Below are 121,896 nucleotides of genomic sequence, written 5' to 3' on the forward strand. Positions count from 1 at the left end.
GGGGCTCTGTGGCTGTGGAAGTATATATTTTTTTTTAAAATGGGGGGAAAAAGAAAAGAACTGCAGGCAGAGGTGGTGCAGATGCAGAACTTGATGCCACACTACACCGAAAAACATAGAAGGTGATGCTGCTTTATTTGTGGACACGGGGCCACCATGTTTGGGGGGAAAAAACATATGATCAGAGTTCATTGGTAAAGAGTTGTATTTAAATTCGAAAAATGACGAGATTTTTAGTGTAATCATAACTTATATGGGGCGAGGGCATCTTAAGCCACACCAAACGTTTACCTGGATGTGTCACTTTAATCCAGTCAAATCAGCTTGGACTAGCACAGACAGGTGACCAGTGGAAATAACTGAAGTCGCTGAAAATGCAGCTACGCATTCAAATCGTCCCATTATTGAACGGGGATCGGTGTGGATTTAACCTCGCCTTGAAAAGCACTCGCATAACTAGCTGTGACCGTGGCTTTGCAGTGGGATAAATCAGGCTAAGTCACCGCCAGAAGTAAACAGCTAAAGTCCTTTCATGTTTACCAAGTAAAGTCCTCTGCTCCATGTTGACAGGTGAGAGTTCATAGGAGCAAAGTTGGTCCCCTCCCGATGGAGCTGCGAGCCTGAGTGTGTAACCCCCCAAGAAATGGTGAGTGCGTGCGCGCGCGCGAGAGAGAGCTTGTGTGTGTGTCAGACAGAGGGAGAGATAAACAGAGAGAGTTGCTAAAGGGGCTCTTTGACTTTGAGCGCATAAGCCCTTATTTCATGGTGCCATTGTTTGTTTTAAGGACGTCAGGCTTAATACAGTTCCAGGCGATTTCCCAGCATGTCTGTTCGCCCAAGCACCTCCAAGGCGCTGTGTGTGTGCCCCTCTGTATGTGTGTGTGTGGGTGTGTGTGCTGATATGTGTGAGTGCGCCCTTCGTTCCTGTTGACTTTAGCCCAGCTCCCGTCATAGCCAATGATTTAAAAAAAAAAGAAAAAGATTCTTCCAAGAAATAATTTACTCAGACTTAACAGAAATCAGAGCGACACGTTAACGTAAAGCTATAGTCAGATTTTACGCGTCCAAAGCAGATGTACGATGTTCGGAATATGCGGCATCTGTGATTTTAATGAGTTCGACTGCAGCCATATTCCCGTCAGCCTCACTGAGCAGCATTCTTTTAATTGGCTATTATTTTCAGGCAGGCCTGACAAGATCCATGAGATGTTTGAGCGAACAGGTTCATATCTAACTGTTGGAAACTGGGTTAATCTGTAGAAAGGTGTGTTTTATCCCCCAGACCTTATCCCGAATGTCAGAATAAACATATATATATACATGGAAATATTTTTACATGTGCAGTCTTCGTGTGCATGGCTGTGTGTGTGTGTGTGTGTGTGTGTGTGTGTGTGTGTGTGTGTGTGTGTGTGTGTGTGTGTGTGTGTGCGTGTGTCACTGTTTATCATTGCTCCGTGTTTGGTTTGCACATGCATCTCATATTTCCCTGTTAGCTTCTCTTTATGTTGTGTCATACATTTGCTTCTGCAGCTATGGCCAATACCCATTCATGCAAATAAAGCATATTTGAATTTAAGATAGTGTGTGTTTTGTGTGCGTGCGTGTGAACTGCCATAAAACAGGCGATAGAGGATGACCCCAACCCCCGCCACCTCTTGCACGCACGCGCACAAGCACACGCCTCCATAATCGCCACTACTTGTAGCCTAGAAAGAGAGATGTGGGTCACGGAGGGTGGTAGTGGTTGCGGAGTGGGGGGGGTAAACACACTGTGCCAGTTATCACAACCCGGTAGCCAAGGAGTAATATCATTAATAAACATGTGTAAATTGCTGTTATTTTACTACAGCGCTGGGGCCTTATGGAGCTTTCTTATATTTCAGATTCCATTTTACCTTGACCACAAAAACAAGTGCACATTTTCCTCCTGCATCCTCATCTCCGCCGTGAAAGCTGAATACATTAAGTCCTGGACATGAGGCCCAACAAGGACTTCAGACTCCTACTCACTTATTACACTCGAATCCCGAAATCCTCCTCTCCTCTCCTCTGTCCTGTCTCCTAAACCTTTTTATTCAGGGACCCGGAGACCTCTCCGGAACAAAACAGCTTTTAGCGCTACCATCTCGCCCTGCTTATGATTTCGCAAATCTCTCTCTCTCTCTCTCTCTCCCCCCCCCCCCCCCTCTCTCTCTCTCTCTCTCTCTGTGTCGCTCTCTCATTTCTCCAAAAACTGTCTCTCTGAAAAGAAATGAGCTGTTGTAGGAGCTCATCAAGTCATTATCTGATTAAGGTCATTTTATAACTGCTGCTCAAGAGATTTCTTCTTCTGCCAAATAATATTCATTCTTTCATTAATTCAGGAAACTTAAATTCATGAAATCTCCACCGGCTTAATAATAATAATAGATAATAATAATAATAATAACAGTGATAATAATAATAATAATGGCGACATTGATCAAAATTCATACTAAGGAAAAATCCACTGGCTCCTCTCCACTTCGACATACCATGCGCCGAGTGCGTGCACTTATTACCACTCAGCACGAGATAAAAATGTGGCTTTATAACACCTCTGGGAGAAATATTGTTTTTGTAGCCTCCCTCCTTCTGCATTTGGGCACAGCTCTAATAAATATGTCAGTAAATTCGGCCATCAGTGCGCAATGTCAGAGCGTATTATCAGTCTTGGGCATCGAGGTGTGTCGCACTCGATCCAAAAGAGGTGGTGGTGGTGGGGAGGAGAGAGGGAGTTTGAAACAAATCCACGGGTTGATCCACCTGGAATGGGCCGCGATAAGAGCAGCCAGTGTTAAACCACACGTTTCCTCTACACCTCATCCGAGTCTTCCTTTTCCAAACACGCTTTCTTTAATGTCCCGGCCTGTTTTTCCAGCCTGTGTGCGCACCGACGGCACCCAGGGGAGCCGAGGCCAAATCAGCCACAGGCCAGTTAGGGAGCAGGAGGGGGGCCGGGACACCTGCTTTGGAAAAGCCACTCCAGACACCAAACTTTGCTGACTTCGTTGCAATTCGTTCGTCCTAAAAAACACTTGCTTGCGACATGGAAAAGAGACTCGCCTTTTCCTTTTTGGCGCCTGACAGAGGGGCATATGGAAAATAAGATTTCTCGTTAAGTACTTTAGGATCCTGTTTGTTCAGTAGGATAAAAAAAAAAAAAAGAAAAAAGAAAGAAGAAAGAAGGAAAAAGAAAAAGAAAAAAGAAAAAAGAAAAACGTGCAACAAAATGGATCCGAAGCGAGAAGCATGGAATAAAAATAGCTGATTTCATGAGCAATTGTGCAAGAACTTTTTAAACCGTTTTAAAAACATTTGTTAAATATAATTTGAGAAAGAAAAAAAAAAGAAAAATCAAGTTTTTACGTTACTATAATAATAATAATTTTAATTATAATAATAATTTTCTTCTGAAAACTATTATTTGCCAACCTGGAACGTAAGATCAGCAGTATAGATGAATGTGCCATGTACCCTCAAAAACAATCGAATAAAATAATTCTCTCCATCCTAAACATTAAATCCAGCCCCAGTAAAATGTTCGTAATATTAAGAAAAAATTGTGAATATCACCTGTTGTAAATGTCGAAGGTTAAAACATTTGTTTAGCCGCGCGCAAAAGCGGCTGTGTTATGATGAAGCATCCAGTTTGTAAGAAAGCAGGAGGACTGAGAGCGAGCAGCCGTCATCATTTCATAAATCAGAAGCCTCGTGGAAAGGATCAGGTGTCACTGTGCGCAAGGTTGTGTTACAGGTGGGTGGAAAAACTAATAATATGTTGAAAATCATTTGGTTTGCAAACATACAGGTAAATTCTTTTTCTTTATTCTTCTTCGTTTTACCACCAGGTTAGAATTCATCTTTAGGGGGGATATTTTAGTGACAGCAAGCTGACAGAAGCTTCGTGACGATATTCGGCTCTTAATTGAGCTTTTTACAAAAGTGATGTTTAGTTTTCTTCAGACAGTGGCTTCTCTGGATAATCTGAATTCAAAAGCAGAGCTGTAAGCGTGATGTGCTGCTTTGCTTTACTCGTCCATTAATCAGACTTGGGTGCAACCAATGAGAAACCCGCGTGCGTAAAATATCTCTACATGCCATTTTTATCCCCCAATACTCAAGTGACCCCCAACTTGTTTGTCCCCCACGAGAATGCACGGTCTAAACGTGTGGCAGTGTTTTTGCCGGAAAGATAAAAATAAAACAAAAAAGTATATGCGGTATATACCCATGACTGATCTAAAAAAAATACGCCGTGCATAGTTTCCTCTGACATACAAGGATCAAATTACACAGTTAATATTATTATATTCCAATCATTAAAGATGGCTGGGTTTGAAAGAATGCCTAATCGAGTATGATCGAAACTTGAAATAACAGAAGGGTTAAAAAAAACTGGATTCCAAAAGAGACCTTTAATTTGAAATTTATTGCAAACAAATAAAACGAAGGCTGAAAGATGTCTGGAGACATTTGCGTAAAAACGGTACAACGTTTACTGTTAACAATAACTTTAATATGATTTTTAATCCGTTTCGAAATGAATCAATTTATTTGATTCATATTCCCAACAATTATTATTTCAAAAACATTCAAAATTCTTGGCTGAAGCTACTGACACTTTATTCCACATTTCCTGGGACTACGCAGCACTTAAACCGTTTATTACAGAAACTTTCTTTTTTTTTTTTTTAAAGAATAACCATGAAAATAAATAACATAGCCATGTGTATGTGTGTGTCTGTGTGTTGTGATTTTCCCCGCTGCTTAAGAAGTGTCATGTCAAAGTGTGTAACGATTCTTACTCGCGTCGTCGGTGATTTGTGAAGAAACATTAGTAAGACTGCTATTTCCTTTTTTTCTCTCTCTCCTCCTCTCTCTCTCTCTTTGGTAGCATGCTCAAGTCCCATTCTCTGGTCAAGTTCAGCGAGTTGTTCTCCGGACCCGACGGACGCTTCTTATTGGTAGGTTGCGACCGTTACATCACGCCGCTCATGACGCGCACGTCTTCCTGTTTCCTTCAGCCGTGTCTTAAAGTGGATCTTAGTGGCGGAGGAGCGCTCCAGCATCCAGTCCTCTGCATCCAGTGCGCCTCGGAGACACACATACACGCGGTCTCGCGCTCTCTCTCCCTCTCTCTCTCTAGCATACTCTCTATGTCTCTCACTCTTTCACACAGCACAGGATAGAGGGAGAGACCGACGCGCAAGAGCTCTTTTAATCTTCTATATTTTTCCCCTATTTTGTTCTTTTCGCTCGCGTCGCCGACTTTATTCCAGCTCTTCATTCTCTGAGACACTGTTATATTCCAGCATACAACAATCCTCGGTGCCCTGCGCGTATTCTCATTTTTCCCCCCCGCAGGAGTTCAGGTTGTCCCCCTCTTCATCAAAAGGGTAAGTAACCTTGTCCTCGGATACCTCCCTCTCTTGTTCTCGTTCTGCCTCGCCTGCGCACGGTGGGCGGAAAAAATAAACAAATCAAACATCGTTAACGGGGAAATTTATTATGGTAATCAACTGCTAATCATTTCGATACGACATTATTTGCTCTGTTTCGTACCCTCATCTTGATCTGTGGTGAGAGTTGCGCGAGCAGCCCGTGTTTGTCTCGAGGATGATTTGCGAGCGGTAGCCCAGCCTTCCTCATCAAAGCACAGAGATCAAGTTGATTTCCCAACTTTAAAAAAGTAAGTTTGGGAAGCGAGTTTTTGTGCGAAAGGAATCGTGATTTCTAACAAGGGCTGTTTTTGGTTGGTTTTTTGGTTTTGTTTTGGGTTTTGTTTTTTGTTTTTTTTAGGCTTCATGTGTTTGGCTCTCCTCCGCGCTTATTGTAAACTGTGAATTTGCTATGACCTCATATTGTCTTTGTCCCATTGGCTAAGTCTTATTTCGACTCATTACGGGGTTTTTTTTAATTGATAAGTCAAACAAAGAGTCTTGCACAGTAAACTACCGAGGTACTCAGCCCTCCCGGTTGGTAAATGGGGTTTCTATCTTGTGCGGTAGCTCTCTAGGACAGATGTGATAAAGCGCAGTGTTTCGATTGTGTGCGCAACTCTTTTGATATCCAAGTCTGTTCGCTGGCAACTAAACAGATATCCAAACCAACAGATTTCAGTCTCACTTGAAGAAATGTTGCCGGACTTTTAGTTCAAACCTTAAAGAATTATTTTTAATTGAGTTTAAAACTTGAACTTTGCTCCTTTAAAAAAAACTTTTTGCATTTTCCTTTTTTTCCGTGAGAGGTTTAAATGGTCCTTTTATGCGTGTATTGTTTATGAGTTTTTAATTAAGGTGTATCCTTTAAGTTTGAGTGAATTTCTGTATGTGAGTATGACAGATGCTTAAAATTGTTGCAAGTTTTTTTTTCTTTAAGAGAGAGAACGGGAGAGTGTGAGAGTGCGCATGGGCAATAGGGGACAGGTGCGTGTTCGGCAAAGACAGGTGCTGGTGACTATTTCAAGCAAGTTTCCCGAGACAGTGAAGTGCGTTTTTTCTTCTTTCATTCTTTCTTTTTTTTTTTACTCGTGTGGATGTATCAGGTCTTGTCTGTATGCCTGGATATGGCTATCACGACCTGAGCCAAAGGCATTTATCAAATGTTTTATTTTAGAATACTGGTGTCACAGTTTAACCCAGTGTGCATCCAGTAAGTCTGTACTTTCACAGTTTTATCTGCTACAAAATGTAATTTTTCCTCCCTGAATTACATCAAATACCATGTGCAACATGTGCACCACACTGCACAGTTTGCAACAAAGCCAACAGCGATGTTGTGTGTGTGTGTGTGTGTGTGTGTGTGTGTGTGTGTGTGTGTGTGTGTGTGTGTGTGTGTGTGTGTGTGCATGCAGTGTGAAAGTGTGGGCCTTAGTGGCAAGACAGAAGTCTTTTAAAAAGTCTTTTCACATGCACTGACAATGTAAAGATGATACATTTCTTTTAGTTGTAGCTGAGGAAAAAGTATTCCTGAATCAAAAGAGAGAAATTTCTCCTGCTGTTTGCTTTCACTTGCACTTCAAAGAGAGCCTTCGAAATGAATGCCTTTGAATGTTAAATTATAAACATAGATCTGAATCCGCCATGTGACATGACTGCAGCTGCATTTCCATGTGAGCCAAATCAATATTTTTTATGTTTGCACACTATAAAAAATTAAGTTACCTTAAATTCATTAGATTTTATCATTTTCTGACTGAGCCATTGCGAGTCCTGACAAAAACTGTCTTGTTTAAAAATAAAAATAAAAATGTCCACCTACACTTTTATCCTAAGAAAACACTGAAACAATTCACAAATTACTCACCTCAAAATATGTAATTTTTTTTACAGAAATATTAAATTGTTTCTGACAATAACATTTGAGATAGGCTGCATCTGATATGGCTCTGACTGAGGCACTGCCACCGCTGCTTACATAGCATTATTGATGCAGCCCTGTACTGACAAAACGTTTTGCTTTCAGAAGGGCATTAGGGTTTTTTGTAAGAGCGCTTTAAGTTGCTCCTTGCCAGAGTTGACCCGCGTGACCTATTCATTTGAGCAGAATTAACTGCCCTTGCCAGATGAAAAGACAAACAAAAAACACAGAAGTGAGCTCATGCTGGCACCATAATCAATAGGCCTATTTTGTGTTTCTTTTTTGTGTCACTTTTCCCATTGAGTACGATATGATGGCCATATTGATTAATGTGAATGCAGGACTTTTACAATTGCGCAAAGACTAAACGTGGTTTTAAATATTTTGAAATTTCTTGTTGAATTGACCGACAGCGTTTTAGGCTTCAGTAAAGTGTGTGCAGTGATATGTAGAATGTGTACGGCATCCTCCTGCATGTTTTTTTGTTTTTTGATGATCTTAACCCTGTTTCTTTTTATTTGATTTTGTGAGCTCCTACGTTGGCTCTCACTGCACAATCATGGAAATGAGGACAAGTACTTAAGTAATTATCATAATTTTATGCAGCTTTGTGTTCCGTGGGAATTGGTTCAGTGTCGCGCAGCATGTAACATGGGACAGGATAAAATGTAGGACTTTGCCCTGGAATGTCGAGCCAAGGCCTAATTCTGACCCCGTCTCCCTTTAGCCCTGTGTCCTTACTACCTAAATGTAATCATGAATGTTTAACGTTCATCACTTGCAGAAACTAAGACGAGGTACTCCCTGCTGCTTTGAGAAAAATATCTTTAGGTTAGACCCATCGAATCGGCTACTCCAATTCTCTAGAGGTTAACGGATTCTGACTTTTTCAGTATATGAAAAAATGTTTAAGCTTTTTTCTTTCTTTCTTTCTTTTTTTTTTTTGGTACAGCTTTGGTTCTTGCTTAAGGACAGGCCGAAGTGAGGGAGTTAGATTCTGAAAATATTTTTCACTTTGGTGAGTCATGCAGCTGTGATTTTTTTCCCCCTCCAGGTACTCAGAGGCTTTGATCCTAGAGGACTGGGTGTGTGGGATATGGCCCAATAGCAGCAGCCCGTGATGCCGGACCATGACAGCGACTCCCTCCTGAACAGACAGACCAAGCGAAGACGTGTGGACATTGGTGTTAAGCGGACCGTGGGCAGCACATCCTCCTCCACAGCAGCAGTCACCACAGCCACCACTGATAACATTGCCCGCGCCAAAGCAGCCATTTTTAGTGCCATGAACTCTTTGAGCTCTCATTCTCACCACGGATCAGACACCGACTCCATGGAGTGCTCCGTTGTGCAGCCACATGGTGGGCCTGGCGTTGTGTCAGCTAGTGACAGTGAGTCCAAGTCCAATGTACTCCGAAAGCTACTGAAGAGGGCCAACTCATACGAGGACACCATGATGCCCTTCCCTGGCACCACCATTATCTCTCAGCTTCTCAAGAATAACATCGCCAAAAATGGAGGAGGGCCCGAGAGGGGAGAAAGAGGGGACCGGGGTGATAGAGGGGACTCTGGCTTCCCTGGATCAGGGCTCTCTAATGCAAGTTCTGATGCTCCCCAAGAGGATGCCTGCAGTAACTCCTCCCAGGACAGCACCCCACAAGAGTGTTTGTCACCATTTGGCCGTCCTCCTGGCCTGGCCACCTTTGACATAGAACGTCTCAATGATGAACACCTGCGTGCCAAGAGAGCTCGCGTAGAGAACATTATCCGTGGCATGAGCCATTCCCCCAGCGTGGTAGTACCTGCTGCTACCCGTCATGAGCGTGACCATGATATGGATGGAGAACGGGACATGGAGCTGGACTGCCCACCTCCTCAGTCTCAACAGCAGGCCCCCAGCAGCCCACGGGGAGGCGAGGTGTGCAGCAGTAGCCGAGAGAACAAGCGTAAACAGCGTTTGCCACAGCAGCAACAGCAGAGCTTCACCCAGCTGGTATGCCAGAGAAAGGAACAGAAGCAGGAAGAGCGACGGCAGCTCAAACTGCAGCTGGAGGACATGCAGAAGCAACTACGGCAGCTGCAGGAGAAGTTCTTTCAGATATACGACTCAACTGATGACTCAGAACACAACGACCTCCACAATGACATAGGAAACATGTCAGAGGACAGCCCAGCCAGGTCTGATAACGGAGGTGACGATCGGGGTGGAGATGACTTGCGCTCAGACAATGAGATGTCTGACCTGGATCCGGGCCATTTCATAGACAGGGCGAGGGCATTGCTTCAGGAGCAAGCCCTGCTGGCTGACGGAGAGAAGCCAAGAAGAGAAGGGCTTAGCAGGAACAAAGGACACGGAGGTCCGGGTTCCTCGATGCATGCTGAAGGCAAACAGCTGGCAGAAACGCTGAAGCAGGAACTCAATTCTGCCATGACCCAGGTGGTGGACACAGTGGTTAAGGTGTTTGCAAAGCCTCCACGCCCTACACCTCAGCAAGCCTTTCCTACACTTTCCATACCTCCTGAAAGATTTCCTACTGCTGTCAATGGAGACAACCCCAACTTTCACACCGCCAACCAGAGGCTGCAGTGCTTTGGCGATGTCATCATTCCCAATCCGCTCGACTCCTTTACCAGCATGCCCGGGATCCCCGGCGCAACCAATGACCAAACTGAGGCACTGCCCTTAGTAGTGAGGAAAACACCCAGTGAGCACCACCACCAGGCCTCAGCTGTGGGTGCCCACGGTGGAAACCACCACCCCGCCCTTCACCCCTCCTCACTCTCTGCCTCCATGGGCTTCAGCCCCCCATCATTTAGACACCCCTTTCCACTGCCTCTCATGGGCTACCCTTTCCAGAGTCCTCTTGGCGCACCCCCAGGTAGTTATACAGGCAAGGACCGTAATTCACCAGACTCCATGGACCTGTCCAGGGAAAGCACCAGCTTGAGGACCAAGATGTCGTCAGGTCATCACCTGGGGCACCACCATCGCTCTTGTTCTCCAGCACACCCCGGCAGCACAGCCGAGGGGCTCTCCCTGTCCCTCATCAAGTCTGAGTGCAGTGATCTCCAGGACATGGCTGACATCTCACCCTACTCAGGCAGCAATGTATCCTTTAACAAATCAGGGTGGTGTGCGTGTGAGTGTGCGCGTGTTATCGGTCTCAGCTGCGTTTGACGCTTGAAAGGCCAAATAAATAAATGTTTTAACATTGTGTGGTCCCAACTTACAGAGGCATCAGACTATCTCATGCCTCTGTAAGCCAGGGGGGGGGAAAAAATCAGATTTCTGGTGGTAATTCCCCATAGATACAGGTTCGAAACACTGCATCTGAGCCACAAAGAGTTAAAAATCAAATCTTTTTGAGTATGTTTGAAACTAGCCTAAGAAACTGAGAAATTGTTGATGAATCACTTTTCCTCCCACTGCTGTTCTCCTCTCCATTGTACTGCATTGTTGTATTTATTTTTACACTCATACCTCTTCCTTCTCACAGCACCCTACAGCTTTTTCTTCCATCTTCAAACCTAAGTGCTTTAAAAGCCTTCTTGTCACATATCGCTTACTCGCAAAAGATTAGGCCCCCCACGACATTAACCACCCCAATTCTCTTTATAAAAATGGCCTGGAAGAGCAAGGAGGGGAATAGCTTCCTGGAACTTGGCACACAATAGTGTTATATAGCCTGCCTTATAGTTTAACCCCTGTGTGCCCCAATCATGCCCTGTGGATAAAGAGGCTATCCCCTATGGGAGGCTCAAATTGAATCCCCTGGGGACACGGGACTAATAGCTTAAACATTCAGTGCCTTCTCCGTTTCCTGTGTACCTCCTTAGTCCCTAAGTATTCAACACCCCTTAACCCTCATAAAAGTTTGATTGGCGTCACACTACCTTTTTTTGTCTTCGTATCATTAACATTCATTATGTGCTTAACTAATTAATCCTACCGCTTTGTACCTGTTGTCGATATTATTAGCGAGTGAATATGTACACTTAACACTTTGGTTCCCTCGTTTGTGCACACCTGAGTGCAGAGCCTTTTGTGTGTCTGTGTGCATGGATGCGTGTGTGCGTGTCTTTTTGTGTGTGCGTGTCACAAAAGGTTTGCCCGAGGATTCGGGAAAGATGTATATTTATGATTGCTTGTGTTTTCTCTTGTGTTCCTCTTATCATCCATCGCTGTTGTAAAAAGCCCACAATCATTGTCGTTTCTTCTCTCTTTTTTTCATTTCATAAAGATCTGTCAACAGCCCGGGGGGCCCTTCGGCTGTTGCTTGGCAGCCAAATACTTCTTTTTTTGTTTTCCCTCCCTGCAACCCCCCACACCCCCCTCCTCCCTCCTTTCTGTCTTTTCTTTGAAGCGGACGTTAACAGGTGTTTGCAGCGAGCTGTTTATCTTTCATTACCTCGCCTTGTCTTGTCTTCTGACCCAAGGGTGAACGCTTTCCAGAGATCCATAATCCTTTGCTTCTACGGGCTCCCGATGGAGGGATGAAAAGAGAGAGACATACAGAGACTGAGAGAAAGTAGAGAACAATCAAACCACGTATGCCAGATGCTGTGGCTTTCATTGTAGCATTTATAAATTCAGGGCATTAACAGACGTACTCTTAAATGGAAAAGAATCGAAAGAACATGTCCACATGTGTTTGACATGTGCTTGTTTTTATTTTTTTCATATTTTATTTCTCAATCCACAGGTTTCGAAGCAAAGTTGGCCATTTACGAGATATAGTTTTGCGCATTCTTTATTTTAATTAGCGTGACATGTATGAATTTGTTTGTTTGAATTTGCATCTGTTTTTATAGCAGCTTCCATTAGTGTGTTTTTTTTTCCCTAAGCCTCAGAAGTCAGGGACAGCTTGTCAGACATTTTGCGAGGTGTGTTCAAGTTCACCAGGTCTCGGCAGTATTGTGGAGCAGATGGCTGCTATCAATTTCCTCATTTGTTCACAGTCCGACTCCAAATTTTCTTGTCCTTACACCTGGAATTAGGAAGTAGAGCAGCTATTTTCCTCTCATGACTTTGGGCTTTGGGGAAGTGTTGTGAGAATGATGATGTCTTGTCAGATGTGGCAGGCGAACAGTGGGCCAGCTGGTGTGAGTGCACCATCATGACAAAATAATAGCCTTGCACACCACCCCTAAGTCCAATCACAATTACATTTGCAAGCTGTGAGTGAATTGGAAATAGAAATGTCTCATTAGGAAATATGAAGCTTCTTAATTGGTGGCTCAGTGGAGGTGGTATGGTGATATAACCGGAGAGGTGAGACCTTAACATCTTTGTCTTAGAACAAATTTTAATTTCGGCGATAAGGACGTAGAGAGGGGGGGGGGGGGGGGGGGGGGGGATGAAGCGACCCGTATACTAATTGAAAAAGCAGAAACAAATTAATCTAAGTGTAAAAGCGTGGCTTCAAACAAATCCCACCTTGCCTTATTGCAACAGAGATCTCTTTTCCTTCTGCCTCTCCCTCTCGCTCGCTCTGTCTGAAGATCCCATTGTATCCCCTCCACTCGGAGCAGATGGTGTGGTGTGGAAAGTGAAGTGCTGCTCTTTTGGCCAGGCCTGTCAGAGTAACACCAGCCTGCCAGGGTTTCCCCCACAAGACCCTCGCTGCGTATACAACTGACTCTCCCCTCTCTCTCTCTCTCTTACTGAATCACACAAAGTAGACAGGGTCTTTAAGGAGCCAACCCAGCGTGGTTCAGCATTTGCTGGCTTTGCCGTGTAACCCCGAGGCCAAGGGCAATCCAATCGAGCAGCTGATGCCTTCTTCCCGCTCTATAGTTACAGCTACATCTGGACACTTGACTGATTTTAACGGCCGCAGTCACCCCGGTTCATCATAAATTATGTCGAGCAATGTATCCTGTCCGCTCAAGTGTAAACAGTCTTCGGGAAAACTTAGAGCTGTATCTCCTGTGTGATATAAATCCCTGCCTCGCTGATGAAAACCCTTGTTGAAACAGCCCGGGGTTTTAACACGTTCCCCCGCCCCCCATCCCCTGTTCCCTTTTCAATGTCTTATCCTCCAGATTGATATTATCAGTTGCATTATACGGCCGTTAATTCACCATGGAAATGGCTTGGGCCGTTCGGTGGCGCAGATGTGTTTCATTCTCCCCATCACTGGCTGAGTCCAAAGCCTCAGAGCCCCTCTTCTCCTTCTCCTCCTCCTTCTTTTGCTCCTCCAAGGGTTTGGCAGCATCAGAGGAGCTGGGGGGCAGGGGTGGAGCAAGGGGGTGGAGGAGGGGGATGTAATTGAAGGCTGGAACCATGCTATCCCTCAAGGTGCCCCCACCAACCCATCTCCATCCGCTCGCTGCTGCTCAATCCAGGCGATCCATTAGGAAGACGAGGGAATCTGACGTGTATTTGAATATAGTCTCTGTGAGCACGAGCTGGGTTTTTGTGCCGGTGTTCAGGACTATCTCCTAGACCTTGTTTTGTCACTGATATGAAGCCAACATCAGACAGTCATATTCAGGCTTGGCATGTGCTGTCGCCAAGCCATTAGGCCTTCTTGCCCGTCACTGGCGTTAACTGCTGTCTTTGTCTGTGATATGCAAATGTCTCCTTTTTTCTTCTTCCTTTTTTTAGGGGGGGGCGGAGGTTAGCACAGGGTGTAGGCAAAGGCGTTTGCTCGCTTTGACTGTGAAATGAGCCTCCTTATGTAAAAGCAAGAGCTGTAGTGCTGGCCAGCTTTTTATTTACCGTGACGCTCTCACACCTGATACGCACGATGCTAATTGCAAGCAAATGGTTCTGCTTTGGTGCACTGTCTTCAGCCTCCTCAACCCCCCTCTGCAGTAACCCCGCACTCATGCCTAAAAGGAAATTTGGTTACCCACCATCCAAATGATTATTTCTTGCCAAAATTACTGCCATTTATTACCAAGTTCTAGTTTGTGGCAATGTCTGTGTTTGCTTGATGTAGAAGTTTATTTTTGATGTTCTCCCCCCTCAAACTACTGTCGTTTTCCTTAATACCAGCTGTTTTCAGATCCAAGAAGGTCTCTCCCCAAATCATCTGAAGAAGGCCAAGCTCATGTTTTTCTATACCCGCTACCCAAGCTCTAACATGCTCAAGATGTATTTCTCTGATGTCAAGGTGAGTCCAAAACATGCTCATGATCTACAGACTTTCTTTGACCTTACAAACCTTTCCATTTTTGCCAGACACCCTTCAATAATTTGCTTTTAATGTTGCTTTGACGATCTCTCTGTTTGCTGTCTCGTGTGTAACAAATGAAAGACAGGCAGACACCTTCTCCGACTTTGTCTTTTGCTCCAGTTTCTTCTCTACTTCCAACACACCTGCTTTAAAAGGGGAAGTTTGATTTGTTAATTGTGATATGCCAGCTTCGGTTGCCACGAACAATGTACACTTGTCTTCCCTTAAAACGATGTTGTTTCCTTTACTAAGGCATTGGCTTTATGCAAAAGACGAAAGAAGAGGAAGTGGAATGGGTTTACGTGAGGGAGCTGTAGAGCCTATAAGTATTCTAAAGATAAAGACCGGGATGAGTAATGGAAGGGTGGAGAGGGCAGAGAGGAGGATGGAGCCTAGAGACAGAGGAGTGGTTATCTGAGCAGGTGTAAGGAGGACGGTTTAATGGAGGGAGAGGCGAAGCAAACAAGTTCAGTTGGGGAAGACGGAAGGGATAAGTGCAAGCGCCACTTGGGAGTTTAACGAAAAATTTGGAAAAGGAAGAACAATACTGCACAAGAAAAAAAGGACCAGTAACACAATGGCCGTTGTAGATAACATGGTCGTTTTGTGTTATCGGGTTTTTTTTTTTTTATGTATGTATGCTTCTTTTTGGACTACACAGAGGAGTAAACACTGTGACAGACCCAGGTTTTCTCATTCAAATCAGAAGATAACGGTTCCCTTTTTTTCTCCCCTCTGCTCTTGTGTGCTGTCACCACCAACCGTGACTCGCGGTTCACTTGACTTTCACTCGTGATTTCTTTGGATGTTTGGAAATTCTCACATCATTTAAAAAAAAACAAAAACAACATTACAGCTTCAGACTGATTTCAATTTTCCTGTTCTATTTTTTTTTTTTTTTTAAACAGCGCAAACACTTAATATTGAAGGCTTTTAACCATTTTGCTCCAGTGACTAATCATTCCCATGGAGGTGGCCTCTCCTCATGAATGGCCTCATCAGATACTTAAACAAGGTCAAGATAATTAAGGGGATTATGAGTCACACACTGGTCTGTTTTTGTTTCCAGAGGAGGACAATAGACTCGAGCTGTAAGTTAGAAGACATGTATGGGAATGAGACCATCTAATTAGATTCACCCCGCGCAGCCACTTAGCGAGTGGTTGTCTTCAGACAAAAAGTCGTGAAGGCTAATCGGGTCCTGACTAATCAAGTCTGGACTGTCAAGAACCCTGTGAACGTGGGAAGTGGGTTGCCCTAACAAGTGGAGGACGCCATGACTGTTGTTCCCCTTCATTAAGCTTCTTTTATGACTTTCTTTCTTTACTTTGAGGTGTTTTTTTAAATGTTTTGTCACGATTCCATTGTTGATATGACAGAATATCCTCTCACTAGCTCGAAGACATCTCTGTTATTGTTACGGATATTGTTATAATGATTGGCGAATAATGAAATATTAGATAAACGTATTCAGTCAATTAATAAAGTCAGCTAAAGTTATTGTACTTTGGCTTTACAGTATATGAATTATAGGTAGCTTTGATTTTGCTGCTTTTTCTACATTTCGCTTTCATTTTCAAGCAGCCACAACCTCCCTCACCTGCACTTTTTATTTTTCTGGTCCATCTCTCTGTGGCTTTTAGCAACAAGCCTCAGCATTTGGGCCAGTCATGTGCTGTGGCGGCAGCAGAGGCCAGGACGGTTTTTCTCTTTTCTATATGTCATTCCTTCTCCTTTCTTTTTTTCGCTGATGGTGTGGCATGGTATGTGCGCCTCGGCGGGGCCGGGGAGAAAGAAAAGCCAGCGGCTGGATTTTGAGTCACCGCAGTAACAAAAGCCCGCTTTCCAGGGCCGCTTTTTGTGTGCAGTCAGCCAATAGGCAGCCAGAGATTATCTCCCACAATTCACTCCTGCGAAAACAGGAAACGTTGGAAAGCCCTGATGACTGTGAAGGGGCTTACGAGAGAGAGAGCGGGAGAACGAGAAAGAGAGCGAGGGAGGCCCGCACAGGCTTCTCTGTCTTTCTGCTCTCCTCTCCGGTTGTTCTGGATGGTAGCTTAGCGCTCTGAGGTCATCTGTGTGCTTTCTGCTCCATTGTTGACCACCATATCAGAGAAAATGTTGGCGAGAGAGACAGTTTGGCCTTTCATCTGCATGCCTTTCAGCATCTGAATAACATCTGAATAAACCCCACACCACAAAAAACAAAATCTACTTTAAAACAGTCTACATAAATATGAATGATGTGCGTGTGAAGTTTGTGAGTGACAGTCAAAGCACTGGAATACTTTTGGCAGGCTACTAATATGGTTCAGATTAAAGATACTGCAGTGTTTTCCTTTTGTGGTCTTAAGTATGCGTTTGTGCATGAGCACAACATGCGTGTGAGCGTGTGTGCGGCGCTTTCTATCTTGTGCTCTTAACACTAAGCGCTGACCTTTCACAGGCTCTCGAGTGTGAGTGTGAGAAACACGCTTTCACTGTCTCTCTCTCATCTGCCTCTCAGCCAAGTGAGTGCACGTACACACACACACCTTTATATATGCTTATATGCTGTGTGTGTGTGTGTGTGTGTGACTCGCACATGCACACACAGACGTTTTCCTCACTGCATCTCATGTCTGTGCTGGCTGACCCCTGCCAGCTCTGATTAAGGAGCTGCAGTGATGTGCTCCTTTGAACCGATTCCCTCCTTTTACACTGAACACACTCGTCCTTAGCTGCTATCAGGGGGTGTCGGTCCCCCCACCAGCAACTTAATGAACCAAGACTGCTGGAAGCTGTAGGGGGACTTGCCAAAATTAAATCCCTGAGTGTATTGAGTGCAGTTAATGCGGCTATAATATAATTTAGTGTATTTACCTGCACTCTAGTAAATATTGTATCTTTTTTTTTGTATGCCCTGTGCTACTGCAGTCGAGCCCTAATACATCTTCTCCCAAGCTGTCGGTATAATAAAGTAATCTTTGTCCGAAGTGACAAATGTGTCCGTCACTCAGCTGTAGTGACACCTAAGGTCTCCTGCATGAGCGATGGCAACTCTTTCACTGATTTCAATCTCAGTATGTAGTCCTCAATTGTGCATGTGCTCAGATGCGCGCACGCACACGCACGGTCTCGTGGATTCGCCAAACAAACACCAATTCACTAATTTGCCCCCAATAGAATGCGAGAAATGCTTTACGCTACACTGACAACTTAAGTGAAACAACGCGTTTGTGCACCGTCACACTTCGCCAGCCTGCTGCATTATGTGTGTTTAAGAATAGCCCCGTGCAGCCCAGGTATTTGTAAGTGTCAGTAGTTTGTTTGTTTGACACTCTGATGTCACGACCCCAGCTTGCTGACTGCTCACGTTCCTACCCTCTACCCCCCGCACCGCCACCCGCCATTGTCCGACAGCACTGACCTGCACCCATCCTCCTCTCTTGCAACCCTCCCCTCCACCCCATTTATGCTCACCCTGCACTTTAGGACAGCCGCCATGCTACCCCTCCTCTCTGCACACACCCTCCTAAACCCCTGCCAAACAATGTCGAGCGGACTTATTCTTTTCCACTCCGCCATTATGTCATCCGCTGATCATTCCAGAAAGGCACGGCCCACTCCTTTAGCCCTGTTCCACCTTGGTGCGGCTGTTTCACCACCTCTGGTTCCCCAACTTTTCTGCCCGTTTGGTTCCTCCCATTTTGGTGCGCTTGCGTGTGTTTGACTGCCATCCCAGATTACAAAGTGTGTGTGTCTGTGTGTTTGTGTGTCTGTGTTGTCGAACAATGGCCAGAGTCTAATCTCCATGTCAAAACCGCTCTGCCTCCCCAGCGAGCAGTCCGCTCAGCGTTTAGTAGCGTTTTGTCCTCCTATTCTTCAAGCACCACAGAAAGAGCAGAAAGGAGGGAGGAGTGAAGGCCTGTGAGTGTGTGTGTGTGTGTGTGTGTGTGTGTGTATTTTTGTGTGTGTGGATGTGGGCGATGGTTTAGGGGTACAAGTTTTTCAAAATTTTGAGCTCAAGCAGTTTCAAGGAGTCTGAGCAGCAAAGCAACAATGTTCTGTGTGTATGTGTTTTTAGGAATTAAATTACAACTTTGAGTGCAACATTTTATGGTTAGGCAAAATCCTGAGCCCCTGGTGTCCTTATCTAGTTGTATGGATGTTTAGACAGTGTGTTTTCACTGATGAGGCCAGCCGGAAAAAAGAGCTGGGAGACCCGTAGAGCTTCTTAATAGGTTTACCTCGCCCTATTGAATCCAGCCGAGCGGCACAGATCAGATAGCCACAGTGCTTATCTCTGTCTCTCTTCCTCCTTTCCTTCTTTCTTTGCTCTTTTTCTTCTCCTTTCTTCCTGTGCGGGAGGTGCGGAAAGGGGAGGAGGATCAGAGTGTAATTGGTGAATGGGGTTAAGTACATGTTTGAGCCCCCCGCGGGCCAGGGCGCTTCAGATGATGACTTAATCGTTTTTCTGGTCAATTATGTGTTTGCGGTCTCACCCCCTCTGTTCCACCTCTCCCTCCACTCTCAGGGTTATGATAGGGGGGAGGTCTGCTCCCAGCGGGGAAGATGAACCACAGCCACACACATACACTCTCTTCCACTCCCTCTTTTCTCGCCTTGCCCCCCTCACGGCTTGCTGTCTTAGTTAATATCTCTATTATCTTCCCTCACTCCATAACCCGGGTTTCTCGCCACCTCAGATCACGCTTCAGCTCTCGTATATGAAAAGACACTGTGTCATCCTTACACTTCTTCTCCCCTCACGCTCAAATCCAACAGCTTAATTAGGTCTACAGAAGACAGCCTTGTCTTTGTAAAGTCTGCACGAAGCGTATTTGCATATTTCAAAATGTCTTTGAATTGAATTTCGTGTGAAGCAGTCTTCCTAAAACCTGCTAAACCCTCCCTCATCTCTTATTCCAGTTTAACCGCTGCATAACCTCCCAGCTGATAAAGTGGTTCAGCAACTTCCGGGAGTTCTACTACATTCAGATGGAGAAGTTTGCCCGGCAGTCCATCAATGACGGAGTCACCGGAGCAGAGGAGTTGAGCGTCAGCCGAGACTGCGAGCTCTTCCGAGCCCTCAACATGCACTACAACAAGGCCAACGACTTTGAGGTAAACACCAGCCAGGTTTCAGCGATTCTGTGCACGCCACACCGTAAAAACTGCACATGCTCCTAAGGAGGAACTGAGTACACATGCCGCCCTTATGAGCAGAAAAAAAAAAACTGCTGAATTTCACCTGATACCTGGTGATGTAGGCGGGTACTGTGACACCGTGTCCTCTCTGACACTGTCTCACTGCAACTGTTCTCAATGCTGAGTTCAAGTGTCTTATACATCCTGTGACACCGTGCTGTAATGCACAGTATAAGGTAGCTTTTGCGCCATCACATAAAGCCCAGAGTGTTTTTGTTTGTGACGGTGCATTTTCTCAGGGTTTGTGTGAAGGGAAAGTTCCGAATCACCAGATCGGAAGATCCGTGTTTTTCACTCCAGTCTTCGTGAGAAACTCATCTAATGAGGAAGAAGCCTCGCTGACAACTTAACAGTTTTGCATTTATCGTTGTTAATTTCCTCTCGGGAGGGCGCCTGTGTGTGTGTCTGCAGGTTTGTTTCTGAAAAACGACATTTTACTTCCCCGTATTCATTTACCTGTCACTGTGGCGTGACGTTTATGTGTGTATCTTCTAGCGTATTGCAATCATAAATTCTCAGCAGGCAACTTCACCTTTAATGTGTTTCATTTCTCTCACTTCTCCTTTTGCCTACCTTCGTGCGTGTGTGGCGGTGTGTGTATGATGTTTCAGGATCACCCGAACTCTCTCAATGTCAGCTGACAAAAGACCTTTTAAAAGCTTGTTTTAAGATGGCCCTGAAGAGAGTTGGATTTGGGGTGTGTGCGCGCATGTGTGTGTGTATGCAGGTGAGCACTCGTGTTTGTGTATTTGTTATAGAGAGATTGAGCCTGTGTATGCGAGGGTTTTGTTGTTGCTGCATTTCCCAGTGTCCTGTTCACCTCGAAGGGTACGGCCGTCCCTTGGACCGGCCTGGCATGCTGGCAAAGCACTTCTCCAGCATATGTGTGTGTGTGTGTGTGTGTGTGTGTCACTTTGAGGGGGGGAAAATCTCACTGTTATCAAGGTTAAGCGTCCTACTGTTTTAGTGAGGGGAAGGGGAGAGAAAGAGAGTGAGAGGGGGGTAAGGGGGAAGAGGGAGATGGATAGATAGGGGATAGAGGGTGAGAGCTTAGAGACAAAGGAGAAAGCGATGAAGGGAGGGATGGAAAAAGGGAATTGAGGGGCGAATGGAAAGGGGAGAAAGAAGGGTGGAAGGAGAGATGGGGGGGAGAAAGAGAGATGACGTGCAGGAGCGAAGTGCCCTTGCGAGCAGTGGGAGTTTTGCAAGCACTCACATTTAAAGTGCCTCACTCTCTTTCTCTGTGTTTCCGTCTATCTCTCTCTGTCATTATTTGTCCACTGGGGCTCTTCTATGTGCACCCAAACACACACACACGCAGTTCCCCACATCCATCTTCAACCCTCTTAAGGGAGGCTTTGAAAGAGTGTAGCAGGCACATATGAGGTCTTAATATGGCAAAAGGCCATCAGAGCAAAACAGAAGGAAAGTCCTTCTATTCAACTGCTCGTGAGGAGCGCAGAAATTATTGCGTGAGTCAGTAAGACTCGGGTCTAAACTAAAACAACAGCAGCGCTTTACCTACTCTGACAGGACAATGGTAAGGATTTTATTTTATTTTATGTCTTTATTGTGTTCTAATCATTAAGGGTTCTTTTTTTCCCTTAAATTTGATATTTTCCAGAAGACTGCTTCAGCTTTCATATCAAATTATGCTCTCCCTGTGAGGAATCACCTGACACCCCTAACAGGAAATGGAAGTCCCTTTTGGGAAACGAGCTACCAAAAAACACCCCACTCCAGAAATTTGCTGGGTGTACAGTCAGGCCGACAGAGATCTTTTAAAAGATGCTCTATGCAGAATGATATATATTAATTATATAGTTGCTCATATGTGGACTGCACATTAATACTACTAATGGCTTAAACTAGTAAAGGTTGGCTGAAGATGGAGTTTAAATTTCAAGTAGGTTTGGCTTTTTGGCTTTTAATGTAAGTAAATTTGAAAAATGTAACTAAGTGAACCTGTAAACACACACAGCGTACAAGCTCACACTACAAATGGCACCATACATACAAAACACACGAAATGACATTCTTGGATAGGTTTGCGTGACTCACGTAATCTCCATGACTGGAGTTTGCAAATCCTAAAAAACTATGCACGCAACATCCAGTCAATATCCCGTACTTGCCCACACAGCGTTCACATGCCACCCCCTCCCCCGACAAAACCCCTTGTTTCTGAAGCATAAATTAGATGAGGCACCTTTTAGACAAGACTATCATTCTTCTCCTGGAACCAGGAAGTTACTGTTGAAACAGGCTTAAGGGGAACAGCCTATTTGCATACATAAATGTAAAAATTTGCAAGAAGACAGACAGAGAGGAAAAGAGTGAGAGAGGCCAGGTGAATAAGTCTTCTGTTGGCCGAGGAGTTGCAGCGGTGGAGGAGGGTGGGAAGGTGTTTTGCATATTAAGGTTTTTTTTTTTTTTTTTTGCTGGGCAGGTGTCTGAGAGATACAGGAGCTGATTAGAGTTTAGCACAAGGAAAATTTGCCCAGCCATGCAAATTCTAACCCCCCTGACAAACCAACCGCCTTGGTGAGCACGAAGACTCTGCGTGCAAGAGTGTTAGTGTGTGGCTTTCGGTGCACATGTGTGGGTGTTATTAATGTGTGTGTGAGTGTGTGTGTGTGTGTGTGTGAGTGCGGGTGCGTGGGTTGTGTGTTTTTTGCTTTTTGATGTTTGTGTGGGAATGATGTGTTTGTGTGTATTACATATGTGCGCGGACACATTTGTTATGTTTTTTTTCCCGTCTTATGTGTGTGTGTGTGTGTGTGTGTGTGTGTGTGTGTGTGTGTGTGTGTGTGTGTGTGTGTGTGTGTGTGTGAGTCATAGAGGTAATGTGGAGATGGAAATGTACTGGATGTGTATCAGGATGCCCCCAAGGCCCTTTTCTGTGGATCTCTCCCCTTTCTCCTCCACCTCCTCCTCCTCTTCCTCCCCTACCTGCCTGCACCACCACTTGAAACAGGAGCCTACGCAGATTCAGCAAGCACACACACACACACACACACACACACACTGAGTTTTCCCTTTGCCAGATTCTGCATCATCAAAGTTCCATCCACCTTGGTGGCGTCTTTGGAATGAATATGTCCTCTGTTTCAGTGATCGCACACTGAAACACACATTAACACACACACACACGTCTGTGGCCTTTCTTGTTTGATGCTAATCTGCTCTGTCACTGTGCTGGCCTAAAACGCTCCCCATCTCCCTCCCAGCTTCTCTTTTGTCGCGATTGTTTCCCCTTTTCCTTTCATATCCCTCCTCCCTCATTCCCTCTCGTCGTTCTCTCTTCCTTCTGTTCCCTCCCTCCTTTCATTCTTTCATCCTTCTTTTTTGCATGTCTTCCGTTATCCCTCCCCATTCCCCCCCCCATTAGGAAGTTTTAATGGCATAATTGTCACATTCCTTCTGGCACAATGAACACCAGCAGTAATTAAAGAGCTTGCCGTTAATTATCTAGACCCCGGCTCTACTTTCCTCTTTTCTCAAACCCCCCTCCTGATCCCCTCTCTTCTTCTCTTTCTTCTCCGCTTCTCATTCGCTCTGTCCATCGCCATCAAAGTCTTCCAAAACACACCCGGCCTCCCAAAGCCTTGACTTTGAGCGAGCAGCGCTTTCATGTGAGGACTCAAGTGAAAATTCTCACTTAGTGTCCTTTTTCTTTTTACTCTGCAGCCCCTCTGCCTGTCTTTGAACCTCCAATGACAACACACATCATCTTTCATAAGACAGGAATGTGTGTGACCTGGTAATGGGTTAGAGACAGCGGGGGGAGAGAAAGAGTTTGAGGGTCTCATAAAGAGGCAGTTTTATGATGGCTCTGGGAAACTCTCAGATTTCCATAAGGCAGCCTAGGCCAAGTTTTCTCTGTCAGTGACCACTCCTCCCACAGAGGGCACACACACATACACACACCTGGGCGCTTAAAGAGGAAGTCCCTGTGATCTCTATGTGAGAGGGAGGTACCAGCAAAGGCGGTGAGAAGCCCCCGTCTGCATACACACACCCGGGTATCATGTGTCCTCCCTTATCAGCTGCTCTTTTTTCTATTGCAAAGATGTTTCACTCCTTTTCTCTCTCTTCCCCTTTTGTCCGTCTGTCATCTCTCTATTTGAATTGATAACATCCTGCCATGGAGATTCTCTGCTGTGTTTTTATTTGTTTCTTAAAGCTAAGGGACAAAACTTTCTTTAGTCCATCCTCTTCTTCCTTTCCCCAACTTCTCCTCCCAGCGTCTCCCTCCTTCCCGTGCTCTGAGTGTCTCTCCATCCATTACCAGAGCCACAGAGAGCTGAGAGCAGATGCTGTCTGTCCAACCGCCGTGCCCCATAGCATTGTGTGCTTCACCTCTCCTTCCCCCCGCTCTCCCTCGTTCCTCCTCTTCACGTCCCTCTCGGGGCTCCATTTGTTCTCCACCCAGAGAGGCTAATGTCTGTTTTCTCCTCCTCCTGCCGCCACTGTTGCTTATCCCCTCCCCGTCTTGCACTCCTTCATTTCTGACCCCCTTTTTTCCCCCTATTCCTTCACCACATACGCTACGGTGTGTTTGTGTGTGTCTGTGGGGCTCGGAGGTGGGATGGGGTGGCATTGACCGCATTTGACCTCAGGGAATTTGAGGTGAAAAGGTCAGAGTCACTGCATTGGATGCACAGTGACGCAAACAAGTATAAACATACATAAGTACCTAAAAACACAGGCTTTCACACAGGTGTAGCGCTTGTACTCAAACGGCTCTAGGGTTCTCTTTGAAAAGCGATTGAAGACAAAAGGAGGTAGAAGATGGAGCACGAGAGATGAGAAGCTGGCGGTATAGATTTAGGTTCAGACCTGCCAAAAATACAACCAGTACAATTTGCCAGTGGGTTTATGTCAACAGCACACATGCACACACACCTCCCATCGCCCTCTTCTCTCCCTCATCTCGTCTACACAGCATCTACTTTGGTTTACTTTCCTGCCTATTAAAATCTCACCTCTCCTCCTGAACATTTAAATCTGCAGAGCAATGCGTCACGCGCAGCGGCAATACGTAAAATAATCCACTCGTCTTGTGTAAACATATTCATGAATATGTTTGCCTTTTGCTTTTCAGAGAGATGATGAAAAGCCTTCGAGTTAAGGCAACGATGCTGACCTGAGGGCGGGAAATGTCTTGCGTTGTGCAATCATATTTGTTGTTTTAATAAACCTGAACTGAGTCACAGGTAGACCTTCGTAGATTCGGGCTGAGATAAATAAGACTGTGAGATGTAATAACTTGGTGACGATAACAGGCTCGAATGGTCCGTTTTCCAAAGTTTGCCGTCATAGAATTAGGGATATTACACTCTGCCGTGTCACTGGAATTGAGGTGGAAGGAATTTTGTTTGTTTGTTTGTTTGAAGCTCAAAAATCAGCATCTCCCCAAAAAGCAACAACTTTACTTACCTTTTGGATAATCTGTTCGTCAATTCTTCACTTCAATTCTGCTTTCTTACAAGCTGGCAAGATACCAACGAAAAAGAAGTGAAGACATTTGTTGTTGTGGTGCTAATTGTTCAAAGTGAGACTTGCATCAAGATTACTGTTCCCAGGTGGTATCTGCTGGCAGGAGTAAGCGCATCTACAAAATGGATCTTATTCTAACAAACCTTCAGATATCAACCCAGACCTTCACTGAACCGTGAGCGCCACTTCAAACTTGTCTCATGACTTTTGAATTTTTTTCTTACGGAGAAGACTTAGAGAAAGAAAAGAATAGAGCGTGTGATCATCTGCTTCTCGCTGAATAGCTTGGGGCTATTAAGGACCCCCGTTTGACACACCCTGACAGGTCTTTTCTTTACTGTGAAGGCTGTGTGTGTGTGTGTGTGTGTGTGTGTGTGTGTGTGTGTGTGTGTGTGTGTGTGTGTGTGTGTGTGTGTGTTTGCATGTATGTGTGTGTGTGTGCATATATGTGATTTACAGATTTATTCTGTGTTCCGATTAAATGACCGGAGCTGCGTGTAGAGCCTGGGGCAACAGGGGTAGCAAGGAATCACTTAAAGAACTACATGATCCCTTTGCTCCTTTTTCACCTGCTCGTGCACATAGACACACACACACACACACCATCTTGTTGTGCTAGCTTGCTTTTTCCAACAGCGCACACCCACCTCATCCTCCTCTTCCTCTCTTCTTCTCCCCTCTGCTCCCTCCTTCTTTCGCTCCTCCTTCTGTCCCTGGTCACCTTGTGAGGGGCAGCCTGCTCTGTGGCACAGCTGCTGATTATGTCATTATTTCTGGACCATTTTGGTCTCCCTTGGTGTGTGTGTGTGTGTGTGTGTGTGTGTGTGTGTGTGTGTGTGTGTGTGTGTGTGTGTGTGTGTGTGTGAGAGAGAGAGAGAGAGAGCGAGAGAGAGAGAGGCTAATGAAGCGTGGCAAAGGGACGCATGCCAAAATGACCAGGGCGTGCATCAGAGCTGCAGATGTGTCAAAGCAACCCCCCAATATCTTACACACACACACACACATGCACGCACACACACACTCATGCTTCCCCCACTGATGCCAGACGCTCCCTCCTTCAATCCAATCTGCAGTTTATTATTTTTCTTTCGTCTCCTGCCATCTTGCTCCTTCACTTGCCCTTCCATTCCATCTACTCCTATCCGTCCATCCATCTTCTATCCTCCCTCCTTTGCCGCACCTCCTTGCGCTCCATCCTTTATTGTTTGCCCACCCACCCACCCAACACCCTCCTTCCTCCTACCCTTCTATTCTTCCTCTCCCTCCCTCCCCCTCTTCTCCTCCTCTCCAGATGTCCTGTTCCTATCTTCCAGACTCCCTTGCTCCTTTCTTTCCCTTCTGCCTCCTGCGCTCTCAGTCTCTCAAAGCTGAGCTGACTTCCTGACCTCAGGAGGCCCTGTTACAGCGCTCAGTGACCCCCCCCCCCCCCCCTCCCAGATTGGCTTCTCTCACCCATGCAAGCTGAGTCGATGAATTTTTAAGTCTCCAGACATGGGACAAACTGTGATTTCAGAGCTCCCCTGCTGTTAGCAGCTATTCTTTGTACACACCACGTTTTGTCGATTGTAGCCTTCAAACAATTGACAATTTCTTGAAACTGAAGGGACAGCAGGAGGAGAGGAAAGAAAAATTACCATTGTGGATGGGATAGGAGAGCGACTTCATCAGTGTCTTTGACCCTGGCATGCCCTTGACTCGCCAGCAGAAGTGCACCTTGAGAAAAGTCCATGTGACGCTTATGCTCGTGTCCACATAAGCACACCAGACAGCAAGATATACACACACATGTATGCACGACAGACCCTCAAGGCTCCCTGTTCTCAAGGCTATCAGTGGAGTGAGGGTGGCTGATGTTTGCTCAGCTTTGAGGCCCATTTCCCGTCCCAGCAGTCTCCTAAACGCTGGTGCAAACCTCTCCAATGAGAGATGTCAAGAATGAAATTATATTTTGGACAATGTTGCGAAAATGAAGAAAAAAATTTAACTACGGATCTTCTGTGACTTTTCCCGATTGGTCAGATTCTTCAGCTGTGGCACAATCTTATCGGATGGGGGGGCAAGCGTGGTGAGGGGTAGGAAGAGAGGGGACATGGGTTGTGTTTGTCCAAAATGACAGTATGGACCAAGGGCTTATCAAGACCTTTGTAGATTATTGATTGGAGCAGATATGTGAGGCACGGGAGGCTTATGGGCCAGTGCATGTTCGAGGTTTGCAAACCTCTGGCTTGACTCGCTCAAATGTCAGTTTCAGCTCTTGTTTTCAGACCCTTTACTGTGTGCAAACTTTAGATTACTTAAGACACGGGTATCACAAAAATACTTATTGGATATCAGAGTCAGATAACCCCCCATCTGTGGCATTGAGTGCGCTACAAAATCTATAAATACCACGTCTCACAAACACAAACACAGTGACCAAAAAAGCATGGGAAGTGTTGGTATTCCCAGGCTGAGTTGGGGTTAGGAATTAACCTGGCTTGCAGCGAGGGCTTATGTTGTGTCCCTGCATTTCATCCTTCAAGGCAAAAGCTTGCTAGAACACTCACTCACACTTACACACACACAAACACACGCATACAGCCTTATCTTCCAGGGTCTTGTCTTGTTTGGCTAACACTGTGCAAATAGAAGGTGCAATACATCTCCTGACAGTTCCCAAAAGCAAAGGGGAGAAACACGTTGGTCAAACAAACAGCCAACCCTGAGTCACCGAGAGAGAAGAGATTTCTCAGGCTTTACCGAAACACATGCGAAAGACACAGGCCCGTGCACGCGCGCACACACACACACACACACACACACACACTTGCACACAGAGTGTGTAACAGTAGCCTTTATTTTGAGGGCTTGGGCCTCTGGCTACCTTTTTAAACGTTTGTCTAAGCAGTCTTAAGATGAGGGCTGCTGCTCGAGTGAATAGCTCCCAGCAAGCCGTCCACAGGCTCCTATTGTCCTCCGTCATATTTTATTATCTCATCAAAAAGCAGGAAATCCGATTCCCTCTCTCTGAAAAAGAGCTTATCCTTCTGTCTCAAAGCAACCTGTCACGAGTGAGAGAGAGATGGACAGAATGGGGAGAGAGTGTCGTGGGGGAGAGGGGGCAGCCATTGAAAAAGACTGATTTACCGCCTTAGTGCTATCAACCCTACTTTCCTTTTTCTTCCACCCTGCCTTTCTCCTTGATTAGAAGGCCCCCTAACACCAAGCACAATGTAAATGTCAGGGTATTGCAGCCTTATCATCTTTGCCGATTCTTCCCACTCCGTCTTCCGCTTTTCATATTGTGTTACACAGGGCGAGAGCATTCATTTTCATGAGAGCTCTTTATTGGTTGATTTTTGAATGCTTTGCCGCTGCCTGCCGCACGCGTTTGCCAGCCAAAATTCAACATGAGCAAGACAAGAAAGTTTACCCCTTCCGTGTTTTGCTAGTCCAAATTAAAGGCATTACATTTAAGCTTACTTTTTTACTCCACTTTTGAAAAATGGACCAAAAGTCAAAGAGAAAAGGTTCGTTTTCAGATTTAGCCTGCTTGGCAATAGATTCACTCTCAGTCACCTTGTTTGCCTTTTCCAGGCGTCACTCCTCTCACTCACACACACACACACACACACACACACACACACACACACACACACACACACACACACACACGCAACTCCACATCCTTCCCTTTCCACCACCTCGCTGCCTCTTTCCATCCATCCCTCTCTCCTCCCTCTCTGTTTGTACATCTGTCCTTTAATTTTGGGCTCTGCTGAGAAGTTGTTAAAAACCCCTATGAAATATGTATGAAGGATTGTGAGCCACGCGATTGGCCCCATTTACCGGACAGCCGAGCGAATGAACGGCCACACTGGATAATCCCCCACAATGCCTCTGGAACAAAGGCCCAACAGCTGACCCTAGAGAGACATAGAAAGATGAAGAGGGAGGGAGGGAGGCAGTGAGGCGGTTTGAGGGGGGGGGGTTAGAATTGGACAAGGTGGAAGGGGGTGCAAACAGTTTAGGCTCACTGCTGGTCAGGAGGAAGCTCAGTCACACACACACACAACTCACATGTACTCGCAAAACAAAGGCTTGTGGGACAGGAATAACTCCCTTGTTCTGTTGCGCCGCTCTCTCTCCTTAGACTCTTCTCGGCCCCTCCTTCTCTCGCCATCTCTCCCTCCCTCCCATTCTCACTCTCTCAGTCAAGAGGATCTGAAATACCAATACCCTTTTCTCCTTGACATTGCTTTCTCCTTGCAGTCAGCATTTTGCTGTCCTTTTATAGTCAAAACGTCAGGAGAAATTCCATGCAGGAATATTCTTAGTAATGCGGCACTCCCTGCATCTAACACCAGGGCGCTACGCGGCACCGTCCCGTTAGCGAGGTCTTTCGGGAAAAGTGCACGCGGGCATACACACACACACACTTACTGTAGCTGGCCTCAAAGCGGGGTCATTGTGCCAGTATTCCGTGAACGACAAGCAGCCCAAACAATGAATTATATCCACTTTTATCCCACCAGACGGGAATTCAATATTTGGGGAATTGGGTTATCTTTCGTTTTTTTCCTTTCCCTCTCTCTCTCTCTCTCTCCGTCAAACACACACAGACACACAGTGCACAAGCTCCTTATTCACAACTCACCTTTTCACTTGAGTAGTGGACAGACACACACACACCAACCAGACACACAGGCATCTTAGCCTCCATTCATCACCCCGAGGGGGGTTGGTAGCTGTCCCATGTGTGTTTAAGTGCATATGTGTGTGGTTGAAGAGGCCTGTCGGTGTGTGTGGGTCCTTGTCCATCGGTGTGTGTGTTCCAGTGGCCACTAACCTTGCTGTGTCCTGACACTCCTGATGAGTATCTGCAGGACACTGGAGGAGAGGAGTGGAGTACGCACTGTCAGGCATTTGGGCAGGCTGCTGCTGTATGTGTGTGAGACAATATGTGTTTGTGTGTGTGAGCATCGAGGGAGGCGGGCAGGCAGACAGTCAGCATTATCCAAGCAGGTGACCCCTGAAGGCTGCGTCGCCCTGGAGCTCTGAGTCGAGGAAAGAGACTCAGCCAAATACACCAGGGTACCCGGTGCGTGAGTGTGTATGTGTGTGTGCGTGCGTGCAGCGAGCATTATGTAGAGCTCTGTCACAGTACAGGATGTCTCATCTCCTTGGCACAAGGAGGTGTGTCCGCTGGTGTGTGTGCTCACACCAGCATAAGCGTGTGTGTCTGTGTGTGACAGAGTGTTGGCTTGGGGGAAGGTGTCACAGATCTTTGCCAGACTAATCATCTCCATGGTGTCGGTGAGCGCTGCTGTCAGGGACACTAAAGAGGCAGCGTGTCTCCCCGTTCCCAAAGCATTTAGTACTTCCTCTTTCGCCAGCACCTCTCTGTCGCTCTTCAGCTCCGCTCTCTTGTTTGGTCGCAGATTTACAGTGGGACTCATAAACATGTCACGCCCGCCACGCTGCTGGTGGAAGGTGGGGGAAGTGGGAGGTGTGAGAAACCTGAGAATTCGCAAGAAGTGACTTTTCTCAGGCCAACACCTCAACCGGCGTTTAAGGAAGTAGCGACTCAAGAGACAGGAGATTTATGGTTTTACATCCACTTTGAAAATATGAACATATTCTACAACTGGGGGGGGCGAAGACTGTCGCTGTTTGGGAAAGTTGGTTTGGGTTTTGGCAGTCGGTCAAGTTTCGTTCCCATTTTCCTCAGTATTCAGTGGTCGAAACACTTTTAGGGTTGGCATTATAACGAAGTGCCTTAAAATCAAACCACTACAACGGTGCTTTTGTGTCGAGTGACATAAAGGACGCAAACTTTGCAGTGAGTCTTAAAATACCTTAAAATAGGATTTCCTCCGTGTACTCCTCACATCTGTTTACACAATTGCTCATTCCTTCCTTTCTGTGTTCGCGAAGGTCCCTGATCGTTTCCTGGAGGTGGCAGAAATCACACTGCGAGAGTTCTTCAATGCCATCGTGGCCGGCAAAGACGTGGACCCGTCCTGGAAGAAGGCCATCTACAAGGTCATCTGCAAACTGGACAGCGAGGTCCCAGAGATCTTTAAGTCCCCAAACTGTCTCCAAGAGCTTCTACATGAGTAAATTTCACCTCCTCCTCCTCTTCCTCCTTGCTTACCGCTTTGCGCTTTCTTTGTTTTTCTGATTTCATAGAATTTCAAAATTATATTATGATTTGTTTTTTTCCCTTTTCTTCAACTTTACTTTTGATTTCCTGTTTTTTTTTCTTGTTTGTTTGTTTTTATTTTTATTTTATTTTTTTTGAATGTATGAAAGTTATGGAGTAGCATTCCCAATCTAAAGCCCCTTGTGGCAGTTCCTAAATGACCTAGCTATTGTGTTCTTGTTCTTATATTATGCTGGTTATTATATGTTTTGTTTTTCTATGACTCTGAATTGAAGAGGCTCTGATCTTATTGGGTGTTTTTATTTTTATTTTCTTGGACCGTGTGAACACTCTGTTTGGCCTGTTCTGTGATCAACACTAACGGCGCCCTCCATGTGTGGAAAGAGTTCCCGAGTTCCCATTTATACTGCTAAGAACATAGGCTGGGTTCCCTGAAGACTTGACTCGTGGCACCCACAGAGGCCCCTCCAATTTGGGGGGTATCCATGTGAACTGCCCCACCCTACCCCCTCTTTCCCTAATACAAAGTGGGTGCCTAATAGACTGTGCTATTGAAGATGTCCCTAACAGGACAGGCACATGCACACATGCACACAAAAAGCAAGGCCTAGTGAGGTTGTTGACTGGACTAAAACTGGACTTTTGGTACTGGTCTGTGAGACTTGGACCAGTTTCAAATAGCTACTGAGCTCTACCATTTTTCTTTTTTTTTTTTTTTTGAAGTGTGTTTTCCCTGCAAATAGGGGCATTGTGTTTATTGGGTGTACATTATTATTTTTGATTACTATTCTTATTGTTGTTGTTTATGATTATTATTTGTCACTACTGCTTGCTGAAGATTGGCACTTCAAGATTTGTTTGTCCCTTGATGCCGTTGCTGAAAGAAATAAATTATTGCTATGAATATTATTCCAAAAGATTTTTAGATTCTGAAGTATTTCCCCCCTCCTCCTCCTCCACCTTCCTCATTCCCCATTTTCCTTCTCCTTACTCACTTTCCTCAGTTTGTTCATCACTGGCGTGGACTTTGGTTTTGTTTTGTTTGTTTCGCTGTTTGGTTGCTGGGGCAACTTTGCTGGATTTGGATTTTATTCCAGGGAATTTATTAGAGTGGGCTTCTCTATTCACCTGTAGTGACAAGCTCATCCTGCACAGGATCAGTCCAGTAATGATGCTAAAAATAACCAACATAGTCTAAAGAAACATGAAGTAAATAAGAAGTATTTGGTAAAAGTGTGTTTTCTTGATTTACTATAGCTGTTCCACCTTTGAAAACTAATCTGCTCCCCCTTAAAGAGCACTTCTTCATCTAATAACAAAATATTTTTCTACGTCTGTGTTCTGAATTAGTGAACATACATAATAAGTGCAAGTCTGATTTTTTGTTTTGTTTTGTTTTTAATTTTTATAGCACTAAACAGCTCACGTGAAAGAAGTTAACATATTTACACTGCTGGCTCTTAATGTGGTTAGCTTATATATGGTGTAAATGGCATTATGAAGTTACTTTAATAGCAGTCGATACTTGAATATATCAAAACCTGAAGTACCGGTTTGTTAACTGAACAGACGTGAAGATAAAAGGAATCTATTGAGGCTGATAAACAGCCGTTTATTAATTCTGCCTCAAGTAGAACTTACCCTGATGACAACACACACACACACACACACACACACAATGCTCCTTCCCTCTATGTTCACCTGCTGCTGAGTGATTTAGCTTCTCTCTCAGTGCAACAACATGAGGTTAGAGGTGAGCACTCTTCCCCCAGGGGGTAGACGGAGAAGCTCTCAGCACTACAAAGACCAGGGACAAAGGCGCAGAGCAAGGAGCAACATGCACCTGAAGCCCTCTGCTCTGTCCTGCCGTCCCACACCGGCAGCTTTTAAGACCCAAAGTGTGTCTCTGTTCAAGCCACTGTGCCCAGTTTGTTAAACGGCATTCCTTTCACTTTTACCTGAAGTTCTAATCCCAAATTTTTTCACTTGAGCTGAACTTCTATATGTACTGTTTTTGATTTGTTTTTTACCTTCACCCATCCTCTCAGGCTGTTAAGATTTTACGAAGCAGTAAGTATTAGATATTAGATGACCTTTTTGAAGAGGTAAGTTTGAAGCAATGAGTGGACTTTGATATTTTGCTTGGTGCGTGCGAGCTAGCTGGTGATCTCACCTTGCGACATTGGCTTATAGTGTGTCTGTGTGTGCGGCACAAAAGATCAAAAGGGGCAGGTTGCTTAACCTGCTGACTTGTCTAAGCGAGACAAAAGGCCTGACAAAAGAAGGCAGAGAAAGACAGAGAGCTACTCCCTTCATTATGTCCCCCTTCTCTTCCCCGGACAGTGTTCTTCTTAAGATCCGGAGCCCTGAGAGAGCGAGCGGCGCACATTTCTCACTGAAGGATGGGCTAGGCCCTGCATGTCTCAGTCTCAAAGCACCAGCCAAGGGCTCTAAAGCGCCACAGACAAAGGATAAAGAAAGGAAAGGACACTTTTATCTGATGCGCAGATTATTATCGTTCCATGCCCTCTCCCTTCCTGCAACTCCACCCTAAACTTAAAGAGTTCCTGCGTCTAAAAAGATTAATTCAGGATAATGAAGAACTTGTGTGCAAAAAAAAAAAAAAGGAAAAAAAAAAAGAATAAATAAATAAAATAAGGATTAGCAAGACCTTAACGCCGTGTTGAGAATATTTTTGTCAGGTTTTGTTTTCTGGGGTCGTTTAATTTTTAGGATAACATTATTGAAATGCATATATAGCCTTTTTTTTATAATGTAAAGTATAAATCTATGGGAAAAAATATATAGTGCAAGTTCTTTGAAAGGCACTGTTAGAAACTGTTTCATAAAAGAAATCCTGAGGGTATTTTTAGTGACAGTTTTGTTGCAATCTGTATTCTGAATGAGTTGTTGGTAGATTAGGAGCAATAGTAGTAGGTTTTTTGCAGGTTTTGTGACCAGTTTTTCCTTTTGGTTTCTTTACCTTTTTTGTATTGTGCTGAATGGCTGTCTTCTGGAGATCAAAAAAAGAAAAGAAAAATAAACTTGGAATACCTTTTCAGAGTATGAAATATTGTTGTCGCTGCTGTAAATACTGTCAGGATGAAACAAAGAATAGCTGTACAGATTTTTTTTTTCTATTATCACTCAGAGTGCTAGAGAGGGGTGAGTGGTTAAAAAAGGAAAAAAAGGAGACTTCACCCACTCTCCAACTGGACTCATAAGCACTCTTCTGAAATATCCACAGAGGAGTGGGGTATTTTTTTTGGTTTGTTTGTTCCCCCCCTCCCTCTGCCATGCCTTTAACGGGAAACGGTTTCCCATCGGCAGTGCCCTTGAAGTTGCACCAGCATTCATTTCTTTAATTTTCCGAACAGAACGATGCATCAGACGAGCGGTGGGGTAACGGTGGGGTAACGGTGATGTCACAGCGCGGCCCGTTGGCAGCCTGTGCTCTTTGTGTCATCCAAAAGAACAAGGGCAGATTTCCGCCAACGTAGCTCTAGATTTGACCCAAGAGACAGACAGGAACTCATTGTCATCAGAAGACTAGTGCCATCCATGGATGGGGAACACTGTACAGTGACAGATTAAAGGGAAAAAAAAAAAAAAACCAGATTGCGGATTGAAGGGGAAAAAAAAAAAACAGCGATTTGTACCCCCTTTTCACTGGGTTTAAAAGTTGATGAAAGTTTGGAATTTTGTGGAATTTCTGTATGCTTTGCAGTACGTGCGCATGTGTGTGTGTGCACTGTATATGACTGCGTGTGTCTGCGTGAGAGAAAAGACCGATTATGAGAACCTGTGAACCAGTGTGTGACACAATTCTCAACACTGTGGCCCCTCCCCCACCCCTGGGAGTACCATCCTGACATGTAAATGACTCTCATTAAGCGTTTGGCAACATGTGTTTGGTGTGTGCGCATGTGTGTGTGTGTGTTGCGATAATTTCCTCTGATCTGTTTTCTGACCTGTTTGAAAGAGGTTTTTGTTTCTCGATGCTTTCAGTAGTAATTCCTTTTTTATTATTATCACATTGCTCCTCTTTTATTGTAAATATCAATGACGTGGACTTACAGTGATAAATACTGCCTTTGTATAACTTTAGCAATATGTTATGTAAATAATGTTTTGTTGATGCTTTTTGTATGACATTATTATTCAATTTTAGTGCAGTAATTCCAACTGGAACAGCCATGTTTTTCGGATACAGTCTGAATAGTTACACAGGTTGTAAAAATAAAACTCATGACATGGCTGCTTTTTTTTTTTTTCCTGTTATCGGTGTCTATTTGTCTTGCAGATTTTGTGTAATTTATTGGTTTAATTTATCCTAATTTATTTGATGTTGTTTCATTTTGTTTTTTCAAACAGGGAAGGCTGTACTGCATTTGAATAAGTAGAACCAACTTAAAAGATTTTACACTTTAACGAATTTACAATTTCAAAAAAGAAAAAAAGTTAAATTGACAGAAAAGATGAGTGGGGATTTTGGCAGCTACGTGAAACTGGACAGTTAAAACAAACAAAAAAAACTGGATTTGACAGGGCAGAGGGTGGACTTGAAAGCCGAAACTAGTTTGAAGCAGTTTTGTATTTTCTCTTGAGATTTTTTCCCTTGTATTGCTTTGGCCCAGCCCAAAAACAACCAGTAGTCAAATTGCCTTTCGTGCCTTCACCCTCTATGAACTGAATGTATGTGCAGTATATATGCAAGCTTGTGCAAAATGAATAAAAAATTGAAATAAAAATGAAAAAGAGAGTGAAAAGTGGCAGCTGTTTGTGGTTTGTTTTCTGTGTTTGTGTTTAAAGCATGGGGGGGTGGGGGGGGGGGGGAATCTGACTTTATAAAGATATCTATACTTAGAGATATACATGAATGCTGTAAAAGCTGGTGCTTTCAGTGAAGAACATACTAGCAGAAATCTATTTTGTTCCGCTAGCAAGCATTAAAAAAAAGAATCATGGAAATTGAAATAATCAAGTGATCAATTTAGAAGTGCTGTGGTAATTTCAGTTAGTTTCTGTATAAGCTGATGGGTGTATAAAGCAGTTTATTGGGTTTCTGTGGCCAAAAAGCAATAGGGTTCAGCTAGTAATGGCCATAGTTGAGAGTTCTGTAATGACTAATCAGCTTCAGGGTAGCTTTTAAAATTTGAATGTAACAAATTCATTTAACCGCATGATAAAAGGGATAGGAAAACTGCAACAAAGGGGATATCTTGTCAAGAAAGACAAAAATAATAGAAGAATAGAAGAAGAATAACGGTATGATAACAGTCAAATCTTTTTTAGAGTAACAAAATGTTATGGATTATCGAAGGTACACCGTTTCATGCTGGGAAATCTGTCAGTACTTTACTGTAATTTAATGGTGAATGGTATTCGCTTGAAATTTACTACCTTGCTTCCCAGGTTTTTTGGTTATCAAAGGATCACTGGCGACAGTGCAATTTATTCTGTCCTGTTTGAGTGAATCAGAGCTGTCCTGCTCGCAGAGTGATCATTAATTAGGAGTTTGGCTGCAGAGAACCGTCCTCCCATCATAGTTTCTCTACAGGCTCCGGAGACAACTGCAGGTGCTGCCTCATCAGGCTAAATGCAACAATCGAGCACGGGCGCACACACACAGTGAAGTATTCTCCTCATTAGAAAAAAGGGTTGCAGGAAATAATTAAAGGATTTATGAAAGACTTTGTAAAGTGGGAAAAGGGGGATTATAAATGTTTAGAAAACAGTCTGAGGACCGAGCAAAGAGACAAACCTCTTGAAAGTGAATTCACAACTGAAGCTGAGGAGTCGTCGTTTTCATTATTAATCTGTGGTTATTGTCTCTGTCACGCTTTTTTTAGTAGTGAGAAATGCTGTGAAGCAGTTGCGTTTCTATTGATCGGCTAACAATCCAAAAGAAATGAAGATGAGACGCATTGTATATGTTTTTATTCAAAAATGTGTCATCATTAATGTTCATTATTTGTCCATCGGGCAATTATCCATGTAATCGTTGCAGTTTTAACCAATAAATTATGTGCGTGTGTGCGTGTTTCTTCAAATTACAATAATGTTTGGCCACAAAAAAGAGACGCTGATTAAAAAATCATTTTACAAGAAGATGCATGACTCATCCCGTTATATTTTCCCTATTTGTTAGTTTTCTAAAAATATGTGTTTGTGAGTTTAGGAATCACTTACGAAGAACGTGGGACTATTTCTTTTCTTTTTTTTTTTAAAGGCACGGTTCGCTCTCTCTGTATCATTTTGCTTTTTTCTTATGGTGACCTCGGTTGTACTCTCCACCACGCCTGCCCGTTGCTGTTCCTTTTCTTCCTTTGTTCTTGCCTGACTGCTTTTCACTCTTTTTGCTTTGATGCTCATTTTTGGAGTTGCTTCTTTTGTGTCTTTCTTGCTTGCTTGCTTGCTTGCTTTTATTCTTTTCTCTCTCCCTCTCTCTCGTGTTCTTTTTTTCCCTCTCGTCCTCTGCCTGCCTCCCTGCGCTCGCCTTAACCGGAGGCTACAGCTCCTTAGGTTGGGCTGAGACAGCATCTTTGTACAACACCGACCGTCTGCTCTGTAATCAAATACCATCTGTCGCTACATCTGAAGACTCACTCTCTCGCTTCCTCCTCCGCGCACACACACAAGCTCGCAAGCAGGCACATGCACACACACCACATCTGTGCTTCCTACTCTTGAACATTGTGTGTGCACCTGTGTGTGTATGTGTGCGCGCATGGTTTATGTACAGTGACCCGTGTACTTACAATCATTCCACCTGATTCATTCTTGGCCTGCAGAGAGGAAGTCACTAGAGTCACTTTCCCTGCTTCCTGTTTTTTCCACTGACCCTGCTGAGGGTTCAAAGGTCATTGTCTTCAGGTATCCATGTTTGTTCTGTGTGTCAGAAAGACCTTGGCTGCCGTATCACACAGGAGATAGTGGACTTTAGCTCCTCAGTCTTAGATCAACGGCCCACTATCTCAAAGGCTGCCAGCCTTTCCCAATGTTTGTCCAATGTTTGTCCCTGCTCTGGCACACAAAACGTTGACATGGTCCCCAAGGTCCCTATCCAAGTCCCTCCTCCCTTCGTGATCACTTGTTATCACACACACTCAGGTTCAAGAACATTTTCCATTTAGTTAAGAGTGTTGTTTTAAGCTGGAAAGGCTTCCTTTAAGCTTTCATCATGCATTTAGTCTAAAAGTGTGTTTTACAGCTCTGTGGCAGCAAGGGATTTACAGCACGCCGACCCAACAACAAATAGAAGAACTTTTAGTAAATATTACCACACACAAGAGCTGACGTAATTCCCCGTACTGGGGAACCTTTGTGATGAAGAAACACAAGGACTTAGGATTTCATTTCGATTTCTTCTCTGTGCAATCCTCCTACTAATGACCAAATGAGCTGTCCACTCTTTGAAACATTTTGACACCTACTCCTGCAAAATGACTGCGGGCTAAAAGCCTGAATCGTAGAATAATTCCGTCCTTATACAGATAATGGACATTTGCCCGCATTTGTGCATCACCTTTTCTTGCTCATCTGTGCTTTTATTTGATTATTGGACCTATAATTAAACAGAAAAAATGATTCGGGTTTAATCTGAAACCATGAAAAGCGATTTCCGCAGTGCACAGATTGATGGATTCATTCTGCATGTGTTGGTGATTTAACACTGGATTTCAGCTATTGTCGATGGAGCAGCACACCGATCTGCTCCAGAGCCACTGGCAGAATCATGGGATTAACTCTGGGCTGCCCACATTTTGGCACCAGTGATGGGGACACCTAGTGGTTAGTATGCACAGTTTAGACTCACTGATTTTTTTTAAGCATGTCCCATCTTGTCCCTATTTGCGCGCTTCTGTTTATTCTTCATTCACTTATTTCTTCAATTCTTCTGCTTTCATTTTTCCTCCATGTGTGCAAATTCGTTTGTGCAATTGGAAGATTCCAGTTGGGCAGCTCATTGTGGCCTCTTTTTCCTCCCAGTCTCCCTCTCTTTCTCTCTCTCCCTGGAAGGCTTGAACGCAACTGGAGCCTCGGAGGCTCAAGAGAGGAGCCTGGGAAAGAAGGAACAAAGTGCCGTCCATCTGCAGCTATCACCACTCTGCACTTCCTCTCCTCTCTCTCTCTCTTTCTCCCCCTGTTCTTCCCTCCCTCGGTTACCCTCTCTTCCCTCTCCCCACTGGCCAGCGCCCCAAATTAAGACTTCAGACAAGAAAATGGGCTCAATAAAAAAGGGAGAGAAAGCGACAGAAAGAGAGAAAGAAGGAAGTCCGTAACAAGCCAAGAGGAGCAAAGCAACAAAGCCTCTGTTGTTGGATGGCAGGGCCCCACTGTCGCTCTGCGAGGAACTGTCACTGTGTCAACTTGGACCTCTTGTTGCGAGGAGCACAAACACAAACCATCAAGAACGAGCGCACAAAACACACACACACACCGACAGAAAACATGCTGCGGAGGAGACTACGCGTGTGCTTCCATAACCACAGAATAAAAATAAATAAATAAAAAGGCTGCACAAAGATATGGGATGTAAACTCAGAGACACGCACGAACAGAAAACATGCCAAGCACATACTGATCATCCAAATTAGTATAGACAGTGTAGGTGAGAAGACAGCAACTGTGAATCCCCGCAGCACCCCTTCATTTTAGCTGCCAAGAAATGTCACAGGGGGCGAAGTGAGAAGGGAGGGACTTCCCTGAAAACTGAAAGAAAAGTGAATGTTTGTGAATGTGTGCACATGTGAGAACATGTGCTAAAAGTAGCCAGTTGAAAAGAAAAAGAAAGAAATTTTTATATATAAAACATATCAGCCCACTGAAGACACCCACTAAGGCCGTGAGGATGAGGTGGGTGTTAGTGATGGGATTTCCGGCTCTTTTTAGAGACCCGGCTCTTTCGGTTCGGCTCACTAAAAAGAGCCGGCTCTTTCGGCTCCGAACCGGCTCTTCAGGTTGTTTTGTTGCTTTAATTTATTTATTATTAACAATAATATAAAATTATGCACAAAAGGAATTACTAATGTAAAAAAAAGTGGTTTTATTTATATATGTTTATATATAAATATATGCAGTGGCCCCTAGAGACAAAACACGTACAAACTCCAAAACACATTTCTAGCATGAACTGAACTTCCAAAGCAGAGCTACTAGATCACTTAAATTACAATTGAAAGCATGTGTGTATTGTTTGTGTATTTATACACAGGCACTCATATATATTCAAATAATTTAAAAAAAAGTTCATTTACCTGTTACTACCACACACCAAATCCGGTCGTTGGTACTTGCTGGCTTGTGTAGCCACAAGATACCAAAAGCTCAACACTGCGCCCAGCATCCTGGAGCAATTCTGTTGTCTTTTGTACGTGTTTTGAGTTTTTATGTGCTTCGGAGTTTGTACGTGTTTTGGAGTTTGTACGTGTTTTGGAGTTTGTACATGCTTCAGAGTTCGTACGTGATTTGAAGTTTGTATGTGCTTTGTCTCTAGGGGCCACCGTAAATATACTTTTATTTATTCACTCCACATAAAATGTAATAAATAAATCATATAATACAAAAATCAACTATTTACATTTCAACTTTTAACTATTTAAATTTTCAGCTTTTTCCTTTTACAAATTTAAAGTGAAAACAACACTGCAAACCACAACACAATTAAATATAAATTATAATATTAAAACAAAAAGAACATGCATATTCTCTGTCATATGGGCCTGCATGAATAAACTTTCTGAATCCTTTATCATCTGCAACGTAAAATAGTTGTGGATGATTACTATACCTTTCTAATGTGACGTTGTTCTCCCTGGCTCTCTTTCTCTCCCTCTGGCTCTGTTCCTGTGCTAGTGAGTGTAACTACCGCCCCTCCCCCCTCTGCCCAGCGTAAAGCACAAGGCTCGCGTGCAGAGTGAAGCGAAAAAAAGTGCGAGAGAGAGGCTGAGAGAAAGAAAAAAAAACAAACACGTGACGGCTCGCGATAAGGAGCCGGCTCGCGTCGTTCACGTCAAAGAACCGGCTCTAAGAGCCATTTCGTTCGCGAACGACCCATCACTAGTGGGTGTCCCAAGGGCAAACACCTGTTAACAGGTTTTATGAAGCACGCACACACAAACACCCAACCTTGGTAGAGTTCTCAAATAATGATGAAAGACTCCCTTTTAGATGTTTTTCTTCATTAAGAAGCTCTTTAATCACTTAAAGAAGATACGTTCACAGGGAACGTGTTTGTGTGTACATAACTGTGCATTGGGGGCAGAGATAGAAGCTGAACTGGTTTGGCTTCTTCCAGGCTAAACTGGGTCTAGTGGGTCCAAGACAGATGGCACTCGGGGCAAAGCCAGTCTGGGATCTCTCGCTCTCTCTCTCTCTCTCTCTCTCTCTCTCTCTCCATCACTCCCTCATACACACACACAAACACACATCTCTTTTAATAGCCATTATTGGCATCCTTTGCCTCTTCCAGATCCCTGAAACAGAAATCACAGAGCCCCATTATATTTCCTTTTGACCCATTTGGCAAGATGATGGGAGCATCGAGTGCTGGATTAAATGGAAAGCAGTTTATAATCCAGTAATTCTAATGTTTTAATTACTTAGATGAACAGGAGGTGTTTGAGCAAAGGCTAATCTCTGAGACATAAGGGTGAGAGAGAGAGAGAGAGAGAGAGGCAGAGAGAGAGAGAGCGATAAAGGGTGGGGGGGAAATTTGTCTTATTCTTTGTAATGCACACATAGGCTTGCTTATGGAATTTTAGCTGCGTATTAAAGTTCATCACCTGTTATCAACGCAGATTAAAAGATTCACAGACTTTATAATTGACATTAAGGTGAGCCCACCAGGGCTGAGGTGCGAAACCATTATCATGCTTGAACATCGCAGCGCATTTGCACACAGTCTACGTGGTTCTAGTTTTACGTTTCTAAACTACATTCACAAGTGTTTTGACTTGAGATCTGCTGTATCTTGAGCGACACCCATAGCTGTAACTGATCCCACAATTGTCTTTGATAGCCACCCCTCCTGTCAATCAAGCAGTAGGACAAAGGCTGCTAAAGCAAGGCTGATGACCTCATGCCTGGGGTCTGCTCCATACCGAAGGGGTCTTAACACCGTACAACTTGCCTTTTGTGTCTGGAGCCATTTTTCAGTACCGAGAATCGACATGCAGTATCTCTTGGGGTTCGGGATGCATGCACATACACACCCACACACACACACATCCCCTTGATCCATGGGCTGGAGCGTTGAGCCAGGAGTGAGCCTTAAGACAAGGAGTGACAACCGGGACAGCTGCAAGGGTTGGAAGCCAATCTTATTCCAATCCCCCCTTCACCCATCCCCGCTACCCCCAACCGCCACCACACACACACACACACACACACCGTTCCACAACCACAGCCTCCAGCCAGCCAAACAAGCCATTGTTTCTGGCGAGGGCCTGTGGTATTTCATTTGTCATGAAATGGATACGGACACGGGATGACCATGAGGTTCTTTCTCCAAAAAAGAAACTGCTACCGCTACTGCTGCTGCTATGGCTGCTGAGCACCGACTGCAAATTCACCTCATCCTTAACCTTCTAGTGCAGTTTGCCCCAAGCACCTTGCTATGAACTATTAATAAACCTGCTTTTTCCAAGGTAGAAAGGTAGGGAGGGGGCGGTCCGAATGGTATTGTTTTCCAAAGGAGGATAAGAAGAAGGAAAAAGAGATAGAGTGTGGGAGGGAGGGAGGTCAGGCTATGTGGCAATGTGTTTTTATCATCCTTTATAGTCTTCACTTTCTCAGGTTTCTGAGCAGACTTTAGACAGGTTAGTCTTATGAGCCAGGTAGATCACCAAGGTCCTGGTCAGCTGTTGTCAGTCGCTGCTTAGGATGAGTTTGGTTCTGTGGGTATTATGGCAGAGGGGCGATATCAGCCCCCAAATAATTGGCCAACCTTTACACGTTCACATGGCTGCTTGATGCTAAGCTGCTAGCACATGCCACATCCCAGAGAAACTTTCAGCACGTAGTTAAGAGCAAAAAGCAGGATCTGACAGCTGAACTTCTCCAGGCATGTATGAAATCAGCAAAGATGCTATGATGTTCATCACCCTTGCAGTTCCTTCACCTTTAGGTTTCCATGTCCAAAAGAGTTCATGGACATTAAAACAATACCCCTCTATCTCCGTCAAGGGCATTCCTTGGCACAACAATAGGACCATACCCTTCCATATTTTCCTTTCCTCCCCTCCCTCCTCATTCTCCAGCCCCTCCATCAAAGAGCATTCCAGCTCCAGAGCCCCCTAAGCCCTTCACTCTGGGCCTGTCCATGTGACACGGCACGCAGACAGTCATCTTTAAGAATTGATTCACTCTGGTATCCAAAGCTAGGGAGCTTGGCTGCCAAGATACCCAGCATAGGCGCCACTCATGGGGTCCAGGTACACAACAGCTGCTCCCAAACAATAAAGGCAAAAAATGGAAGGCACTTAGGGAGAAGATGCAGCCCTAACCTCTATCCCAAGCCTGAACTGGTCACCTTGAGCCAGTTGTTGCCTGCCAGCCTTCCGAGACGACAAACCAGAATACAACTTTGAGATGAAGTTAGTGGAAGGGGGATAAATATTGAAAGGCATATATAATTCGCAAGAGAGACAAGAGAGAGCGGGCAAAAGAGGGAAGGAGAAATATTTTTATTTCCTTGGAAGAATTGCAAAGTGACAGCTGTGCGACCAAGATTGCACAGTGACACATGGAACACCATAAATAAGACAATGGCATGTTGTTTTCTTCTGAGGCACATCATCTCGCTCGGAGGCCAAGTGAAGGAGATGCCAGCCCATTCCAGAAACCTCACACACATTATGCACACGTAGAAGTAACCTCAGGAATGCCGTGATACTACAGATATAGATCACAAATCATGCGGAAGGAGACAGGTGAGATATTACCTCACCTGAAGTGTTTCCATAAACTCCAGTGTACCAAAGCCTTGGGAAGTAGCATCACTCTTCAATCAGGTCCTGACCCACACATACTTTGATTTATGATCATACAATCTAGCACATCATCCATCATAAATAAGGGAGATTAGGTGAATAGACTGAGGCTGTGGATACAACAATTCCAGCTTTAGAGATGATGTATTGTAACTGCACAGTCTCGAAAGCTACAGCAGCAAATTAAAGGTTCAGTTTTCTGTATATTAAGGAGCAGAGCAAAGGTGAAGACAGAGAAAAGGGAAGTTAAGACAACAAAAGGAAGCGAGACAGACAAGGACAGAGGGGAACTTGGCACCGGCAGCCTTCCTGCTGAAACGGAAAGGCAGAAGTGGAAAAGCAAGAGCAGTGGAGAGTCGGGGAGAGAGGGGAATTTGCCAAAGCAGCTCGGGAGGGCCCTCATTACGATATTAAACAAGATTTAATAAGTGAGAGTGATTTGATGAGGTGATTATCCTGGCCCATTAATCAAGCAGGCTTCTAGCCTCGCTGTAATATGTCCCATCTTTCCGCATGTACCAAAGCCTCTTTAGATGCTGAGCTCCTTACTGTACTAACGCCGCTTCAGAAACACCACCAGCCTGGCAGGGAAAAAAAGGCATATTACGTCTCATCTCTCAAGCCTCTGGGTATTTTTGAGACTCGCTCATCCCTCCACCTCCCCATCCGCGCTTCTGGTGCATCTGATAAATTGAACTCCTTAACATGTGGGTCAGAAAGTAAAGTCTTATCAGAGGAAGCTAAGAGTGATAACTGGCAATGATAACGAAAAGGCATCTGTTGGCTTTAAGGCTTTTGGTTTGAGAACAGAAGTTTTACAGACTCCATTGGATTGCTGGGTTTTGAAAAGAGGTAGGGGCTTCGAGTACGCGTATACGTGTGTGTGGATGGGCTGATTCATAGAATGCTTCTCGGGAAAATAAAGTAAAACTTCCATGAGAACATGTGAGAGCAAGCACAGTCCACTGTGTATTTGCAAGTAGATCACAAAAAAAACTAATGTGACCTTGTAGAACTTGCAAAACACAACTTTTGGAGGCACTGCAGTTTCCCAAACCCCAAGAAAGTCAATTTCCAAAAGCATGTATTTAGGATTGACCCTCAAAAACCCAGTGATATAAAAACAAACCCCCAAAAAAATTGATAGTCACTCAACATTCAGACAAGGGTTGATATAAAAAACACTGACGTATCACTGATCTGGGCTGAGATCAATGACTGGTCAGTCAGCCTCATGCAGGTCTGATTGCATATTACTTATTGGATGTGCACTGCAGGCAAACCAGCACAAGAAAATTACACTGTAGCACTCAAAGCTAAAACACTAACACTAGTATGTAGTTCGCCAAAGTAAGGCACAGAGGGAAAAGCACGAAAACATTTCTACAAGACCTAATGAGGTCCATTAGGTTTAAATCACCATCATCCAGTCAATCATGGATGTATATTAAAAAAAAAAAAAAGCTAATAAAGTGAAAAATGGATCAAAGCAATTACAAAGAAAATTGTGGAAAAAAGTGAAAAAAAAAACCAAAAAGGGTTGATATCCTGTTATCTGATGATTTTTAAACATACTGGAAAATGATGTAAGTTCCTGACTTTTTTTTTTAACTTATGGTCAAAACCTCTTTCAGTGCCACAAACTGCAGGAAATAATGCACAAGCAGAGAAAACAGCTTAAATTCACACGATGAGGTCTGTTTTCAGTGCACTGCCTGCTAATTGGAAATCTGACTCATGCGTTTAAAATGTCTAAACACCACCTTTATAATGCATTTCGGTTATGTTTGTGCGCTACTGAGCAGCTGCCTCAAGTTGAAGATGAGGGTGAATACAATTTACAGGCTGCACCTATTTCATGATGTACATCTCCAAAGCCCATTTGGGAAAAGTAACATCCTACTTCTCTAAGCCTGGATGGCAGCATTTTGCTATTTAGCTACATTTGTGAGTAGGAATAATAATAATTTTTTAAAAAGCGTCACATGCTGTGCACCAATGAATGGAAGAGCTACACAAGGTGAACTGGAATAAAAAACAAACTGTCAAGTAATTTTGATAATTTGGGAATTGTTTGATTTTTCAAGCTGAAATGCTGAAAACTGATTTCACATTCTCAAAAAATGTAATAGAAATGCTTTGCTTTTTCTATTACACGTGTCATCTGAAATGTTTGACTGTTAAAAGCAGCTAAATCTTATCATTACAGAACAACAATAAGATATCCTAAAATAACTTGTGTTTAAGGAGAAACTTTCTAAAGCTTTAGCCCAGTCAGGGACTTCCCGATTCCAAATATTTATAATAATTTTGTCATTTACAGTGCGCAATGATGCAGCAAGGGGTAAATATAACCTCAAGAGTGGGAGAGAATAGGTATTACAAAGACAGCTAACCCCCCCCCAAAAACATTTTAAAAGCTCAAGTGGAAGAAGATTACATTAAAGCAGGCGTGGGACGGAGCTTTTTCTGGGAACTGCCTGAGAGTATTAATAAAATAAGCACAGAAAATATAATACAAGAATGTTTTTATCAACATAATCCAGAGAGATGAGGCCAAACCAACCTGGAATATAATCCCAAGGAGAAGGTCCCCTGGTTATCTGTCATCAGGGACACACACCCATACACACATATGGACACACGCTAATACACAGTCTCTTTCTATGTCTCGCCGTCGCTTCAAATAATCGACTCATAATCTTAAAAGGATCTTGTCCTTTCGGTTTCATCTTTACTGCAAGGGTCAAGAGGTCAACTGCTGGGTGAAGCTATCAAAGTGAATATTGACATCAATATAGCATGCATTTAATAGCTATTATAGTCGTACGTAACTCCTAAACGTGTTTAGATTTGATGGATTTTAGTTTAAAATCAAGTGTTTTTCTCTAAATTCCTTTTACATAAATTGTAGGTGTGAATCCTGCTCAATTTACGGTGCCACAACTTATAATAAAAGAAGTAGCAAATATTTTGTGAGGACTGCCTGAGTGAGAGAAGTAGGCGTTTTACTTGAAGGACAGATCCAACATGAATTCGGTAGCTGACACTTGGAGGACTGTAAGACAATGTCGAGCAACTTTCTCTGTCACTCTGTCCCTCCCTCCTGCATCCTCTCTTTCGCTCCCTCTCTCTCTCTTCTGTATCTAAGCAGCATAATTTGAGTAAATGACAGGGGAACATCTGCTGTGCATAAGAGAGAGGCCAACACTTTAACATGCAGATGTCTCTCTCCATCTGCATTAATTCAATAATTACCGCAATGGAGGCAGGAGAAAAAATCTTTTTTTATAGCTTAAGACAATGTTATCTGTGCCAGTTGGTATGGGGAGGGCAAATTGGGGGTGGGGGGGGTGCGTGAATGAGTGTGTGTACGAGTGCATGTGCTGCTGGAGGTTTGCGAGAGGAGGGGTAGATTATTACACCATTTAGCCAGAGCAAGCTGTCACATTGCAGAGAATCTCACTAATTCCATTGTGCCCTTGGTGAGTCACTGACAGACTCCAAGTGACTGATGATGCCTCAACGCCACCACTTGGCCACTGGACGACCAACCAGCTTCACTTAGGATATAACCGCACATGTCTTACATTTAATGTGCGTGTGTGCAATGGGGGATGATTAACCCGAGTATTTTAATGCCTGCAGGGGTATGACAGGGTATGCATGGGTATTTAGTGGATGGTGTACGTGGTAGACATAGTGCTCGGAGTTGTGCTCAACGAGTAGAGTTTTTTGTTGAATGAGACCAAAGAATCCCTTCCCTCGTGCCTTCAGAGCTGTTAAATGCCATTTGGAAAACTCCCAGTGTCGTAAGATTTTGACTCAAAGGAGGTTTCTTTGTAGCTACTCTATCATAAAGACCTTTTAAAAGGAAGCACTAGTGGGATGGTGGTCTTTCCAGCAGGTTTCGCCCATATTTGCAAAGGATTTCCAAAGATATGTTCGACTGACTGCTCAAGACTTTGACCAGTCCTTATTTTTTAGTTATTTATTTTGTCCAAAAGCTTAGAGAGTTAGTTTTAAACTTCCATTTCAGAGTTACTGAGGTTGCAGAATTTAGAAATAGTCTGTTTTGCCACATCTTCTTTAAATATTTATAGCAAGTTTCTTGGAGTTGATTTATTTACCCGACATGAAGTGAGATTTAGCAAATTCCAGTAAAGTTCCCGATAATTAACAAAAAGGAAGAAAAATAGGATGTGCCAAAATGGACAAAATTTGCCGGTGCTGTGATAAATTGTCCAAATATTTTTATAAATGACAGGTTTGACTTTTGAGAAAAGATTGGGGGGCAAAAAGTGGCAATTTTATTAATTTACCTTTGAATTAACAAAATAATTGGGGGAAAAAGTGAAAATGTCTGAACACTTAATGAATTTACTGCAAAGACACCGGTCTTGAACTACTGACTTCAATCTTGTGACATTTAAAATATCAGACAATCATATTTCGATTGGACACTCTCAACTAAAATGAATAAAGGGCCACAGAGAACATTAGCATGTAATGGTTTCCATTCAAATAAACCTAATTACTTTATTGAAATGTTGGCTCCAATATCTCATTTTCAAGAAAAAGCACTTAAAAGCCATTCAGAAAAGCTCAAAGAACGTTAGATGAAATGTGAAAACAAAACTTTAAATGACCATGCACACTGTACCCAATCTCCTTCGTTTATAACGCATACCTGTGGACCAATACAGCATGTTGTAAAATGTATTAATGTGGTCCATCTAACAGAAATACCCCAACAATCATTTAATGCACCTGAATTCTCGAATAAAAGGTCACAGAGTTTGTGTGTCACACTCAAACTGACGAACACAAATCATTCCAGGATGTCTCATCGTACATGTATGATAACACACATAAATAAACAGACATCCTAACATAATCCCATCAGCATGCATGCACTTGCTTCTGCAGCCACACAGCACCTTCATCCAGGCAGAGTCTCTCACACACACATATCTGACTCTTACATGCCTGCTAAACATAGGGACAAAGGAAAATATCTGTATACTTGGCAGGCCAACTTCCTTTGATTGCAGCAGTGCTGCTGTAGGAAACAATGCACAGGCACTATTAATACACCAAGGAGAAAGAGAATTCCTCTTAGAGGAAAGCTCAAAGGAGCCATCGGCCAGGCTATTTACAGACTTACTGACTGACTGCACTATACTTAACTGTAGTCTCTGCATCTTGTCTTACGTGACTCTTTTTTTTTCTGCAAGGACTGGTGATGAATACAGTATAATGTACATTAGAGGATGAGTGGTACATATTCTTCCATAATACTCCCTTTTTATTTGTTTATACATCCTTTATTTATTTGTTTTGTGACACTTTCAGTGCACAGATATTAATTAGAAGCAAGTGCTTAGGAAATGTAACAGATCTCTTATGTACTTGCTCTGCTGTGTCACATCAACACGCCTGTGACATTTGACTGGCGGTGAATAGCTGCCCAGCCACACTTATGATCGCCTCTCCTTTCTAAAAGTGCCCAGTTAAAGAGCATCAAATCCCCACTCGCTAAACCCACACAAGCCCAACCTTCATTAGCATAGCTAACAAACTCCCTGAAAGAGCAACAGTGGAGGGAGAGAACAATGGCAGTCTATTAAAGGGGAAGATGAGGGGGTGAGACGAAGCGCAGAGGGGGAGAAGCTATTGTTCTGGTCTTATTTAGCCCTTGCTGTCACCCTGCAACTGTTGTCACTTCTAAGTTTAGCTGGACGGCTGAAGAGGACGGCGAAGAGAAGAAGGAGGAGGGAAGGAGGAAGAGGATAGGAATAGGGTAGGGAAAGATGGAGGACAGAAAGAAGATAGGGAGGAACTGAAGACAGTTTTGAACCAAACAGTTTTGTGGATTCCCTACAAACTTGGGAGCTCCCCAGTAACTAAAAACCTTCAAGGGCTTTTTTCTTGCATTTGCATTGCCAGTGGAAATTCTGTAGCAACACAAAAGCTGCTTGGTACAGCCAAGGTTAAATTTAATACTGCATCCAGAGCATATGGGCTCAATAAACCCGAGACAGTAGTGCTTTGAATTAACATTAAATACGGAAGTTTAAACACCAACTCAAGCTTGATTTAAAGCCTGAATTACAGAAGGATGAGAGAATACAAAAACTAAAAAATAAATGTTACAAGTAGGTACACATGTTCGGTTGAATGTTAAACCAAATATCTAATCAGTCAATCACAGCAACATTTAAGCATTTAGACATGGTTACGACGACCTAGTGAAGACAAACCAAGCATCAGAATGGGGACGAGAGGAAGACAGGTCATTTAAGTGACTTTGAATGTGGTGTGGTTGTTGGTGCCAGACAGGCTGGTCTGAGAATTTCAGAAATGGCTGATCTACTGGGATTTTCCCACACAACCATCTCTAGAGAATGGTCTAAAAAAGAAAAGCAAAAAAAAAAAAGGAAGAAAATACCCAGTGAGAGGCAGTTCTCTGGGTGACTATGCCTTATTGATGCCAGAGGTCAGAGGAGAATAGCTGGACAGCTTCGTGCTGAAGCAGGGTAACAGTAATAGTAGCAGAAGACCACATCGCTCCAACAGGAGTGTCAACAGGAAACTAAAGCTACAATTCACAAAGGCTCACCAAAACTGGACAAAAAAGATTGGACAAAATGTGCCTGATGTGATGAATCTCAATTTCTGTCGCCACATTCAGAAATCTGGGTCAGAAATCTGTATGTGGTGGAACAGGATATTCATATTATGGAGTTCCAGTCGACAAATAAGTTTCGTGAACTGAAGAAGATGTCATTTCCTTTACACGAGAAATTCTTTTGTTACATGTCAAGGGAAGAAACACAGTATTTGTTAATGCCCATAGGTTGTAGACTTCAGGAAGACGGACTGAAAATTATTAATACTAGCGACAGGGTGAGGAACTTGATTATTTGAGAGGGAAGGTTTGGATAACTTTTTTCCTTTAATAAATGAAATCATCATTTAAAGCTCCATTTTGTATTTAAAAACAAATAAAATTGGAATATTCAAAAACTCCTAAATCATTTCTGTTTAGGATGAATTTTGTGTTCTGTAACCTAAAGTGGTTTTAATTCAAATAAGATTAAAATGATTAATTTGATCTGCATAATATCTAACCTTATTTATATTTATCTTCATTGTCTTCAAAGTCCATGAACTCAGAGGTTATGCCTCTGAGAGATCCTCTGTTTTGAGTTCAACTAGCGTATACAGTACTAAGTAAGTACTTTATTTACTTACTTTTGAACAAACCAGATGGCTTTAAAGTTTTTTGACTGTGTCTTGCATGGTTTTGATGCTACTGATAAACACAAACACACACACACACACACACACACACACACAGTGACGGACAGGCTCAGAAGGTAAAAACAATAATGGTCTCATTGTCACAAGTGGTAAAAGAAGAGGAAGACTGAGACAGAATAGCCCAGCTGTCTGCTCATAAAGCAGCCGATGGCTGAGGCGCTAAGCCCTACAGTGAAAGCAGAGCTTAGGTGGGTGACACAGGGCAGTAGACCCCAATCAGCCCTATAGTGTAAGGCAAGAGCCAAAGCAAAGACACATGGATTAACAGTGGGAGATGAGGGTCTGCGCCTGCAAAGCTCACAGAGCTAAGACGGCAGAGTAGGCAAGCAGGGACTGCATTCCCCCCCTATCCAGGAGTGGAGACAGTGTGGTTAAGGCTTTAGGGTTGGCTCCCCAGCTGAAAGACAAAGGACAAAGTAGGATGAAAGACACTGTCTCAGTCAAGTCAACGAGTTCATCAGAAAGACTGAGGAATTACTGTAAATTGCCTCAACTCAGCTGTGGGGAATATAGGGACAATTACACAGGGTCTTGGCATGTACCCACTTCTAAAACACAGCCTGGAATTATCAATTACTCTGTCCTCACTTCTCTCCACTACATGCAAACACACAACACTGTCCATCTCTCAAGCCGTGCACTGCTGTTGACCTGTAGTTAGCACAGCAGCCTGGAAACAGCTTGCGATGACAAGGTCACGAGTACGAGGTGACGAGGGCTCGGTCACTGCCTCTCCAAATCCGAAAGTAGGAAAGGTCTTTAACCACAATGGATTTCACACACAACCCTCCTCCACGACCTCACTGTAAAGAGGTATTAGCCGGTGCTGTTTTACGAGCTCAACAATGCGACGCTATACTGCATATTTCCATTAATAGTGTGGCCACAATTATAAGAGCCTGAAAACAGCAACAGAAGAAGTGAGAGAGAAAAAGAGATCTGGTGATATGAAGATGGTAAAACTGATTTGTTATAACCTTTTTGGTTTGATCAGGTTGGAAAAAACTACACAAACCAGCACTGACACTATACACAATTGCATATTCTTACCTAGTCCACATCTCCAAAGCGTGAAAACACACTCTTTAATTCACTGGCCCAGTCTTGTTTAAACTGGGAAGGCTGAGTAACAGCCTTTTTTTTATTTTCTTTAGGGTTAAACCCAGAGAATATGGAACTCCAGGCCTCGAGAGCCGGTGTCCTGCAGGTTTTAGATGTGTCCTTGATCCAACACAGCTGATTTAAATGTTAAACTATCTCCTCAACATGTCTTGAAGTTCTCCAGAGGCCTGGTAATGAACTAATCATTTGATTCAGGTGTGGTGACCCAGGGTGCGATCTCAAACCGGCTCTCGAGGACCAACGTTCCCTACCCCTGGTTTAACCCAAGGACTAAAAATCTACCTGTTTATACAAAAGACTTTCTTTTGGGCCAAACAGGCCTTGAGTCTACAACATCTTGTTCTAACTTTAACTCTTTCCCCCTTGGACACAAGTAGGGATAACCCTTGTTTTTCTTTTCTGAACTCAGCAGTTTGTGTCATATTTCAGGTCTGCTTCTAGAACAAAATGATTGGGTATCAGAGAGTGAGAGTGATCTCTGCCTCTACAGTTTACTAGGGCTACCCTTGGAAAAACCCAGAAACTGTTCTAATGGTTACAAATGTCATCTTTATGGGATGGTACCATGGTTAGCACTCTAATCTCACAGGAAGAAGGTCAGTGGTTTAAGCCCTGACTGTGTTTTTCTGCGTGGGGTTTTCTCCGATATTCTCCCACAGTCCAAAGACATGGGGTGTGTACTGAGCCCTCTCCTGTACTCACTCTACACCTACGACTGCACAGCCACTAACAACTCCAACATCATTGTGAAGTTTGCGGACGACACTACAGTGGTGGGTCTTATCACCAACGGTGATGAGACGGCTTACAGGGAGGAGGTCAGCGCCCTGACCCACTGGTGCCAAGACAACCATCTCACCCTCAACGTCGCAAAGACAAAGGAGTTGATAGTGGACTTCCGGAGGTGCAGAGAAGTACACACCCCCATCACCATCAACGGCGCTGCTGTGGAGAGAGTGAGCAGCTTCCGGTTCCTTGGTGTACATCTGGCTGAGGATCTTACGTGGTCAGTACACATAAACAAAACAGTGAAGAAGGCGCAGCAGCGCCTCTTCTTTCTCAGGAGACTGAAAAGATTCGGCATGAGCCCCCGCATCCTCAGGACCTTCTATCACTGTGCCATTGAGAGCATCCTCACTGGATGCATCACCACCTGGTATGGCAACAGCACCGCCTACAACCGCAAAGCTCTCCAGCGAGTAGTGCGGTGCTCTGAACGGATAATTGGAGGTGAGCTTCCCTCCCTCCAAGACATCTACAGGAAGCGGTGCCTGAGGAAAGCGGGGAGGATCATCAAGGACTCCAGTCACCCCAGCCATAAACTGTTCAGACTGCTTCCATCAGGAAGGAGGTTCTGCAGCATCCGGTCCCGTACCAGCAGACTGAGAGACAGCTTCTTCCACCAGGCCATCAGACTGCTGAACACTTCATAGACACCTCACCTCCACAACTGGAACTTCAACATTTTGCACTCCATACTGTACATTAATGCCACTGTTTTGCACATGTCTCAACTCTGTATATTTTTATATATTTTATTTATTGTTGACTCTATTTAATTTGTAAAATATGTGTATACACACACACACACACACACACACACACACGTAGAAAAACATTTAGTATACACATCCAGAATTTTTTTTTTATTTATTTATTTTTGCATATACTATTATATATTGTACATACACTGAACAAAAATATAAACGCAACACTTTTGTTTTTGCTCCCATTCCCCATGGGATGGACGTAGAGACCTAAAATTCATTCCAGATACACAATATAACCATCCCTCCCAAACAGTGGTCACAAATCAGTCCAAATGTGTGGTAGTGGGCACATCTGCTATATTGAGATAATCCATCCCACCTCACAGGTGTGCCACATCAGGATGCTGATCTGACATCATGAGTAGTGCACAGGTGTACCTCAGACTGCCCACAACAAAAGGCCACCCTGGAATGTGCAGTTTTGTCTCACAGCAAAATGCCACAGATGCCACAAGCAATGAGGGAGCGTGCAATTGGCATGCTGACAGCAGGAATGTCAACCAGATCTGTCGCCCGTGCATTGAATGTTCATTTCTCAACCATAAGCCGTCTCCACAGGCGTTTCAGAGAATATGGCAGCACATCCAACCGGCCTCACAACCGCAGACCTCGTGTAACCACACCAGCCCAGGACCTCCACATCCAGCAGGTTCACCTCCAAGATCGTCTGAGACCAGCCACCCAGACAGCTGCTGGAACAATTGGTTTGCACAACCAAACAATTTCTGCACAAACTGTCAGAAACCGTCTCAGGGACGCTCAACTGCGTGCCCGTCGTCCTCATCGGGGTCTTGACCTGACTCCAGCTCTTCGCCGTAACAGACTTGTGTGGGAAAATGCTCACATTCGATGGCGTCTGGCACGTTGGAGAGGTGTGCGCTTCACGGATGAATCATGGTTCACATTGTTCAGGGCAGATGGCAGCTGAGAATGTCCCAGTTCTTGCATGGCCAGCATACTCACCGGACATGTCACCCATTGAGCATGTTCGGGATGTGCTTGACCGGCGTATACGACAGCGTGTACCAGTTCCCACGAATATCCAACAACCTCGCACAGCCATTGAAGTGGAGTGGACCAACATTCCACAGGCCACAATTGACAATCTGATAGACTCCATGCGACGATGTGTTGCACTGCATGAGGCAAATGGTGGTCACACCAGATACTGACCGGTTCTGGGTCCCCAGATCCCCAATAGCGCAAAAAACTGCACATTCCAGGGTGGCCTTTTGTTGTGGGCAGTCTGAGGTACACCTGTGCACTACTCATGATGTCAGATCAGCATCCTGATGTGGCACACCTGTGAGGTGGGATGGATTATCTCAATATAGCAGATGTGCCCACTACCACACATTTGGACTGATTTGTGACCACTGTTTGGGAGGGATGGTTATATTGTGTATCTGGAATGAATTTTAGGTCTCTACGTCCATCCCATGGGGAATGGGAGCAGTAACAAAGGTGTTGCGTTTATATTTTTGTTCAGTGTATATTTATTAGTTTCAGATTTAGCCATTCGTATATTTTGCCTGTTTACGTTATTGTATTTTGCACAACTCTGTTGCTTGTGAAGCTCGCACACAAGAATTTCACTCGCATGTGCTGTACCAATGTACCAGCACATGTGATGTGACAATAAAAGTGATTTGATTTGATTTGATTTGATTTGATTTGCATGGTCAGTTATATGATCAATCAAGTGCTGTTTGAATTATTTGAATAAATACTCAAATTGAGGCCAAAAATGTGTTTCACAGGGTCATAAATACCTTCAGCCCTTGATCACAAAACTGAGTTTATTCAAGTTTGTTGTGAAATCCCAGAAATGCATTCAAGAGATCTCCCGTTCACACGAATTAGATCGATGGTAGACAACCAGGAGACATGTTATCATAAAGTATCAGTAAAATATCTCAAAGTGGGCTCAATCAAATTCCTGACAGCAAGATAAAAAAAAACTGAACTTGTTTTAGGCCAAACAGGTCAGACCTACTGTATCTATTTAATACCTCTGTCCTGTCTCGTCTTTTGATTTGCCCTAACAGGGTTTTCTTGAGAACTAAATCTACTTAGGATTTATTGTTTCTTATTGTTCCTCATCATTGGAAAATTATAATCCATTCACCTAATCTCTTACTACCTCCCTCTCTTTTAGATCATATTCATCAAGATCATCCCCTCTGACAGAGCAAGAAATCAGCACAACGGGGAGGTCTAAAGAGATATCGTACTGGAACAAGGGGGTTTCTTCCAAATCAAATCAGGTTCCTCTGATGTAATCAAGACGAGACGCCAGAGACGACCGCATAATCTCCCAGGGACATGCTTCCCTTGCTTGCCACGTTATTAAAAAATGAGGAGGAACAAATCTTTAGATTGAAAGACTGGAAAAATGGAATTATAATAAATCGGGGGAATCTGGGGCAAGGTTGGATAAAGCCTTCAGATACAGATGAGGGGCAAATCTTCACAGTGGTTTGTGCTTGTATGTGCGTGCATGTGTACGAGAAAGCGAGCAGGCACGCGCACATGTACTGTAATGTTTGGGAATGGTTGGTTATGAAATATTTCAATTTGCTCAAGATCAAGTACCTGACCTGAGCTTGTCTGCACTAGTGGGGAAAAAACAAAACAACCTCCCCCGAAAAAAAAAAACCCCCACAGGAGTCCTAGTTGTCCAATCAGATAATCTGTCTGTATCTAAGGTGGCTTGTGGACTGTGATGCTTCCTGAATGGGTTCTCAATCACTTGAGGCTGTGCTTACAATAAAGCACCACATGATGGCACAATGTGACAAATGTGGATGCCAGATAGAAAAGGAAAACTCTCTCTCTCTTAATCTGGGCATTCATGATCTCCAAGATGAATAATGTCCCACTTTTATTACACAAAGTAATCAAATATTATTATAGCTAAATGTTTAACTTTATTATTTTTATGGTAACTTCAAAAAACAGCGCCCACAACTCAACGACTTAACCTGTACCACAGCGTGAGCATCAAGTGTCAAGACCTTCCTGGCCTTTACCACCAGATGGCCTTGTTGAATTGCACTTAAGAACATAACACTGTGGATCTACTGCAGGCCATACATATGTCTTACACCTTTCTTGTGTATTCATAGTCCATTAAGATATGCAGCACAGGAAAGAAAAAACTGAAATAGTGAAATAACTGAAAATAAGAGAACTGGTTATTGTTCCAATACAATGATTAGCTATACCACAAATTAAAAGGATTAAGAAACTCTTAAAAGCAACACCTTCTGCACAGGTGACTGAACAACCAGTCGTGGTTATTATATAGTTAACTAAAACTAAGCTCAAATAATTAGATAATCAAAAATAAAAACTTAAAAGAAAATAAACACTGACCAATATAATATTTTTAATAAATCAAAACTAAACGAGACTTAACAAACTTAATGAAGAGAAATTTTATATTCATACGTACCCAGCAGGTCCCTGAGATCATGTGATTGGGGCCTGCAGGCTGTGCAGGATCTCTCCCACTGAGCTTAAGAACTTTTGACTCTGTGGTATTTGTGCCATTTATACTGAAAGGTGATACATAAATGAAACATTACTTTACCTTTTACTTTCAGAAGGAGCCAAATCACTCTGATAACTAAATTAAAAATAAATTGGTTATGATTCTCACTTATAAATTTAAAGTTAAGTAAATAACTGATCTACGCACACCGGTCACTTCACTTCAACAACTCATCAACACTGGTCAGAGAAGACCAGACTGCTCTGAAAGGAAGGCCACACCAACTCAAATAACCTCCTGTTACAACCAAGGTATGCAGAAGAGCATCAGTGAATGCACAACAAGGAAAATGAGCTACAGCAGTAGAAGACTACACTGGATGATACTCCTGCCAGCTAAGAAGAGGAAACTGAGGCTATAATTGGCACAGGCTCACCAAAATTGGACAAAAGAAGAATGTGGTGTATCCTGCCCTTTATTAACGCCTCGGCCTCATGGTAGTGCTGTAAAGATGTGGGCGACATTTTCCCTGGCATACTCAGATGCTCTCCACAAACACCAGAACAAGAAACGTGGGACAAAAGTCTGTGAGCAATGTTTCCAGCAACTTAGCAACGCTGGGGTTAAAGAAAGCTCAACGGCACTGAAGATGTATCAGAGAGAAATGTATCGGTGAATTTGTAAAACATTACTTGACGCCAAAGAGAATCCATACCTTTCACGGAGATGAAGAGCTCAACATCACACCTGCAGGAATGCGGAATGTTTCACGTTAATCATACTAATTTCCTGTTAGGTGTAATGTTGTGATGTTGATTGTCGATTGTTACTCGTTTAACTCCGTGTCCACTAGGGGCGATGTTGCACTCATTTTTGGTTGCTCCACATATCTTTCAAAAACCTGGGGGGGTGGGGAGGATGGGGTGGACAAGTTCAGTGATGAAGACATTTACACTTGTGAGGGCATGAGTGACTTTTGCCAAGAGGCTTAACACTTTAATAGCTGTAAAATCGCTGTGTAGCTCCGAAAACCCATCGGCTGCTTGTTTGCTGGGTCCATTCTGTGCCTGGATGCCACTGTGAACTATTATTGGGATGGTAACGCCCTAACACTTGATGCCACATCCCCCTTCTCTTCCAAGTCTCTGGGCTCATTCTGAGAGAAGACACCCCGGGCAGAAGGCACAATGATGGGCAGCATCAAAGGACTCGAGAGGTTTGACAGCCCGGGGAAGGGACGAGGGCTCCGGGTAACCAGACCATTTAAAGTTGGAGAGCTCCTGTTTTCCTGCCCAGCCTACTCCCACGTGCTGTCAGTGAAAGAGAGAGGCTGCTACTGCGAGTTCTGCTTCACCAGGTTAACACTTTGGCAGTGCATCTTTTGCTCACCTCATTAAATGTATACATATATAAGCGCATTCTCTTAGGAAATTACAAAGCCACTGTGATGTTTTGTTTTGCTTTTTACTGGAAATGTGCTTATTAGTAGTTAGGACGATGTGAATTGTAACTAATGCACTACTCCTTTTTCCTGCAGGATCATATAAATTCTGCATATTTAAACACAAATATCGGTGCTTGTGCTGTCTGACATTTTTGTTTCTGCATGCAAGAAATTTGAATAAATGACTGCCAGTGCATCTTCTGAGCTGCCAGGTTGCAAGACGTATTGGGGAGAAAATGTAGCTTGATCATAAAAGTTAGCTTCACAGTTACAAACAGATGTTGAATGGCCATTTTAACATCCTATTTACACAATAATTGTCATAAATAGAGACCCTAAATCAACCACCAGAATCTGTTATGCCATATTCAAAAGCCAGCATCTCATATAAGCCCCAAGCTGCAGGTTTAATATTTGTGTTTATTTTGACAGTCTAGTAAGATCTGGCTAACAAAATGTAGAGACTGTTGGTCAGTTGCCAAGTGTTTTAGGAATTAAAAAGATATTTTTACTATTTCTAGAATTTTATTTTGAAAGTCTGTCAAACTTCTTGTAACACAGGAAGTTCCTTTAACTTTAGTTTTTGGCACTTAAAATTGTAAAGTAGCAAGAGTAAAGGTATGCCACATTATACATAGCCTGTTCCACAAATTTGCAACATATATGCAATTTAAAGTGAAAAAATATAGTCTGGTAATATGTTATCACAGTGTCCGGGCTTTAATCATGTCAATCTAAGAGATGTGTGACATATTCTAGCAGAAAAGTAGAAGAAAAGGGGTTTGGAATGGCTTTTAATTAACTTTCAGTTTGGAAACAGAACCTGTGGAGGCAGATCTGTTCATAAATTGGTTCGACATACTGAAAGATCATTGTTGATCAAGAACCATTAAAATCAGTTGTGTAAAGCTTGCTTTAACTCAACAATTGAGCAAAAGACAGCATCCTAGAGACAACGTCCTTTGTGACTTGCTCAACTTTACACAGTTCAGTGGTAAGTTGACCCCTGAGTTACAGTTGCTCTTTGCAATAGGTAGTTTTAGTGTGTCATGCTTTCCCACTGGTTGCTCCGGCCCGTAAGTGCCTTATGTAAACCTAGTGTGACTGCGGATGGTAAGAGCCTCAGAATTATACTGGTGAACTTTTTGGCAGCTTTACTGATTCAATGTGTTAAAAAGACAGCTGGCCTGTCAGAGGGTCTGCTCTATTAATACCACAGTAGGTTTTAAAGCCCTCCATTGCTATCAGTTACAACAAGCTACTAGCAACTGCTATTTCATGTGTCAAAGTTATGGAGCAAACATTTAAATGTCTATACATGCACAACTGAATACTATTATGCTACTACAATTCAGTATTACATAACCAGATGCATTCTTGTGGATATGTTGGCCCTTTGAAAATAAATGGTGCAAAGATGTGTACGGTCTCAGGGTGATTTCTTTTATATCAACTCAGTGCCATCCGCAGGGTAATAAAAAAAAAACTGTTTTTGTAATTTATAGGACACAGCATTTGGCAAGATGTGGGAAGTGCAAGAAAGCCTTCTACTGCAATGTGAAATGTCAGGTAAGAAAACATCCTGCAAAGTCACAGCTCTTGTGTGAATTCTTTAAAGTGCACTGCGCAATAATTTAAAAAAAAAACACATCTATATTAAAACTTGGAGCTTAAAAAGTCTATTCCAGTAGTCATAAAGCCAGGGTACATCGCTGACAGGTCGCCTGTCCACCAAAGGGGCCAACACATGGAGAAAGCACAAACCCACAAGCACAAACCCTCACATCTCATACTTACAGCCAAAATAGATCTACCAGTTGGACCGTGGGAAGAAACCTACACAGGCATGGGGCCTCTTTGAATCATTCGATTTGAACCCAGAACCCTCTTGGTTTGCTAACCACTGTTCCATGCACTGCATTCACTACATATGTCATCATTATTTTATGGGTAAACATGACATCTAATCAATGTCTTTAGGCTCTTCAAATGTAAATCCTAAGAAGTGTAAAATGACAAAAAAAAATGTGCGACTGTAGAGAGGACAAACAAGTGGCGACACATCATCAAGCTAAGCTCTATATTTCTGCTTCAGTACTACTAAAGGTACAGTTGACAATAAGTGATAAAAGCCAAAAAGATTTTCAAATTATCCTGCTCTTGCAGCTCTGCTCTCAATGTTCCTCCCAGCAGACAAACGCAGGCATTTGCAGATGCTTCATGTGCACATATAAACAAAGTAAGTCAATTATAACATTTGATTTTATGTAAGATTGAAACCTGATTCTCCTTGGTGAAAGTCATCAGCTTAACTCATTGCACCATGAGAGCTTAGCTTATATCTTGAAAGGATTTCTACGATCTTTAGTTAAATATCTCAAAAGACCTGCTATTGGCCAAAGTCTCCCAACATTTGCTCAATTATTTTAGCCTGAAAACAGATCCCAGAGCAGGTGTACTCGTCTAGTTCTCTCTCAGACCTGTCAAATTAGAATTTAGTTTTCATATCCAGTGTCCAATGACATAAATATATCATTCATGTGTCTTCTAATGTAGTCTCAGCAGATGTACAGCTTAGCTGAACTTGGTTGTTCTATGCACTTCTATATGCATGCATAGCATGCTCTATTATGGAGTGTGTAGGATGCAGTGTTGTTTATAAAGTTGGGGACTAAGCAGATAATTGAGTGGGCCATTCCATGTTGGAGGAGTGAAGAAGCAAGGATAACATTAGATTAACAGAGTGCCAGCATGCCACCATGCTACAGCTTAATGCCACAGCTGGTGGTGTCGCTTAGGGGTTGCCAACTGTTAGGCCTTCTGTTGTAGTGGGACATAAACTGTCAATAGTTGACTGAATTGAATGTACTCACATTTCACTTGGCCATAAAGTAAAGAGGGGCTTTTTGTTTTTTTATGCTATTATTGCATTTACGCGCTCCTTAGAAAGGGGACTGGGCCATGCACAAGCTGGAGTGTTCGGCAATGGTTGCTTTTGGAGAGAACTGGTGCCCGTCAGAGATATCCAGGCTGGTGGCGCGAATCCTTGCAAAGAAGGTTGGGCAGTTAATAATACATAAAATACAATAATCTCTTTTTTAATCGCTGTCCAGAGTTTCTTAAGGTCATTTCTGCTAAACATGTCTATTTTCTGCAGAAAATGCAGAAAGAACGATGCGTTTGTGAGAAGATGTTGCTCATAGGAGAGATGCAATCACGTGAGTATTTATTTCTTTACAACACAAGGAGAAAAAACATACATGATTTCTTGATGGTGACTTGGCTGTGGTTGCTCTTTATGAACTACACTTATCTAGCCACCTGTGTAGTGTCTGTGCAGAAACACTCTACAAGTCAGTCCAAGAGATCCCTAGATACCCTCAAGATATCTCAGAGAAAAATCCACTGAGAAACACCCTCAACCACATCTATATATACCCTATAGATGTGGGTCAAGTGGTGTCCAGACTACATAACAAGTGTAAATGCTTGAACGTGAAATAGGAGCTCTTGGGAATACAGCGCAGATTGCATAAGTGTCTCTCAAGTCAAATGATGTTTGACCAAGTTAACAAGAAGAAACTTATAGTTCTTAGTGCAGTGCAAACCATTAAAAATGCATTTAGTTAATTTATGTGAAAATCCAAATAAATCATGTAAACGCAAATAGAGTTCAGTACAAGTGGATCCGTTTTTAGTGGCTTAACAAACAAACAAAATGGTCTGGTACGAGGACTGGGCTGAACATTAGTTCAGAGTTCAAAGAAATATTTAATAAAAACTCAAATGTAACCAGAGCTCAAAAATATATTAGACTTAAGCCTCGACATTACTGATAAGACAGGAAAATAATAGGAATCCACACACTTTAGACCTCTCTAGACCCATCAACATGTATAACCAAACAAAAAGAAAATCTTAGGGTGAAAAAAGCACAGCACCGTGAAACCAGTGAAACAATAAATTATTTTAAATGAAACCAAATTCTTTTATTGTAACAGACACAGAGGATGAAGATAATGAGAAAAGAGAGATGACCGAGGCAGACATTGCCAGATTCCATCGCTTTTACTCCAAACATCTGGATGTGCCGGACCACAAAGAGCTACTCACGCTCTTCTCCCAGGTAATGCGTTGTTACACCATGTAATTTTGATACAGTGAGGACCTTAAATATCAAAAATAAATGCAGGTATTGTGGTATGAAGTAGTAAAAGTTTTCTGTATCTGTCCTTGTGGCCACTGAGCTGAAAGGGGTGTTATAAAAGTGGTGCAGAGGGTGGTAAGCAATGTTCTCTCTAAGCTGGGCACGTGCGCAATTGCGCACTGCTGGCATGGTCTCTGCGCACAGAAAATCTGCGTTGCGCACAAAAAAAATCTAACCTGAATTGAAATTAAAATTAATACTTCAACAATCCTGTTTTGCAGTGTTAGTCAGTGAGTGACTGGCTGCTCCCATTTGGGATTAGAACGATGCCAACTTATCCCATAGTTCAGCCAATAATGCGTATATACGCAGCCAATCAACGCCATTGACAGGCTATGACAGCGTCCTTATGTGCCGACACCGGTGTTTTAGCTGGCAAAGCGGCGTGGCTGATGTGGAGTGAAGCCACGTTAATGACAACGTGTACAACCATTGGAGATGTGAGCAGGACAGACGGAACAATTGATGGAAAAAGTGTAGACTTTATACCAGTTTTTAAATTGTGTTGATAGGCCACGTAAAACCAGAGTAGTGATAAAAAAAAAATGCAATGTTTGGTTTTCTTCCTGAATACTATCGTTGTTTATATTTACTGCGGGAAGAAACGATAAAAACGGCGTTTTATAAGAAAAAAGACTCGAAAGCGCTCTCCACCTGTGAGCAAAAACAACCCCCACCCCCTCTTCCTTTCCTATTCGTCCAAAAAAGTACGATGTCGACCAATCAAAAAATGATATGGCAACGTGGCATCTAGTTGTTAAGAAACAGGGTGAAGTTTTAGGAGTGACGGCGGTGTTTTGAGATGTGAGAGATTTGAGACGTTTAGCGCAAAGGAGGAGTAAGACAAAGGAGCTGATAGTGGACTTCAGCACTAAGCAGGAGAGGAACTACCAGACCCCCGTCATCAACGAGTGCCCAGTGGAGAGAGTGGACAGCTTCAAATACCTCGGAGTTCACATCACGCAGGACCTGTCATGGTCCTGTCACATCAACACCGTGGTGAAAAAGGCCCGACAGCGTCTCTACCACCTCAGACGCTTGAGAGACTTCCAACTGCCCTCCAAGGTGCTCAGGAACTTTTACTCGTGCACCATAGAGAGCATCCTGGCGGGAAACATCTTAACCTGGTTCGGGAACAGCACCATGCAGGACAGACGAGCTCTACAGAGGGTTGTGCGGTCAGCTGAGCGCACCATCCGCTCCGAGCTCCCTGACCTGCACTCAATCTACAGCAGGCGGTGCTGGACCAAGGCCAGGAAGATCGTGAAGGACCTCAGCCATCCCAACAACAGACTGTTCTCTCTGTTGAGGTCAGGAAAGCGATTCCGCTCCCTGAAGACCAACACAGAGAGACTGAGGAGGAGCTTCTTCCCGCAGGCGATACGGTCTCTCAATCACACCACCACACAGTACTGACCCACACATATGGTTCTTACACACACACTGGACTTTCTGGACTTTGTTTTTGCACAACACTGGTCACTATATTCTTCATTTCCAGTTAATACTTGTACAGCTGCTGTTATTGTGTATATATTTATTTATATTTAGATTTCTTCATACATTCTTATATAGTTCTATATTGTGTATTGTGTATTTTGTTGTACAGTTATTTTATTTTCAACTTTAATTTATATATTTTATCTTATTCTTCCCAGTTAAATTTACCCTTCATTCTAATTTGTGTTGTACAGTTATTTCATTTTTAACCTTAATTTATATTTTATTCCTTCCTAGTTAAATTTACCCTTTTTAATTTTTCATATTTATTTCCTATCTTATTCATAGCCTTTCCTTTTTTGTTTTCTTTAGGTCACGAGCAGTTGTCCAAGCATTTCACTACATATCGTACTGTGTATGACTGTGTACGTGACAAATAAAATTTGAATTTGAATTTGAATTTGAATCTTGTGTAGTTAGTGTGTAGTGTAGTCAATAGTTTTGTTGTTTGTGTCAGAACAAGGAAGCGACTACTGAATGTTACAGGTGTTACAGGAGTGATCTGCTGTTGTCAGGCCTGCAGGTATCAGGCTGTTGTTCTTCTTTATCTCATAGTGGACAGAAATAATTTTTTGGAGTGGCACAAATAATTTGTGCACTACACAGGTCAATGAATAGATTTTTTTTTCATGGTAAGTGGGCTAAAGCAGTTAATTAAAAGTAATCTAACATAAATGTAAATGCTGTAATTTGATTATTTTAATAAACCATGTAACTTGGCTGGATTAGATGCCGGCGTGACCACAGTGCACACGTCTGCTGTTGCTCACAGTGGTCCAAGGGACCGCTCAGGGAGTTTGTGTGCTCGCTCAGACAAGTGAAAAATTAGAGGGAACATTGGTGGTAAGGACCCATTAATTACCCACAGCCATTCTCCACAGTCACTTGTGTTACCTCTGCATCAGTATAGGAAGGAATCAATACGGTCTGTTGATCCAAACTGGATTTTACTGACTTCTGGGTGACGTGTCAAACGCCAGCTAGTTAGCTGATAGCTAAGCCAAGCCAGCACACACAGTTGTAGTCTAATTTTTATCATAACTCTTCTCTGTTCTTCTCTTTGTCTTAAACAATAGGTTGGCTGCAATGGTTTCACTATAGAGGATGATGAACTTTCCCACTTGGGTACTGCAGTCTATCCAGAGTAAGAAAGAAATGTCACGCACATGCATATGAGCACTTTTTGATTGATGACCCAAAGGAATGGGCATAACTTTTCTTCATAAAACAATAATATATGACAATAGGAAGAGAAAGCAAAAGTCCAAGAGACTGGCTCAAAGGTCATATGGAAGTAATCAAACTATGAAATGAATTGAAATGAGCTTTAAAGTCCGAAGAGACAGTGTTACAACAGCGCGTGCTGACAACTGGAGGGGAAAAGTGAACACAGGAAGTAGAAGAGCTAAGTGAAACTGATTTTGGGATTTCCTTAAAAACAGGAATTGACTTAAATACAACCCCCCCACACCATGTAAGGTTTCAGCAGCACATATACTGCAAAGTACTTCCTTACATAACTCTACCTACTGTTGTGTCTCAGTGTTTTGTTTTGTTTTGTTTTTGATTTCCTGCACTTTGTGTTTTCTAATGACTTCTATGGATGTCAGACTTTTTATTTAGCTTTAAAAGGCAGTTTGTTTGGTTTGAAGTCACCAAAGGCCTAACTGTCCACAGGCAGCAATATGCATGATCTGTTAATGTCAGTTCACCTAGTTATTTATACTGTAGAGTAGTTCATCAGTGCAGCTGGCTTAAAAATTAGGATTAGCAAAGAGTGGTGCTGGTTTAGCTCACTGGATTGAGCAGGCAACCAATATGCCATAAGAATAATGCAGAGGCCTGGGTTTGAATCCACCACTAAAGCCATTTTCTTATTGTCTTTCTCCCAGCTTACCTGTCCTCTCTCTAATGTCTATAGGATAAAAGCTTAAATCCCCAAAATATGTAAATTAGCTTCGGAAAACCAAATCAGCATAACAATGTGATGCTAGAAGGAGAGGAGAGAAGAGAGGAGGATGAGTATACCGCCAGGACTTTTCATTTGAGCAGGGTTGTCAGTGACTTTGCTGAGTGCAAGACCCAAAAGATGAAGTTCTGATGGGCGAGTAATTTGTGTTTTTGTAAAGGATTTTAAATATTGTTACCACATGTTGAACACTCGTACTGTAATATGCGCATATGTAATACATGAGGAAGCTGGTCAATTGGAAATGATTGCTGAATGGGGAATTCTAGGATGGGGCTTCTTTGGTACAGTGACTTCATCCAGTCAGTCTGCAAGGACCTGCGGTTTACGGGCTTCTCTGGTTTGTTCCATGCTTACAGACATTGCAGTTGTCCTTATTTTACTTTAGCGAGCTAAATCTGTTTTTGGCTTGTGGTAACCTATTTGAAAAAAATGGTGGGAGTTTGTGGCACAGGCTTAAAAAAATGTGTCTGTTGCCCTGACTTCTGACTGCAGTTGTTGTTCATGATACTGATGAATAGCTGGATTATTGATTATTGTTATATGCTTTTTTCCAGCATGCAGCCCTGGTAATAACATATGTCAGTGTCATGCAAGAGCTCTGTGCAAGCACAGTTTTAGCCTTGTAGTAATACCACTTAAAAATAGTGAGTGATCATGCAAATGCTAGGAGTAATACTAAGCCTCAGTTTTTCCTTCTTATCCATAGTAAGAAGGGTTCGCTTTTGTTTAAATCACTTTCTTTCTTTTGATATCTTTCTCTCTGCACAGCATGGCCCTGATAAACCACAGCTGCCTTCCCAGCGTCATAGTCACGTACAAAGGGACATCGGCTGAAGTTCGGGCAGTGCAGGACATGAAACCTGGAGATGAAGTGAGGAAAAGAGACAGCTGCTATTAGAGGGGGTTGGGTTTTGATCTTTTTTTTTTCTTTTAAGTGTGTGTGGAGGAGTTGGCTGGCCTTCCTATGCTAGGGCAGCACATGCTAGTTATGTCAGAGTTATTTGTCAATGGAAGATTGACTGAACAACTTTTAAGTTGGTGAGAAACTGATTTTTTTTATGTTAAAAATTAAACTGTGCAATCGCAACTTATTATAATCACTTAACATTAATGCTAGAAACAGGGAAAAGAGCTAGCCTGGCAAAGGTGAAAAGGTACAATTATAACAATAAAGTTTATTTCAACTGAACTCATCTTGTTTGTTTTATCAGCATAAAACTCTTAGAATGACAAGTTACAAGTACATTACTTAAAAAAAGATCAAAGAAGAAGAACAATGTGATTGACACACCAGTCTAAAAATTGTTAAGGGAAAGGTAGAGAACAGCAACATCGCTAATGAAAAGCACCATGTCAATGATAGGTCAGTGTGTCAAGAGAAGCAGGAGATCTGGTTTGAAGGAGGGATGCAGCAGCAGATTTCAGACGGGTTATTTTTAGCAAAACCTTTGCCCTGCGTCTTAGGAGCTATGTGGCAACAAGGAAGAGAAAAAACAATGTCAATGACAGAGAGTGTGCTTTATTTTGAATGTGTGTGTTAAATCCCCTTATAGGTGCTTATCAGCTACATAGACCTCCTCTACCCAACAGATGACCGCAATAACAGGCTGAGAGAGTCCTATTACTTTCTCTGTGACTGCCAGGAATGTAAAAGCAAGTCAAAGGTAAGACCTGGTAATATGTAGAATGGAGATTAAAGCCAAAAATTAATAATATGCATCATTTGAATGGGTGCACATGTAAGAACTGGGAAATGCTACATGCCACAAGGTATGTACTCTCACCGGCCACTTTATTAGATACACCTGGCTAGTACTGGATTAAATCTCCTTTTTCCTTCAGAAGTGCCTCAATTCCTCGTGCCATAACAAGGTGCTGGAAACTCCTCAGAGATTTTGGTCCATATTGACATGATGGCAACACACAGTTTCTGCAGATGTGTCCACTGCACATCCTTGATACAAATATCCTGCTCCACCACATGTCTAAAGGTGATCTGTTAGACTGATATTGATGATTGTGGAGGCCATTTGAATACAGGGAACTCATTTTCATGTTCAAGAAACTAGTTTGAATTTATCTGAGCTTTGTGACATGGTACATTTTCCTGCTGTAAGCAGCCATCAGAAGATGGGTACACTGTGGTCATGAAGGGATGGAGATGATCAGCAACAATGCTCAGTTGGTACTAAGGGGACTGAAGTGTGCCAAGAAACTACCCCCCACACCATCAGACCACCAGCAGCCTGAACCATTGAACCATTACTTTCATGTTGTTTAGATTAATTTCTGACGAAAACATCTAAATGAAATTGAGACTCATCAGACCAGGCAACATTTTTCAATTTTCCATCAACAAGGTATTTTCACCTAGAGCACTGCTCCATTTCACACAATTCTCTATAAACCCTAGAGATGGATGTGTGAGGAAAATCCCAGTAGATCAAAAAGAAGTCCTTTCTTCCCCATTCTGATGCTCAGTTTGAACTTCAGCTGGGCATCTTGACCATGTTTACATGCCTAAATGCACTCAGTTACTGCTATGTGCTTGGATCATTAAGATATCTGCATTAACAAGCAGGTGAAGAGGTGTACTTAACAAAGTGGACAGTGAGAGTATAATTTAGGAATTTGGAAAGCATTGTTTTGACTCTCACGCTCTCTCTCCTGTCTTCATCTATAGGACAAGGCAAAGTTAAAAGTACGTAAGCAGAGTGATTCCATTGAGCCAGATGTCATCAACAACATGGTTCGTTACGCCCGGAAAACTATCAGAGAGTTCCGGGAATTCAAACACACAAAGAATATCCTTCAGTATCAATAGATATCGTTTTGTGCCTTCTACATTGTATCGTAAACTTCATAAGGACCAAAAGGTGAAGAGAACTGTCAGAGTACTGTCAACAAGTTGAAACATATCAGCAATAGTTCAGCATTCAAGCCTAAGTTCCACATTTTCCTGCTTTATTCCAGTCAGTATATTATAATTATTGTCTTACAGATGAAATAGCTGCTTGACATTTATCATTTTTAAATAATTTATTTAGCTACTGCACATTTTTACCAGCAGCAACACCATGACCGACGGGAACTACAACAACAACACATTTCTGTACCTTAACACGTTTATATGACTGTTTGCCATAAAGATAAACCCTGATATCAAAGATAAAGTCACAAAAGTTAACAAGCGTTTAACTGGGAACAAAATGAGGATTGGAGATTTACACAAGTACTGAGTTGTGACCTTCTGAGGTGGAATTCTTCTGTCCCACAGAAGCCCATTTGAATCCTTTGCCAACTATGAGCTTGTAGCCTTGACTCAGTGCCACCCCCTAGTGAGTTGCTGGAGATGTGCGAGCAGAGCCTGGAGGAAATGGGAGCTGTGTTTGATGACTCCAATGTGTACATGCTCCACATGATGTACCAAGCCATGGGGATTTGCATGTACATGCAAGATCTAGATGGAGCTATCAGATATGGCGAGAAGCTTCTCAAACCTTACAGGTATTAACATAAAAACATGTCCCCCCCCCCTCTGCTGTTCTTTCCAAATGTATTTGTTGTTGCTGTGTTTTTGTTGTTTGTTTTGTTTTGGAGGGTGGGGGTTGTTGTTGTTTTTTGGGTACTTAAAATTAGTCAGATATTACAGACTGTATTCCTGCAGGTTTCTTTATTCTGGGTAATGTGTTCATCTAAGTTTATTTGTGCCTTAATCTTCTATTTGTTTACATCAGAAAAATCTAAATATGAATGAATTATGCTCAACTAAAACCAATAAGCCACCATACATAAATACATCATTTCAGCTTAAAATCAGCCTTTTTCAAATCGCTGCATTTTATCAACCGTTATGATATTAGCTCATGTTTAAAAGCATTTTTCAAGTAGTATTTTTATTCCAATCTCCCAAAAGCTGGTATAATTTTGAAAATTTGCAAAGTTTGGGGGTTTTCTGTGTGTTTTTTTACTAACTGTACTGCATCTAAAAAGATCGGTGTTATCTTAGATGTGTCTTTTTTCTTCTTCTTTCATTTGCTTATGTGATCTTGGTCCAATGCAGTCATCTCTATCCACCTTACTCCCTTAATGTCTCGTCCGTCTACCTGAAACTGGGCCGATTGTACTTGGGACTAGAGAGGCAATCAGCGTGCACCAGCGCTCTCAAAAAGGTAACATTAGACTGTCTAAATACGAAATAAATACTAACCAGTGAACAACTATTAATAAGGTAATAGCAATGTTTTTTCTATTACACTGCCTGGCCAAATAAAAGTCACCAGCTGGATTTAAATAAACTTAAACAGATAAGCACTTATCTCTGTATAATTACTTGAAGTGATTGAAATGTCTAGGCTAACCCTAACTAACTCTTATTTCTTAAAACAACCAGGTCGGAAATGTATAATTATGTTTAATAGTAAAATCAAGCGCATTTCTACATTCACAATGTGAAGAGAGAAACAGGAATCAAACGGCTGTGTAGGCCTAAGGAAACCACTTATCAATTGGATCTGGAACAATAAAGGTCTTATGAGTCTGGCTTTACCCTGTTCCACAGTAATGAGGCATCAGGATAAGAAAAGAAGCAGATGAAGTGATGCACACATTATGGCTAGTGCCTACAGTACAAGCCTGTGGGGGGCAGTGTTAGGATTGGGTTTACTTGAGTTGGTCAGGTATTATGTGCCCAAAAGATGAGGTCAGCTGACTACCTGAATATAGAAAAGTGTTCACCTTCAGTATACCTACACATTGAAATAACATACATACAGCAATTGTGTGATGTTAATTAATAATAAATTTACTTGCATTTCTACAGGCAATGGCTATAATGGAGGTGGCTCATGGGAAGGATCACTTTTACATTGAAGAGCTGCGTAAAATGATAGCACAAAAATAAAGAGAACAAGAGAGAAATACCAAGACTGATCCATAAGGACTGCATACACTTTCCAAACTTTGTCTTATCCAAATAATTTATCTTGGTTTTTTCAGGAGTATGTCTTCACGGTTATTTATCCTGCATCTTCCTATCAGTTAGACGCAGGATACTTTTGCAACAAGCAGGTATTTATTGTGGAATTTGCATGAAAATATGACTTTGTGGAAGGTGTTTTGTTTTTTAAATCAAGTAAATAACTTTGATTTGGCTTGAGACTACAGCTGTACTTTGTAACCCAAGAGTTGAGTTGTTTATGGAGGTACGCAAATAGGAGGATCAATGCGTCATGCAATCAGGAGAGCTGCATCACCATATGGGGCCTGTTAAATAAAATTAATGTATCCCTGTGATGGTGGATGCTTCAGCACCTCCTAGAACTCCTTTTATCTGATGTTGATGTTTCACTGTGATCTCGATGCTGCACTTTTAAAGAAAATAAGGCTTTATTGCATAATGAGCAAGTACAACAGCTTCAAACATGTCTGGGGAGAGAAAACTGAAAAATGCATATACAAAACATATGTACACATATTGAAATGTATTTAGAAGTTCTGCCAAAAAAATTAAAAAAGACAACTTGAGGGGAAAAATTAAATATTAACAAACAGTGGAATGCTGTGTGAGAAAATACTGTCAAAGAGAACAGGAGTGCAATAAAACACTTAAATGTCAAGAGAGCACGAAGCTTATATTTATCAGAGAATATATACATTGAAAAAAATTTTTAATCCATGCATAGTTTACTATGTTGCGGTATTTTAAGGGTACCAAGTCAAGGAAGGAAACTATAAAAACACTTGCAGAAATCTTTTTTCACATGCCCATTATGTACAGAGTTATGCTGGACATGGCTGGCTTTGCATTACAATTCAGAGAAGCAGGAAAACATATTTAATGCAATATGGGAAAAAAAATCATTCAGAACGCAATTTTACAAACAGGACATGGCAACACATTTTTCTTCAGCTGGGTTTGGATACGATTATTAGAATTTCTTTGTTTCTACAATGAAACCTAAAAAGTAATGAATTTAGCCAAAAACCTAATCAGTACAAAGAGTGTATCAGCCCATCAGCTTCTCCCCGTAGTTACATATTACTACAATAAGGCACAAAGACACATTATACACAGCACTTGCTGCATATGGACAAAGTTGTATCACCAATTCCAGAGTTTTGAAATGTTTATGATGATAAATGATACATATATATATATATGTATATATATACATACATACATAATATATACATACATACATACATATATATATATATATATATATATATATATATATATATATATATATATATATATATATATATATATAATTCTTTAGATGATAAAGAATTGCTAAAGTGTACTTTGTTTGTCTGCCTGAAAGGAACTTAATTGAAATGCCTCCTCACAAAAACACATTGGAGTTTTTCCAAAAACTTAAAAAGAGTTCAAAAGATCAACATGGTTGCCATGGCAAAGGTGACCACAGCCTTTATAGAAATAAATAAAAAATTTCTTACAAATTTGAAGTAAATACTTGCTGTATTAAATCAATACAGGAATAGGATCATTTTAGAACAGCGATTTAAGAATACTTTTGTTTGGCAAACTCTTTCAGAGTATAGCAATAATACTGCTGCCACCTACTGTTCATGCAGCATAATGCCATTTCTAATGATGGCTAAATGAGAAATGTACCAGTGGTGCGATATCTCCTAATTGAAACTGAGATTTAATTTCTCTAGATACTTCTTAAGAAACCTGAAGCTGAAAAAACCTGAAGGAATATGCATGTTTCACACAAAAAGTCCAAGATCAAAGGGGGAGAAGGAACAAAATTTGAAATACACCGATTAGGAGAAATGGCTGTCAGTTTCTATACAAGCCCACCAGATCCGTTCCTCCCTTGAGGTGAGTTTTGGGTTAGAATTTACATACAGATGAAGTGCCACACAGAAAACACAAATCTCTGTTCTTCCTTCCCTCCAGCTACCAGTATACTGTGTTTGTTGTACTGTCCTCATGCTGACTTTAAGTACTCCGGAGCAGCCGATAGGTGCTCGGGTTCAAATAAGGCGGGAGTTCTTGAGAAACTGGATAAGAACCTGGTGGACAAACTTATACTGGGATATGGTCTGTACCATTAGCATCCTCTGCTGCCTCAGCTCTGATAGCATTGTGGGAACCTCCACGGGCTGAAGGGGAGAGAAGAAAAAAGAAAGAAAAGGACAACAGTGAGAGCCGGTCAAATATTTTTGATTGAGGTGTAACTTTATGTAGGAATAAAATTAGATAAAAGTGGGATTATGTATATCTTGCATGTAAAATATCCTAATTTACCAAGTTAAAAACATGCTTCTAAGGGATGCATGTATCCTGCGACTGTCAAAGAAAGTCAGGGACTCTAAAAATGTTCTATACCTTCACTAAATTTTAAATTTGCAGCCCCTTAAGGAAATCATCCACACACCTCATTGTGCTCCAAACACCTGATCATGAGCTCAGTTAGGATGACCACTCCAGTTCGACCTACACCGGCGCTACAGTGCACCACCACAGGTGGATTGAGGCTCTTTGAGGTGTCCAGCATAGAGTTAGTGTGTCTCCTCACAGACTGGATCTCCTCCAGATATGCTTCAGATAAGAAAAGTCACATTGATGTCATGTTTAGTCTTTATGCTGGCTCTGTCCTTACACATATCTGATAAAGCATATTTTTAATAAATGACGGGGCGGCCGTACTTACAGAGAAATCCCAGTACATATTCAGGACAGCCCTGCTCAGGCCAGTCTGTGTATTGCAGATGCCAGACCGTCCTCTCCTGGCCAGACAGCAGGTGTTTAACCTTCAGCCCCGTAGTGGCGTAGCACCCTGAGTCCGTGCGAAATTTGGTGGTCACCTTGAACTTGCCGTGAGTGGCTGAGTTGTGTTTGGAGCCCAGTTTAGGCCAATAGCGATGACTCTTGGACCTGCCGCCCTCCTAGATGAAAGGACGACAAGCGCCAGATGAGAAGTGATTCGTGGGTGATGGGAATGAAGAAAAGAAGCAGATGAGGCAAATTAGATGTCAACAACGAGTCCTGGCCCTTAGAAATAAACCTAAAGTCACAGTGACACAAACTCACCACAGTGTCATTTCTCTCACAGACAGGAAGCTTAAAAAAAAATCCACATCTGTGTGTATGTGTGTGTCAGTGTACCTCCTCGGCAGTAACCATGGCGATAACGTTGACCCCCTGCTCCCAGACCATCTGCCAGAAGTCAGCACAGGTGTTGGCTAGTGGACCCTGGGTAGCAATGTAGTGCCATGCCTCCCCTCTGATCATGACCTGGGAAGACATGCAGAATCAATTAGTGGATATTACAGTATGCAGTGCATATGCAATCAGCCTCAAATATACAAACAAACGCTTTTTTGTTTATCAAGAAATTAAGCCAAATGAAAGAAAACAAACACAGGAGCAGGTCTAGTAATGAACAATGTCTGCAAGTAGCATGGGGTAAATGGAAACATTGACAGGTAGCTAAAAGTAAATGACTGGCAGTTTAGATATTCAACATACAGTCATGTAAAAAACTAAGCACACCAACACTGCTTCAGTAAGATTAAAAATTGGAAAGTTGCAGCCAGGTGCTGCTGATCAAATGCATTTGATTAAATGATCATCAAGTCCAAGAGCTACATCTCAGACTCTTAACATGCTAACTAAGGCCTTTAATGTTAAACTTCACAACAGTACAATTAGAAAAAGACTGAATAAGTATGGCTTGTTTGGAAGGAATGATAGGAGAGACCCTCATCTCTCTAAAAAAAATAATATGGAAGCATGGCTTAGGTTTGCAAAGTTGGACAGATGAGACCACAGTGGAGATGTTTGGCCATAATGCAGCAACACCTCCAGCACAAACACCACTGCCCACTGTCAAGCACGGTGGAGGAGAGGTGATGATTTGGGTTTATTTTGCAGCCACACGAAAAGAAGTATTCTAGAGTCAAATCTGAAGTCTGTCCGACAGCTAAAGCTTGGCCAAAAACTGGGTCAAATGTGACAAAAAGCCAAAGCAGCAAATCTACAATCGAATGGCTGAAAAAGGAAAGAATCAAGGCGCTCCAATGGCCAAAAGTCCAGACTCAAACCGACTAAAGTGCTGCAGTAAGACCTTCAAAGAACTGTGAATAAATGAATGCACACAACCCTGAATGACCTGAAGCAGCATTATAAAAAAAAGAGTGGACTTAAATTCCTCCACAACAATCTGAGCAACTAATTAAAACCATACAGAAAATCATTACATTCGTTCTACAAGCTACTGAATCATGAGATGTACCTAGAATATCACAGAACTGTATAGAGTCTAGTGAAAACTATTTATTTATAAAAGTACAGCCAGCGTTTAAAATTGCTGAGTATAAGTAAAGTTTAACTGTTGAAAATGTTAGACTGATAATAATCAGCTGCTAAATAGAATAAAGGTCGATTAATAGAACAGTGGAAGTAAAAATAACTGATGAAAGCTAATGGCTGAAAAGACGGTACTCATTGATAAACAGCTAACGCAGTTTATCGTAAATGATTAATGGCAGACTGATGCGATTGCTCAGAGTAAATGGCAAGCTAAAAGGAGTCCAGGTCAGGTTTAAAGTCTGTCTTACAGGGCAGAACAGAACTGACAGAAACCAATGTATTAAAGTCAATGACTGTATATAAACTATAAATAAAAAATAGTGCTGCCTCCTCACAGAAGTTCAGCTCACCTACAGACATCTATAATATTCACAACCACTGGAGGGCAGTGTAAACACCTGTTACTTTTATCCACAGCGGGATCGCTTTTCTTTCATTTATAACTCTATTAACTCCTTATCTCTAGTTTTCTTCCATTTCCCCTTCCTGATAACCACAAGACCACAAATAACACTTAAATACGTCCAATCTTTAGCTCACTCCGACCACAGAAACTTCAGTACTATTACATAAAGGGCATGTCTCAGCTGATTTCTCAGGCCACCTCGTGACTATAAACACTGTATTAAGAGACGGATGGGGAATAAACAAGGTCTTTTTGTTCTGCGGCAACCACCTTAAATGACAGGGGAGTAAGAGGGTTACACTGTGGTAGGCAGCGACTCAGTGCTGCTTTGGTGCACAACGTACACATGGCATGCAGACACACGCGTATGCACAAGCTTGCATACACATGCTGTTTGCAACTAAACATGAATAAAGAGCCAGTGAGAGCGACTCAGGTTGTTTAAGAGGGTTTTGGAGTTTGGACAACATTCTTTGGGAATTCCACAAGCTCTGGGAGCTTAAAGGCACAAACAGCCTTCAATAGCTGCCTTTCATCCTTTCCTCCGAGCCATTCCCTGCTTAGCAATGACCGCAACAAAGACTAGAACAAAACTGAAAGCATCAACCTTATACTCTGTTTTCATTTAGGCTGTATGATGTGGGTGTTGCAAAGCACTTTGAGACAGCTATTCTGTTTAAGAGTCATGTAGATAAACCTAAGTATTGTAAAACAACTTGTGATATATTTTATTACTCAAGTATTTCTTCTTAAATTGAAACCAACCAGCAATCAAGTCACAGTTGCAGAGCTGACATTATTTGAGCCACCCGAAGAAAGCCACAGCTACATTAGTTGGGGTAATATCTCTTATCATCGCTGTCCAATGAAAAACATGTGCTTCGGATTTTGGTTTGGATAAAGATATCTTGATTGATGAGTTTAGCTTCTTAAGTTTGGATTGAGCTTTTCTTTGGACATCACTCTTAAAAATGCACAAATTTAATGGGCAGACACAGAAGGCATTAAATCTGTCAAACTCAGCACTGTGCATGAGTCATGGAGTCATGATTACTCATCTTTTTTGTTCTTTTTTGTGTGTATATAAAAAAAAGAAACAAAATATGTATATAGATACGTATAGATACAGATATATAGATATGTATAGATACAGATATATATTTGAATCTATGAAATATGACAAAGATAACTTCCACAGTTTCAGTTTGACACATATTTTCTGTTTCCGTTTGAGTAATTTCTCAACAGGAAGGTGGTTCCCAAAAACCTCTTAGCCAAATACTTTGGCTATCTTGGTGTAATGTGTAGTGTGACCTTAAAAAAAAAAAAGAGGAAACACCATTCTTAAGGAAGCCTAAACAGTAAGAAAAACCTGAGGTATGTCCAGTTACACAAGAACTGGACTGAAAGTCAGGGGCAACAAAAGACCTCTGACTATCCATTAAGGAACATGGAGAAGTATTATTGAAGACTACAGAAAAGGAAATGAAGGGAAACTCAAGACTTTTAAACAGTACTGCAAAAGCCTGGATCACACACAGATAAGCATGGCTGTGTATACCTTGATATGCGAGGCATTTATGTAGCCTGTGTTGTTCTCCTTGTTGGGTACAAGCTCAACTCGATTCTCCTCATAAGGAACAACATCACGGAAACGGTTGCGCTCTGCATTTTCGGGCAGAGTTGCTGTTGTGAGAATACAGTCTGCCCTCTTCTTGGGCACCTGCTCATACTCTGTAAAGACCCGCTCTTCTTCTAGCTTCAACTCCAAGGTCTTACACTAGAGAGAGAGAGAGGGAGAGAAAAAGTAGAGGGTGTTTATTATTCAGAAGTCTCTCTTTCAGTCCCCAAAAAGGCACTCATTCATTTACATCACACCCCGACAAAGGCATTCGAATCCAACACTGTTATCGTATAACACTCACGTTTTTAAATTCTCCTCAGTCTCCTCATGATGCTCACAAGTATTCATACTGAATCAATATAGTCAGGAAAGAGCCGAATACGCAGCAGCAGTGGTGTTTATTAGGCCAGTCATGTCTGAGAGGCCAGAATCTCTTTCTGTCTCTCTTTCTCTGTCTGGCTCGCTCTCTCTCAGGTCACATTCTTAACATACCAGCAGGCCCAGAGGCGATAAGCACTACCGTGCCACACGTTCCACAGCCCACTTAGGGTTTGCCCCCATTAGCTTAGCAACAGTTGGGACAAAGACTGGGATTCACACCTCCACGCTCAAAAGGGAGCCAAACACACTGGGGATCTACTTGGGCAGTGGAATTCATTAAAATGATGTGATTAATAGAGACTGTGAGTTTTGGTGTGACGATGACCAAACAAACTTTTTGGGGAGATTTAAAGCTTTTATGATTATTCGGTTTAAATAAGCTTAAATAAGACCTAATCCTGAACATCAACTCTGGTATGTTATTCTTGATATCAGTTCTTTAAATACTCGTTTTAGTAATTGTGATTTTTTTTTAAGAGCTTAAAAAGCCTTTTCTATCTTTAATATGATAAGTTTCCAATTACATACATGTCAGTAAATCCCAAAGGTTTTGGGTAAAGTAAATGTAGTAATAAAGTAGCAACAAAACAGATGAGTAAAATGAATTCCCAGCAGCATATTTTTTAAAGGTTGTCTGTAAATTAGCAGGACTTTTTTACTATATGTTACAAAATATACAGAATAATACAAAGTTACAGTCATGAAACCCTTAAACTTTAACCATAATAATGTATATGTTGTACAAAAAGCAAGCATCCTACCCTTTCATCAGTAGCCGCCTTGGCGCCTTCCTCCCCTGGACTCTCGGGGACAGGCATCCGGGCGACGTAGAGCCCGTTGAGTGCGGCCATCATCAGCGGCCTCTTCATGGAGTCCACAGACATCTTCTGTCTCTCCAGCGTCTTCAAGAGAGAGAAAAATCCTGTTGTCATGCTTACAGGCACCAGCAGGTTTGCAAGACTGACTGACCTGCCATTGCACAAGTACAGTGTTCACGCAGATGTGCATGAGCAGTAGTGGGTGGGGAGAATTTCCCGTGCATGTGCATAAACTGCCCGTACCAATCCCCTTGTAATAAGTCCAAAGGTGAGAAACAGGAAGCCCACTACACAAAGCCTATTAAGAAAGAGTTCTTATCCATCTGGTTGCCTTCATCCTCGTTTGTCCTTCTTACATGTTATTAATTGTTTCATCTTTGTTTATTCCCACCTACCTCTTCAGCTTCTGTTTGATTACAACACACTCTCTGTCATCCTGACTCTCTTTCTCGCTTCCAAACACTGACCCACATTGCACCGTCTCCTTCCTCGAAGGATTACCTCTCCTAATCTCTGATGCTATTAAACCTCCAGGACAGCGCCGCCCTTCCCCTTTCCACCTTCTTGATCCCCCATGGGGCAGTCAAAACAACAGCTTGGGGGTCATAAGGGGTACCCTCTATGCATAAGATAAAGCAGCTGGCATAAAAGGGCTTTAGCAGCTTTGGACAGCAGTGAGAAGAAAACATTCTTTAAGTTTTATTGGCTAAAATCACACACACCTGCAATCACAGACAGACAGGTTTATCTCTAGGAGGCAATTATTTATGACTGGACTGGTGCTGGGTCAGATGTTTGCATATTAACAGAAGGCCCACCGACACAAAAACACCCAACTCGAAGAATAATCGGAAGGCTTAGTAAGGCTTTTAGCTGCCTCGGGGAATTCAGAGTCCAGTGCTGCCCTTTTAGGTGCTGAACTCCAGATTACTGCTAATCAGGAGCTTTGAAACTAGTGAGCAGACAACAGACTGTAATATTTAAAACTATACCAGTACAATGGCTTCAGAGGTGTCAGGCACTGACATTATATTTAATAATTTCATGCTAAACATTTTTATTCCATATGGAAAGGTAATAGAAAAAAATTGTGAATGTTATAAACATAGATAAAATTTAACATCATATGTTGCATTGTATTATTAAGTTAAAAAAAAGTATTATTAAACAGAAAATGTTTTGCATGGTATTATTATATTTAAGTAAAAATGTGTTAAATTGTATTATTGAGTAAATGTGTTATATTGTAATATTAAGTAATAAATGCTTTACATTGCTTTACGTAAAAACATCGTTACACTGTGTTAAAATGTAGAAATGTGTTAGTTCTAAAATTTGAGGGAACGGCTGTGAAGATGTAGAATGAGTGAGTATCTTACCCTTTGAGCGATTTCCCTCTCCACTATGCTGTCTTCCAAGGAAAACATCTCTGATACTGGCCTCTCTTTGACCGGCTCCTTCCTCACCCTCTCCTTAACACTGGTCAAGTCTGGTTCTGAAATGGATGGACCTAAAACTGCTCCATTCACAACACTCTGATCCCCCCGGGTCAGTGTCCCACCACCACCACCCCCAGGCCCACTAACACCCTGGCTCTGTCCAGTCTTTAAGGCGCAGCCATGGCCTTGGTCCACTGGTCCCTGGTTGCCCTGTGGTCCTTGATTATGGTTGGTGTGGTGGGTGTTGTTGTGATTGTGAGTGTGGGTGCGAGCTTGAGCATTGCTTGCAGGTCTAGGAGGGCCCGGATATTCTGGAGGGGGTTTATTGGGAAGTTTGGCCAGAGCAGCCTGGAGCTGTGCACTGATGCTAATGTTCTCGTTGAGACCTGGAATTTGAACGTCCAGTTCAGGCCGCTCCTCTTCTTCCTCTTCCTCTTCTTCACTTTCACTGCTGTGTATGAGCATGGTAGCATTAGAAAGAGTCTTTTGGTGCTGATAAGTCACTGCCTCGGGTGCATTCTTGGCAGGCTTCATGGGCAACTCTTTTGGCTGCTGAGTTGGAGGCTGAGGCTGAGGTTGCGGCTGAGGTTGTGACTGAGAGTTTTGAGGCTGGGGCTGTGGAATGGACTGAGGCTGAGATGGCATCACAGGTTCTCTCAGAGTATTCCGCCGATGAAGAGGAGCATTCATTCCTTTCATCATAAGGCCTTCCATCGCTCCTCTCATGCTGCTTATAACCTCCATGCTGTGTCTCTTGCCCAGCGTGGACCGGTGCTTAGCAGCTGCAGTTAATGGTTCACTGACCTCCTGCAGGGACTGGTGCACCACAGCTGAGCTGTCGGGCTGGAAGGTTTTGACTGACAGCTGCACCATGCGGGTAACCAGTTCTGGACTACTGCCGCCAATGCGATGCCGATGGCTCGCTAGGTCTGGCGTGCTGGTGGCTGGGCGAAAAGAGCTGGAAGGGTAAGGTGGAGGGGGCCGCGACATGTGGTTCCTCAGCATGTTGGCTGTAGCTGCATAGTTTCCAATGTTGTTCCCCTGTTGTTTGGTATTTGCCAGCTCGGGTGTGCTGACTGTATGGGAGATGGAGCTTCCTCCACCTCCACCGCTGCTGCTGCCTCCACTTTCGTTAACATGGGGTGAATGGCATGGACCCTGGCTGTTGGCTGGTCCTCCCTGATGAGGGCCATGGGACACCGGCTTACTATATGTGATCTGCAAGATGAACAGTCACAAACAGATGCATTGAACTAGGAAGCTAATTACAATTAATTAAATAATAATCTCAGAGCATCCTAACCCTTACCTGTGGTGTATACGGAGCAGGGCTGGGTGCCACACCATGATAAGGGCCCCTCTCTCGCATCTCTGGCTGGCTGTACACTAGAGGCTCAGGCTGCCTGTAGGCACAGGCATTGCTGATGTTGAGACTGCGTAGCGACTGGCTGTGAAGGTCATGGTGAGCAGGGAGCATGCACCGCTTCTGCCGCATGACAGCATCGTACTCAGGCGTGGGCCGATAGGATGGTGCAATGATGGCACTGTGACGGTGGCTGGGGATGTAGTCAGGCCGCATGAGCTCACTGCCAGGGATGCTGAGGTTGGAGGACATGGGCGAGGGTGGGACAAAATTCTGGGAACGATTGAGGGAGCTCAGGCTGGGGCTGCTGTACATGCTTCCGTTTGGCACGTTACCGTTTCGGTAGGTAAAGTCCACTGTACAGCGATCCAGGCTGCTCTCTGACTTGTAATACGGGTCATCGTGGAAGATACTGTCTGCACAGCAAAGGAGGCATGGAAAAATGTGTAAAGAGGATCACAAGAAAATCTGAGCTGCAAACATTTTTAAGCAATTTGTGCACTAAAGCTAAACTTAATCAAACAAAGATTTTATTGATCTTTGAAGTTCTATGACTGTTCAAATACTTGGTGCCTCAGTATTTCATATAAAAACTTAAAAGAACACACGCTTTGCACAATGAACCGTGTTGGAGCTTGAAAGAAAGAAAATCAAAAAGGAACATTGACAAATTTAAAGAAAAAAAATGAAGGGAGACCAAATGTTCCTGTAATCTTGCCAGTGGTATGGTGAAGGTGGTACTGGGGGTTTTCCAGTCTTGCAGTTTAACTGTCTAAGCTGTTATAAACAAGCTGAAATAAACACCCTTTGTGGCATCCCGAAGGTGGGAAAAATGATCACTGCTGTTTTGTTGGTTTCACAGCTGCACCAACCACCACAGAAAAATATGTCATGTTATTCCTTCCCGCTGAGCAGAGCGCTCTCCCGTGTGAAACTATCCCATGTTCACAAGGAGAAGGAAGACAAGCATAATCTCTGTCCGCACAATCGGAGTATGATGCCTGAGGTCACACTCGAGACCGATCCCACGCCCACACGCAGTAGCACACCCAGAATGTTTTTCCACTCGCTCGCTTTTTATTGTCAAGCTGACATGAGTGAAGTTCTTCGGATTATAAGGCAGGCTGAGTGTGTGAACACGTCAATGAAAGAGTGAAGCATAAATGAGGTCACTGCTCTGCACCCCAAACGTTGGGCTCTAATTGGCTGGGAGACTGTTAAAATGCGAATGGGCTGTGAGTCACACGCCTGATGGGAAAGACACAATTAGGAGGACTGTTGTTTTGAGTTATTGTCAGGGAGGCAAAAATCTTAAATCACACTGTGGTTAAAGCAGGGGGAGGAAAGCCACTCTAAAACAGTAACACCTACCTTGAGAGCTCTGTGTGTCTTGATAATGGTCTCCAAACTGGGAATGCACTGACTGGAAGTTACAGGACTGTGGCCGTGGCTAAATGAAGAAATTGTAAAACGGTTATAAAGTGTGACATTGTAAGATCTCCTGATCCTCAAAGTGATATTTCAGTTTCTTTACATCACACATGAAACCATCACTTTACTTCTCTGTCTTAACACATCAATCACAATGGCTGACTGTGACCAAGCCAGATTGAAGCTAGTGCTGCGCATCTGTCATTGGACAAAGTTTGCGGTACTCCAGACAGTCATCTGAGCACTCCAGTGGTCTGACTGAACATCTATTGTGCCACATTTAGCCTCACCATTGTCTGGCTAGCAGGGAGGGAGACGCAGAAATCACAGCCTTCGCTGTCGCACCGGAAATCAGAGCAAGCAACACCCTTTCTAACTTTCCAACAACACCCACCACACCACCAACGCATGCTAAAACCAAGGCTCCATGGCACAATTAAGAGCTTATAGAATAGAAGGAAAACGCCAGAACTCTCAAAAAAATGCTTCTTTATATTTATTAAAGGGCAAAAAGATGCATGTTTCAGTAATAAACTGCCATCAGCACAATATAAGACAAACAACAATCACAATAAAAATCAGTGTGAAATTCCAATTTCCAACAATCAGAAAGCAGAGCTCTAACTGCATGATGAAAAACATCTGCATAGAAAACCATGCCAAAAGTAGCAGACATGCGCTATGAACTTAACAGTAGTTCTTCATTTGAGCCTTCAGGGCTTTCTGTTTGTAGTGCATGAATCCAGTAGTATTCCCTTTATAGCAACAATCTTTCGATCGACGTCTCTTTTAAGAAGAGGTATCATTTCACATTGGATTCATGCACTACATACAGAAAGCCCTGAAGGCTGGAATTAGAAACTACTCCTAAGCTGTTTTTTGTTTTGTTTTGGGGGATTACATGCTTCTTTTGTGTGATATTTCATATACAGCCTTTTCACATATATATATAGTATGTTTCTAAGTGGTTTTGCTATTGTGTAGAATGCTTTCCAGTATTGGAATCTACCTGGTGGCAACTTATTGTGGAAATGTACACATTTGTACACAAGTATTTACACAAGTATTTGTTCTGATGGTGTCACAGTGTTCTCTTTTTCCCCTTAAACTCTTTCCTCATGAAGATGACATTAAATGACCACCCTAGTACCCTTAATTGATGGGCTTTGACACCTCAGTGGTTTGATGACCAATGCAACAGTTTCGAGGGTAGCTGCATAGGCATAGATCACTCTCATAAACCTGTGATACAAACCCATTCATTTTGCTCTGGACCTGAATATGACAGAAACATCTCAGAGTTACTCCTAATAGGCTTTCAGAGGGTAAAGAGTTAAAGTTTTGGAGTGGAAGGCACTATTAGTCTGTATGTCTGTATTCTGGACGATTAAGAGCTTCCCTGAGTGGGAGAGCGGATCAGGTTGCTAATTGTGGACGTTTCTGTGTTCCCCCTCTGTCCTCCATTCTCGTCCCTTTTATATTGACCAGAGGCAATATTAAATAGCTGTATCAAATCACTTCAAAACATACAAATGCTTGTCAACATACCAGAGACAGGCGATGAGTCCAGGTGGGTCTCCTCCTCATTGGTGCAGGTGAGTGAGTGGGCCTACAAAGAAACAGACACATTATGTGACAAATTAGTATTTTATTAAATGCACCCAGGTCATGTACTATAAGCTCAGTGAATGCTACACAGTCTTTTATAGCATATGTTTTGTTGGGGTTTTTTTGTATAACCTTCAACAGGTTGTTGAAATACCCATTAAAAAAATAAATGACAGACAATTGATATCTTAGTGTTTTAATGGCCTTCAGCTGGCCTCTCTGTGTGGCCTTGAAACTCACTCTGCACATATCTTGTTCTGTTTGTAGAATTTGTGTCTGGCTGTGAAAAGGCGGGCGATGTACTTGGCCATTTCCATATCCTCCTGCAGACACAAACAGAGAAAAAAATTAATAATAACACCGAAAATTTAAGGTGAACAGAAAATGAGTATTTCTGTGAAGTCAAGAATCAACTCTCCCCAGTTCGTTTGTCCCTCTGCAGGTATTTTGTGGACGCATACTTTTCCTGCATGTTTAACCACCCACTATAAACCTCTGTGTCTGCAGACACAACACTCACCATGTGAAAGACGATGGTGTCGTCTCTGCTCGTTATCTCCACTGTGATGGCTGACTTGTTGTGTGCAATGGTACCAATGTCCTTCCACCTTTATAACACACAGATGCAAACAAATGTTTTAAAAAAGGAACAACGGTTCCTCATGAGTACAGGAAATTATGACAATTCTTTCTTTCTTTTTTGAAAGGAGAAACTTACTTGTGGAGCATGATGGATCTGCCATTTCTGTGTTTAACAAACACTCCAATGAAAGACACACCGATGAATATGTCATTGGTATAGTTGTCCTGTGGAAGAAAGTATTACACAAGAACTCATTTAAAATCTCTCAAAGGATACTGATTGAGAGGTTGAGGGTGATGTAATGTATCTACCTTAGCTGGAAAGCTCTCCTGGCCAAACCCATCCAGTTTTTCTACCTCCTTGATGTACAGCACTTCTGCTTCAGCGGCCTGCATTCGACTGGAAATCACAGAATGGTACCAAGAATCTTATTGTTTCTATTTTACTTTGTCTTGGTGATACATGCATATATGTGCATACAGTATACAAAGTAGCTAACAGTACCAGTGACTCTTGTGCTCCTCAGCAACTTTCTGGGTCCACTCTTCTAGCGCCTCTTCTCCATTACGCCAGTTCTGAGAGAAAATACATTATTCAGCAAATAAGAGCAATGCAGAAGAAAGCTGTGGAAAAGCAACCTATGACTATAGGTTCAAGTGAACATCATATTGTTGGGAATGTTTAAAAAAAAAAAAAATAATGCTCCATAATTTAATATTTTGTTTCTATTTGGTAATCAGTTCATATTAATTCATCCCATCCTCCAACTCAAATTCTTCTTTATTCTTTTTGCTTTTTGCCTGTCAGTCAGGTATGCAGAGGGAGGAGGTACACAGATGTCACAGGAATGTGTGCCTTCAGGCAGCACATACACAGAAAAACACACAAACACAGACTTTCTCTGCCTCTCTCTCTCACACACACACACAAACACTGCTAGTATTTGAACGGTAAAGGCTCGAGGACTCACCACTGGGAAAAGCACGTACTCCCTGAGGAAGTCCTGAGACAGGAATTGAGTGAAGTCTCCAAAGTCAGCTAAAAATTACAAACACAGATGTTCACATTTATTTACACAAAAACAATGAATTTCATTTTTACACTGTAATGCGCAGCCTTTACACTATAAACTGACTGTGAGTTTGTTATTGTGTTTGATATTGTTCAATTGAGGTGGCATGATGGTGCAAGGGTTAGCGCCACCTCACAGCGAGAAGGTTCTGGGTTCGCAGGTCAGCTGGGAACTTGTAACAGAGGGAGGAGAACAGGTCATCTACTAATAGGGAGGATGGTGGTTTGATCCCTAGCACTGGCTCAGTATCCTTGGGCAAGATACTGAACTGATGCATTAATCAGAACGTGCCAATTCTCAGTTCTGAGTGGTCAAGTAGAGTAGAAAAAAGGAATCGGTACAGTCCAATATGGACTCACTGTGTTCATCCTGCAATGCTTCTTGCGTGGGTTCTCAATGGGTATCCTGGTTGGCCTTTCTCTTCGATCTATACAGTTTCCCTAATAAGAAAAAAACTACTGATTTAAAAATAAAATAAATTTATGTTATGAAGGTGCTAACCCAATAGGACAAAAAGTCGGGATGAATACAGACTTTCCAGTTAAAACTAAGGCAATTTCATTTGTCCAAATACCTATTATATTCTGCTAGCTCGCTTTGCAAAATTACTCCTCAAGACTAGAAAAGCAAATGCTTAACATTAGAAAAAAGTCTGTTTTAGCTCAACTGTCATCTCAACTCAACTGCATCCACAATGGTCAAAGCAATGCAGGTTTCATCCATGTAGATGCTTTGTCATGCTGTTGTCATGGTTACCCAGGGGAAATCACATGAAGCTACCTGCAGCAAATGTGCTCTTCAGGCCGTGGACATGTCCATTGAGTCGTAAAGTGTCTCTGAGTGTTTCTTGTTTTATTAGATGGAAATATTTCTGAACTTGTGTACTGTGCAATACTATTAAAGATAACAAAAACAAATATCTACATAACAGAAACAAAACCACCTGCACAATCTCTATAACATGTACAGTTCTCCTGATATTGCTTGTACTAAGTACCTAAAAGCTTTCTGCTGTTTGCCGGGCAAAAGGAGGTCTAGCACAGGATCCTCACCTCCCGACAGAGAAGAGCCTTCCTGATGCTGCTACAGCTAACCTTGGAGCAGCTGATAAGCAAGCTGTCTGTTTACATTCCCCTGGGACACAGACAGCACCCAGGAACTGAAAGGATGGAGCGAGGGTGGGTGTGTGTGTATGTGCATGTGTTAGGACTGATACCATAGGAACTCAAGTGGACTGGGTTCTCCCTGCGGTATGCAGCCATACAAGGTAGTGAAGTCAAGATGACCTGAGAAAGTGTGAGTTTGTGCTCACTCTCACTTGCTGTCTGTCTCTCATTGGGAGACTTGTTCGTGTAGTCTTACCTTGTACTGCCAGGCCAGCGAGCCTGATCCCCTGCTCTACAGAGCACTGTAGACGTCCATCCAACACCTCCTTCTTTACCTGCAGGTAATACTGATACCTACAGAAAAAAACAGGAAAGGAAGGTAAAAAAACACACAACAGGGATAAAAAGATACCTAGACCGTGTTAAGTAAAATTTTTAATTTGCATTGATTTATGATTTATTTATCTCCATAGGGATTTTAATAATGAGCCATTATGTTGTAACCATCCAAAGTAGACTTACTTTAAGCTAAATACAAAATGGTATGTACTCCTATTGAAACCACACGACTATATAATGTCAGTTTTGTTACATATGCGATCGTTGACAAAACTCGACACATAAAGCTAAACTGAAACAGCAACATCAAAGGCGCTGTTACCGTGGGAATCTTTAAACCTGCGAACATCAGGTCGAGAAACCACCTGAACACTGATTGCAGTCGGGGAAAAAGGTCTGTACATGATCGTAGCAATGCAAACCGGAAAACGGAGCATGTTAAACTTCAAAATAAAAGCTGTGTTTCAGCACTGTACCCAACACATATCAAAATGCGCAACTTTTGATTTGAAAGTCTCCATTTCTGCTGTGTGCTGCACATTTCCCTATTTTGCTATCACTTGGAAAGTAGTTGGGAAGTGTTTGCAGACAACTCAACGTCTTTAATGCAAACTATAAACAACCACCGTATTCTGCTAGCAATCAGGCCTAGGCCTGTGTGACTGCAGGCTTATTCACTTGGCTGCATAGTCACATGTTCAAAATAGAAGACAAGTTAACTTTACATGATTGGCAGTCACTTGACTGCAAAATCCAACATAAGGATTTTCTGAAATATCAGTGGAGCAAATGAATGGGAAATTCACTTCTAGAGCCCTTGGAAAAAAAATAAGAGTGGTCACTTTTGAGCTCAATACCTTCATGTGGAAGCTTTAAATCTAGGAAAAACTAAATTGAGACCATAAAAATCATTTGGAAAAATTATACTGGTCACAGACCAAGTGAAAATTATGATCTTTTTCTCACAGATTTCTAAACTGGGAGTGACCCCATGTTATTTTATGGTAATTAGCAAACTGACTGTAAGCACGGTAAAACTGCCATACCTGCTAAAAAGTAAGCATGCTTGCTTTTAGCTCAAAGCCTTGCAGAGTTGCTAGAAAGCATACAGACCATAACTTTTTAAAATCAGACTGCATCTGTATGCATTTTATAGCCAAACTGCACAAAACACTGACTAAGTGGGTGGCAGCATTGGCACTGTTGTTCGCTTTCAAAAACCCTTTTTTTTCATATAAGCCACAGTGTCTCCAAACACCACTTATATAAAATTGAGTTGGAAAACATGATGGGTTCCAGTTTGACACATTTGTCCAAAGAAAGTAAGAGGAGCTGTGCTCAAGGCTCTGCACATTAGCAACTGAAAGATGGCCAACATCTGCTGAGACACCACAGAGATGTATTCCTCTGCTTCTGGTCTGTGCAACTGAAAGTATGTGTCAAGAAAGTATTGGCAACAGCATTAGCTGCTCAAAACAATATCAGTAAGCCTGTTGCTGAAGTGAGGAATGAGTGAATCACCTCTATTTGAAACAGCAGTGAGTCATTTTTGACTTGAGTGGAATGCCAAATGTATGCCAATGGGGCTGCACAATATGATTTTATAAAAGGCATGTTACACGGGGCTGACGCAACTAACTCGGGGTTTAATCTTCAGCAGGAGCAACATAAGCTTGACAAAAGTGGACCATTATAATTGCAGTGCAAATGTGAGGCAAACTGGGAGTCATTTCACCGTGGTTTTAGGCAGTGGTAGCTTTGCCAAGCGTAAGCTGATATGATGACACAGCTCAGATTGCGTTCACAAAATGTGGTAAAAGTCCCAAAACCGAGAGGCTGAAATACACCAAGCTCCTAAAGTTTCTGTGCTCCTTTTGTCCACTTTTAGTCGTGGTCCAGCTGGATGTTTGTCTTTTGAAGAATGGAGTGGCCACACAAGAGGAAAGAGAGAACTGTCAGGGTGACCAGGCTCAGCCGCATAAAAACTCACACGCCGTTTCCTGTTGGCTGCCATGGCGACCACAGACAGAGTGTAAGCTGTGAGACACCTTTTCTGATGTGCACACACACACACACAGTCAGAAAGAGTATGCAAGTCCATGCCAGAGTAACCAAACATCTATGTGGAAACCACTAAGTTACATGCTTAGTCATTCACCCACTTTTCTTCTTCACAAGTTTTAGTTCATTTTCTTTGAAAAACTTGGTTTCACTCCTCGCCTGCACATTAGCTCCCACCTATCTTTTTATTCACCCCCCAGTTTCATTTTCATGCCCGCCATTATCTCCTCACATATTTCATGATTCATATTCTCTTTGGCATTCTTTTCCCCACTTCTTCCTTCTTTTTTGAGCTCCTCTCAGCATACTCCTGGGCCTATAATCTGACCCCGCCCTCCTCCCTCACCCTGTCATTACACCCGTTGGCTAAGCTGCCATTCCGTTCCCGTGGCAACCCTCTAATTAGCCAACCCCAACCACAGTGGCTGCAGCGAGAGGCGGAGTCTGATGCGGTTTAGAGGGGAGGAGCCAAGCGGGACACAAAACCCTTCAAATGATTGTGGACTTTGCTTTTAAAAACTCTCTATGTTTTCCCAGCAATCGCTGTATGGGGTCTGGAGGAACGCTGAGGTCAACAGAGGTTGGCTCTCATTCTGAGGTTCAATGGTAACAACATGATGGTGTTTATACATACGCGAAGCCAGCAGTGGTGAGGCGGACAGTAAACTGTTGAAATAACTCTGAACAAGTGGAAGCGTGACAGTAAAAGTCTCAGAGCATCCCTCATGGGAGAGTCCACTTTACACAGAACAGCCACAAATGCAGCCACATCTTATGGAGCTGTGGTTTCCTGTATTTTTGGCTTCTGGCCTTGAAATCAAACCTCTACAGGTTGACAAAAACTGACCCCAAAATTAGTTACCCTTTATGCAGAGGTAAGCTTCTAACTACCAAGTGCAGTTTTTTGTAACTGATTAAGTCAGGTTAAGGGAATTATTAAAATCAAATGGCTTTTAATCTTTTAAGAGTGTAACAGTGACAATAAGCACAATAATATTTTTTGCCATGTATTAAAATTCGGAACCGTTTATTCATTAACCTCTTAAGCCCCAAGCCTACCTGATCTCCTGCCTTTTGCCCCCGTATCAGGGGGCGTTGGGGCTTCAGAGGTTAATAAGCCTACAGAGAGTCTAAGAAGTGTAGAGACTGACCCGTTTTATGATTACAACCTGATTCTGCACAAATAATAAAACCCATACGAGTCATACAGCACTTTTCATTAATCACAGTCTTATGCTTGTGGTTATTACAGTATGGTTATTCTAGAAAGAGCACATCCTTCCAGTGTTTTGAGACCAACCACAATTGGACAGATGAGGCATCTCCAGCATTTTCTGGAAGCTCTTCACTCAAAGTGGCAAAGGCTTTTACGCCATGTGTCTTGGCTTTTTAAGGAGGGGTTTGGATTTTCCAGTTTTCAAAGATAGAAAACTACTGGTACATTTCTAAAAGTACATTAGAGAAGTTGGGGGGGCGGGGGCTTTTGGTGTATCCAACGCATATCCAAGCCAAGATGCCGTGTCACTCTTTAAGAATGCAGATTAATTTTAAAAAGCTAATAAAAAGCTTCGGTGTATTCAAAGGATAGCCAGTGATTTCCAGGTTTCATTTCCACTGATGTCTTCCATCCTAATCTACAACCTGCTTAAACATGATTGTAGTCTGGGTTTTAATGACCAAACAGATAAGAAGAACCAGAAGGCTTCCACAAATCTTGTTCCTTGCCTATAGAGTTTGCATATTCATATACAAACATCTGCCTTTAGGTCACTTTATGAGTTTGTCTCATCAGTCCTAACTAGCTTAAATCTGCATATTTTGACAGCTGTATTTTTTTCCACTGTTTTTCATTTTCATGCTTCAGTGCTTTTAAATCTTCTGACTCAAGTATGGCATGAAATCAAATTCCTCATTAATAGCCCCGGGTGCATTTTCATCTGCAGAGCTGAAAATGTTGCTTTGAAATAAAACCTGAAATGAACTGCAGCAAAACCATCAGACAGCAAGTACTAAAAAAACTATGTTAATGACCCAGGTTGTGGCATTTCAAGAGGGTTTTTAAACAAATTTGAAATAGTCATCTTTATTAAAATAAATACAACAGTCCTCAAATGTTACTATTTTGTAGGCACTGTCTTTGAATGGCAGTTAACTGTTAGCTAAATTACAAAATAAAACATGCAAAACTCACCACAAAATGATTTTAGAATCAGATCCAGAAACTTCCAAGGTTACCAAACAAGTATAAAATGTAGGAGCTTCAATAAAGAGTTAAAACACTCAACTGCATTTAATGATACCAGTTTTTAAATAGGGGATTAAACTACTGCTGAAATTGTAGTAAAAGGGAGCAAATTTGTGGTAAAATCAGCTCATTGTGTTTTCATAGAACAAGACAAACATCACATAAAATTGCTAGCAGGAGAAAAACATTTTATGACGTTCAAGACTTGCATGCTTGCACATACTTGTGCACAAAGAAACCCTTATTGTAGCACGCACCTGGCATGTATGTCAGAATGACATCACAATGCTGTAACAGCAGGTGAATATACATAGATGGACATGAGGTAGCGCTTTCCTTACTAGGGCTTTTCATGGGACTTCCACTATGGCAGAGTGCTCTGCTGGCAGTCCAGGCAGCCTCGCAGGCACAAAGAGCCCTTTATATGCCCACGCATGTTCAAACCCTGCTCAAGACATGCTGCCAGATGTCCAAGCAGTCTGGACAACAGGCCTGAGAGCATATGCGCATGTTTGCATGCATGAATGTGAGTATGTGTGTACATATGTTTCAGCCCCTCCTCAATCTCGACCACCTCTGGTGGTGGTAAGGTGACCACCCCCTCAGCCCCCAGGATGCGTCTAGACGATTTGTGTGGGAGGCAGGAGAATATCACTTTGAAATGTGTTGAATCAGCAAGGGGCACCACCGAGTACAGCTGTGTGTGTGTGTGTGTGTGTGTGTGTGTGTGTGTGTGTGTGTGTGTGTGTGTGTGTGTGCGTGTGTGTACTGGTGATAACTAGCTGAACAAAGCTAGGATTTCAAGGCTATTGGTGCTGTTAGCCTTAGGGGCTGCTACGGCCAGCTGGCCATGCTCCAGTCAACGGCTCTTCGTTCAGGTTCCTCATTTTCAGTCTGCGAGCCAGCTTTTCTCTCCTTTCTATCAGAAACATACAAGTAGCAGAAGGCTTTAACCTCCTCACTCTATGCAAGAGTGTAAGATGTGTTTTTGTTGACAACAGGTAAAAGTGCTCTATTTACAAGTGAGTTGTACAGTATATCTGTAACTGCTGCCTAGTAACTGTACTGTTGACATCCACGTCATTTAAGGATAATATATAAAAATTAATGCTCATGGGGAATTTAACAAGAGTAAATCAAAGATAATTATCACCAATTTAGTATCTGACTAAGTGTGAAATATTTTAATTGTTTAGTGAGATCGCAGAGAGCTGTAACCAAAATCTATTGGGTTCAACCTTCATTCCAAGTGAAAGTGGACACATATGAAGAAATGCCCCCAACGTATTAAAATAAATATATATATCCGACAACAATTTGGATAGACGCCTAGAAAAACATTATAACAGCTATGGACATATTTCATCACACAAGCACAAAGAGTCTGTGTTTTTACAAACTGAAGTAGGAGTGACCAAACATTTAAATATTATGACTATAGGGTATATTGGAGAACTCTGCATGGTGAATTTGTAAGTATATACAGTAATGGATGCAGAGACCCCAGCTTCCCCTGCTCTGACTCATTTTTGCCGCTGCAGAGAAAGGAAGCGAGGGAGGAAGAAACAGATGACTCTACGGATGGGAAGAGCGGGAGATCCAATATCAGGCTACATATCAGCCAAATACTGAACATCAAAGCCCTGACCACACCATACATTACCTTCTCAGAAGAGATAACGTCTACAAATGTCTTGCCCGTCTCATTTCTACTTGTTCTTTTTTAATGTTTTCGTATTGCTAAATTGCTGTTAAAATGCACCAAAATGCATCACATCTTACCTTAGTGAATGTGAAAGAGTTAGCATGCATTCAAAATAATAACCTTTTTTGCCCTTTAATTTAACTTTTCTCAATAATGGTTTTGGGAAATAAAACTAATTCAAAGCACCAACACCTAAAATGCCAGATCTACTCTGTCTCACACGGTTTTCCCAAACAAACAGACTTTACCACGTGGATACATAAATATGTAAAAGGTCTTGCGATAAATACACACAGGCAGACAGCTCAAACCACATAAATAACAAGGCTCAAACGTGAGCTGAGTTCTGCTGCCAAGCTTTTACTTTCTCTGCCCCCACTTGTTCTTCCTCTTTGCCTTTGTCATTCTCCCGCCCACCTCACTCTCATCAGACCAGGTGTGTAGAAGCAATGACAGGGATGTGCCTTCCTGGATCTGATCCCGATCAACCTTCAGACAATAAATGTCGTGTATTTTTTTAAAAAGGGAGCTGTGACTGTGCCTATTCCCATGCTGACTGGCTGATTTCTCAAAGGACAGAGCGATTTGAATTTAGTAAAACCCATCATAAGGCGTATTGGATAATAAAGATGTTTTGAGAGTTGAGGAGATCGTTTACAGCTCGATATATATATATTAGGGGTGCAACGATACTCGTATCGATATTGAACCGTTCATAGAGTGCTTTCGGTTCGGTATGCATATGTATCGAACAATACAAAATTTGTAATTTATTTTATCAACTTTCCTTCTGACGATGCTGTCTGTGTTGAGCGCTCAGTGAATCTGCGTTCGACTACTCCGCCTAGGCTGCACTGTCGAGCGCAGATCCACTGAGCGTTCAACACAGACAGCATCGTCAAAAGGAAGAGCTCAGGGCAAGCTAGCGAGACAGAAGTTAAGCTCTCCTTGCAACATGGCAAATTGAACCTCCCCCACCCTCATTCAGATCTGGCGTTTGGAATTACTTTGGTTTTCATGTGACGTATGACCCTGAAGGTAAGCGCATCATGGACTAAAGTAAAACAGTATGTTGGATGTGCCACGCAATGCTCAATTACATGGGTGGGAACTAGTGTGTTAGAGCAGTTAGCTCGTTAACGTGTTGGCCGTCTAGCCCCATGCAGGGGTAGCTCGTTAACGGAGATTTGCCATGTTGTGGCGTTAACGTCATTTCAACGAGATTAACGCTGACAGCACTAGTGGGAACACAACGAATATTACTGCACATTTACGCAGACATCATCCTAGTGCAAAGACAAGTGGAAGCAGACAAAAACAACAAGCATGCATGCTACAAACTTTACCCGAGTCATTTAGACAGCCGTTAGCACATGATTCTCCTTATGGGGACCTGATATGTTTAATATTGTGGCGAGCTCAGACAACGAGGAGACGGAGGTATCGTTTGGTCTTGCTTCCGGTGAGCTAGCCAGGGAGCACAGCCGTTTATTGACATCTGCAGAAGAACACTGCCGCTAGCTAACTGCTCAGCGCGGCAACCGCACAGCAACAACAACAACAACACACAGGGCGCCCTCTGACCCCGGAAGGACACACCGTCGCAGCGAGAGGGCGTCACCCGTCACTATGGCAACATAATGGCGATCGTGGCTCAAGAGTTGGGAGTTCGCCTTGTAATCGGAAGGTTGCCGGTTCGAGCCCCGGCTTGGACAGTCTCGGTTGTTGTGTCCTTCGGCAAGACACTTCACCCGTTGCCTACTGGTGGTGGTCAGAGGGCCCGGTGGCGCCAGTGTCCGGCAGCCTCGCCTCTGTCAGTGCGCCCCAGGGTGGCTGTGGCTACATTGTAGCTTGCCATCACCAGTGTGTGAATGTGTGTGTGAATGGGTGGATGACAGGTTGTGTAAAGCGCTTTGGGGTCCTTAGGGACTAGAAAAGCGCTATACAAATACAGGCCATTTACCATTTACCATAAACAAAACATAACTGTACAAACAGAACCCCGAACAGCCCTGACCCGCTACATAGCCCCCCACCTAAGGGGTCAGTCGTCCCCGACGACCCCATTGCCCCACACAAAGTCCTGCAAATGTCCAGGTGCCTTCTTTTGGCGCACCGGCCGGTCACGACCGGCGGGGGAAAAGTCACTCGGGTCAGAACATGGGGTGCCACCATCATCCCACTTCTGACACCAATGTGGCGAGCTCAGACAAGGAGGAGACGGAGGTGTCGTTTGGTCTTGCTTCCCGTGAGCTAGCCAGGGAGCACAGCCGTTTATTGACATCTGCAGAAGAACACTGCCGCTAGCTAACTGCTCAGCGCGGCAACCGCACAGCAACAACAACAACAACACACAGGGCGCCCTCTGACCCCGGAAGGACACACCGTCGCAGCGAGAGGGCGTCACCCGTCACTATGGCAACATAAACAAAACATAACTGTACAAACAGAACCCCGAACAGCCCTGACCCGCTACAATATGCTGCTGAGAATATAGCCCAGAAGAAGCGTATAGTATAGCTTTTATTTTGGAAAGAGCCATTTCTCTGTAATAAACTCTCTTTTCCAAAGATGAGTGATTCCTCAATCAGATACAGGGCTTGCAAAATCGCTAGCCCGACGTCCCGGGGCTAGCGATATTTCCAGTCGGGTTACCAAAATCTATCTCTGCTCTGCCCGTCGGGCTATTGTAGGAAGGAAAAATATATGTCAATGCTTTTGCATTCTTTCGGAAATGTAGCTGGGTAATTATGTCATTGGCATCGGTGAGCCACTGTCAATATGTGACATATTGAAATCGCGTTTGAATTTGTGCTTGTTTTTTGCTTTCACTTTGCAATCGCGCGAACTGTGTATAGAGAGCGACAGCACTGATTGGTGAGTGATGATAATTTGCGCACCAATTCCTCTGACATCGTCTTATCAATCATTAGCTTACTATGCAAACATGACAAGTGAAATCTCCCGCAGCAAGCTTAAACATGTGAGAGGTTGATCGCGCAGAGAATCGCTGACCGTTATGTGTGTGTGTGTGTAAAAGCAGCAGGATATATATTTTAGTCTGCTGAGCCAAATAAGACAGGTCAGGGTGAAGAAGTGACAGCCAAAGAAAAGCTTACCACAAAACGGAAAAGTTATGACAAATCAGACTATAAGGCAAAAAGAAAGTGCAGCTTTATGGTTTCATGGACAAAAGAATTTCTGTGGCTGCAATATGACGAGCTATATAACCGGGGCTGCACATAAGTGGTCCACAGGTGCGCATTCGCTGTCAAAATAAAATAAAAAAACGCGCACAAGATATGAAGTTGCAACGCGTGTTTGCATACATAAGATTTTCTGGAGGAGAACAGACATTTGTTTAAAACTCTTAAAGATGTTGAAGAAGCTCCTTTAAGCAATTACTTTGGTGTTCCTCCACCTCCAAAGAAATGTCAGGAGTCCGAACCACAAAAGAAGCACGTATTCTCAGAAAAGTGGTTGCAGGAGGTGAGCTGGCTTCAAACAAATGATGAACGCACAGAGATGTGGTGCGGAATGTGCCGTGAAAATCCCACTCTAGCGGACAAAAACAGTGCTTTTTATATGGACGCAAACGCGCGTTGCAACTTCTTATCTGGTGCGCGTCTTTTATTTTGACAGCGAATGCGCACATGCGGACCACTTGTGTGCACCCGTGTAAATAACATAATGTTCTGCCGGGTGTGTTGTTGGTTTTCTCTCGATTTCTGAGTCGACAAGCGCCTTTGTTACTGGGACCAGTCATTTTAAGAAAGGCCCCCATTAGAACCCATGAGAAATGCATTATTGCTCAGTCTGCAATATCTTTCCCAGAACACCAATTGAAAATAACATACTAAAAATAAACCTGAAAAATCTGTTTAGAACAGCGTACTATGTTGCAAAGAGTGAACTACCACTGGCAAAATTTAGCAGTCTTTGCAAACTTCAAAAAGCAAATGGCCTAGATCTTGGTTCCACTTGTCTCTTACCCGTGACTTCAGCGGAAATTTCAAATTCAGGATCTGACGCAGACTGATTCATGTTCTACACAGTTCTTACAAGTTCATAGAAATTTCTGTTCAATTAGAACCAAGTATTTGAGTTGATGATTGTAATTTTTATACAATGTTGTAATTTGTTTTTCAACAATTTTTTGATTAATGTTTTGTTTCCTTTACAATATTATACTTTAATGTATAATATTGTAAAGGAAACAAAACAGGAAACAAAACATCAATCAAAAAATTGCTCTCTTTTTTTATATTCGGGCTACTTATATTTATTTTGGGCTACCAAAAACTGAAGAGTCCCTGCCCGAAGGGCTACCAGGGATTTTGAAATTTTGAGAGCCCTGAGATATATTTATTTTTTTAATTACTTTTGTTTCAGCAACATTAAATTTAAAAACTGTACTTTTGAGTTAAAATATATATTTATAATTTTAATAAATGACAAATTAAAAAGGCATGAACATTTTTTTTGTATAGAAAAAATATCGAACCGTGACACCAAAGTATCGAACCGAACCGAACCGTGAATTTTGTGTGTCGTTGCACCCCTTATATATATATATATATATATATATTATATATAATATAAAAACACCCAGCACGCCCCTGCGGGCGGTTTATCCTTCAAGCTCGGGTCTGGCCGAGGCCTGGATATATATATATATATATATATATATATATATATATATATATATAATTTATTTTTTTTAAAGGATGGGTCTTTTGGAAAAGTCTGCCTCGTGGGTATGCGTACGCTCTCACAATGTGGTGTATTGTAACTTCTGACAGGGCTGCAGCTGGCTTCTGAGAGGATTCTTGGGGGATTGTTTGAGGTGTGTGTGTGCATATGTTTTGTAAACCAGACCCCCCCCCACCCCTTCCCCCCTTCTCTCTTCTCTCCATCCCCTTTACCCCCCGCACTTCTGCTGCAAGGAATGTGTGGTCCGCCTCCTACGCTGGACGGTCGTGCCAACATTCCTGACTAACAGATGAAAACAAAGAAAAGAGAAAAGTGAAGGAGACACAGGAACACTGAGAAAGAGCAAAAATGTAGGACTAAGCTGATCTGCTCTTGATAAAAAGTAGACGGGTGACACCATGTACAGGGATTGCAAGGAAGAGAAAGGGGGGCTTGAAAAAAAAAAAGACGGCCATTGTTTCCTAAATTGCCCCAAAGCCCCCATCATAACCCCCTCAACCCTATAACCCCTGTGTACACACACACACACACACACACACACACACACACACACACACACACACACATCATAAGAGCCCTCAGGGGATTCCATGAATACCATCCCTTTACCAGAGCAGATCCTGGCTTCTGTATAATAAACCTGCAGACACACTCTAGACAATTTACTCTCCTCTGTCAGATCGCTCACAAATAAATTACTTCACCACTTTCAAAACAGGCTAAGTGCGGGCATGCATGGTTCTCAGAATTACTATAAAAGGGTTAACACGCTGGCAAAAACACACACACCTTAAAACTAACTCTAGTGTGAAAACGTCAAGCTGTGACCTGCAATCAACCTTTCCCACTTCCAGAGAAGCAGAAGCCACAAATTCACCAGCTCAGTGTGAGGCAGACCTGCAGAGTTCGGCGCGTCAGTGTGTGTGAGAGTGTGTGAAGGAATATGAGACGGCAGACTGTCCATTACACACTGACCCTTGCCTGCACTCTTCACAGATACCCAACATGCTCATTCACACACTCATTCAAACACACACACACACACACACACACACACACACACAGTGGCACAAGGAAAGACTGGATGCCGCTGATGCCATTATCTATGTCATCAAAGAGATGTTAAAGGAAGTTTCTTTGAAGTTTCTGGAAAACTCTGATTCACTGTCTTCCTGGGAATTAGCTGCTGATCAGTTTCCCCTTCATATTGGTATGCTAACTATGAAGCTAAAGCCAGGAGAAGTTAGGATGGCTTACCAGTAAGCCCTCATTCACAGAGGCTTAGAGACAGGTTGGCAAACCACTGGCAACCTCTGGTCAAGAGGTAAAGATGATTGTATTCCCGCGACCGGATGGCAAGTGGTGAAATCGGCCAAAAAAGGATGCTACACCTAAAACCTCCTTATGTTTGTTTTGGTTGCTAGCAGATTGCCACAGTCATCTGTACATTTTGTATGGAAGAAGGCAACTTGTTTGCAAACGCTTGCCATTTACTCACCAAACTGTGGTGAAATTTGAAAATGAGAAAAAGAGAATGTTCACCATCCAAGGAAAAGGTGCACCATTCAGTGCAGCATCGTGTATTTCACGCTAGCCAGCAACCTACAGCAGCCGGTTGCAAAATACACACCTTGCCTAAGCGAGCAGTGTTTATATAACCAGGGAGGTACTAGTTATCAGATGGTCGCTGACCAGTCTGAGACTGAGGCCCGAGATTGTTAACAGAGAAAAAATAAACTGGCTCTGTCTGAAGGTAGAAGATGCATAATCCCCCTAAGTACAAAACATTCTCCACTTTTTTGTGTTCCTATCAAATGATATAACTTTGAAATTACTAGGGGTTTATGCTGCTTTTTATGGATATATTTTACCTTATGATAGACGCAGGCTAACCTTCCCCAAAATCTTTGCAAGAGACTGTATATAAAGGATGGACAACACCATAGTTGTTTGTTAATTTCAACATTAGCTTGAATTTTAACGACCATAATTACTCACAAGGATGGGGAGCAGTTGGCCGTGGAAGTTATCGGCTAAGAATAATAAGACTGGATAGCTAGATCCATCTATAAACTTTATGGTTGTATTGCAGCTTGTTAATAAACATAAAAAGTAGAATGTAATTTACTAAAACTGACAGTCAGTCTAATTAACTACACAGGAAGCCATTATTATTTGTCTGATAATTTCATTAAAAAAACTTCCAAAAGGCACCATGAAATAAGTCAAAAGCTCCATGAAGGCCACCAGACTTTCAAAACCAGCTGGTGTTTAAATGTAAAATTACATTTTTATTTCTCCACATTTTCAAAGTGACTGCTTTTAAGCTCCTGGCATTCTAAATAATGAAGAGTTATGGGACAGTAATCATCTACTTTAGGAGACTGATCACATTTGACTTCTTTGTAGCCAGAACCACTTTGAAACGTCAACCAATATTGACAATTAGTGATGAGAGTCATGAGAAGACGATTTTGCAGTGTTATGGCAGCGTTTGGAAAGCACTGTTACTACTGCAATTCTCTATATAAAGCTAAAGCACATCTGCATTCTGATTATGTGGCTCTCTCAGTGACTTGCGTAACTGTCTCACAGTTACCATTTGAAGATTCTTTACCTGGTGGCTTCTTGCTCCAGCCGGGAAACATTGGGAACATAGAACATGACTCCAAAGAAGAGCAGTGGCTCATTGCCAAACTTGTCCAGCTGCTTCTTGAGGGGTTTCTCGAGTTCCACCCAACGTTTTTCCGGGGTCTGGGTCTTCCCTTGGAACCACAGTCCAAAGTAATGTGTCTAAATACAGGGGGTGAGGAAACAAAAATAAGTTGTGTAAACCAAAAGGAGTATAAAAGAGCCAAATAAATTAATTCGCAATAGTGGAAGCAAAGGGCTAATGATAACTGAGTAAAATATATCAGGTAAAAGTGGGTGTACAGCAATTCATTTTCAATTATTTTTACATCTTTATTTTCCCTACTTTTCAGTTTTTTCAGTGAGCAAAGAATCAGCAAAAATCAAAATCTGCAGGTCACGCATAGAAAAAAAAAACAGAAATTGGAATCAGCCAAGAAACCTGCAGTTGGTGCATCTTTAGATGGGATTTCTCAGGAGAGAAATGGTAAATGAGTTGAGAAATACACTGAAAAGTATTGAGAGATTAAGCGCCTGAATTAAAAGCACACATTTCTCCTTAAAATCCGACAAAACCTTTGACGTCAGCAGCGTAACACTATTAAAATTAAAGTGGAATCATTACCTAGCTCACTAAATCCAGGGAAAGTCATTAGTCTTCCTATCCAAACAAAACGAACATATTTAAACTGAAAGTGAAACACAAAAAGCAAGAATAGACCAGTTTATTTCTCCCTTCACGTATGATGTTTCTGATAAGAAATTGTTGATATGAGATGCCACCATGTTGTCAGGAAATCCATGCATAATGAAAACACACACATCAGCTCACAATCCATTGACTTTTGTAAAAACACAACATACTAGTGGCACAGGTTTGTCTCTGTGTAAAGATCTCGTGAACTTTTTTTCCACCGTTTTATCTCACGCAGTACATTTGGCAGAACATGTCATTTAAATGTCATGTTTTTAATGTTTGGTTATTTTGTGTATTTGTGCATTTTTCATAGGTTTCATAAAAGGTTGAGCACACAGATTTGGCCAGTAAAAAGTCAGAGAGAAAGTAATAAAGCTGGTAACTGAAACGGCGCACACACATTCATGCGTGCAGACGGGCACACGCTTCAGACCTCAGATTTAACAGCGAAGACCAAAACAACACGCACACTCTGACGCGCACATAATCCTGAGACGGTGTGCACACGAGGGGCAGACAGCCGCTACAGCTGGGGTGCTTCATCGCCTCATTTATAACATCACTGACACCCAGCAAATACCACAACTCTGTGTGAGTACACCCCCCCCCCCCCGCTCTTCTGCGCTGTCAGCAGCTCCAGCAGGTGCAGACACACTCTTGAGCACGCATGTTCATCAAATTTAATCACCCTTGAGCCAAACACGCACACAATCGTCATGTGATCTTTGACCTAGACAAACCATGCGTTTTACAGACAATTCGTTTACTTTGTGTTTTAAGGTGGAAGAACAGGAAAGGAAAGGAAAAAATCATCAGAAGTCCACCTGCTGGTAGAAAAAAAGCACTGACAATAATGGGAAATAGAAGTAGAGGAATGAGAAGGACCCATGGGGTAGGGGAGACAAGAGGACGAGCAGTATGTCTTTCTTCTGCAGTGAAGAGAGGACAGACGTAAGCACGCTTCATTAGAGACAAACAAAGACAGTGAAGGAGAGACGCAGCAGAGGGCAGGGAGACATGCACAGGGTGTGGGGAGAGACGCGTGGCAGACACAACCAAACTCAGAGTAAAAACAAATGCCCACTCCAACTCCCCATTAATTACATCCTGTAGCTGCCAACGGCAGACAATTTATAACACTTGCAAGCTCAGATAAGACAAATGTGTCAGAAACCTATCACATGTCATACTATCTCAAACTAACGTGCACATGTGTCACAACACTAACCTCCCGCAGCTCCAGCCTTTGGGCCACCGCCTCCAGACATTCCTGTCCCGTACTCTCCACTGACAGCGTGCATTCAATCACATTGCTGTCCAGCAGGCGGATACGCGTCACAAAGTAGTTCTTGCTCAGGACATTGTAGCGCCTTGTGCGCCGCAGCTTCAGCCGGAAGGGCATGGCTGGCAGGAGGTCAAGGCGGGGCCGTGGCAGAGTCAGAGGTCAAATGTCACTCGAGAGCAAGCAAGCAGAGAGAGGGGTGGGCGGGCTCTATGACCTGGCTGCTGCCCTCCTCACTCTCGCACGACGCCAGCCACACCACCGGGCGGAGAGATGCAACCTGGCAAGGCGCTGGCCCATTCCCAAAGGTGTCCAGAGAGGAGGAGGAAGATGAGGAGGAGACGGAGTACAAACAGGTGCTGCAAAGAGAGATAAGAGAGGAGGGTCAGTCAAACACATAACTGGCTTAAAAAACTATTTAGAGTTTTATGGATACATTCCCTTTTCTAAGAACGAAGATGGTTTTCTAATCAGTGAATATTCTTTCAAATAATCCCTCCCACCTTTCATAAACAAGCAGAAACTAAAGCAGATAAAAAAGGAGTAGTTGTGGTGCTAGAGCATTAGCACAGCACAGGAATGGTACGGCAGCAGCCAGACAGCTTTATCCTATAGTTCGGGCAGCTGCGCTCTCTGGACTCCCATGAGGCCCGGTGTCGGGCGAAGCTGGGAGACAGAGTCAGAGATGTGAGGCTATGGATGAACAGACATCAAACGGTCGTGCGCAGACATCCATCTGAACCCGGCAGCTGGCTTTGAGGAACTAATGGAGCTTCTATCTGCCTGTGTGGGAGGCCCTTCCTTTCCTTTTTATCTCTGCTCTCTCTGCTCGACAGCAGCACAGTGCCAGACATTGTGGAGTACAGTGCAGCGGTGTGTGTAAGATCACACGCCTGCGGTGGTGGCACATATGTTGCCACAGAAACACTTTTTGCCAGCTACTGACACAAAACCAAACAACAACAAAAAACCCACATCTTTGTTGTTAATAAGAAACAGAAGTGTGAACTCGTGAGGTAAACAAGAGAACACACACGGAGAAGTTTAAAAGGTTGAGCTAGGTGTTTGGGAATGACTTTGAATGCAACTGGGGTGCTCATCAGTTCATAGCTTTCATGTCTGTAATGAGGAAAGTGCTTTGAAAAAGAGCATGACAGATATAAAGGCGGAACAGAGTACATCCTGTAGGGGTGTACTCTGTATATCGCACATACTCAATCATATTTTAAAAAGTAAGCTTTAAACTGAGCTGTTAGCCAGCAATCGCTAAGGAATTTCAAATAATCCCGCTAATATCAATGGGATTAAATTTAAATAGCTAAAGCAGTGTCATTTTAAGGGTGGTGGCTACTTTGTAGCCTTGTTAGACAGGAACTAGATTACAAAACTAAAAAAAAAAGCTCCACACCTTGAAAGAAGGGGGAAAAAACTTCTCCTTAAAACACAGACAAACCAAAGAGACCCAAAATTGAACACTACAAAAGACAGCAAGGAAAATTATGCGAAAATAAATACACACATGCATGAATGTGAGGGAAAAAGAGCAAAAACATGACAAGGCAATGTTCCAACGATTAGGTGAGGAGCAAGGGAGAAGGAGGTGGAGTAAAGATGTGTTGCTTCTTGTCCTGGGCTCTGGCTATGTGCTGCTGATAGTCAGCTTGGACCCTGGCCCAGATTCCTCTCTACCCTGACTGGAAAAACAGAGCACACCTGACACAAGTATGCACCACAAGGAAGGAAAAAAGTGTGTGTGTGTGTGTGTGTGTGTGTGTGTGTGTGTGTGTGTGTGTGTGTGTGTATAACAAGGCTGAGTGAGCAGGAGAAAAAGACACAGGGGAGGCAGGCTTGAATGAAAGAGGGCAAGAAGCTACAGAGTCGGGTTGTTTGCTACAATTTTAATTGCACTTGCTTCACGCTCATCTTTTGTAATGGCCTTGCCTCTTTGGGCGCCGTAACAAATTCCTTACTCCTGAGTCCTTCTGAGACGGTAATGTGGCATCATCTTCTTCGTGTGTTGTTGTTTTCTTTCTTTCTTTCTTTCGTTCTTTTTAAACGGCCGTTTTGCACTAACCTCAACGAGTGACATCGGTTGAGTAAATCAGCTTCGCTTAAGGATATATGTGCACGCTGACCCCAATCGTCACATGACCCTTAACCACAGACCCTGCGACCCTCCCCACTGTCTCCTGCTTAGGGTAAGTGACATCACAGGCTGACAGTAAAACCTTCCCAAAATGACTCAAGAGTGTTTCCCGAGCACCCAGGCCTCCAAGATCACTGTCAACAAGTACACAGACAAACACACAAAGACACAAATAAAGACGCATACTTTCACTGTGTAGTGTACAAACATAGACAAGCATCAACAGGGCACGCCGCAAACATATACACAAGATCTCTCTCAAACACACACACCCCTTCACCAGGTTCCTCAGAGGTTAGCCAAAGGACCAGACAGCAGTTGGTGCAACTCTAAACTAGTAATCAGTGGCTTGGTTAGGAGTGTGTGGTAGAGTAAAGCCAGACAGAAAGACAGACAATAGTTTGGGCTCTTACCCACTCCTTGATGAAAAAAAACAAAACAAAACAAAAATGCCCTGCTTCAGTTCTGCTCCAGCGACTTTTTCTCCTGACCGTCGTGTTTATTTCCAGCGTGCAAAAACACCATATACGTTTATGAATTTGCACATTGTAATTTTGTGGCACAGACGAAACGAGAGGGAAAACTGAGGAAAGAGGCTTGTTTTTCTTTTTGAGAGGGGTGAGCTCTTTCTAAATATATGTGAAACCATTCCCATCTTTTGTTATGTTTTTTTTTTGTTGTTATTGTTTTTTTATATTACCCCACAACTGATATTGCACAGGGGTAAGAAAGTTGGAATCAAGTAGCTTTTTTCCCCTTTAACGTGCGTGCTTAGACCAGAAACCACATTACCACTCAAGTATATAGGGGTTTTTTGAAAGACGCGTTGTGGGATGACATTTTTACACACATTTACATCAATCATGATAAAAACGATTATGCGGGAGCTAGCCGAAAAGAGCAAAGGAGAAGAAATTTGACCTTTTAGTCTTGCATGCTTTTAACTGAGCACCATGGCAAACAAACATCTGCATTTTCTCTGTCAGGTTGGTGTCAGATACATCTTTAATCGAGCATTTTTGTGCTTGTGCATCAAAGAATCAACACTACTCATTTGACGCTGCAGTGCACGAGTTGTGTCTTCCTCATTTAGCAATGAGAGTATTTAATTAAAAATGTTTTAAGCGTCCTACGTTTTTGGTTTTTTTTACCATCACGCTTCAATCTGCTTTTGTCACTACACAATATCAGAGGTGTAACAGCTCTCCAGAAAACCACGGGTCAATATTGGGTGGAATTATCATAGTTGTTGTAACTATGATTCTGTTTTAAAGGGATAAAATTTCTTGGCACAGCCAAGAGGCGGCAGGAGATGTATTGATGGGACTCTGTTAGTAACGACCTCCCGTTTGCAGCCAACTGTGGCAAGTCTGAAAGGGGTGGAGGACCTACTCCAAGGAGTTGCTGCCCCAAGTTAAGGAGTTTAAGTATCTCATGGTTTTGCTCCCGGGTGAAGGAAGATGGAAGCAACGGGTTGAGAGACAGACTGGTGTGGGGTCAGCAGAGATGCAGAGGCTGTACCGGTCAGTTGTGGTGCTGAGAAAACACCCTCCGAGGTGTCTGCACAAATTTGGTCCTTGGCTGGCTTAGTAGTGCCTCGAGTTTCTCCACAAAAAAAGTGAAAGTAGTGGTCAAGGGATGGTCACCCAGGTTGTTGCATAAAACCCTAAATAAACGTGACATCTGTGAGCATAACCAGTGTGTGTCTGGAGTGCATTCTACATATACCTTTGTAGTTTCAGTGATTCCTTCTATTCCTTTCTGGAAAGCTTATTTACTGATAGCTGACATAAGAAATGCTACTGATGTGCACTGGAGTGCCCTGAAATGCAAAGAGATATGCCTGCCGCTAATAGGGTTACTAAGCATTGTGTGAAATTATCTGACAAAGGCTTGAATGAAATGGATGCTCCTTTAGGCAAAAGTGCTACACTTTAGCTTTCTTTCTGATTCATACAGAAAGAAACAAATTGAGAGGATGTTCTTTTTTCATACTCTGTGGATGTCAAAACAATTGGACACACACAATTATGCTCAGAAAGAAAAAATAAAGCAGATTCTTGCATTAACTAACCAACTTTAACTAAGTGAGTAAAGTAAATTTGTTTGTGGAGTTTCCATTTTTGCAGTATTTAAACTGGTTCAGGATTCTACGTCTGAGTTTGGGCTCAACAATTCAGCAACTTCAGCGAGATTGCGTGACGCAGTGTCAGAAAAAAAGCAGTCCTGGCCTTTTATAAAGTGACACGTGGCAAATAAGAATACAAACAGTTTAAACTTCAGCATCAGCAACATTTAAGCACATACCAAAGCCATGAAAAACTGTTTTCATCATTGTGAAGCTCCCGTGAGTCTCATCAGCTTCTGAACTAATTGTCTTCTAAGATACCTGTCCTGTTCTCCATCCTTTAAGGCCAACAATCAAAACAAGGGCACAGCAGGAAATACTCATTTCACTAGCTGGGGCCACATCCTCATTTTAGGTTTGACAGTGTTTTAGTAGGTAAAAGTGAATGCTTTGACATGAATTGAGCTGCGGTTTAGGGAAGGCCTCGAAGGGGACTGGCGATGACTCCCGGGCCTGGCAGATCCCCATGCACTAAATAGAAATGAAGAAGTTAAAGAATTGAGAACAAGGAGGTAGGGAGGGTGGGGCATGTAAACGAGAATGAACAGCTTGCAGAACTGGGGGAACCTATATAGATGACAACCGGAAGGAGCGTGTTTGGAGGCGTGGTCCTGCTCCTGAAATTCCGATACATAATCTCCAACAAAAGAAAAGTCCTGCATGCAAAAACTGAGACCAATTCCAAATAATTTCAAGTGAGATCCTTTGTATTGAGCTAGAATAGAAAGCTTGACAGGTGTAAAAACTGTTGCTAAAGTGGGCGGGATTTGAAAACCAGCTACAGGTCAGCAGCTGACAAAAGATGGATTTAAAATGAGTTGGTGTTCTTCTAAGAAATGCTGACATGGGTTTCCTCAGCTGGGGAATTTCTGCAGAAAACCAGTAGATGTTCCTTCACTTGCATTGTCCCCAACTCGACTGATTTATTTTCTGCAGAAACCTCAGCTTGCCTCAGGCTGCAGTGTTTTTCTGCCAGTCACCTCTCTACCCACTCAGGGATAGATTCTGGGGTCACCTAAAAATTTACCAAATCAAAACATGCTGTGACTTACAGGCCAAAAAAAAAGGTGGTGGTTAAAGCTGCTAACTTAGAATCAAAACAGGCATAATTGCGATATCCATTTCTTTTACATTACCATCACAAAGACTCATTTTAAACATAACGTCTTCTCAGGAGCAGAGCTGCTAACGTGCGTGCTCCCCCTCTGCTCTGGTTCATGCCAGCCCCTGTGTCGCTTTGCTCCATTCACGTCCACACAATAGCGGGAACAAAACAGCACTTTGTCACCTACTGCTAAGACCATTAGATGCAGGCCGCCAAGAGGCGAGGAAGCAAGTGTAGCGTGCGTAACTCAATCAATCTCATCTCTGTTGCTTGTCTCTGTCTGAAATACCAACGCTGCCCTCCCAACACCCCCAGCTACCCTCCTGTTATACACAAGCACTGTAGCAAAACAAATGGGTGCTTCACAGCTCGTAATTACACTTCCTCCTGCGCAGTCATTTTACTATTTGGTCTGTGAACCTAAACCGAATAGCTGGAGTGTAAATCGGCTAACTTGTGCTCAGAATTCACGTTTTTACAACTAATTAAAGCATTTGGTTTTCATAAATCAAGAAATATGGAACTACTGGTTGTTTTTTTATATAATTAATACAAATAGAGTGTTTCATAGAAGGCTAAAACAAGCACACACTTGCATTTTTCAGCAGCTAAACTCACAAATAGTTTGAGCACTCAGACAGTTAACAGTCACAACAAAGACCTACTTAACCTAAATTATTTTGTATTATGTGAACTTGCTGTATTGTCCTATCTGGTAACCCAGCGAACTGCTACTCCAAGCACAGCTAAATCAAAAGAATTTGGTAATACTGACAGATTTTGTTTGATATTTCTAAAATCTTCTTAAGACTCTGATCCTCTTGTGGCCCACTAACTTAAAGTTGAGTTCAGTAGTGAAATGTTTTGGGGGAAACACACCTCTAAGTCCACACACACTCCTGGAAACATTCAACCAAAGTCTGTCTGAGTATTAGCTGACCCTGGACAGAGCATTATCTTAGCAGTGAATGAAGGTGTGTGTGTGTGTCCATGTCCCCTTCACTTTTCTCGACGAGCGCTTATCCGATCTACCCAAATAAACAACCACAAATAAAGTTCCAACACATGAACACTGCAAGAAATGTTCAGGTCAACAATTAAAAATAATGGTTCTCGCGACATAAGGTTCATTCTCTGGTGGTAATATCAACCTAAACAGCTACTACAAGGTGAATTTTCAGTTGTTTATCCAGCTGCCCCAGTTAATATTAGTGCTGCTCCTCAGGTGTTTTTCTGTTTATTAGCCACACACACGATCCTCTTGGTGCCGCCTTTTTCCTCCTGACAAAAACAAGACAATAACTAAATAAAAACTAATATGACACGAGATGTAATCAGATCTAATTAAGCTGTGTAGAAAGGTGCGACAAGTTTGGAAGCAATCCAATCAGAAGTAACTTCCTTGTGGTGTAAGGTTAGACACGCATATGATATGCCCCCAGGAAACAGTACTGCATACAGCTAGCTCCCATGCTCCCAGTTGACTAAAACTAGACTAACGTCATTTACAATCACCGCTGCTGCTCGTTTCATGTGTGGATTAAAAATGCACCAAAGTAGCCCATGTGGCTGTATTATCACTAACACCTCATGATTGCAATGGTGATGTCAAGACATGTATGCAGATGTCGAAATCTGAAAAAGCACTGTACTCATTCCATTCATGTAGAGAGACACGTGCAGTATTTGTCTGACTGGCCTTTGGTGTACAGACTGGACAATCTGTACAAGACTAAAACATAAACTTTGCCATCTTTTGATATTTACCAATGAGTATTAAGGCCACATTAAGAAAAAACTTGTTACATTGTAATTTCCTTTGTAGTTTACTTATTACTAAAACTGATTCTAGTAAAACTTCACTAAGTCATCTACACAAGGCATTTTATAGAGGGTAAAGCAACGTCAATCTCCACAGTTTATAGTTATATATACTGTTTATATATACTGTTGTTTGTTTGTTTGTTGTTAATTAGTTAGTTAGTTTATTTGCTTGTTTTAATCAATTTTAAATCATGCTTTTTATTTGTTCTTGTTTCTAATGTCTCTGTAAAGCACTTTGAATCACCTTGTTGTTGAATTGTGCTATACAAATAAACTTGCCTTGCCTTGCCTTATGCTGTAATAGGTGTAGACTGCTGAAGGAGTCCCATGATGCATTGAGTATTTCCTTTTCAGTCACCTTTCTCACTAAAAGTGTTAATAGACCTCTCTGCATTGAATCACACTTGTTATTAATCTCTGGCTCTCTTCCACAGCATGTCTTTTATCCCGTCTTCGTTGTCTCACCCCAACCGGTCGCAGCAGATGGCCCCGTCCCTCCGTGAGTCTAGTTCTGCCGGAGGTTTCTTCCTGTTAAAAAGGAGTTTTTCCCTCCCACTGTCGCCAAAGTTCTTCCTCATAGGGGGTCATATGTTGGGTTTTTTCGCTGTATGTATTATTGTAGGGTCTACTAATATAAAGCGCCTTGAGGCAACTGTTGTTGTGATTTGGCGCTATATAAATAAAAATGAATTGAACGGAATTGAATTGAACTTTGACTTTATTCTAAAAGAATATTTTGACTTTTTGCTCAAAATTTTGACTTTGTTACTCCTAATGAGCAGTCGTGTGTTTTCTTAATGTGGATCTAATGCCCTGTCATAGACATTTGAAGAAAGCACAGTACTACAGAGATTATTCTCCAGACACGTCTCAGGGACATTGGCACTGTGGATCAGGCCCCTCTTTGTCATCTGACACTCTGGCCATGTGTGTTTTTGTCTGACCCAGAGGATGTGTGTGTGTGTGTGTGTGTGTGAGTGTGTGTGCTCACTTTTACACCTAAAAAAAATACTTTATTAAAAAGAGAAAAATTATATATATATATATATATATATATATATATGCATCTCCTTTTTCTTCCCCGCACACAGGCTCCACTCACTCACCCTGCACAGACACAAACATACTGTATATCACACACAAACACTAACAGCTGCAAACAGATGGTGGAGGCAGGCCACCAGACTGTGTTTCTAACAAGCGCATCTGCTTTCTCACTTTCCAGCTCGCTTTTTTTTTTTTTTAACTCCTCCAGCCCCATATCTCCGAGACAAACACACCCGCAAATAACACACTTGAGGACACGGCGGCGAGAGTGACACAAACACAGGGCAAAGCGTTCGCACAGTTGTGACGTGCAGACAGCGAAGGGGCCATGTCTGCAGCTTCCCACACACACACGCGCGCAGCTTTATCTCACTTCAACCTGGACTTAAATGGGTGAAGAAAATTGTTACACTAAGTGAGAGCAGACTCTCGCCAATTACATTGTTTACATACCCGTTGCTATCAGCGAAGGAGACATCAGGCCCGGTTTTGAAATTCACAGAACTGCTCTGAAAGGATCACCGCACTGGCAAACCTTCAAAACGAAGCTTCGATTCAAAGTTTCGTACATACATTTGTGTGCATTTTGCTAATTCTTTGAATCATCCCAAGCAAAGATATGTCTATAAAAAGTTTTTTTTTAAGCAATCAGCACATTTTGTCCAGTGTATCTTTTCAATCAACAGATTAAATTACTTTTCAGCTGCTACTCATTACCTTAAAACAAGTGAAGGAGACATGCCAGTGAGCACTAACAACTGTCACAATCACAAAAAACTCAAAATAACGTCACTTTCCGGAACTGGAATTCAAATGAGATGCCAAACTGCTTATATTTAGCTTTTGACGACCGGAAATACCATAGAAACAAAGGAAAAGTGCAGGAAAACAATAGAAGTTACAGTAGCAGTAGTGACAGTCACAGATAGGGAATGCCCAATGTTTCCCACTGGCACTGAAATCTAAACAGTGTCACTAAAACATGACGAGGAGGAGGAGGATCAAAGGCAGATGCTTTACACTGTCCGTATGCTGGTTTTCCAAACCAGCAATGACGCTCCTCTGCCGACTCATATTCCAGGAGGCAAACCGGAGAACTGATGTCATGCAGGCAGACTTGGATATTTAACTGAGAGGCACAGAGTTGGATTGTGTGTATACATGTGCCCTCAAAATTCACATATAAGTCATTCCCAGCACCTGAATGAGAAAACAAAGGCTTTAGATAAGCAAGGATATGGAAAAGGCAGCAGAAAGGAAAGAGGAGACACAACGCTGGTGATTCTCAGGCTCTTATCGTGTTGGTTCAGTTGGTGAGGATGGCGAGAAAGGAAGGAGTGCGTAAACATGGACAGTGGAACTGATAGCAGGCGGCTCCCAGCCACAACAACAAAAACACAGGACCATCAATCGTCAGCCACCGAGTCTGCAGCAGCCAAACCGCAATGCTCTTCACATTTTCCATAACCCCCTCCTCTCATCTCCTCCTGGGAACCACATCACGGTCTCACAACCATACACACAAATACAACTCCACACACACACACAAGCTCAATCACCCAAAAGCCACTCAGTATTTTCTCATGGCTGAGCCCCCAGGAGCCAACGGGGACGTCGGTAGCACTGAGTTTACAGGCCTATGAAAGCAGAAACACTTTGGTTTTGCTCGTGTTGACATCCGGCTGTATCTAAGACCCATAACGGCCTCAAAGGAAGGAAAAGTCACATTTTAAACGAAGGATCAAATGGAAAATTTCACCCGTTGATGCTCAAACTTCCTCACAAACCACTCTGTGAACAGTGAGTCCCACATCACAGGAAGAATCACATGTTTTTAAATTCTGGGCTGTTCAGAGGTAGCGGGGGTCAAACCTGTTAAGTGTGGGTGGCAGGGCTAGCAGTGACTGACACCTAGCACGAAAAACACCTGGTGGAGTGTGGGAGAGTTGGACAGGTCGCAGCACGCTCTCTACTCTGTTGTTGTCTGCTGGGCTGAGAGAACAGAGCGCTCACAGAGAGCACAAATCTGACAAAAGCATCCGTGCATGACTGAATACACTCACCACATGCACAAGAGATATTCCTCACAGTCATACGCTGCACCTACAGCCAGCCATTATATTATTACTTCACAGTAACATCACTTTTGTTAGCTTTTTATAGAAATTTTGTAAACAATAGCTGCTTTCTTGGTAAGTAAGTGATTTATGTTCATTCATGAGCGTTTCTGCTCCTAGGTAGAAGTTCAGTATTGTTACTGATACCGACCCAGCACAGCTGATTGGTAAAACTTTAATACTTCTTTAGAACTAGCTTGGTAGTACCACCAAGGGAGGTTTTTAAAAGTGCAGTTCCTCGAGTGGCCACTTGAGGCATTCTTTAAAAGCCTGCAAATCCCCATAGGCTCACATGTTATAATGTCCAACTTTACAGCAGAAATAAACATGTTTACAGCCGCGTAGAAGAAACTGTTTCGGTCTCTAGTGCACATCTCATCCTTCACTACAACTGCATGGGGGTCACTTTTTTGGGGCTCAAAGTTAGAGGCATGATAATTTTAATGATCATATCATTCGCGATAAAGACTCTATACGTTTTTATGTGATCCAAGCCCAGGTACCTTAAAAGGAGCTACTTCACAAATTTCAAACAAAGCTCTTTACAAGCTACGTGGAAAAAAAACTGCTCCCGCTAAAGATGAAGACAACAAACTTGCTCCACCACATGAGGCAAAAAACATGACATCTAATACAAGCAGGCTACAAAGGAGGAGATGCCAGCAGCCAGTGATGTGCAACCCAAATGTAAACAAATGTTGACATTTTGTTGTGCAAAATCCTGAAAAGGTACACGGTTAAGTTACTTTAATTCTTGTTAAAGTGAAGTGTTAAGCGCTCACGTACTACTTTTACTTATAATTTGCAGGAAAACATTAGCTTTTTGTGCTTACATTTGATTTATGCTGTGTCACTCGATGTCATATTGCATCTCTGCTTTAATGCTGCTGTTGCTGCTGGCACCTTGTGGGAATAGATTCACACTTCACTAATTCACCAAGGGTCTTGTGGCAAAGAAAGGAACTGAAAAGCTTATTCATGCACTTGTTTTCAGTAGGCTAGATTACTGTAATGGAGTTTTTACTGGACTTAATAAAACATCAATTAATCAGCTGCAGCTATTTCAAAATGCTGAAAATGGATCATATTACATCAATTTTGAACTCGTTGCATTGGCCTCCTGTGTGTAAAAGGATTGATTTTAGAATTCTGCTAATGGTTTATAAAGCATAAATATATTGCTGACCTACTTGAGGGGTATGAGGCTTCTGGGCCTCTTAGGAACAGGTTTACTTGACATTCCCAGGAATAGAAGAAAACAAGATGAGGCAGGATTTAGTGTGGGTCATTTGTGGAATAAACTCCCCTCACACCTGCAGTGTGCAGAATCCATTAGCTATTGTAAATTCAGGATTAGAAATGTCTTGTTTTCTTTAGCTTTTTCCCCCAAAAAGTCTTGTTTTTCCAAACTGCTCCAACATCTCCCAATGTTGGAGCTACTGTAGTGATACATCATTAAAATGGTGTTAAAAGCTGACATGATTGTACGCTTGTGTCTTCAACCCAGTTTACAGAAATCGAGAGGTGCACGACCGGCTGAGGTGAAACAATGCAACATAATTTTCTGTGTGGGCTTAAAAGAACCAAAACAACCCATCTAAGAAGTCAGAGCTTCACCTAATCATCCAAATACGGTCACTTCTCACACCAAAACGGCAACATAGTCAAAGGCAAATGACTAGCATCGAGCCTTCAAAACAGGACTTCACAAAGTGAAGGGTGGCATAGAGGTGCTTACATCCATCATTTAAATACAGTCTTTGTATACAACTAAAGTTAAAAGCATTGCAAGGACAAGAAATAACTGCTAAACATCAATTTTTCCAACACAAAAAGTATATTTAAAGGTAGAGTATTAGCATGTAAGGTGATATAGGGGACTAATATTTACACACTGAAACACTTGATTTATGTAAAATGCACTACAGTGTCATTACTATTAGATGTGAGACTTTTGGTTGCACATGTGAGTGTTTTATACTGGGTATGGCCGAAGAAGCTATCAGCAGATTAACAACTATTTTCATTGCAGATTAATTTCATCTGTATTTAAGTCAATGCCTTGGACATGTAATCACTTTAATCACAAAAAAGAGGTCATAGCCTTCTTCACACCTTCCATTTTCTACTGCAGTGCAGCTATGGTGTAAAATAACAAGTGAACCACAAGCTGACTACGAAGGAATTCGATGCATTTCTTCCACTTTGGTTAAAATGTTATAACAATAACTACAATAACTGCTGCTGCTGTCTGTTTCCCCCCTCTCTTCCTGTGGTGCAGTGTGAGCACTTGACCAAAATTACAGGTATGTTTGCACCACACCGTAATCAAATGGCCACTAGACTCAAATGACCATTGGCTACACAAACAATAGCCACTTTTCCTTTTAGACGCAGGCTCACATTAAGCAGTAAACACCTATTATGATCTTACCGGGCTGACCTTCAACAAAACACCCCTTTTGGGAATTAACATTTCAGCAACTTTCCTTGAATAAAAAGCAGGAAATAGAGTGCCAAAAATGGCACTGAAAGACAAATGAGATTTGTGACTCTCTACTGCACAAAAGATAAGCATGGATGGAGGTTTCTACTCTGCCTTTTAGGCCTTTAAAAATCTCCACCAGTGTTTTAAAACTGCTGTGTACACCCAAGCCACTTGCTCGGGCACCATGTAATTTACGCAGCATGCCTTTGAGCTTATAAAGACAGCCAGATGTGTGTGTGTGTGTGTGTGTGTGTGTGTGTGTGTGTGTGTGTGTGTGTGTGTGTGTGTGTGTGTGTGTGAGTGTGTGTGTGTGTGTGTGCACCCTACGCCTCCAGCAGCTATGCTGTGTTGCCTTTACTCCCCTTTTACAGTAATGCTAGTTGTCCAAGGTGCATGTTCAAACACATTTTTCTTTTTTACACAAACATGTACACACAGTTTGCAGCCAGGGTGTGAGGACATCAGTCCATCATCATCTTATAGAGGAAGGCTGCTCATACTCAAACACACCATTCAGCCACCAAGCTTGTTTAATACAATTCAACGAGGTGAATTTACAGACGCACTCTCTCAGCGATTATGGAAATGTAATGTACACATGCAAAAATTAGAAATAAATGAGGAAGGGCCAGATATTCCAGGTGTTGCGCACTCCATATGGCATGAGCCCACTGCCCAAACCCAAACTGGGTCTTACAGAGGGCTCTCGGGTCTCCAAAGCCCTGTTCAGTCGTGTGATTTCATGATTACTTCATTAACTCCGGGGAATCTTTCAGTGGTTTTCCAGCCACACACAGGTTCTCCAACTTCCTAGTTTCTCTGGAATCGCACAGACTACTATCTTATTAGATGTAGAGGGGGATTTAGAGGCTCTGTCTGTGATGGTGATGCATGTTTATGTGCAGGAGAAAGGGGGGCATTAAAATAGTTTGGATCTCCTTTTTGCCCTACGTGGCCAAGTCATTTGGCCTACATCTAAGCACTCCTACTGTGGACTTTACAAGAGTTTGGATCTACTTCCAGATCTGCAGGAAACCATGAAGAGCAAAACTGAAGTCTTTTTGACTGAGGTAGATTTTCGCTTTTTTTCCCCCCATGCAAGAGAACTCACCCCTGATCCTGCGCTACATGCCGATTTCTTCTCCCAGCTGAATAAACTCTTCTTTGCTTGTCGAGGTTTGGAACTCACGGCAATCAGATAATCCACCTTAAGTTATTTAACTAACTTTAAAAATATATATTTTTAAAAAGTATAAAAATCCGGCGTGAACAAGAAAAATCTGCGTCTTCTCACATCAAAATGAGCTCAACCTTTACAACAACCACAAAAGTCGCAGAGGCAGACCAAATCCTGAGCCTCCTTCTTCTCGCAGTTTTGTTGCCTTTTCTTTTTTCTTTTTTCTAGGGAACACAAACAGTCACAAAAAGTTGTCCGACTTGGATAAAGCGACGTGGTCTTCTCTCGCTGGGACTCTTCGTATGTTTATAGTGGTCCCTCTAGCCCAATGGAGGCGTTCAGGACAGGCTGAGAGAGGCGCTTGCTGCAGCTACGTTCAAAAGCTGAAGACGGCATCGGAAAAATGAGCTTTACGTTGAACGTCCCAAGAGGCCGAAGTTCACGAGGGACCGAAAGAAAAAACGTATTAATTAATTGTCATATTAAAGTTTTTCTTTTTATTGAGAGTATTTGTTATTTTTTTAATCATATGTGAGTATTTCTCTTTTTAATTAATTAATTTATAACATTTTTCAAATTAAGAAATCGAAGGAAAGACTGAATTTATCTAAATGTACTCAGAAGCTGTAAGGTGGGAATTTGGCAGGCCTGCTTGTAATTATGACACTTAATACAGTCTTAGTGGATTGCAGTGATTGCCCACGACCTTTGTGCAAGCTTTAATTAAAATAAGTCTCAGTAAGTTGGTGAAAAATTGCAGTTTTACGTTTAGAATACAATTGCTTGGATAGACTGCAGTAGCCTAATCTGAGGCAGGCTTTCTTACATTAAAATAAGATAGGACAAAATAACCTAATCTAATTTTGAATAAACACAATAATACAAAGCATCGAAAATGAATTATTTTACTCATGGAGTTTAAAAGTTTTGGAGGGTTTTCGTATTGTTAAATTATTACTGCTCTTGCTTGAGTAAATGGCCGTCTTGCGTCATATGCAGTAGGCTGGAAAAAAAAACCCACAGGAGACAACTGGGCTATGAGACTGGACGTGCCGTTTTCTCCACTCATTTGCACCCCCCCCCCCCCCCCCCCACACACACACACACACACCTCAGAGGTCGCACTCTCAAAGAGGACCTGAACGCAACAGCGCCGTCCCATCCTGAGCGCCGCCCCCCTCTACTCTGACATCAGACCTGAGGAATGTGAGGAATGCCGGGCTCCTGGGAGAAGTCCTCTTCGTTTAATGGTTTTCCAGGGGGGACAGAGGTGACTAAATGTCGAACAAAGGAGTCCCCTCTCTTATTTATGTCAGATCTTTTGAGTTACAGCCTTTTTTTCAAATGCATGTCGACTATATTCAGATTTCATTAAATATAAACAACTGTTTTGACCTAAGACTGACAGACTTACAATTATACAGTAATGTATAGAGCAATGCCTGTCTGCATAAGTGACTTTGAGGATATTATAAAGCAAGAATATATCTTGTTTAATATGCCTCACCCACTAGCTTCATGCCATTACAAGCCCGAGTGACCATTTCAAAGCAACCTCCATAAATATCACTGCTGATGATAAGTCTTTGCATCCTACAAGCACACCACTGCGGAATATTTCATTATACCACAGGAGAGCAAAAATACTTAAAACAAAAAAAAGCGCAGATTCATTATTAACGTCCCTCACAGCTTTATTAGCTTTATTAAACAGGCATTCAGCTGAGCTCTTTGGGAAGATCTGAGGCTCAGTAAGAGCAATCAATGTACAGTAGAGTCACCTCAAAATATTGTTTTCACATAAAAGAAGCGAAATTCTCAGCTTTTTTAATTTACTCTAAACTAAAATAGGGCTTATTTGTAGGGCAAAAATTAGCACTAATTCAAAGGTAGCACAAGCCATCTTATTTGTGACCAAATTGCAGCCTCTTGTGGCTCAAATGCAATTCACAGCAAGCAGGAGCAGGGAACCAGGATCTTGATTAATACTAGTTAAATCATTCAAAGAATTTGAAATAAGTGAAAAAGGTAAGCTAAGAAAATAAGGACATGACCTTGTCCTTGTCTATCTGGCAAGTAGTCGTAATAAAGCTGACTCTAATTTTGATACAGGTGTTGATTTTGATTGACATATTGAAACCGATCATCTTTAATCCTAAACCCAGCCTTTGGAACTTCCAGTAACCTGAAATGAATTATTGCTTCAGTGCAAATATTGTGTTACACCTGTGGCATTTAACAGCCTACCACTTTATTAGGGGTGCAACGATATTCGTATCGATATTGAACCGTTTGATACAGTGCTTTCGGTTCGGTATCGAACAATACAACATTTGTAATTTATTTTATCAACTTTCCTTCTGACGATGCTGTCTGTGTTGAGCGCTCAGTGAATCTGCGTTGGACTACTCCGCCTAGGCTGCACTGTCAAGCGCAGATCCACTGAGCGCTCAACACAGACAGCATCGTCAGAAGGAAGAGCGCAGGGCAAGCTAGCGAGACAGAAGCTAAGCTCTCCTTACAACATGAACCTCCCCCACCCTCATTCAGATCGGCGTTTGGAATTATTTTGGTTTTCATGTGATGTATGACCCTGAAGGTAAGCGAGTCATGGACTAAAGTAAAACAGTATGTTGGATGTGCCATGCAATGCTCAATTACATGGGTGGGAACTAGTGTGTTAGCGCAGTTAGCTCGTTAACGTGTTGGCCGTCCAGCCCCACGCACGGGCGATCAGCGGTAGCTCGTTAACGGAGATTTGCCATGTTGTGGCGTTAAGGTCATTTCAACGAGATTAACCTGAAAGCACTAGTGGGAACACAACGAATATGACTGCACATTTACGCTGACATCATCCTAGTGCAAAGACAAAAACAACAAGCATGCTACTAACTTTAGCCGAGTCATTTAGACAGCTGTTAGCACATGATTCTCCTTATGCTGCTGAGAATATAGCCCAGAAGAAGCGGATAGTATAGCTTTTATTTTGGAAAGAGACATTTCTCTGTAATAAACTCTCTTTTCCAAAGATGAGTGATTCCTCAATCAGATACAGGGCTCGCAATATCGGTAGCCCGACGTCCTGGGGCTAGCGATTTTTTTCAGTCGGGCTACCAAAATCTATCTCTGCCCTGCCCGTCGGGCTATTGTAGGGATAATATATATTCTGCCCCTCGGTTGTTACTTTGTTGGGTTTCTTTGGCTGGCGCATTTCTCAGGTTTCCCAATAGTGGGCAGTATTACCCCTTCAGTTTGTGGCTTCTTCTTTGGTTGTTTGGTGTGCGCTACACTGCCCCCTTTGGTGATGTGTTGTAAGCAGCAGGCAAAGTTCACGCGGGCAGTGTGAGAAAATGCATGGAGCAGAAAACAAGCTGCACAACTTTAAGCCCAGTTTACATCGTTGGGGAGTTTGTTGAGCCATAATCTGTAAGTAAGCAATGTCTAACTTCATTTTCTGTAAGATTGTTACTTTCATGTTACTTAAAAGGTTATTTGAACGTATAAGGAAAGATGTTAATGGTGAATGTAAAGCATAAGGAAAGCTATGTTGCTAACTTCTGTCTTGTTTACAAAATATGTTGATACTGATGCTACGTATTATTTTACTGTATGTTCACAGTCTTACAAATTAAAAGAGGAAAAAACGGTCTTCAGTTAAAGACACAAAGACAAAGCGATGTGTCCTGTCGTTCCTGGAACCATCTCCTCTTATGTTAAGCTCGCTGCATAGGGTGAATAGCCATACATTCACCTGAGGGCAGCAGAATATATGTCAATGCTTTTGCATTCTTTCAGAAATGTAGCTGGGTAATTATGTCATTGGCATCGGTGAGCCACTGTCAATATGTGACATATTGAAATCGCGTTTGAATTTGCGCTTGTTTTTTTGCTTTCACTTTGCAATGTGCGAACTGTGTATAGAGAGCGACAGCACTGATCTGTGAGTGATGATAATTTGCGCACCAATTCCTCTGACATCGTCTTATCAATCGTTAGCT

The 121,896-nt window shown here is 42.6% G+C and overlaps 3 protein-coding genes across 8 annotated transcripts; 2 read left to right on the plus strand and 1 right to left on the minus strand.

The window, feature by feature from the left end:
* Positions 1-2,731: 2,731 nt before the first annotated feature.
* On the plus strand, positions 2,732-34,445 carry LOC146557799 (prospero homeobox protein 1-like). Of its 6 annotated transcripts, XM_085245956.1 has the most exons (6): positions 2,732-3,775; positions 4,916-4,985; positions 8,435-10,489; positions 14,394-14,501; positions 19,476-19,670; positions 31,173-34,445. In XM_085245956.1, the coding sequence occupies exons 3-6, from the start codon at positions 8,501-8,503 to the stop codon at positions 31,356-31,358; spliced, it is 2,478 nt and encodes an 825-aa protein (XP_085102082.1). In that variant the 5' UTR covers positions 2,732-3,775; positions 4,916-4,985; positions 8,435-8,500; the 3' UTR covers positions 31,359-34,445. The 6 variants fall into 6 exon arrangements, with proteins under 6 accessions (XP_085102082.1, XP_085102084.1, XP_085102080.1 ...); XM_085245958.1 differs by lacking the exon at positions 4,916-4,985; XM_085245954.1 differs by lacking the exon at positions 2,732-3,775 and having other exon boundaries at positions 3,788-5,417.
* A 24,393-nt stretch (positions 34,446-58,838) lies between these two features.
* On the plus strand, positions 58,839-73,189 carry LOC146557800 (N-lysine methyltransferase SMYD2-like). Its single transcript, XM_085247349.1, has 12 exons — positions 58,839-59,247; positions 60,840-60,903; positions 62,281-62,391; positions 62,492-62,552; positions 63,336-63,460; positions 66,118-66,185; positions 67,782-67,884; positions 68,567-68,677; positions 69,697-69,817; positions 70,346-70,520; positions 71,077-71,185; positions 71,836-73,189. The coding sequence occupies exons 1-12, from the start codon at positions 59,078-59,080 to the stop codon at positions 71,914-71,916; spliced, it is 1,299 nt and encodes a 432-aa protein (XP_085103475.1). The 5' UTR covers positions 58,839-59,077; the 3' UTR covers positions 71,917-73,189.
* Positions 73,190-73,297: 108 nt separating this feature from the next.
* On the minus strand, positions 73,298-118,243 carry LOC146557801 (tyrosine-protein phosphatase non-receptor type 14-like). The gene is made up of 20 exons (XM_085246993.1): positions 117,833-118,243; positions 103,813-104,225; positions 101,874-102,049; positions 88,450-88,547; positions 86,986-87,053; positions 86,520-86,590; positions 86,327-86,414; positions 86,151-86,239; positions 85,953-86,040; positions 85,673-85,755; positions 85,373-85,433; positions 83,765-83,843; positions 82,340-82,809; positions 80,971-82,248; positions 79,535-79,675; positions 78,330-78,548; positions 75,157-75,285; positions 74,702-74,936; positions 74,426-74,589; positions 73,298-74,150 (listed from the first exon to the last, which is right to left on the minus strand). Exons 2-20 carry the CDS (start codon positions 103,984-103,986, stop codon positions 74,022-74,024), a joined length of 3,840 nt encoding a protein of 1,279 aa, XP_085103119.1. The 5' UTR covers positions 103,987-104,225; positions 117,833-118,243; the 3' UTR covers positions 73,298-74,021.
* Between the last annotated feature and the right edge of the window lie 3,653 nt (positions 118,244-121,896).

This window comes from Mchenga conophoros, linkage group LG15 (assembly GCF_057382185.1).
Source record: "Mchenga conophoros isolate Kocher_MC1m ecotype Shallow Benthic linkage group LG15, M_conophoros_male_GT1.1, whole genome shotgun sequence".
Lineage (NCBI taxonomy): Eukaryota > Metazoa > Chordata > Actinopteri > Cichliformes > Cichlidae > Mchenga > Mchenga conophoros.

Coding starts and splice junctions, on each gene's coding strand:
- LOC146557799 (XM_085245956.1), top strand. CDS start 8,501: ATGCCGGACCATGACAGCGACTCCCTCCTGAACAGACAGACCAAGCGA. Junction 10,490..14,393: donor CACCCTACTCAGGCAGCAAT/GTATCCTTTAAC, acceptor AGCTGTTTTCAG/ATCCAAGAAGGTCTCTCCCC. Junction 14,502..19,475: donor TGTATTTCTCTGATGTCAAG/GTGAGTCCAAAA, acceptor CTCTTATTCCAG/TTTAACCGCTGCATAACCTC.
- LOC146557800 (XM_085247349.1), top strand. CDS start 59,078: ATGATGGGCAGCATCAAAGGACTCGAGAGGTTTGACAGCCCGGGGAAG. Junction 59,248..60,839: donor TGCGAGTTCTGCTTCACCAG/GTTAACACTTTG, acceptor TGTAATTTATAG/GACACAGCATTTGGCAAGAT. Junction 68,678..69,696: donor AATGTAAAAGCAAGTCAAAG/GTAAGACCTGGT, acceptor CTTCATCTATAG/GACAAGGCAAAGTTAAAAGT.
- LOC146557801 (XM_085246993.1), bottom strand. CDS start 103,986: ATGCCCTTCCGGCTGAAGCTGCGGCGCACAAGGCGCTACAATGTCCTG. Junction 85,756..85,952: donor ACACCATCGTCTTTCACATG/GTGAGTGTTGTG, acceptor TTGTGTCTGCAG/GAGGATATGGAAATGGCCAA. Junction 74,937..75,156: donor CCATGGTTACTGCCGAGGAG/GTACACTGACAC, acceptor CCTTTCATCTAG/GAGGGCGGCAGGTCCAAGAG.